At 43.5% G+C, this 143,790-nt stretch overlaps 4 protein-coding genes across 5 annotated transcripts; 2 read left to right on the top strand and 2 right to left on the bottom strand.

Annotated features, from left to right (window-relative positions):
- The first annotated feature begins 22,710 nt into the window (after positions 1 to 22,710).
- Positions 22,711 to 39,066, top strand: LOC306962592 (uncharacterized protein). The gene is made up of 6 exons (XM_079555773.1): positions 22,711 to 22,944; positions 27,026 to 27,323; positions 30,010 to 30,085; positions 32,083 to 32,161; positions 36,640 to 36,733; positions 38,706 to 39,066. The coding sequence occupies exons 2-6, from the start codon at positions 27,069 to 27,071 to the stop codon at positions 38,985 to 38,987; spliced, it is 786 nt and encodes a 261-aa protein (XP_079411899.1). The 5' UTR covers positions 22,711 to 22,944; positions 27,026 to 27,068; the 3' UTR covers positions 38,988 to 39,066.
- Positions 39,067 to 41,088: 2,022 nt separating this feature from the next.
- Positions 41,089 to 121,434, bottom strand: herc1 (HECT and RLD domain containing E3 ubiquitin protein ligase family member 1). Of its 2 annotated transcripts, none has more exons than XM_079554602.1 (80): positions 121,269 to 121,434; positions 118,829 to 119,805; positions 118,656 to 118,751; positions 118,365 to 118,559; positions 116,795 to 117,106; positions 114,473 to 114,569; positions 112,555 to 112,698; positions 111,902 to 112,029; positions 111,352 to 111,496; positions 109,810 to 109,981; positions 108,538 to 108,672; positions 108,299 to 108,464; positions 104,574 to 104,699; positions 104,252 to 104,470; positions 94,728 to 94,880; positions 92,606 to 92,738; positions 92,249 to 92,440; positions 90,406 to 90,624; positions 89,838 to 90,011; positions 89,144 to 89,258; positions 87,207 to 87,327; positions 86,960 to 87,131; positions 85,393 to 85,547; positions 85,021 to 85,217; positions 84,306 to 84,426; positions 84,178 to 84,229; positions 82,236 to 82,507; positions 79,539 to 79,751; positions 78,990 to 79,110; positions 78,523 to 78,760; positions 78,250 to 78,422; positions 77,000 to 77,155; positions 76,818 to 76,924; positions 76,634 to 76,744; positions 74,035 to 74,208; positions 71,961 to 72,200; positions 70,362 to 70,445; positions 69,518 to 70,071; positions 66,949 to 67,552; positions 65,827 to 66,100; positions 65,503 to 65,710; positions 64,468 to 64,634; positions 64,272 to 64,388; positions 63,934 to 64,177; positions 63,398 to 63,516; positions 62,274 to 62,497; positions 61,669 to 61,937; positions 60,703 to 60,755; positions 60,228 to 60,428; positions 59,908 to 60,082; positions 58,767 to 59,034; positions 58,131 to 58,344; positions 57,342 to 57,550; positions 57,049 to 57,176; positions 56,643 to 56,779; positions 56,285 to 56,485; positions 54,460 to 54,590; positions 54,130 to 54,347; positions 53,029 to 53,146; positions 52,791 to 52,937; positions 51,677 to 51,778; positions 50,641 to 50,814; positions 50,171 to 50,470; positions 50,032 to 50,094; positions 49,437 to 49,562; positions 49,219 to 49,357; positions 48,933 to 49,114; positions 48,605 to 48,760; positions 48,399 to 48,521; positions 47,577 to 47,679; positions 47,330 to 47,499; positions 45,774 to 45,912; positions 44,996 to 45,165; positions 44,626 to 44,795; positions 44,300 to 44,465; positions 44,148 to 44,224; positions 42,595 to 42,847; positions 42,363 to 42,515; positions 41,512 to 41,817; positions 41,089 to 41,433 (listed from the first exon to the last, which is right to left on the bottom strand). In XM_079554602.1, the coding sequence occupies exons 2-80, from the start codon at positions 119,777 to 119,779 to the stop codon at positions 41,248 to 41,250; spliced, it is 14,817 nt and encodes a 4,938-aa protein (XP_079410728.1). In that variant the 5' UTR covers positions 119,780 to 119,805; positions 121,269 to 121,434; the 3' UTR covers positions 41,089 to 41,247. The 2 variants fall into 2 exon arrangements, with proteins under 2 accessions (XP_079410728.1, XP_079410729.1); XM_079554603.1 differs by having other exon boundaries at positions 66,949 to 67,528.
- LOC306961731 (parvalbumin beta-like) lies at positions 99,639 to 101,923 on the top strand. The gene is made up of 5 exons (XM_079554601.1): positions 99,639 to 99,702; positions 100,363 to 100,430; positions 100,979 to 101,111; positions 101,330 to 101,439; positions 101,651 to 101,923. Exons 2-5 carry the CDS (start codon positions 100,370 to 100,372, stop codon positions 101,674 to 101,676), a joined length of 330 nt encoding a protein of 109 aa, XP_079410727.1. The 5' UTR covers positions 99,639 to 99,702; positions 100,363 to 100,369; the 3' UTR covers positions 101,677 to 101,923.
- A 2,065-nt stretch (positions 121,435 to 123,499) lies between the features above and the next one.
- dapk2a (death-associated protein kinase 2a) lies at positions 123,500 to 134,702 on the bottom strand. Its single transcript, XM_079554913.1, has 9 exons — positions 134,673 to 134,702; positions 134,142 to 134,258; positions 131,413 to 131,634; positions 130,440 to 130,578; positions 128,965 to 129,094; positions 128,731 to 128,806; positions 128,098 to 128,250; positions 126,049 to 126,094; positions 123,500 to 124,215 (listed from the first exon to the last, which is right to left on the bottom strand). The coding sequence occupies exons 2-9, from the start codon at positions 134,201 to 134,203 to the stop codon at positions 123,556 to 123,558; spliced, it is 1,488 nt and encodes a 495-aa protein (XP_079411039.1). The 5' UTR covers positions 134,204 to 134,258; positions 134,673 to 134,702; the 3' UTR covers positions 123,500 to 123,555.
- Positions 134,703 to 143,790: the final 9,088 nt, after the last annotated feature.

Below are 143,790 nucleotides of genomic sequence, written 5' to 3'. Positions count from 1 at the left end.
GGAGAGATAGGACCTGTCCCCCCACGGAGTCAGGGCACGGAGACATGTCCCTGTCACTGTGAGTCTGCAATGCCTGTGACGCCTGGGGTCCAGGCGAAACCCGTTGAGCCACCACTGTAGAGGACGCAGCGACAGCAGGCCCAAAGGTACAATGCGAGTGACAGATGTGTGCTTCCCTAACAACTGCAGGAAGGTGACGTAGGGGAACCGCCTGCCCAGCGTGAACTGACCGACCAACTGGAGGATGTCGTCTACTCTGCGAACCGATGGACGAGCCGCCATGGAAGTCGAGTCTAAAATCATCGAGACGGGGACAGACAACTCTTCTCCAAGTTGACCTTGAGGCCCAACTGGGACACATGAGCCAGAAGGCGACCGGTCTCCCGAATCGCGACTGCACGAGAGGGGGCGCAGATGAGCCAATCGTCGAGATACGGCAGAATCTTCATTCCAGCGGCCTGCAGAGGAGAGAGGGCCGCCTTCACGCACCGAGTGAAAACCCTTGGGGAAAGCGAAAGGCCAAACGGAAGCACCCGGAACTGCCAATGGCGACCCCGATAGGCAAACCTGAGAAAGCACCTGTGCTCGACCGCAATGGGCACATGGAAGTACGCATCGGAGAGGTCTATTGACGTGAACCAGTCCCCCCTCGCAATAGCCTGCAGAACCTCTGCCGTGGTCAGCATGTGAAAAGGCAGGACCTTCAGAAACCGATTGAGCCCCCTCAGATCCAAAATGGGACGGAAGCCGCCTGTTTTCTTTGGCACGAGGAAGTATGTTGAATAGTATCCCCTGGGTTGCAGCAGAGGATCTACTGCCTCGATTGCCCCCTTGGCCAGGAGGGCGGAAAGCTCCTGGTCCAGGGCTTGAGCCTTCACCGGGTCGCTGATCATAGTCATCCTGACCCGGCGGGCAAATTGTGGCCGGCGTCGGAACTGTAGTCTGTAGCCATGGGTCAAAGTGGCAACCACCCATGGGTCTACAGCATGAGCAGCCCAGTAACTGAGCTGCTGATGGGAAAAGTGTCCGACGGCCGGCCTGTTGGCTTCACTGTCTAGCCCCACGGCCCCTAGGGGCCCCGGGGGGGCGGCGGCCAGAACCCGACACTCGGGCCTGCCCTCCTGAGCGGCAGACCGTGCCACGAAAGTCCCCACTGGTCCTCCGTGAAACATCACGAGGAGAAAAACCACCAGCCCGGGACCGAGGCTGCGAGCGGTCAGCGGGTTCAGTAACAAGGCGCCTCGGCCGCCGAGGAGGGGGGGGCTGCATAACCCGGCTGAGACCTGAAAGCTGCTGTCTCGTCTGTCGCGCTTGAACGGTCCGTTCCAATGCCTCCAGGGCAGCCGAACCAAACATCTCTCCCGGTTCCACAGGAACACTGCGTAGGGTCCTACGGCATGTCTCAGTCAGCGTAGACTGAGCCAGCCAAACCTGCCGACGAGCCTGAACGAGGAAAGACATTACACGGCCCAGCTCCCTGGTCATCAGAGCAAACGCCTGCAGTGCCGCATCACTAAACCCGGTAGCAACCGCCACACCCCCCTCATCCTGCAAGGATGCAGAGAGGGCAAACATGAGGTGCGCCAGCGAGTTACCAAGACGACCAGCCCGTGCCCCAGCACTGTAGGCCCTACAGAGGAGGTCATCAGTAGCGCGACATTGTACCCGTGGGCAACGAACATCACGACGCAGAGCCTCATCCGGTGACACGATGAGTGAAGCTATGGCAGGTTGGCATGCGCTCCAAGCCTGCCTTTGCCGCCTCATGCATAGCAGCCAACACCCGACCATCCGCGGAGAGGTGCGAAAAGGCTCCTGGGTCGCTCCAACATGCATTTAACTCCCTCAGATATTCCGACAATTGTGGGACAATAAAAGGGGCAGGAGCCTGTACGCGCCTGAAGAAGGCGCTCCCAGGAGCAGATTCTCCCGGCTGCGGAATATCCACCCGTAGCCGCCTCAAAGCCATGCACAAGACCTCCTGCATGGAGCTGTCTGCCGCCTCACTAGCTATACTCTGAGTCGAAGAGCGCCATCCAGCCACAGACAATGGAGCCTCTCCGTCATCCCTAAAGTGAGAGGCTGAGGCCGCCAGAGACAAAACATCTTCAGAGAGACCGACATCCTCCACCTCCTCAACAACCTCTAACTCCCTATTCAAAGCAGGCATGGGCGGGGAAGAGAACCCAGCCCCAGCCAAGGGAGGATCCAAGCGATGTGACTGAAACAGGGACTTCATCACCGCTAACTCTGCAGACAACTGCTCAAACCTCATGGAAAGGCCTTCATCAGACCTCAACTGCTTCGACTCAGGCGCAGGCCCAATGGCTGTGGACTCACTCCGGCGTTTCGAACGTGCAGGGAGAGCCACCTGCCCAGAAGGAGGAAGGTCAGCACCATCTTGAGTGCGCAACTGCGCCAACCTAGCCAGCCTCACGGCCCGGGACATGTAAGTTCATGCAAGGATGATCCGACAGCGCCTCCCGAAGGTGGTCATGTCCAAGGCAGGCAGGGCACAGGTCATGACAATCATCTGCCTGAAGCGCCGTCCCACAAGCCACACAGCAATGTGAGCCATCCATCCTCGCAACCGTCTGCACCACACACGAGAGTGGGACGAGACGCCAAGCTCCAAGCTAAAATTGGGAGAGGGCGAACGCTACCGTCACCAATTATAGCGAAAAACCAACCGGAAAAACACCGGTAGCAACGCAAACTACAGGCGTAAAACAGGCTAAAATTGGGAGAGGGGGCGCGAACGCTACCGTCACCAATTATAGCGGAAAAAAACAACCGGAAAAACACCGGTAGCCACGCAGACTGTAGGCGCAAAACAGGCTAAAATTGGGAGAGGGGGCGCGAACGCAACCGTCACCAATTATAGCGAAGTAAAAAGAAAAAACTGCTAACTCAGGCTGCAAACCGGACTATCGGCAGAAAAACAGGCTAAAATTGGGAGAGGGGGCGTGAACGCTACCGTCACCAATTACAGCGAAACAGTAAACGAAAAAAACAATCCGGACTATACACAGAAAAAACAGGCTAAAATTGGGAGAGGGGGCGCGAACGCTACCGTCACCAATGATAGCAAAACAACAAACAAACAAAAAACTAACACCGTTAGCCAACTCCACACTCCGGGAGCACAAAAGAACAACGACGGTGTGTACCAACACCAAACGCCGTGAGCTGGGAGAGGAGGCGCGAACGCTATCGTCACCAACAACACTCAAATATACCTACAGAAAATAGCGAAGATCCAACTGTCGCAGCCCAAGGAGGACGGTCCACCGCTACTCCAGCCAGATTCGACGACAGGGCATCCAGCGACAGCGAAAAACTCCAAAAACGAACGGCTAAAGCCACGTTGTTCGTACCACACGCGAGAAGAAAAAAGGAACAGAGGCTCGGATGACGGGGGGATTTATTACCTCCGGGGCGTCATCCAGGGTCACAGGTGTGACTCATTTGGTATTAATTACTCGAACTACGCATGCGCGAAGGGAACATTCAGTGCTTACAGCACCGCCTCTGGCGGTCAGGAGGGATGAAATAGAACCCGTGACATTTGTGGCTCTGGAACGTGCAGTGTTTGGAACAAGCTCCTGGACTAAAGCTGGGCTGACACTGTGACATTTTGGGGCGATTTTGAACAACAACATGTACAGTGTACTTGAGTAACTGTTTGAAGTAATTGTACTTTTGCAAGTAGTTTTTTCATACAGTATGTTTTACTTCTGTTATATACGTGCATATATAATGATAATAAAGAGGTGAGAGACCGGAGCTACTTCGAGCATGGTGGATTAGCTTCTTTGCATTACAACACTGAACTGTCAAAAGGTAATACATAACAACTGCTATTTGAGTAATATTACAATGAGGTATTTGTACTCTTACTAGAGTAAAAACAAAAGTAACACATGCCACTGTGAGTACATCTTTAAGTAACAAATTTTAATTTTGACAAGTAAACAATAAACAAGTGCCGCGCTGTTTCAGGGATTTAGCTGTTGAGCGCCAACAATCCAGACCGTTTTTCATGATATTTGTAGCACCACAGCGTATTCTATGTTGCAGCTATGGGCACACGATATGGCTCGTTTGAAAGACGAGACTCTAAGCTCTCCGTAGGTGAAAACTGTTTAATTCCACGTGCCTCGGTTCCTGAGAAATCTAAGCTAAACAGAGGCGAGTTTGGATCAAAATCACAGATTGGGAGATAATGCGTGTTTTATGAAAGACTCCTGTCTGGATACCTCCTCTCTCCTCCTTTATCCTCTGGCACTAACGTTATGGGAGGAGGCAAATGCCTTTATATACTCACTTCAAGTCCATTTTCAAGGACAACATTGTTGACATGTTTTGAAACAGCGCGTCTTATTGATCGCTTTTGCGAATGATCGCGTGTGCATTTGCCGATGTTCCGCGGGTCGGGGAACACCGGGCCCTCCGAACGCCGGAGGGCCCGGTGTTCCCCGGTTGCAGGTCTCGCTCATTGACATGTTATTGCTGTGCGTCTTCATGTTCCAGCCCTAGTCTTGAGTGCGCCTGGAAATCACTTGGTTTTAGTATTTTAACGTTAACTTATCCTTCTGGTTGTAGAGCTTTTAAAGAACTCTGGTGGCGGCTATTTTCCCTGTTTTGGAGCAGTCTAAAGGTGGGACAAGCGTTTTAATATTTTGTTTACATTCAGTGTATTTTGGTTTTAACGTTTGTTTCCATTTTAATTGCAGATTTTAGCCTGCTACTGTTTAGTTTAGAGTTCGTTTTTGAGTTTATTTTTGTATTTTGTAGCTTTTAGAAACCCTTTTAGCTCTGCACTGGTTATCGAAAGCAGTCCCTGGGTCTTTTAGTCTTTAGATTTAAGTTGGATGTGCCTGGGTGGGGGATTTGGCCCGTCTTCCTGTTTTGCACTGGGGATTTTTGTTATTGTTATTTATTTTTGTTATTTAGTGTGTGTTTGTGTGGCACTTTCCGTTTATCTGTGTTTTTCAGATTTCCTTTGGTTCTGGCCCAGGGGCCGCAAAGTTTTATTTGTGATCATACTTTTTAATATTGGCCATTTTAATTTAAATTTTCATCTTGTCAATGAATCCTGAACATTTATTCCGGGTCGTTTATATAAACTTTTTATCACATATTTTAAAAGCACTGTCTCTGTCCATTATTACAACACTTATCTGCGTGTTCTTTGGTTTTATTCTTGTGTTAGACATTTGTAGATCTTGCATTGTAATAGCCGACAACATTTTGTACAACCTCAGAAATAGGACGTGTCACAGTTCAGACAAGAAAAGTCAATTTAGCCAAACGCACCCCATTTAAACAGCCGGGCACTCAGATTGAAGACTTTAACAGGATGTTTCTCAGGCGTCCATGGACCGACTGTAGAAACTCTGAGAAATGTTCAAATCTCAACTGTTTTGATCTGTCCAAGGGAAGCCGCTCTGCTTTGTCAAATGTGCTCCAGAGAAGTGTCGTTTTTACAGCTGAAACCACCACTTAAAACCATTGAGGACTAACTTAAGAAAAATGCATTCAGTTAAAGTGGAGGTTAAGAGGTTAAATGTTTCGTGTGGATTATGCAGAATAAGATAAGACTATGCCAGGTCTGCAGTTAAAAGTGACTTTCTGTATTAGAGGTCGACATTTGGGGATTTTACAATATCGGCCATTGGCCAATTTAGCGCCAAAAAAAGCCAATATCTTCGGGATCGAAAGTGATAGAGACTTTTTTGCAGGAGCGAAGTCAGAGCTTTAAAACGAGTCCTCCCACAACTCCCTCGGCCTCAGGGGAACAGGGAAACATTGTGATGAAAGTTGGTTAGCTGCAAGTTTGTGAAATACAAGTTTCACTAAACCTCAGTCATTGATTTTGAAGCTCAGAACCTGGAGAATTCAATCACTGAGTTAGTTTTAACCTCCACACAATCACCTAAAGTAATAAAATAAAATCAGTATTTATGTTTTTACAGGATTATAGACCAGACATGTGGATATATCAGCATCGGCCAATAAAAATCCCAAAAATCTGCATTGACGTTAGAGAAAGCCATATCAATCGACCTCGACTCTGTCAGCGTTGCATTGACAAAAAAAATTGGACACCTGGGATGGAGCCGCCAAGCCCACAGTAAAACTGTGGAACCTTTTGTGCTTTGCAGCAAGAGAAAAAGTTGTCTGTGTGTTTAGGCCCTGCTGTTTCGTGTAAAATAGGCTCTTATTTCTTGATAACATTACGAGTTAGGGAGCGGGTTTGGCTGCTGTTTCAAATCCATGTAGACACGGGACAAAGGGCTAAAACTGGGACTATCCCGGGTCAATACGGACGTCTGGTACTCCTATATCTGAGCCAAGCTTGTCCATTATTTAGGTCTGGATTCTCAGTCCCTATATGTTTAATTTATGTGGTTTCTCCATTGTTTACTTGTTTTAAAGAGGATGTTCAGTGGTCACTGGACTTTTCACAAACCAGATTCAGTTTGTTTGACATTTGCTGTGTAAGAAATGTACGATTTTCAACCATTTCAGGTCTGATGGTGTGGAAGAAACCTCTTTAGAGTATGGAGAAACGGTGGATTTAGTGTGATACAGGCCTTTAAGGTGAGACTGTCTGATTTGTTCCTTGTTTGTGATTGTCAAACAAATCTGTCCTCAGTGTTTTGTAACTTGTTTTTGTCCAAATGTGCTTAGTGTTCAAAGGATTTTGAACTACAAATATAAATGACATTATTACCTTTTTTCAAAACTGTTTCTGCAATAAATGCTTTTCCGATGTGATAAAGGATGAGTTCTTTTACTTCACGCCAAGATGGTCTCGTGTTTAAAGGACTGTTTTCTGCATACTGAGATATGTTCTTACCTGAGCTTAGACGAGCTGATGAGTACCTGTCTGGTCTTTACTCGTGCCCTCAGTCATTCAAAAAGACCGAAGATGTTGTTAGCATTTAGCCTCTCCTCCTCCTCCTCCTCCTCCTCCTCTATGGGGCCAAACGGGGGTGAAGTTAGAAGTGACCAAGAACATGTCGATTTTCGATGCGGATTAAAGGGGTGCTATATTTTTAGGCGCAGTAATACCTTAGGAGCACTTCGATGTCCGCTCAGTAATGTCGAAGTGCTCCTATGGTGTTGCTACGCCTCACAATATAGTACCCCTTTTTATCCGCTTAGAAAATCAACAATTTGTGTGAGGAAAACGTGGAAGAGCTTGGTGGCTTCTAACTTCACTCCCGTTTGGCCCCATAGAGGCGAGGAGGAGGAGAGGCTTTTGCTTCTTGCTCTGTTTACGTGACTGAACTGGCACGCGTAAACACCAGACAGTTACAATAATGCTCCAGCGACGTCTGACCAGGATCCCCATTCAGACCTGGGTGGACGGGCCATTTTGTCACAGGGCAAAAATGTAAAAGGAATACATTTCTCCAGCGCTGAGGGTCAGTTCCAGCTCGTGTGAGTTGTGTAGTCCCTGTGTCTTTTATTTTATCTAGTTAGTTTTATTGTTTTATCTACTGTTTTTATATATGATAATGTTTTATCTTTTTTTTAAATTTACATTTGTTTTTTACGTACTATTTATTGTTTCACGCAGGCTTTAGTGTATTCTCTTTTGTTTTGTTTTTTATTTTTAATCTGATAATTAGTCTTGCATCTGTTTATTGTTTTCATGATCTTATGTGCAGCACTTTGGAAATGTTTGTTGTTTAAATGTGCTTTAAAAATGTTATTATTCATTGACCTTTATTTAACCAGAATAATCCCACTGAGATTAAGAATCTCTTTTTCAGGGGAGTCCTGGCCCCAGAGGGGAATCTATTTTACATGTTTTTAGTGGTAGGGGAAACCGGAGTACCCGGAGGAAACCTACGCAGACACGGGGAGAACATGCAAACTCCACACAGAAAGGCCCCGTCCAGGTGGGAATCGAAACCAGGACCTTCTAGCTGTGAGGCGTGAGCGCTAACCACTGCGCTACCGTGCCACCCTAAAAATAAAGTGTCTTCGATTGGATTTTCAATAATCCTGATTGGCGTTCCACGCTGAGCGCAGATATGAGCGCCCAATGACCCCACATGAGGGGCGTGTGGTGTCTCTACAGACTGTAGTGAAGACCTGTGTCCTCACGTCAGTCCTGTGACCTCACTCTACAGACTGCAGTGAAGACCTTTGTCCTCACGTCAGTCCTGTGACCTCACTCTACAGACTGCAGTGAAGACCTTTGTCCTCACGTCAGTCCTGTGACCTCACTCTACAGACTGTAGTGAAGACCTGTGTCCTCACGTCAGTCCTGTGACCTCACTCTACAGACTGCAGTGAAGACCTGTGTCCCCACGTCAGTCCTGTGACCTCACGTCAGTCCTGTGACCTCACTCTACAGACTGCAGTGAAGACCTGTGTCCCCACGTCAGTCCTGTGACCTCATGTCAGTCCTGTGACCTCACTCTACAGACTGCAGTGAAGACCTTTGTCCTCACGTCAGTCCTGTGACCTCACTCTACAGACTGCAGTGAAGACCTTTGTCCTCACGTCAGTCCTGTGACCTCACTCTACAGACTGCAGTGAAGACCTTTGTCCTCACGTCAGTCCTGTGACCTCACTCTACAGACTGTAGTGAAGACCTGTGTCCTCACGTCAGTCCTGTGACCTCACTCTACAGACTGCAGTGAAGACCTGTGTCCCCACGTCAGTCCTGTGACCTCACGTCAGTCCTGTGACCTCACTCTACAGACTGCAGTGAAGACCTGTGTCCCCACGTCAGTCCTGTGACCTCATGTCAGTCCTGTGTCCCCACGTCAGTGGAGCACGGCTTGTGTCAGCGCTTCTGTTAGCGCTGCTGTTATCTGTGGCTTTAGAAGCGCCTACAGACGGCGTCCCACACTGAGCGCAGATATGAGCACACAGTGCGTTTCTTCTGAGGCATCTCCAGTTGGAAGCGGATGGATTTTAGGATGTTGGCGCTGTAGCTGCTCTGCGACAGAGCTATATGAGCCACATATTTGCTGTTTACTTCTCTGCACAGGTCTCTGTAAACAGCGTCTGCTATGTCCTGGTAGCTGCGCTGGCAGGGTTTCACCAGGATGTTCCAGTCACAGAGCTGCTGTTTCAGCTGCTGCTGTAGCTTCTGTGACAGAGCCAGCATTTCAAGACTGTTAGGGCGCCTGGTTCTGAAGATCCTACAGAGCACTTCACAGATGACAGCGGTGCAGTCATTGTCGCTCCACAGACTGGACGACCCCTGGCTTGCAGGGAACTGTGGGGAAGTCTGCGTCGGGGCAGAGTGGACTGGGGAAGTCTGCCCTGGGTGCTGAGTGGATGTGGGCGCTTGTGGGACACACTTTGGAGCGTGGAGCTGTGTATCTGGGAACACAAGCTCGTCAGGCTGAAGCTGTAGCACCAGCCGCTCATTGGGCTGATGCTTTATCACCAGCCGCTCGTTTGACTGATGCTGTACCACCAGCTGCTCTTCAGGCTGAAGTTTTAGCACCAGCCGCTCCTTGGGCTGAAGCTGTAGCACCAGTCGCTCGTCGGGCTGAGGTTGTACCACCAGCCGCTCATGGGTGGAGGGGAGCATGAGCCTCTGTGAGCTCTGACTGGGTTGGGACAATTTGACGACTAGTCGGCGTATTCTGCCCAGGACTCTCTGCACTGGGTCTTTGAGGACGGGCAGTCGAGTTTGATAATGAATCCAGTGAGTCATTGAGTTCATGAAGATCTTGACCTTGGTTCGGACCTCTTTCCTGAACGTTGGCATGAGTTTTGCAGGCGCCATGCTGTCGGAGATGGCATCAGTCAGCTCCCAGCTCATCTCTGTGTGCTGGTTGACTGCAATGGTCTTGGACAGAGTTACATACACGTCTCCTTCTTCTTCTTCTTGAATTAGCTGCTGTAGAAGCGGAGTGGCCTGCTCCATCACCTCCTCCATGGAGACATTAGGTTTGGCATTAGCGCTGCAGCACAGTGGGGTCAATAACCTCCTCAGTGTGCCTTTGGCAAAAGACATGGCGAAGAAAGCTTTGACCTTGTGTGCAACTGATGTCAGATAATTGGTCCTCTGGGAGAAGCTGACGTTGCTCTGCTCCGTGCTGTGGAGAGAGTCTCCGGACACTGCCTTTTGGAGGCTTATTTCCTCCATGAGGTGGGGGACGATGGCGGAAGCTGTGTCCAGGCTGTGTTTGCTCAGACTGGCCCTGTCGTCTGTGCTCAGTTCCACAGCCTCATTGAACAGCATATCTCTCACCACTGTAGTTGCCTCTATCACAATGGGGCTGGAGGATCTGCCAGGGAGAGGCTGGTCTTGGTTCTCTGCCTGTGAAGACTCGTCTTCAGGTGAGGCCTGGCCACGACAGCACGTTGTCACTTTCTCCTGGATGGCGCGCAGCATAGCTCTGACGTAGCACATCAGGGCCTTCATTTTCTCCTTAGGAGGCCTGTAGTCGCTGTTTTCAGGCAGTTCGAGGTGCTTTCCCTTAATTCGGCTGCAGCACAGGACAGCGTTTATTTGGCTTGTCGCTTCTGTGCACAAAAGATTCAGTAGATTTTTCGTGGATTGGTTAGAGGAACCCACAACAGCATTAAAGCTCTCTCTGAGACCTCTGAGCAAGCCTCTGTTCACTGCCTTCTCCGACACCTGCAGAGAGCGCTGTGTCACTCTCGCCTCCACCACCGTGGTCCTTAAGGCTTCCAGGAGAAGGTTAGCAAGAGACTCAATGACCTCTGAAAACGTCTCCCTCAGATGGATCCTGGAGTCAGGCTCTTTAAAGTTTAAAGAGCTCAGTTTGCCCCAGAACGACAGAATCAGCGGCTGAAGCCTTTCTGTGGAGATCTTTGGCACGACTTCGTCCAGAGGAGAGTCATCTGCTGCGTCCTCCTCTGTTTCTGCTTCATTTTGCATCATCTGATCCATCACAGACTCGTTGAATGTTTGGGCATTTAAAACTGCCTCGTCTTCTTCAGCTAGAGACATGAGCTGCAGAGTTGTGTGAGGAAATGGGGTGGCGATCCGCTCAGCCACGGGCTTCAAATCGCTCTTGAGTAGTTCAGGACCGGGTGGAGATATTGTTTGGGTTGGAAACGTAAAGGTCACAGATTTCTTCGATGTGTTAGATTGAGAGCTCGACGACTTTGAGAGAATAGATTTTGGGGAGTCAGTCGATGTCCTGGCCACAGAGGGACCTTGGACAGGACTCGGGCTGCTCATGGCGCTATTTTCTGTGAAATCTTCCAAAGCGCGGGTAAAACAGGGCCCTGTGTTGATGATGAACTGTTATTCTGTTTAGATTTAGCCGTCGCTGTGTGAAAATCTGTCGCAAAGACAGTGTCGCACTGTCTGTCAGCAGAGTGACACCCGTCTTATGCAAATGACATCTGCCCTGTTTCTATAGCGATGGAATACATCAGTCACATGACTAACTTTTGGAAGTCATATGACCATATATGGGTAATTCTTTAAAATGCCCATATATGGTCATATTTTAAGCCCTTTTCTCCCCATTACTATAACAAATGCTGAAGAGGCTGCATTCAAGTGACGTCACAACATTTAATGCAGTCACTATAGCAACCGTCAAACTTCAGATTTTTGTCTTAGTTTTTGGCTAATGGCTGATGAGGAAAAACATTTGACAATTTTCGTTTTGGAGAAAAAAACTCTTACAAAAATGCTGGACCTACTGCTATAAAAGTAATATTCACCAATATCTGTACATCCGGGTCAGCGGAGATAAATGCTAATGGTGCAGCAGCTACGCTAACCCCGGATGTAGTGACAGTATTAAAGGAATAGGCCACCGTTTTTACATACTGAGATATGTTCTTACCTTAGCTTTGACGAGTTCTTTAGGACGAAATCCGCGCAGTAATCTTCACTTTACTGTGCGGATGCCAAATTACTCCTGGTATTATTACGCCTTACAATATAGTTCCCCCTTTTATCCGCTTAGAAAATCCACATTGTTTAATTTTGTGTAATTATACTTTGTAGTGAAACACTTCATGTAACCATATTTAAATAGGGAAAACGTGGAAGAGCTTGGTAGCTTCTATCTTGACCTGTTTTGGAGATATAGTGGAGAGAGGGAGAGGCTAAATGCTAACGCCGTCTGCATTTACGAGATTGAAGGCACGGGTGAAGACCAGACAGGTCCTAAAGAACTCGTCAAAGCTAAGGTAAGAACATATCTCAGTATGTAAAAACGGTGGCCTATTCCTTTTAAGCTGACTCTGTCCTTTTCAATTATGCCGTACATGATGTTGAATGAGCCTTCAACAAGAGGGCCTGAAAACAGAGACAGGAGAGCCTTTGGATAGAATGGGATTCCACCAGGCCACATCAATCCGAATGGTTTCCTCCTCAAAATGTTGGGCCTTCTGTAATAAATCCGGATCAATCCGGTATGCCTGCACCTCTTCCACTAGCTCACCAATTCTAACTGGCTCCAACCATTGGGCAAAGGCCTGGGCTAAGGCAATGAATGCATCCAGGATGGAGTCTTGGGAAATGAGTGATGGTGCTAGTGCAGATAATGACGTCATTACTTTGTTGTTGAGGGGCAGGTTTTTGAGAAGAAACGCTGCCTTGATGCAGCCCGCTCTAAGAGATGTGTAGATTTGACGAACCCAAGGTTTTTTATCTATCATTGCCTAATTTAAGGCGTACAGGCAGAATCTCCCCACACACAGCTTTTTATCTGGGTAGTGCAGAGCTCTGTCTGTAATATCCACTCTCAGCAAGTCCTTAGCAGCCACAGGAATGGAGGATAGCTTCAAGAACTTAGAGAGAAGCTCCCTGACAAGCACCACCATCTCTGCATGAAGAGCATGCATGAGTGGCTTCTCATGCTGCAGCCTTTTAATGACGCCCTGGAATGTTGGCAGCACTCCTGAAAATACACCAGAACACAAACAAGCCAATAATTATTATTCATTACTGTTGCATCCTCATGTATTAGTGTATTTTGCCTCTTAATCATTATGTGAACACATTTTGTTATATTGATGCATTTACAAAGAGGCAAAATGCACAAATTATGGGCTGGGAATGTACAAAATCAGATTCAAATACATTTTATAGACTGCACCTATTTACATTATATTTAAATGCAACTATTTAGATGCTGTACCTCGGTATGGGTCAAGCAAAGTAGTGAGCTTTTCATGTTCCCAAAAGTGAACAGATTTAAATTGATCCGCTAGTGCTCACACTAGCGGATCTGCTAATATCCTGCTGTAGAACGTTGATTCTGGCCCTCTCCTCTGATGTCACGTGGTGCTTTCTCAGGATATGGTTAAGAAGTCCTCTGCAAATAAAAAAAAAACATGTGTTTTTTAATTATTTTTTTTACATTTTAAACCTGAACCAAATAAACACAGTGCATACAATAATCTAATCTAAAATATTGCCCCATTCTGAACAACAAATGTAGCATGGTTATAATAGAGGTTTAGTTTAGTTCAGTTTATTATTAGGATCGCCATTAGCTGTGCTTTACAGCCAGCTAGTCTTCCTGGGGTCCTGGCTAAATGTCAGTACAACAGACAACAAGTACAATGTGAACTTGACATCATTCTGCATCCTCAAAGATATTCAACACCAATATACAGTGCCTCTCGAAAGTATTCATACACCTTGAACTTTTGCACATTTTGTCATGTTTACAACCCTAAACATAAAGATTTTATTTTGATTTTTTTACTGAACGTTCACACACAAGTAACCGACAACTGTGAAGTGAAAGTGAAATGATACATGATTCTGTTATTTTTCAAAAAATAGAAAACCGAAAAGAGGGGCGTTGTTGAACCATTCCATTGTAGATTTATCTTTGTGTTTAGGGTCATTGTCCAGCTGGAAGGTGAATCTCCGCCCCAGCCTCAGTTCTCTTGTGACTCCAGCAGGCTTTCCTCCAAAATTCCCTGTATTTGGCTCCATCCATCTTCCCAACTATTCTTACAATCTTCCCTGTCCCCGCTGAGGAAAACTTCAAACAGGATTTCTTATGGCCTTCTTTAATAATGGCTTTCTTCTTTCCACTCGTTCATGAAGGCCAGATTTGTGTAGAGTAAGACTATTTTTTTTATAGTTGTCCCATGTACAGATTCCCCCAGCTCAGTGGCAGGACTTCACAGCTCCTCCAGAGTTATCTTGGGGCACTTGGTTGTATTTCTTACCAGTGTTCTCCTTGTTTGGTCTTAGTTAGTTAGTTAGTTTAGGTGGACGACCATGTCTTGGTAAGTTGGCAGTGGTGCTTTACTCTTTCCATTTCTGAATGATGGATTGAACAGTTGCTCTGTGAGATGTTTAAATCTTGGGAAATCTTTGTGTAACTTAACGCTGCTTTAAACTTCTCCACAGCTTCATCCCTGACCTCTCTGGTGCTCCGTGACCTTCATGATGTTCAATCAATCAATCAAATTTTATTTGTATAGCGCCCAACAACAACCAGAAGGTGCCCAGAGCGCTTTCCAGGATAAAAACAAGAATCATAGTAGACAACAATAAATACAAAAACACATAAAAACAGCAGTCGAGTCGGTGGCTATGTATCAAAGGCTTTCCTGAAAAAATGTGTCTTCAACTGTGATTTAAAAACACTCAGCTCTGTGATGTTTCGAAGCTGGACCGGAAGTGCGTTCCACAGCTTTGGGCCTTGCGTGGCAAATGACCGGCCTCCAAACTTTTTGTATTTGAACTTGGGAGTGACCAGGGAGGTGTGTTCAGAGGAGCGCAGAGTTCTGGCTGGTTCGTAGACCGTTACTAATTCGGCAAGGTAGGCCGGGGCCAGACCATTGATGGCCTTGAAAACAAACGTCAGGACCTTAAAGTCCACCCTAAACGCCACCGGGAGCCAGTGGAGAGAGCGGAGGACTGGGCTGATGTGTGAGCGTCTGGAGGTGTTGGAGAGGAGACGAGCTGCTGCGTTTTGTACCAGTTGAAGCTGATTGAGGAGTGATTGGTTCAGTCCAGTGTAGAGGGCGTTACAGTCGTCTATCCTCGAGCTGATGAAGGCATGGATGGCCTTTTCCAGGTCAGCTCGGGACAAGAAAGACTTGATCTTACTCAGTAGCCTTAGCTGGTAAAAGCCTGCTTTCACAACTGCACCTATCTGTTTATCAAAGATCATGCCACTGTCAAAAATAACACCCAGTTTACGTATGGCGGGGGCAAACTGAGGTGTAGGAGGACCAAAACTGGGGGAACTGTGAGGTGAGTCCGGGGTGAACAGGATGTACTCAGTCTTTCCTTCATTCAGGTGAAGGAAATTCTGGGAGAGCCATTGTTTGATGGTGTGAAGGCAGTTGTAGAGAGGGTCCAATGCAGCGCTGTTGCTCAGAGTCACAGGTAGGTAGATCTGGAGGTCGTCTGCATAGAAATGAAAGTGGACGTTGTGTTTAGAGATAAGTTGACCAAGTGGCAGCATGTACAGTGAAAACAGAATAGGGAAAAGAATGGATCCTTGGGGCACACCGGATGACAGAGGAGCAGCTGAGGAGGAACAGTCATTGAGCATTACGGAAAAAGTTCTGTTTGTGAGATATGATGAAAACCATCTGAGAGCCATGCCCTGCAGACCGACAGTGTGTTGAAGTCGGGAGATGAGGATGTTATGATCCATGGTGTCAAATGCAGCGGTCAGGTCCAGTAGCACCAAAACCACAGAGCTTTTACTGTCCAGGGCTCCCAGGATGTCATTGTGGACCCTCAGTAATGCTGATTCAGTGCTATGCCTAGACCTGAAGCCGGACTGGAACTTATCAGCTATTGCGTGCAGTTGGAGGTGAGACTGAAGCTGGGAGACAACAAGCTTCTCCATCAGCTTAGACAGGAACGGCAGATGAGATATTGGGGCGGAAGTTGGACAGTGTGGAGGGATCAAGGTTGGGCTTCTTGAGCAGCGGTCTGACAATGGCATGTTTGAGAGCAGTGGGAACAGTGCCCAAACTGAGACAACTGTTTATAAAGGAGACAAGGCAGGGACCCACGATGTCAATAGCCTCCTTCATAATTTTGGTAGGAACAGTGTCTAGAGGGCAGGTGGTGGCCTTCAACTCATGGACCGCTTTTTTGAGGTCCACAAGGGTAACTGCCTCAAAGTTCACCAGCATGTTGTTTAGTGACCAATACACTTCGACCATAGCTCTGAGGCCCTCACAGAACAGCTATGATTATACTGAGAGTAGATCACACACAGGTGGCAGACGGTGTTGCCGTAATAATATTTTTTGCCCAACTTATCATGATGCACATCTGTACAGATTTTTAGGATTCTACGACCAACTTCATTTTTGCCCGCGCAATGTAAAAAAAAAACTGAGGTGAAATTAAAAATTTGGAAATAGTCAAAAGTTTTGTTGGATCGGGTTTGAATTTTGGGCCAAAATCTGGGACTTTTCGTCATTGTTCACTGGGTGAAAATTGTGACGGTGAGAAAGAAAGAAAGAAAGAAAGAAAGAAAGAAAGAAAGAAAGAAAGAAAGAAAGAAAGAAAGAAAGAAAGAAAGAAAGAAAGAAAGAAAGAAAGAAAGAAAGAAAGAAAGAAAGAAAGAAAGAAAGAAAGAAAGAAAGAAAGAAAGAAAGAAAGAAAGAAAGAAAGAAAGAAAGAAAATTCCCACACGAAAACAGTGTTTCCGCTTACGCGGGTACCATAAACTATATATTGGAGGTCCCGGTCGCCCATTGACCTTTATGGCTCTGTACAATTACAATGTTGATTTTTCCATTATATATGTATGTGCACGGTATGTGCACGGGACGTGCACGACAAGAACAGGGCATTAGTGAGTGTTTGAGAGGAGTTTTGTGTGCGCCACACGCTCTTTGGGTGAGTGCGCTCCGCTTCGCTCTGCGCACTGTCCAATTACAATGCTTTTTTTCTGACACATGTGCACGTGCACGGAACATGCACGACGAGAGGAGTGCGTTAGTGCATGTTCGATCAGAGGCGAGCACTTTGCGCTCGTTTTGTGCGCTCTGCGCACTTTGGGGGACTCTATACGATTACAAGAGGCCTTCGCCAGCCCTGATGGCGCTCGGGCCTAAATAGTGGGTCCTGAATACCTCCTGAGCTGTATACAATGTACCTGTAAAAAACACACATCTAAAATAATAATGATAGAAAAAAAAAATGCTTTCAGGGAAAGACAATAATGACCTTAAACGTGGTTCAGTGAAGCACTCGCTGGTTTGGTTCCAGCCTGAACCGCAGCTCTATATAAAGACTGTTTACATGCTTTCAGCTGAAGTCCTAAACCCAAAAGAGCCATCATTCAAAATGGTGACCCGAAACAACTTTACGGAAAAACCTCAGAGACCAATTCTGCAGAGTTCTGTTAAGTGAAGCCAGTCTGTTGTAATGTGGGTGGATTCAGCTGGAAACCTGATGGACAACAAATGCTGATCTTCAGCTACGTATTGCCCCTGGGCTGTATATGGACAATCCGAGATGTTTTACAGCAGTATGCATTGAAATTTCTCCAAGCAGTCTCCAATGTATTGTATCTAATGACATAATACCTGCAGGTCACAGACGGGCCGTGGAGGCAGCAGCGATGCTCGGAGCGTTGCATAACTACATCACAGTCACATGTCCAGCCCCTGGTCTCTCTGACCCTTTTACTACTGTACCACTACGGGGCACACGTGAGCATGAGGAGAGAAGAGTCACCGGCCAGCTCCTCTACATTGTTAACTTTGATAACACATTTTAACAGTTAGCTTTAGTCTTAGTGTTTTCACAAAAATGTTCTTAGTTTTAGTGTGGTAAAACAATTCTTTTAAATTTTAGTCTAGTTTCAATTGACAAATATTCTAGATTTAGTCGACTAATTTTATTTCATTTCCCCAAAGAAAAAAATACAAGCCTTATTTTATTACAGATACATTTTATTTTTAAAAAATACCTCAAAAAGGAACAAACATGTGTTTGCCGTGAGTGGCTCAGCTCTCCTCAGACCTGATCGGGGCTCGGCTCCATGGCGATGTTGACTAAAGGTAGCCTAATATGAGATTTAAATTAGGTCCCCATTCAAATCCATAATCTAAAAGGTCCCAGAGTGTGGCTTTGTGTAGGGTACACAGAAAAAAGTTTTTTTTTGTCGAAACTATTCTAAAAAAAATACTCATAGCATGTTATTGATATTTACCTTATCTTTTAATGTTAACAGACTGATATTTTAATGTCAGATTGAATTGAAATTATAATTTGGTTTAATCCACATCGCTGCTTTAGTCTATTTATAAAGAAACAGAAAACCAACTTAATATTTCGATACTGGCTTTACTCTAGTTTATAGAGTTTAATTTACACTTTACACAAAGCCCACTTGCAATATTTTCTAGTGACGACAGTAACACATTTTTAGGTCGTTTTTATTGGACGACTGACATATATCTGGGGAAATTTTAACGGTCTCATTAACTGAAATAATGACAAAACATTGTAGCCGCTGCTCTTTTACTATTTACTGCAAGGAAAGAAAAGCAAAAATATAAATTTGAAACAGAGAGGAGGTAAGGCATGGGGCGCCAGAGAACAGGGAGGTTAGGGATTGTTTCTGTGTGTGTGTCCTGGAAAAAAGGTCACAGCAGCACAGCGTGTTATTGTAGTGCAGAGAGTTTGGATGGATGTAAAATGGATCATGTTCATGACTAAATTGGCACTTTAGACTCTAGCTATTCACCATGAAGTGTCTTGATTGTCTCTTGATAATAAATATTTTTTCATAATGTGACGCTCTTCTTGCTGGGCCTCTCCACATTGTGTGTAGTGTTGGTCAGTGTACTTTTGGGTATTTGGATTTTCTTCATTGGAACGAAAATAAAAAATGGAAAAACAAGTTGTTTTTCAATTTTGGTTTGCAAATAAAAAAATAAAAAAACAACAACAAAAACAGCCATTTTTCAAGTGAATGGAACGTTGTTTTTAAAGATAAAGCTGATTTTCATTTTTGCATTGTAAATTTAATAAACAAAAAACAAATTAAGCCAAAAACGGAAAACAACCCAGTTTTCAATCCGTGTACCTTTCGATCATTAGTTATTCCGTTTCAAAATAAAATCTGAAAAACTAATTATGTGGTTGTTTTATTGTATTTCCATTTTCTAAATTAAATTGGAAAGGCAAAAAATTCTAAATAAAATATTGACCCATTTCTTTGCTATGCAGTGGAAACAAACACTGCTAAAACAACCTCCGTTATTTTGTTCACTACTGCTTAGGTTTGATTTGCTACTGGAAATGATGAGTAACTTTTTCTCTGCCTCGCTCTCCCTCGCGCAAGAGGGAAACAAAAACAAACTTAAGCAAAAGAGGTCGAGCTTCAACGCGATCTCCGCTGTAACCGTTGTTTATTATGTCATTAGGACTTTTATTTCTCAAACTCGTTGGGTTAGCAGCTGCAGCTGAGGTGACCGGGGCGGAGGAGGCAGTGCGCGGTGATGTCGCTTCGGAGGCGGCCGAGAGCGGAGCTGAGCGAACAGGTGGAAGATGTGAGTGTTGGGGCTCGTGTAGCCGCCTCACTTATGGACTCCACGCGCCTTTTTCTCTCCCATGGCCCGGGAGAGCTGGTGCCGGGAGCGTTCGGGAGCTCTCTCTCTCTCTCTCTCTGTTTCCCCAGAGCCGCGCTCTAAAACCCTTTCCCATCGTGCATTCCCAAACTGTCCCTCTGCCACTCCTCTCTCCGTCCCCCCCACTTCAGCAGTGACTTTTGTTTTGCAAAGTAATCATGCACAACTAAAGTGACGAAGAGGAATAAAAAAAATATAATAACGCGCATACGAGTCGCTATGGGCGGGCCATAGGGGGCCGTGCCCGTCCCCCAAGACGCTTGTGCCCCCCCAGACACAGATGTGTTGTAGTCTACGTGATACGCAGGTATACGCCGTATAACCACGAGAAGCCACTACAAATTGGGCAAAGATAGGCTACGTATCACTCATTTGCGCAGTGTTACTTTTGCGCTTTCTGCCCGAGTAGACCGGCCCAAACTCCACAACAAGTAACTATTTCCTCCCCTGACACCGAGAGAGGGGACCGGCGGCATTTCACCCCTCTCTCTCTTTCTCTGGCACGGTTCCCTCCAAGCTGCGCTCGTGCGCAATTGCGCACGGCTCCCGTGTTGTCTGGGCACAAAATAAAACACAGCTGATATGACAGAGGGGCATCAACGATCATCCTCTGCTCTGAGAGTCCACGATGTCGCCTCTTTATGCTCATTTCCCGTCCTGGCTCGTGAGAGACTCTTAAAGGCAGTAACAGGAGCTCGTGTGTATTTTACTACAAAGCGCTGAAGTCTGACGAAAAGACCCCGTGTTCCAAGTGTGCGTTTTACACTCAGACACTGGAGCTTTAGTGAAGGCTGAGAGAGACTGAAAAGTGGACGCGGCCACAGCACTGACCGAGCCAGATTCATGGTCCAAAAACGGTGGTGAGGGGGGTGGTATGAGGGGTGAGTGTGGGGGCGCAGGCGCTCGTTCTACAGCCCCAGAGTCCGGTCGTTTTCCACACTCAGAAACGTGTTTTCGTTGCATCGGTGCAGTATTCTGCACAGTCGCAACATTCAGCTGCTTTTGAAAAGGACCTCACTCATAAGTTCAAGTCTGAGTAGAACGATGTGTTGATGAGGTTCAGCTCGGAGAAACGCACCTGCTCCTGTACTGACGTTTCCGCCACGAGGACTCATGTTACAGCTGTAGTTGGTCTGGTCATATTTGCTGTTGATTATGTTTAATGTAATGATCAGTGTGCGCCAGGGCTGCGTGAACACCATATGAAAAATATGTATTTAATAGTAAATGTGCCCCCCGTGGATTTCATATGCCCCCCTTAAGACTGACGTCTGGCGACGGGACTGATAACGCGTGTGTCCTCTCCTCCTGGCGCCTGCAGCTGCATTTCCCCGTGTTCGCGCTGCTTTCCGCCGGCTTCAGTGTCGCTGCCACAGGGCCAGGACCGCACGACTCGCAAAAAATATCAAACATGTTTGAAAACCTTGCGACCGTGCGATTTTCACTCGTACGTTCGTCGTGAGCAGCTGTTCGTGGCTCGTAGCCCCCTGTCCACTGCACGACAGAGACGCACAGTGTCTGCCCAGCTTTTTAAGGTTGTTTTCCAAGCAGAATCTCCTCACGGATATTTCTGAGCAACCATTCCCTCCGTGGTAATATAAAGCATCTCTGATCTCTGCATGTGTTGCCCAATTTTTAAAAAGTATCTGCATAAAACTTTCCAAACAAGTGTAGGAGCGGCTCTGAGCTGAGGTCTCTCCTCACTTCCGGTGTCGCAAACAATAATAAAACGAAATAATAGTAACGTCATAATTTTGGGGGGAATTTAAAACAACTAGAGCCAAAACAAACACATTGACATTGACGTATACAAGATTTCTTTTTCTAATTCAAGTTTAGAAAGGGAAAAAAACAAAAAAACAAATGGAAATGTTGTTTTTCTGATTTTATTTTGAAACGGAATAACTAATGATCGAAAGGTACACGGATTGTTTTCCCATTCACTTTCATCTCAAGTTGGCATAGGTCTAATGACAGGTGCTGGAGAGACACGAACAAATATGTTTTTGATAGCTACCTGAATTTTCGCGGTGTTTGTGTGTTAACAAACACAAGAATCCATCTTTTGTTGCTCCCACTGATGTGTTTCAATCCGAACCAGCAGAGGTTTGGACCAATCAGGTCGCGGCATGAGTGGGCGGGAGTAACATTTGCAAACAAAGCAATTTTACTGATACTAATTGACAACAAGTGGTCGATGGAAAAACACAAGTTGCTGCTACAAACTTCCAAATACACATATTACAACAACAAAAAAAGGATATTTAATGGGTGTGGAGTCTATTGTTTTGAGACTCGGCTGATTGAAACGAAGCTCCGGTTGATCCAGTCTGCTGCAAATGCTTCAGCAAACAACAATGTCCTAATGTGTAGAATGAGCCCAGACCTGTTCACCACAACTGCCGCTAAAATCCTGCACTGTCACTCAGAAAGGTGTTAATTTGGGTCCGAAGTGCCGCCATGCACGAGACTGCAGGTTACGCGTCCGACCTGAGGTGGCAGTAGTGAGTATAAAACGACCAACTTGCATCTAGCCCCTTTAAGCCAGAAGTTTCCCAGGTTGGTATAAATGTAATGTAATGTCTTCTAGTCAGTTTGTAAAGGGATTTACTATACTTGTTTTTTTTTTTGACACGGAAACACTAAGAGGAGCACAATACCTTTAATTTTAATTTGAGTTGAGACCTTTTTGGAGCCTACTCAACATTTTAAAGGGACTATACAGAGTTTAAAAATCTTTGAATTAAGTATTTTCCTCCCCCTACATGTTCCAACAATGTCCTAATGTGTAGAATGAGCCCAGACCGTTTCACCGCAACTGCCTCTAAAATCCTGCACTGTCACTCAAAAAGGTGTTAATTCGGTCGGTAATATAGAGACTGCAGTTACACATAAGACCAGAGGTGGCAGTAGAGAGCATAAAATGAACAACTTGTATCTAGCCCCTTTAACTTAATAAATAATAAATAAATGTGTAGAAAGCGAATTAAGAGCAATAAGAGCCATAGGCTAAATTTAAAATACCCAAAAAACAACAAACAAACAACAAAACGATTTATTACACACAAAAAACAAACACTCGATTGGTTGGATTCGTTCTGGGGATACATTTTGCGCCACAACCTCGCCTCTCTTTGCCCCCGCCTCTCCTCCGCTCTGTCCCGGCTGTGTGTCTCCGCCTGCTGCCGCCCTCATGGGTCCACTGTCTCCACTCCATCACCAGCTCCTCCACACCGCTGCAGCTCATGCATCCGTCGGCACGTCCACACACTTCGCACGGCTCTTTCACCCGGGACAGGGAGCCTTTCAGCCCGGCCTGACTCACCGGAGCGGCTCGCTACTCTGGTGCAGCTCCGGGACCACGAATACGGACCGAAAGCTAAGGTTTATAGTAAGCTGCTTTTATATTCTCTCCTTAAAAACATCCTCTTGAATTATTAATTGCTTTATTTCTAGTCCACGTTCCCGTTGCAGTTGCATTTATTCCAAAGCTAACAACTTGGTCATTTTGAAAAGCGACGCACGAGCACAGGTGCATCATCATGTCTACGCTGATAACCTATAAATGTGCTAAAACTGGTAGTGCATGCTTTTTAGAGTCCATAAGCTGCAAAAAAAAAAAAAAAAGTAGCTGTAGGAGTTTTTTTGTGTGTTCTACAGTGGTGTTTAATTTGATTTATATCCCAAAACCTTTAACGTCTGGCTCAAAACGTGCAAGTTCGGGAATGTGACGTCATGTCGCTAAGCATTATGGGATTAGCAGCAATTGTAAACTAATGGGGATTTTAAAAGTTAAAATACTGGAGTTATTGTTCACATTGAAACACTCGGACGCCACAGTGAGTTAGATGTATTTACCAGCAGTGACTGAGCAGCTAACGGAGCTGTTCCACAGTTATTTTTCACCACTTTTTATACTGTTTTTAGCTAATGTTAGTCAAAGATGGCGGATCTCCATGGTAACTCTGATAGATAAATTGTCCATTAGGGTGGCACAGGCAGCAAAAGAGCCAGAGGTAACTTTAAAATATAAAAAAACATGAATACGAGAGTTATTGTAGGAACTCAAACAAAATTTCCAAACCCGGATGTCTAAACCACAATTATATTTCCATAATGAGACGCCGAGGAGGCCCACTTCGTTCCCCAGCAGAGGACATGACTAAAATCTCTGTTGTGAGGTAAACCTACTCTAAATTGTTGATAAACCAAGACAAATCTATAACCAGCAGCAGCGCAAAACGTGGAATAAATGCAATGAAGCAACGATTACCCATGACCATTATTGCAGGACTAATTGAGGACAAAGTTGTGCCACGTTTACGATCCGCTCTTATTCCGTGTAGTGTCACCCCCTGTTTATTCCCGGTCGGGTCTCAATTTAGATTAGTCCCGGTTTTAGTCATGGCTTAAATTAAACTAATCCCAGCCTGCATTGCACACATCTCCTCCTACAAAGTAAGGATGGAAATGAATGAAGCAATAATCGAATCAGAGGTTTGTTGAGCCCCGGTTTAGCCTTGGTTTAGTCCCAGTGAGAGGTTTTATTCAGTTTAAGTCCTGGTTTATTCTTTGTTGCATTAAAGGAGCATTATGCAACTTTTTATTAAGAAAAAAAAGGTGGTGTTAGTGCGTATTTGACCAAGTAGTGACCCTCGTACTGTATGAGTGGTCAGCGTGACGCCATTGCTTTCCACCACAGTGATCTCCAGGATTCTCCAGGATCCATTTTTTGGAAGGTTTTCACTGCTGACGGAGCCTCCCACCAGAAAACCTCCAAAACAATTGATCATGGAGCGATGTAGAGACACTGTGATGGAAGATAAAGCCGTCACGCTGATCACTCATACAGTACGAGGTCAAATATGCACAAATATCAACTTTTTTTTTTACCTAAAAAGTTGCATAATGCGGCTTTAACTCTAGACGGTGTGTTTGGTCTCGCAGGTTCGTCTGATCTGTGCTATTTTTTGGCAACATAAGCATTTAATTTAGTTTTAGATTTCTGACAAAAATGCCATTTCAATTACATGTTAACTTAGCCGACTAAATCTAAAATGTATTTGGATGACTTTGCACTGCACAAAGTGATAAGTTAAAAAGACTCGAATTAAGAGACCTGGTCACAAAGCGTTTTACATGGGACAATTTATATTCAATCCGTACACGCCTTGATTAAGATTATTTAACATGAATACAAGTAATTTTGACTCAACAGAACAAGTATTCTTTGCACTGAAAATAAGAAAAAAACATCATTTCAAATAAAATGAGCTTTGTACTTGTTTAAATTCAACTGAAACGTTTCTTTTTCATTTAAATGCAAAAATACCTTTTCTATTTGCAAATCATTTTACTCATCAGTCAAGCCGAGGGAAAATATACTAATTTCAAGAAAATATGACTTATTTTTAGATCAATCTACCACGTGTGATTTAAAACTGGAAGTCCACATTTGTAGTTCCTTCTTTTCATTTTTATTTAGATTTTATGAGTCAGCGGAAATATCTACAGGTTTTAGTCATAGTTTTGGTCTCGCTATCTACAATACATTTCTTTTTGGGCTAATTTTAGATATTTTAAATATTTCAGTCGACAAAATGAACACTTGTAGCCTCCGTCTAGCTCCGATTTAGACTTCCCTTCATCATCTTTTAGCGCGTACGTTCTGGGGAAACATTGCAGAGCTCTGTGCTGCATTGATCGTGCAGTGGAGAAAGTTCCCAGTGATGTTACAGAGAGAGTTATGTAATGGCACATGCCTGACCGCTGCTATCTGCCTTCTCCTCTGACGTGGGACTTTCATTAGATTTACAAATGTCAAATCCCTCACTGGTTTACGACCTTACCGGATCGTTCTCAGGGAAAAAGAAGAGGCAGCAGAGTGCACCATAGAAAGCTGCTCATTTATTTCGGGCAAATATAACGCCTGGCATCTGGTACAGGGCAGAGCTATTGCCAGATTAGCTTTATCCCTATTGCAAGAAGCCACAGTATGTTGCAAAAAAAACGTAAAACTACAGGGATTTATCATGTTGTCACCTGAAACCCATCAAAAGGTTTGAGGGGTCGTTCACTGTTAGTGGTTTTTAAAGAAGACACTGAACTTGGGTTTCGTCCAGCTGCTGATAAGACACACAAGCAGTGTTTTTTGCCCTTGATTTGAGTTGCTAATTTCAAGAAATCTGTCCATGGAGCAAGTTTTTTTTACACCTAAATTAAGATAAAGGATCTCATTGCATTAAGATTATATAAAACATCTCAATTTACACGAAAAAGTTTTTTTTTTCTTAATTTAAGCGTGAAAAAAGCCGCTCCATAGACAGATACTTCTGTGTTTTTTTATTTGACCTTTATTTAAAGTGGGGGTATTATGCTTTTGTCAATCACATAGCACCAGTCTATATCACACTACAACCTTCTGTTGGTCTGTAAATGCAGTAAATTAGAATAACTGCCTTGTATAAAATTGCTCTCTCAAAATGGCTGTAGTGAATGTCTTGAAATAGGCCTCTGTCTCTTTAAGAACCTCTGACCTTTCCGACACGCCCCCTCCACACGCTGTCTGTGGCATCAGTGGGGAGGGGGTTCTGCTGAGGGGCAGTGGTTGGTTACTCGGCTGGTGACGAAAGCTCGGAGGCGTCTCCAGGAGGTGGGGGCGTTCCTAGGAGGACTCAGGCAAAGCGATCCCTAAAATGGCCGCCATCAGAGTTTTTACAGATTACTCAAAAATACGTGAATGTGCCAAGGCAACACTTCAGGCATGTTTTTAATGAGGGAATGACATAATAACATGATGTAAAGCTTGAAAAAGTTGATTTTGCATAATACCCCCCCTTTAACCTCACTGAGAGCCGCCTCACTTTAGATGAACATTCCTCATTCAAAAGAACCTCCACGGTTTAGTCATTGAGCTTTAACTACTGGAGGCTGCACTAGCACTGAGCACATTCAGGACTTGACTGGGGGCTGGTGCAGTGACTGTGGAAGTAGGACAGTAGTCGCTTTGTGTTCATTTGATGCAGAGTTTATGGAAAACCTGGCAACCGTAAGTGTGTGGCTTGTCATTCTATGAACCAAAGCAAAAACGTAATAGAAATGTTTGTCGTATGTTCAAACTCTTAATAGTTGGATTTTTTGAAAAGTGGTGAAAACTATCATCAGTTTTCCCACTGATTGATGATGGAGGATCAAGTTTTTGAGGAGGTTTTGAGGATTTTTTGTGTGGTACAAAGATCATGGACCCAGTCATTGATATTAATGATCATTTTTATAAGTCATTCATTTTCTTTTTAGATACTACTCGTGTAATGCCGTTAAGATGAACAACTGGCTCCTGTCCCCCACATGGTAGTGTGACATCATCATATTATAGAACAACAATGAAAACAACAAATAGCAGTAATTAAAGTACAACACTGTGTCCTAGTATCCATAGATTGAGGTACCGTCTCTTGTGTTACAGGCATGTTGCTGCCCTGTGCTAGCTGTTAGCCGTTAGCCTCACCATGCCACGCTCAGACGGTGACTGTGCACCCAGCGAAGAGGACAGAAGAGGCCCAGAGTCGCCTCCCTCGACCCCCTGTGCCCCGCCTGGACGCCCCCTCAGGACCAGGGACAGCCTCTGTAAATGTCGCACCCACCTCTGCCACCGGGGGCGCCCTACAGTCTCGCCGCTGAAGAGCTGCAAAAGGAAGCGAGCCCCGCAGATGGCTGTGGATGAGAAAAAGGAAGACACGGAGAACGAACTGTTTTCACATAAGGTACGTCAAAACAGAAGCACAAAGTTTATCATCACCTTTATTACAGAGTGAGCGGTAAATGGGAAATATATAGCTCTTTTTTGAGGCAGATTTGAGACATTTTAAAAAGATGACTCATCAGCAATACTATTTCATGATTTTTAATGGCTTTAGATATCTCTACCATGTTAAAGTGTTGTTGCTTTGAGCCATTCGAATACTGTATGTCTGAGAAGGAACAATAATCTCCAATTCTACAAAACAGTATGCTGCAGCCTCTTCGGATTCTAGCGCTGATGTCCGACAGTAGCTACATCCGCTGAGAAGCAGTGGCAGAAGGGGTTTGTTTTGATGGGGACCAACGGTTTTGTTAGGGATCATTTTTTATCTGCTATTAATTCTAAAGCTAAAGCTGTCATTGTGTGAATTATTGAGGTGATGCTGCGTTCACCAATCTCGTAATTCCTACCTCCTCGGCAACTCGATTTGTCATGCCTGTGTTAGGGGCGGCAACATAGCAGCGCCTTGTGTTAAAAGTGAATTAAAACATTTCTTGTGCTTTTAACCCTTTAGCAGCATTGAGCACATACCTCCACACTACCATGATTGTTTATAAGTTTATTGATGGAATGCCCCTTGAGATGTGCCATCTCCTTTGCGAGGGGGTCCATTAAGACAAAACACAAGTTACAGTTAACAAAACACAGTAAAAGACAAGATACAGACAGGACAAAACACACATTAGGACAGTCACACAGACAAAACAAACTTGCTCCATAGTCCTCCCAAACCCCTCCAAGATACTTAGACAAAATGTACAAAATAAAATATAAATAAATAATTAAAAATAAATAAATAAAAAAACAACAGCAACAGAAATATAATCAAAAGGAAACAATTCCAAGAGATGAGGTAAAAGTACAAAATTACAAATACACTTAAAGACATAAACAAGGTGTTTTTAGGTGAGAAAATAAGGAGGCTCTAAAAAAACCAAACAATGTTAAAGAACGAATGGATAAAGGTTAACTGTTCCAATCAGAGGGGGCTTTGAAAACTGAAAAGCTCTGCGTCCTATTTCTTTATTAATACGTGGGACAGTAAAAGTAAGAGAGTGAGTACTTCTAAGTGAATATGTGGATGTAAATGGAAAAAAGAAAATGCTCCAGATACTGCGGACAGCTAAAATAAATACATTTAAAAATAAACATAATCCAGTGATAATGGCGTCTATTGTTTGGCTGCAACCAGTTGAGTTTTTGCTTAGTAGATGCTCAACTTCATAACTTTTGAATTTCCAACAGTAATGCGTTAAACTTGTGCCTAAAAATCAACAAAAAAACAAAACAAACAGAGCACCTTTGCGCACCACACCTCTGCCGTGTCTCTTCTCTCTGTCCTCTGTGAGTTTACGATCCAAGTCGATGCTCTCTCTGTCCTCGGGGTGAGCCGCTGTTGTTTGGATCAATCGCAGCAGCAAACGGTTGTTCAGTTGCCGTGAAGAAATGAAAGTCAGAGCTTCAGTGGTTTGAGAAGAGTCATGAAGGCCACGGTCAGAGGCAGAGCGACACAGAAGGCCCAATCATTGTTAATGTCAACGTGCGTAAGTGCTGTTGACCCCTGCTGCTGTGCCCTGGGCTGACCCTCGTGCAGAGCCAGGAAAGAGGAGCTAATGAGGACCTAATGATGTTAGGACTCTGGCAGCACTCGCTCGTATCGCGGTCTCATCAGCAGAACAGAGCTAAAGTGTTGGTGTCAGATAATACAGTCATACCTCAAAGCTTGGCAAGGTTGCTTTAGGGATGAGACTTTGCTCAACCATTTTTACTGCACAAAAATGATGGTTCTAAAACAGAGGTTGCTTCCCTACAAATGACAGATCTGCACATCACATATGAACAGGCATTTGATCTCAGATTGTGTAATAATGTTTCTCAAAATCATCTTTACATTTCTGGCTGAAACAGTACACCTTTTTTTGCTTTTGAATACCAACATTTCCCCACTTTCCTCTGTTTGATGGGATGTTTGCAGATCTTTTTGCGTTTGTGGCATTACAAACATAGTATTTGCCATTAAAATGTCATGAAAAAGCTTTACGTTGGTCTTGCTGCTGCCTGTATAAACCCCTGTAATAGAAATCGCTTTACCAATTTGAAAAGTCGCACTGCTCAATTAATTGCAATCAAATCCAAATCAGTTTTAATATTTGCAAACACGGCAATTATTTAGGTCAAATCATTTCTTCTCCTATTTCTATTTCCCTGTTTCTATCTTTCTCTTCTTATGTTTAAAGCCTGATAACCTGATGTTCTTCTTGCAGTTCTTGTATTTGAGCTACAAAATGGCATTAAAATGATTAAATTTAACTCCATAAAGCTTGTAAAAAGTGCTGTTTAAAATATATGTTGTAAATGTGTACTTACTCTCTTACTATTCTGCAAAGTGAGGCATGTGTGCTGTTCCCGTGGTATTGCAGCACTCTCTTATAACAGCAGCAGTCTCTAAAGGCCACTCTCTCCTGTCTCTAAGTGTTAATTGGAGCCTGTGCTCAGTCATTACTTGTTCTACAGTAGTGATTATGTATCGTTATCTGCTCGTACTTTGGTAATCGCTGTATTTTCTGGGCTAAACTTGGAGCGTGGCCTGTGCCTGTTTGCGCGTCCGTGGTTAATTACATGTGTTTTCCCCCGTCTCTTCTGCACAGTGCTCCGAGCTGCAGCGCTACCTCCCGCCGCTGTCGGCCATCTTGAGAGGGTTAAAGTCGGGCAGGTACTCGGAACGTAAGTGCACAATGTACCAGAGAGATCTTTGCACAGATGATGATTACTGCCATTATCCTGGAACAAGCTGTTTTATTCTCTGCAGCCGTTTTCCGGAAGCTCCACAGCGGCTCTGGACATTTCTACAAAGGTTCAGTGAGTCTGACATGAGTTTGATTAGTGTCTCGACCAAATAACTTTTTTCCCCACGCAAGAACCTTTGTCAGTTCTTGGTGCTCTTTAAGTACCAGCTCCTCTTTTTGATTTGCTTTCTAAAAGGGGAAAACTGAAAAATATGGACGTCGCATTGCTATTAGCTGCTAATAGAAAATGGGGGCAGGCTCCGGAAGTTCCTTGCTGTGATTGACTTTCCATTTAAAACTGTTTTGACTCTTTCAGTCATTAATGAATGAAGGCTTGTCATTCAAACGTCCACGCTTTTCAACATCATCCAATTTTTGTCTTTCACTACAACATAGGGGCCGGCTCCAAAAATGCAGCCCAATTGCTAGCATGAACAAGCCTCAGTTAGCTTGCGCTGAACTCTTTGGGGGAAGCACCCTCACTTAGTCCATTGCTATTCTACAGTCTATGGTTTTGACACACAAACGTATCTGCGTCAGGGCAAACCTTTTCTGAACGGTGGGCTGGTACCTTTAACAGCTGATTAGATCATGTGACTTTTGTTTTGACGCCATCTTAGAGACTATATTGTATCAGAGTTACAGACACCACTTAAAAGCTGCAAAGCCTGCCCTGGAGAACATTTGTGGTGAGCTAGCTGCTGAGCACCAGGTCGTACAAACCACTCCAAGAGAAAGCCCTGAACCACACTTTATTATTGTTTTTTATTATGTTGAGGCTAAATGCTAACTGCGGTAGAATTGCTAACGTCACTGACTCTTGACATGACAAACTGTAAAATTCAGAGAGAGGTTTTCCGTTTCCTCGTCTGAGGTTTGGAAGCAGATCTTTGATAAATCGTGCTCTCCGGGTCTTTTTACAGTTATGTTCTCGAGCAATGATTACGATTACATACAAAACTCGTCCTTCATTTTCATCCTGAGCAGCACGTAATTCCACTTTGGTCTTCAGAATCGTGGCCTCAATCATGCACGGAAACGCATGTACACGATCACATTTGACTTTACAAAGAGTGACAATATTATAGTGACAAAACAAGAATGCAATAACACAAACTGCAACCGCTTGAGTTGTAGATCACAGTAATAATGGCAGTGAGCACATACTATTTAAGACTCCAGAGAGAAGCCCAGTGTAGAGCAGTATTCCTTCCCTTCCTGCAGCTCTTGTCATATTTATAGAGCTCTGAACTGCTGGGTTTTGCACATAATAATGAGATAAACCCATTGCAACCATTTAAGGTGACATTTGGATGTGATTGCGATTATTCCCACAGCCCTGTTACGTAACATCGTCCATAAGGGCCTTTCGTAAGAGTCCTATTTGTACTCACTGGTTTCCCTTCGAGAGACATTTAGTCGGTAGCAGATTCTGAAGGACACAGGCAGCGGAGACTTATGTAAACCTACTCCATATTCACCACAGCTTTATCCAAGGCCTTTTTCAACATTAAGTGGCTTTTATATCGCAGATTAAGGCCTTTCCCCCGTGATTTACAGTCTGATAGTTGTTTTCAGATTATAGACTATGTTGTGTTAGAAGAAATATGTAAAAAGTGAATCCATCAAAGTCACTCTAATCTAATGTTCTTTAAATAATAATGGGCTGCTTGTTTAACTACTACTGCTTGTTTCTATTTTTGTTGTTGTTAAAGTTGTTTACCTCCAATACATCACCATTTTCTGTCATTCAGTCTCAAAAATGATAAATGCTCAGATATTTTGCATTTATGCCATTAAAATGTTTTTTGTCTGGTATAATACAGTTGAAGAGCGTACATTGACTTGCATAAACCTTGTAGTCGTATTACCCAATAATTATGTATCACCCTCTTACTTTGATCAGTGTTCACGTGTGTGACTGTTTCGCTGCAGGCCTGAGCAGTTTCCAGGAGAGCGTCGCCATGGACCGAATCCAGAGGATCATGGGAGTTCTGCAGAATCCACAGCCAGGGTAAAGGACGCATGTAACAACAATACATTAATACATAGAAGTGGAAAATTTCAGAATTCTGATGCCTGTTCAGTGTTCTTTACCTATTGTTCTTAACATTAGCCTCAGTCGTTAAAATTATGAACAATCTTACTGACAGTGCAGAGCGTCAGACTATAATTAGTGTAAAAGTGGCCTCTGAGCTACAAGGTTTTCTGATTGTGTGCGGTCAGATACATACAGTGGCCCCTAAATCTCTCTTTTTACATTTAAATGATGGAGAAACCATGAAATAGGATATAGATGTCATGAAATCAACAAAAGCAATGTTTCATACAGGGCCTGGCTTCACCGTCCCAAGACGATTTGAATATTGCGGCTTGTTGTGTGAAACAGTTTAAAATTTGTCAAATTCAGTCAAACGTATAGAAAACCGATTTAAGAACAGGGTCTATGTTTTTACCTTTAGCACTTTGAGATTTGTCCCCCAAATATAAAGTGCTAAGTAAATCCAATTCATTATTATTACCATTATGTTCTAAACTTGATTTTAGAGCCAGCTTAGTCCTACATAGATCTTGATTTTGGCCGGGCGGTACATGGTGAAATATTTTACAATCAGGTGGAACCTAGTATGAAAAGTTTCAATGTAAAAGTCTAGTTTCGACAGGGGGAGGATGTTGAATTTACAATCCGCTACCCCCAAACTCATTTCGCAAACCTGTAGCTTCAAACATGTCTCTCCGTTTTTCCTGTCGGCCTTCAGCCAAAAATATCTTTCACAAAATTCAGTAAAATGCAGGTGGCCGCTGGTTTACGGCCAACTTTTCCACATAAATTTCAGCTCTGGGCTCGTAACCTCCCGTCTCTCTCATCATTTCCTCTTCCCGTCTGCTCTGCACTTCAAACAGGCCCAAAATGTTACACCCCCATCCATCTGCGGCAGTGAACCTCGTGATGGAGGAATACGGCGGGACAATGGGCTGAAACAAAAACAGGAAAACCTTTAGAAGGACGAATCAGGGCTGACGTTATCGAGGGCAGACAGAGGCTCATGCGAGAAACGAGTCTCACCAGGGACATTAAGTGAAATGGTCACATTTAGATTGTGCCTTTCTACCTGCTTTAGGCACTCAAAGCACTTTACATGAAGGAACCAGTCATCCATTCACACTCTCATTCATACACCAGTGTGCGCAGACACGGGAGGCAAGGTGGGTGAAGTGTCTTGCCCAAGGACACAACGACAGTGTGCACCTGCGGGATTTGAACCACTGATCCTCCGATCACAAGACGACCTGCTCTGCTCTAATTCTCAATGCTGAGCAGGTTCAATATTTACTGACAAAAGAAGTATAAAGGGCATGAAACACGGCCACCAGGGGGAGCTGTTTCTCCTGTAATGAACATTGACAGATAGTAGCAATTTATAAACTGACTCTTATATTTTCCATACAAAATTAAAAAGCTCTTGATCGTCTTCTGACAGTGAACTGTGTCTGTGAGCGAGACTGGCTGTGGTTCTGACACTGGCTCGAAATATTTTATCCCCCTGAACGAGATGATGATTACATTACCCATCTGTGGCCAACTGAATCTCCCTTTGTCTACTTGGGCAATAAAATGGCATAATAAAGCATTTAAATGGACTTGCTGCCGCTTGTTTAAAGCCTGTCCTGGCTCAGTCCTGATTTAGACCTTCTCTCTGTGTGTGTGGTCCAGGTCCAGGCCTCAGTCACGGCTCGGCGCTGCCCAGTGAGACACACAGACTCTGGGCTGCATTTCACTGAGGAATGGGGTCAGACGACACGGAGCCGCAGAGTTTAAAGTGTTATCATAGCAGTAAAACAACACTGAGGCGTTTTTAGTAGACAGAAAAGTAGTGGCCCAAATAGTTTAGTCTAAAAGTATTGAGTATAAGTTTGTTATTTGTCCGTGTTTAGAGACAAAAGTTAACTGTGGCTATGAAATAACATTATCACGAGAGGTTTCCACTCATAAAGTCAGCGAAACAGAGACTGAGCTCAGATTGAACATTACTGTCAGCAGATTCAGAGACGTGCACAAACCTTTATGGGATAAGTAATGAAACTGAGCAAACTGCTGGTAAATCCACAGCCAAACATGTAAAACACGCAAATATTCATGTAGAGATGAGCCGATGGTGCCATGTGCTGTTACCCAGATGTGGCCGGACAGATGCTCACTCGGTTTACTGCTGATGTGTCATTGAGCAGTGCATTACTCTCAAGTGTCCTGCATGGATGTTTATAGTTTATATATAAATGATTTCATCTCTGCCGTTCCACTCTTGACTTATAAGAAACTGCATTTGTGCCGCAGCTCTGCTTGGCCTGAAACAGCTGAAAGTCTGTTCACCTGAGCTTGTACACGAGTCATGTACTTTTACTGCATCAGTAAATCCTGCCTCAGTCTAAACCAGTGTTTTACAGTAGACGAGTGCGAAGGCGGAATGCTCCGGGTTTATTTATATGACTGTTCGTCTGCGCAGGAGCCGCTTCAGCCACATCTGCACCACTTTAACTGTTCCACAAGTTTAGATTCATAACAATGAACTCAATCAAAGAGGAATAGAAACATCCAACCCACACGCTGCATTTCTGTGTGGACTTTGCATGTGCTCCCTGTGTCTGTGTAGGTTTCCTCCGGGGACTCTGGTTTCCCCTACCACAAAAACATGCACAATAGGTTCCTCTCTGGAGCCAGGACTCTCCAGGAAATTAGATTTAGACTCTCAGTGGGACTGTCATGGTTAAATAAAGGTCAAATGAATGATTTATGAAGTGAAAATGTCACTTATTTTGCTTATCGGCCGAGTACCAGTACTTGGTTTATGACGTCGATACCGGAACAATATTTTTTTTGATAACTATTCTAAGATATTTGTCATCATTTATTTGAGCTCAAACAACTTGGGTGAATTTTGCTGCAACTTTCTTGTCAGTTTTACACACATTTTTTTCAGTTGTTTTGTCCAGTTCATTTTCCTTCATTCCTCAGTTTTCTGGGTTGGATACAAATGTTTATAAATGATTACATACATTTGTTTCTGCCTGTGTAAACCTGGCGTTGCCGTGGAAACGCTGTGGCCCGAGCTCATCACTGAGGAGGCGGGTCTGCTGTTATTTTTAGCTCATGAATGGGCTTCAGTCACGTGTCTCTGTGGAACACGCTGCAGGTCATGTGACTGTTTACTCTGCACACGGACCAATCAGACGCCAGCGCTGGGATTATGTAACGGTCCGAGGGAGGGGCCACTGGCGGCTGAGGGGGACGACCGGCTCCTGACAGGATTCATGACCAACCTTTAGGATCCTCGTTCAATAATAGTAAAAAGCTGCTCAGGCAAATTATTACTTAAATGAAGCTGAAGTTTTTCTTATTAAAAAAAAATACTTCCACTGTAAAAAGTAATCTAGAAATGAGTGAAACGTTCTTGAAATAAGTCCATTTGCCCTTTAACTAATTTATTTAAAAAGATCAAACATTATTTTCTTGAGGATTGTTGTTATTTACGTAAAAAAACATATGTCATGGACAGATTTCTTGACGAGCTACTTAAATCAGTGGCAAATTAACTTATTTTAATAAAATTCTGCTTATTTTTAGATTCTTGTGCATTGGAAAGGCTTTAAAACGAGTCCTCTCACAACTTCATGGGCCTCAGGCGAACAGAGAAACATCACGAGGAAAATTGGATCTGGACGTTCAAATTAGTTTGTTTGATCCTCCGCACTTGTATCTTTGATTGCGGCACAAAATGCAGTGGCTAGCAACAGTATGCTATGCTAACGGCAGCATGCTAATGCTAGCGGCAACTAATCAAAGCTGGAACAGAAACTATGATTGAATCACCATGAAGTAATAAAATAAAAGTATTTGTTGTTACAGGATTATAGACCAGACATTTGGCAAAATTGAAAATATCTGTTAAAAATATCGGCATCAGCCAATAAAATTCCCCCCAAAAATCGTCATCGGCCAAAGAAAAACCCACATCGGTCGACCTCTGGTTGAAAGTACAACTGAGTTTTAACAAGTGTTAAGAAAATTACCTTTAAAAAAGATGAAATTGCAGCTGAAATATCAGTGTAGCCAACACTGCTTCCTTGTTGTGAGTCTGACGGAACATGTGCCCAGCGCCACCTGCTGATCTGCAAAATCAAATATAGATGTTTGTTATGTTGATTTCCTGTTTTGTTCACATTTTTTGGATTTAAACTTTGTAAAAATGTGAAATATATGAACGGTAATGTTGATTGGTGAGGTTGATGAAGAACAGCTTTGACTATAATAGTAAAACTGGGTGAAGCTATAAAAGGTGGTGTTTGGCAAATACAAACTATTGGGAATCCCATTCTCAACAGTATTTCTATATTCTTGATGGGTTGTTATATTCGTGGTTATTTCATATTTGAGGAATTCCTTCCCTGTTTTCTCACTGTACTCAGTCTATATCCCTCTCCCCGTCGTTTCAGAGGTCGTCTCCTGAGGACGTTGCTGAAGATCGAGGAGATGCTTCAGACCTGGTTTCCTCACGTCAGAGACTCGTCGCTCTGTAAAAGGCAGAAGGTACAGTTCATTCAGAAATCATTCTCGTCCACTAAACCTTCAGTGATCTCACCTTTGGAGGTTTCCCTCATCAGAGAAATTGGAGCTGTGGCTTTCAGACGCTCCTCCCTCGGAACAAACACGCCCCTTTACAGTGGCTCACCAATTTCTTCTGCTTTCTTCAAGAGTTATTCCTTATGAGTTACTCATTTATTCTGATTCTGATTTACAGTTTAGTTTGTACACTTTTTAGCTTCAACTTTGACGCTTCTCAATAAAGATGGAACTGGAGTGGTTTGGTGCGTGTTGCATGTGGGCCTGCTCTCTGCTGTAACACAGGTCTGTTATTGCATCAATGATGAACCCGCTGAACCCACTGTGGCTCTTTCTGAATAACAGACTGAACAGCTGTGTGTCACAGCGGGGAACAGCACACCAAGTTAAAGATTCACGTTTATTTGAATTTGAACAATTTTACAGTCAGACATTTGTTTATGAAAAAGAAATCAGCAGTGAGGCCTAATATGATTTTACTGGGAGTGGAAAAGCTCTCACTGTGAGTTTGAAGAAGCTGAAATACATCATGTAAATAAACCAAATCTGAATGTTGTTACTCGGTTAACCCCTGACTCACATTTACTCCAGTCCGGGTTCGGTCCTGATCCAGTCCTGAGTTCCCCAAAAGTGCCACTCACAGTGACTCCGGCTGACACTGTGCCAGCTCCAGTGACATTTCCCATGTTACGCTCGTGCACAGGTGATAAACGAGGCTGGATAAGTTGTGAGCAGACTGATTTTATTTTGAAATGCACTGGATCTTCTTTTCTCACGAGACCTGACTTCTTGTTTGGCTCGTGTTCAGCTTGATCCGCAGAGCTCACGGCCTCTGGTAAAAATAGACTTCTTGCGGATTCTTTCCGTTGGCGCCGGGCGGCCTCGGTAACCGGACCCGGACGGCCTCAGTAACCGGACCCGGACTTTGCGGAGCAGTGTGAGTGTGCAACATTGGTCTTTATGAGTTTCTAAGGCCGTGGAGGCCGTACCGGACCCCAACCGGATTTAATGTGAGCCCGGCGTAACTCTAGGGGAAAATCATTTTTCAGTTAAAAGTGTCATCAAACTTGTGATTGTTATAAGGTTATTGGGCGGGGCTGTCACGGTAAGGGGCGTGTCTGTTCCTTCTGAGGGGAGGGAAAGTCTGTCTGAGGTTTTAGATGGACCCTTGGAGCTGTGGCTTTCGAATACGTTGCCTCTATGGCCTGATCCTTGCTCCCGATCCTTAACCTTTTATAGGGTCAACAGTTAGATCTCTATGCAGTTAGTGCACTAGAGCTTCAGCAGCATTCGCCCAATCCGACCGTCCTCACCCAGGGCAGAAAACACAGGGGAAATGACATCACCAACAGCTGTTTCAGAAAAAGAGGGAGGGGTGAGGCGCAGTAGCTTATGGGATGGCACATAGGCTCCTTTCCCTAACTCCCTCCTAACTGACAGCCCAATTCGGACACTTCTAATCATGGCGGACGCTGACGCACACCCGGTTTGGCGTCAGACCTATTGCCAAGTCTGGACTGTAGGACCTTCTGAAGAGGATTGGTGGAAGTGGGTAGGGGAAGAAAGGGCCTGTGAGGGATGGGGAGTGGGAGCCATTCAGGAATTCTCTCTCCAATGTTTTTTCTTTGACATTCCAAACAGAGAAAACTGGAAGCTGAAAACGTATTGTGATCTTCTCCTTTGAGAACATCAATCCTTTTCAGTTTCAGGGTTCTTGTTCACATTAACAGAAATATTTGTACCCCCCTGTGCCCACCGCCTTGGTCACCTATGCCCAGGTTCTGGTGGTAACTAGGGCTGAAAGATATATCGTTATCGTATCGATATCAAGATATGAACCTTCAAGATATTAATATTGAAAAAGCAAGATATGAACGATATAGATTTTAAATATCGAGATATGATTTTGTCAAATATTTTCCTGTTTTCTACCTCACAGTTGGGTCCGGAGTGGCTCTACTTCAGCTCCCACAATGCCCCTCTGTACCTCTGGCCCCGCCCCCCAGCATGCCCCGCCCCCTCAGTGACGCAGGACGCTGCCGTTTCCTCCAGCACGGACTTCCGCACAGCGCCCCCTCTGGACGAGCCGCCTCCGCCGGCCTTCAGCGTACGCAGCCCGTGTTTGGAGAGACTGCTGCGGGCGACTGAGAGCCTCGTCCAGGCCAAGACTGAGCCCAGACCGGACTTAAAACCCGACCAAGACCTTCAATTAACAGGTTGAGGACGTCCAGGAGAAGATGGTTTGCTTTTGCCACTCGAAATGTCAACGCAAAAAGCTTTATCTGCCACAAAACTGATAAAACTGAGTTACAAGTGAAAATAACTTGGAGATATCAATTTGAAACCGTTTGTGTAGATTACTGACATAAATGAGAAAACCATGTATTGGAAATTTTCTTTCATGTTATGTTTTCACATAAGGCAGTTTCCCGGCCAAAAGGGGAAACTTGACAGCTCTGGCCAGGACAGCCCCATAGACGGGCAGTGATCGGGGAGGGCAGGCTCGTTGAGACTGACACTTAACTCCTCCCAGTGAGCTATATGTGGTCCGCCTGTGAGCACAAAGCGTTCTACTACAGAGTACAGATGATGGCTCAAGAACCTTCATCTTCAAAGTATTATATTGATTTGAAATAAGGTCTTAAATGAGGTCAAAGTGCTTTTGCTAAAACTTGGTTAAAACAATTACACTTATGATTTGCAAAAAAAAACTAAAACTTTTTTGTGCATCGACAGAAAGTGACTTAATGTAGAAGTAAATATGTGTAACTGTTGCCGTGCCAACCATGTTACACCAATTAGAAATCAGGCAGAACCGTCTCTACATCACAAACAAAAAAACATTCCTAAAGATAACTTTTCTGCATTCAGCCCACAGATATTATCCATCAAACCTGTCGTGTACTTGAAGTAAACAATATCTGAAGCCCTTTTCAAATGGGACTAGAGTTTTGCCCATGTCCTTGGGTCATTTGAATCCTTTTAAACACTTTGTTATGGGAAGAGCCACCAGGAAGGGCATCTGGCTTAAATGAATGGACACAATGGTTCTTTCTGTGAATGTCACTTTTGCCTCGGTTCCGTTTTGTACATTTTGACAAATAAACCTGTTTTCATACCGACTTTTCCCACTGATTTGAAATGACCAAACTCCCACAGGCACCTTTCATTGTGCAGCATTTATTGTCGTTGCTTCTCCTCAAAGGCAATGGAAACAATAAATATGGAATTTTATGTAAAACTTTTTTTTCCTTTTTTCTCAAATGAAGAATTTTACACAATGTACATGTTTTTTCCCTCTCACTCTTTTCAACACGCTTTTTTGTTGTTTTTTTAACAGCAAATCCACAAGTCCATGCAGAAACAAAGCAAAAGTCACTCAAAACGTGTCTTTAAAAAAAATTTTAATTGATAAACGCGGTGGAGAGAAGTGAAGGCTGTGCTGTTTTTTCAATGCGAGTAAAATACGTCCGACTCCGAGTTCGTTTGTTGGCGATTTTGCAGTTTTGTGTATGTTTTTTTTTGTCCTTAAGTATTTTCTTTGTTAGAAATCCACGTCCGAGCTCTCCGCGTCGTCCACGTCTCTTCGTTAAATGTGCAGCGGATTCAGGAAGTTTCCACAGCCTCCATTTCTATTACTATGTCAAAGTCTGATGCCAACGTCACATTTCAAACACTAAGATCTTCTAGAACTTTCTTTAGCTTTGATGACAGCACTTGTTTGTGTAATTCACTGCAAAACAATGAAACCAAGTGAACATGACTCCAGTGAAGAGAATTTTGCCTTAATTTGATTCATTTTGTGTGACTTCAAAAAAATCTGCCAGTGGGACAAGCATTTTCACACAGATATGAAAAAACATCTTGTACTTTTGATTAGGGTTTGCACATTTTTTAATCTAAAAAAATATAAAAACAAAACTGAACACTTACTGCCATGTTTCCGTGTTTATGCTTAATCGATATAAGAAATAAGACGCTCTTCATTATTTCAGGAAGAAAAATACTCCACTACCACTGAGTAAAAAAAGAACCCTGCTATATATTTTAAGATTATTTCATTTTAAGTGCAATGAGATGTTTAAAAAAAAAAACTTCCATTGTAAGATTTAGTTTCTCAAATCAAGGGCAAATATAAAACAGTGACTTGTTTCTTGGATCTGCTTTGGTCAATATGATTTTTTGGGTCTTTTTCACATTAGTTCACAACTTCCTAGACTTTTATTCCAAGTATGCACCGCCTGGCCACACACTGTAGTATTTCACAGGATTACACACTGTGGTATTTGTATAACTGTAGCTGTAAAACCTGTACTAATGGAAAATACATAGTTTTTAGTATCAGACTGTGACATAATGAAACGGGTGTGAGAACTTTCCGATCTGAGCGTAACGTTCCATTTGTCTGCAACAGTCACGTGTTTGGTCGTTGGTGTGTTTATTATGTGACAGTTTTTTGGTGTGGTGGTTTTTTCCGCGGGTCAGTAGTCCGTGTCCGAGCCCTCGGCGTTGTCCACGTTCCTCGACAGCATGTAGTTGTCCATGTCGATGGATCTGCAGTTGTTGATGGCGTAGCGCAGGCGCTCGGCCATGACGCTCTGGCTGGAGTACGGCGGCAGGCGCAGCTGGAAGAAGCAGGTCTGGGACGTGGGCAGGCTGTCGTACGGCTGAGGGGCAGAGGGACAATACGTGTGAACAATAGAACCATTTCAAAGCCGAGAGAGGATCAGAAAACCGACACTGACCCTGTCCACCTTCATGATCTGGAAGCGCTGCGATATGTCGGCGGTGTTGGCCGGGAGGCGGGAGCGTCCCGACACGAAGCGCATGAACAGGACGCGCTCCTCGTTGGAAAACTCCTCCAGCGTCTGCCAGAACCACTGCACCAGCGAGTGCTGCTCGTCCACCTCCCGGTACCGCACCACCTTCTTCAGCACGTCGCAGCTGATCTCCGGCAGCCCACACACCATCTGCTCCAGCTGCCGAGACGTGAGGAGCGAGAGCAGGGGCACCGGGACGATCCACGACATGCCCTCGCGCACCGCTGCCACCTGGGGGCGCACAAACGACACATTTAAAGGGTTTGCACAGGAAGAATGACAGAACGTCGTTGTGTTGTATCCATATCCCATTTTAACTTTCGGCCTAATAGGAATAGGTGGCGTTCACATTCTAAATCGTGAACGCCGCCTATTCCCAGGTCCAAACCCAAGTGACGCTGCATTTCTGGAGGTAATATTAGTTACAAGTACTGTACTGTATCTCACGGTTCAGTTCACGGAGCAAGTGTATTATAAAAAATAAAGAATCATTTTGAGGCAGATCTATCATTCACAGCAGCCTCAGCAGGACTCGGAGAAACCTTTTCAAAGCAGGACTGGGTGGTCTACATCCTTCAGTTTAGCGGTGAGTGATGATAACAGACCTGCGCTCTGTCTGGAGGCACACACACACACACACACTGGCGCCGGAGCTTAAATATGAAGAAAAATAGACTAAAACTTGCACTTGTCACTTTAGTACAGTGCATATCGTCAGATTTTTGCACCGCGGCACGGTGGTGTTACACCCCTAGTTAAAAGTGCTAAGTGGTCACCTGTCGGTCGATCTCGTGCAGCCGGTACTCGATGGCTCGGTCCACGTACTCCTTCCTGTTGGAGAAGGTCAGGGGGATGCTGTTTCCTCCGGGAATAATTGGCACCATCTTCCCGTCCGCGCTCTGCCCCACGAACGAGTCCAGCGTGATCATCTGGACGAGACAGATATGAATGACTCTTTAGGATTTATGACTAAACCAAGAAGCACAGTTTTCCACTTCTGTGACTCACGTCGTTGAAGTTCTCCTCTGTGATGCCGCTGTCCTCGATGTACAGGATGCTCTTGAGCGTCTGCACGTACAGCAGATCCACCTCCTCCAGGTCCTCCAGAGCCAGAGGCACACAGCACAGCTGCTTCCACACCAGAGGAGCCAGGTGCAGGTCCAGCGGCTTCTTGGTGCGGATGGCCACGCCCATCAGAATACCCAGGAACTTAAACTGAAGCATGTGCTCGTCCAGACAGGCCGACGGGTTCAGCAGGAACCTGCAGGACAGGGAGGGGCCGGTGAGTCTGGGACACTGGTCAGACACTAAAAACATGTGCAATAGGTGTATCCTCCAGCCAGGTGATTCTGCCCACCAGCCTGGCTCCACATCATGGAGATGGGTCCGCGGGCGCGGCACTGCTGTCGACCACTGCTCCTTCCGAGTTGCCCCAGTGGCATCGAAGGATGGGTTAAATGCAAAAGACAAATTTCCCTAACGGGACAATGAAGTAAACAAACAAAGACACGTGTCTTTAACACGGTAGCTGTGTCTTTGTTCAGCTCATTATTGTTCGTTTACAGTAAAATACAGCTCATGCATAGCCATTTCGTACAGGAAGTTTTGCCTACAACAATTAGGGTGAACAACAGACCTCACCACACGCTCATGTACTGTATGTCTACTATGAAAAAACAATTACAAAAAACATACATTTTGAATGGAAATATAGTGTGTTGTGAAAATGTTAAATCAGTGTTTGCCAGATAGTCATTGATATTTGTTTCATGTAATTTAAATTCCTTGAAATCTGACATTATTTTGCTTTTCAAGAATTATGTATTTTTTTTAGGCGGGCACTAGTGGGATCCTAATAATAATAATGCATCGGTTTTATATAGCGCTTTTCTGGACACTCAAAGACGCTTTACATTGCATTATTCGTTCACTCCATACTTGGTTATGGTAAGCTACTATTGTAGCCACAGCTGCCCTGGGGTAGACTGACGGAAGCGAGGCAACCGTCAGTCTACCCCAGGGAGGGGCCGTGGTGGTCGACCCCTCCGACCACCACCAACCACTCACTCACTCACTACATTCGCTAGGCTTCCTGGTGTTCCCAAACGGTCTCCCATCCAAGTGCTGACCAGGCCCTTCCCTGCTTAGCTTCCAAGGTCTGCCGGGATGGGGCAGAGCAAAGGCGGTGTGGCCACATCCTCCATTTGACAAGTCGAACACACTCAGGAAACTCTAGACTTTGGGAATCATATCATTGCATCCAAGTTTTACAGCCCAGTCCAGATGAAGAGGTCGACCCAAAGATAGTGTTTACTCAACAGGCCTTTTCTACGTGATGTCGGAACGATATCTTCTGCTAAGTTTAAATTGAAAACCTTTGAGGAGCAGATCGAGCAAATTAAATAACTGCAGTTAAAACTGTTCTAAAGAAGGTGGGGACTTTGTGAGAGCTGGGTCCTACAACTATTCCTCAGGTTTTCCTCCGACACAAATGAAAAGGGCATATTTTGGCCGTGTACTATCTCTCTTTAGACAGAGAGGATATAGTAGCAGTTCCTCACCGGTCCCGGTTGTATCCGACCTCCGCGGTGGCGTTTGGAGACGGGATGAGCAGGTCCACGACTCCGGTCTCCAGCTCCTGCAGCACAGTCCCAACATGAGCCTGTTCTCACACACTACACACACTGCAGTACAGAGCCCAGTGGAGCTGTACCTGGCACATCTCGGTGATGGTGTCGTCGAACACGCCGCCCGCGTCGTCCGCCCCCTCCCCCACGAGCTTCACCTTCCAGGCCCGGGACGGCAGCCTCAGGTCGGACGCGTTCAGCTTCACCACCTGCCGCGCGATCTGCACCAGGATGGGCTTACACTTACGCCCGCTGGAAATGAGCAAAGGATTTACTTTAGTGAGAGAAAAACAGACTTCAGCTTAAAAGGGCTAAAAGGCCTCGAAGGACAAAGGCCACTTGTCCCAAACTCAGACACAAATGGCTCAGTGGTGGGAACAGTAGCAGACGTTGTCGTTTCTGCAGCACTGACCGAGTAGAGATGCGTTTGACGGTGATCTGGGGTCCGTAGTTCTTTCCCTGGACCATGGTTTTGCCGATGGAGCGGACCATGGGCAGAGTGTAGACGCGGGGCGCGAGCAGAGGCCGCAGCTGACCCTGCACGATGCCCCAGGTGCCCGCGTTGTAGTGCGACGTACAGCTCTGAGGACAGACAGACACCATGCGTTCGATCATCTGAAAAGGTTCTTTAATAAGTCTTACAAATCACCAAACACATTCAGAACCGGACACCACAGAGCGCCGCGAGTAGTCATCTTTTTTATTGCATTGCTTTTACTTTCATTGTTTTTTGCCACTTTTGTTGCTCTCACAGTACATAGTTGTAGTAGCATCAGCAGTACCTGGTTGTTGGGGCTGAGGTTGAGCAGCCTCCAGCTCGAGTACATCAGGTCAGAGAAGTGGTAGAGCAGACGCAGGCGAGCGCGGACGGCCTCCATGCTGACCTCCCTCAGACCGCTGAACTGAGGGGGCACCGAGAGGGGCAGGCCCAGCTGCAGGGGCACCGAGGAGCCTGACGGGAGAGAGAGAGATCAAGATCTACTGATAAATGCATCGTCAGGTCAAATGGTAACGCCAAAACATCGCCCACATAAAAAAATAAGGGACTTTATGAGTGGCCAAATTTGCAAATATTTCCTGCAATGATATCTAACTAATGGATTGATAGTTAGAAATAGTTATATGATTCAAATTTCACCTGTTTTTTTTAGGTTCAAAGCTCAATAAATCAGGCAGGAATTAGACATTAATGAATCCCTCTGTAAAACCTTCAAAAACATTGTTACTACAGTACAAAACTGACTAAAGTGGAGATGTTGCTCCAAGAGAGTAATGTGTAAAAACTTACTTTGACATTAAAACTAAGAGGAAATATTTTCACCTGCCGTGTCTCGTCCTAATGGACCCCAGGCTTTTTATGATCTCATGTGCAGCACTTTGGAAATGTTTTGTTGTTTAAATATGGATGAATAAAGTGGATTGGATTCAGGCTGTGAATAAAACTTAATCAAATATAAGATCTAAAAAAAAGAAGCTCTGTAGGATGGCCTTTAACTGTCTTTACTGTGGATTAAACTAAGTAAGTAGAAAGTAGTGTTTCATGTCTGTCTGGCTCCTCACCTGGAGCTCTGGGAGGCACAGAGGGCGCAGTCCAGGCCGCGCTGTGGCAGCGTCCCGCTGAGATCTGGTTGATATTCTTCCCCTGAAGGGCCACCACGAGCGCGGGCTCCCGCACGTGGTTCGTGTGGCCCAGACCCAACTGTGGAGACAAATATCATCTTTCACTCTGATGGAAAAGAAGTATATTTTTAATCATTAATTTATGAGCAATTAAATGTTGTGAATGTGTTAGAAGGACGACAGATTACAGGGCTTCCACCGAGCAATGGAAATGAAATCATGTCTTAAATGTCATAGATTATGGCCATTGGATGAGAGAGGTTATGGGCCATATACATTTGGAAAAGATCAGATGTACCCTTAAAGGTCATACTGGTACATTTTGTGAGCAATGGTTGCCATTTATGCAATATTTTGAAAGTGTATCTGCTGACAAACTTATTTAAGCTGCAAAAGCCCAGTAATCTACAAATGTGTATATCTTTTTGATCCGGTATAGCAGGGGTGGGGGGGACTTTTTGTTTGATTTGTTTGTTTAAATGGATCAATGTATGTTTTAAAAACAATAAAAAGACTTTTTGTCATAGAAAAGTATTAAATTGGATTCAAAGCGGCATTACATCCATCCATCCATTTTCTTCTGCTTTATCTGGGGCCGGGTCGCGGGGCAGCAGTCTCAGCAGAAAAGCCCAAACAATCCACCCACACCTCCCCTAGCTGTTCTGGGGGGACCCCGTGGCGACACCAGGCCAGCTCGGAGACATAGTCCCACCAGCGTGTCCTGGGCCTTCCACCTCCCGCGGACCAGGAGGCTCCGCGTCCGAGCCACCTCAGCTGGCTCCTTTCGATGTGAAGGAGCAGCGACTCTACTCCGAGCTCCTCCTGGGTAACTGAGCTCCTCACCCGAGCTCGAAGGGTGCGCCCAGCCACCCTGCGAAGGAAACTCATTTCGGCCGCTTGTATTCGCGATCTTGTCCTTTCGATTTCGGTTTCGTAAGTAATGACAAAAGGCATTACATCCAAATCTATTGAAAAATAATGACTTTGCTCGACTGTTTTTACAGCATAGGTTCACACAAGATACAAAAATAAGTGTGGAAAACACATTCTGCAATGTAACCACTGTGTCCAATTTGCTTTTGAATATCTAAGTATCTCCTCTGCGTAACCTTTAGGATGATCCTGTTGCTAAACTAAACATGCTGCTAATAACCAGCTCTTTCTGCAGTGGGTACTTAAAGAACAGATTATTATGTATGACATCATCCCGAGGTGGCTCGGGCATCTGTTTCGGATGCCTCCTGGTCGCCTCCCGCGGGAGGTGTTCCAGGCATGTCCTAGTGGGACAAGGCCTCGTGGAAGACCCAGGACACGGTGGTGGGACTATGTCTCCGAGCTGGCCTGGTGTCGCCTCGGGGTCCCCCCAGAACAGCTGGAGGAAGTGTGTGTGGATCGGGAAGTTTGGGCATCTCTGCTGAGACTGCTGCCCCCGCGACCCGGCCCCGGATAAAGCGGAAGAAAATGGATGGAAAATGGATGGATGGATCATGTGTTACCTGTCCCTCTGAGTTGCTGCCCCAGGTGTAGACGTCTCCAGTGGAGGACAGCACCAGCGTGTGCTCCGCCCCGACCGCCACGTCCTGCACCTGAACGCCAGACAGCACCGGCACCTGCTGCGGACGGTTGTGGTTCCTGGCTCTGCCCTCGGGGAGGCCGATCAAACGGTCTGAAACAGCAAAACCAGATTCAAATCCACACTCCAAATGTGAATCATGTTGATGCACGGAGAGTAAAAGAACAAACCTTGGCCAAATGTGTAAACTTTTCCGTCTTTGGTTAAAGCCACTGAGAACTGAGTCCCACAGGCCACTTTCTTTATGCCTATTCCACACAGGACGTCCACTTTCTAGAAGAAAAAATAAATCACTGCTTAGAATTGAGAAAAACAGAGTAGCAGCAAATGAAATGAAATGCTTTTTAATGAGAAAAAAAAAATCATTTAGTGATATCAGTTTGAAACTTTTGTTTCAGGCTTTTTATGCAAAATAATGGACAAAATTGCAGACATTTTTAGCTACGAAAACCCAGTACTGCCTAGACCCAGGTTTACACATGGTTTTATTTGTTGATACATTGTTTAATAAAATATTTCTTTAGAAGCGTTTTCAGCTCTTGTTTAGTTTTTGAAAACGCTTGTTCAAATTTTGCCTTGTTTTATGGAATTCAAAATCAATAAATTAGGCAGGAATTAGACGAGTCCAAGACAGGAATGTTTGGAGTCTGTAGGAGTTACAAAAGAGGAGATGCTATTGCAAGAATGTAGAGAAAACCTAATTTTGGAATTACAGCATCGTCTTTTGTGCTACACGTGGATACCAAACGAGGCAGTGCCACGATGTTGTAGTTTTTTGCTGTAGATCTGTCTACTAGCGGACAAAACATCAGAAAATAAGCAGCGTGAAGAGAGGGTGTGGTCTCTTTGTACATTACAACTAAAAATCTCAACATGGACCTTTGCAATGGCATTTAAGGCCACAATTTTGTCACGATTCATCTGACGACTTGCCGAAAAACCCTGTACATAAATGGAAGTAGAGTACAGTTTCTCTCCTGTGCTGGCAGTACCTGAGGAGAGGACTTGGCCGTAGAGTTTCCCAGCCCCAGTTTGCCGTAGTCTCCGTCTCCAAACGCCCAAACCATCATCCCGTCTGCGGACACCACCAGCGTGTGGTTCAGACCGCACGCCACCTGCACATATCAACACTCTGATGCTGATCTTGGACTCTACTAAAACTGAAATAAAGTGTCACCGACGTTGGTTTGGGCCGTACCTGTCCCACCTGGTATCCCTCCAGCGCAGTGACCTTCTCGGGCAGTTTCTTGTTGGACGTGTTTCCGAGCCCGAGTCGACCGTAGTCTCCGTTTCCAAACGTGAAGAGTTTTCCATCGGCGGTGACCACAGCCGAGTGTTTGAACCCACACGACATCTGCACAGACATACGACACACGGCAAAGCTTTATTTAAGTAACGAGGAAGCAGACGGTTCATCTGTAGGTAGGTCCACACCAATCCTACCATCAATACATAATCCTCCATTTAAACAAAGATGTGAGACAATGGCACTGCAGCAGTCATTGATATAGTCCTTATAGTCTTACCTGCACCACCTCCTCTCCCTGCAGAGCCTCGATCTGCCGCGGTCGTCTCTGTCGGTCTGAGTTTCCGTGGCCCAGTTTCCCGTAGTCTCCGTCCCCCCAGCTGAACACCTCGCCGCTCTCCGTGAGGGCCATGGAGTGACCGTCGCTGCCACAGGAGGTGACCAGCTGTGTCACCACGAAACCTGTGCAAAGAGACGCCGCGGGTGAGGAACACGAACGAGGAACATCAACAGGCCAGGGATCTCCCAAAAAAATCTTGCAAACTAATTAGTGGGACACGTCTGACCTTGCAGAGCGGAGATGACCGTGAGCACGTGCAGGTCGTCGGAGTTGCCTTGTCCCAGTCGGCCGTAGCTGCCTTCTCCACAGGCCAACACGGTGCCGTTGGGCTGAATGACGAAAGTGCAGTTCTGACCACACACCACCTGTGACAGCAGAATAATAAGTGTGACTGAAATGGACTCCGCGGTGTGAAAAGTGTGTGGCACAGCGATGAGCCTGTACCTGCTGGGCCTGAGAGAAAGAGGGCGCTATCGTCGGCACCAGGATGTTTCTTCCGGCTTCGGCCAGCTGTCCGTGCCGTCCTGCTCCCCACAGGAAAGCGTCGCACTTCCCCCCGAGGTGCCAGTCCTGAATCACAGGAGAAGATTTTCAAACGTATGCCCTGTGAGAACATGGCACTTGACGAACTCATTACTTAACTCAACATTATTCTCATATCATTCCCACATAAATAAAGCACAGACCTGTTTCTTTGGCCGTGAATTTAAATGTGCTCACTTTAATTAATCCCCAAACAGAAAACAGACAATCTACAAATGTTTTCCCTGATCATGATATGGCAGTGGTTGGATTTACAAACCACATTCATCTTATGGCTGAAAAATTCTTTATGAGAGAGTAATTTGTCCTGAGTAAATATGTTCTGAGAGAGAAGATGTTGAACTTTGAAACAGTTTTTGTTTCATGTGGATAGGTCAAGACATGACCAAGTCAAAAATGCAGCATTTTCCACAATAGGATTCTTAGCCGCACCAAGTCCATTTGAAATGACTGGCAGTTTGCAATGTCGTGTGTTAGCATTAGTGATGTGAATTACCTCTGGTCGAGACGTTGCCCAGGACATGATCTGCTCGTCCATCCCAGTCCATTTACTGTTGTCCTGAAGAAACATCACAACAATAATAATACTAACAAATACTAACAAAAGTGTAATCTTATAAGCCGCGGCGTCTCACCATGAGCAGTGTCATCTCCTCTTTGGCCACTGGCTCCAGGTCAGGGACAGTGAAGGATCCTGGGAAAGTGAGTCCCCGGGCCAGAGCCTCCGCCGCCTTCACCGTGGTGGAGAAGCAGTCGAGCCACGCCCACTCGCTGGCGGTCCACACGGCCAGCCCGGACTCCAGGGGGCAGTGTCGGAGGTGCGGGGAGATGGGCGGCCGGCACAGGAGCTGGTCCAGGTGGAGACCCACGGCCAGAGACGCCAAGCACTGCATGTATGGACTGTGCACCAGCTGCTCCCCGCAGACCACGTGAGGCTGTGAGGAGGACATTAAGATTCATCCAAAGTCTAGACTGACCTGATCATGTGTATCAGTTACTCTGGGAACCCTGTCTTACTTTATATAGGCATTTTTTAAGGCACATTTTTAACTATATAGGCAGTCGAGAAGGAGCTCCACGACATTTTGAACGGTAGGCGCGGTACCTTCTCGTAGGCGTACTGTTCTTGCAGCATCATGGGCAGCCTCTCCAGGAAGGCCCTCATGCAGGGCGCCATGTTGAGCCCCACCACGCCCTGCTTCTTCAGGGCCGAGCGGCACGTAGCCAGGACATGGTTCGACGACATGAACTCGTTAGAGCAGTTCACCACCAAAACATCCTGCGAAAAAACAAAAACACGCACACGCATACACACTTTTGTCAGGAATGGCTATTGGGTTTCTCAAATATAGAATTGATTTGAAAGTTTTGGCAAATTATTTCAATTGATTTTTTTCCACAAAGTGTTTTCAATTAAAATGTTTGTAGAGGTCTAAACTGCGAGAATAGCTGGTAATGACAAAATGAAACCCGAGAATATTTAGTTTTTAGTCTTTTTTTTCCCCCTCATATTGATTTTATTTTTTCAAAAGAAAATAAATACATCTAGATGAACTAAGACAGACCTTTAACACATAACTCAGTTCAAACAAAATGTCTCTCAGTGGTTTCTGCCAAAGAAATGACGGTAAACCTGAGGATTATAAAGTCCCATGATGATAATTGAGATTGACCAACGTCGAAACTGCGATTCTTATTAAATTTAGATTTAATTCCTCAGCCCTACATGGCTTTATCCACATGAATAGTTTCAAAAACAGTCTCTATAAACATGGAGCCAGTTCAGTACATCCAAATGGATTAACTCGTGTGTGAAAATGTAGTGATACACACACCAGGCCAGTGTGAGGCGCTGTGACGCGTCCACAAACATACAAACAAACAACGCAATTATAGCTAGAAACTGCTCCATGGATTTATAAATCTTCCAAACTCACGGCTGTTCCTGTCAGTCCAAAAGCACAGACAGAATAGAGGCGGTTTCCTGGGTGGCTTTCTCTCTTGTGACCCCCCAAAACGTTGGTTTCATATAAACACTACGCAGGTCTGATCAAATATTCTTGCATTTGAACCAAAGCTTTGTGTGCAGCTTTTGAAATAGTGAGTTTATTACAACAGTTTCCAGTCTCTCTCAGCTGTACCTTGGACCTGTTGGAGCAGACGGCCACGCCCACATCCGGGATCCACACGATGTTCTGGATGGCCCCGGATCCGGCCACCACTGTCTGCAGCACCGAGCCGTCCTGAGCACGAGGGGAAAGACATGAAGGTGACACGGTTACGTTTCCTACAGAAGTTACTTTGGATTACTGGACTGGCAAACAACTCAGAAGATCCTGTTTCTCTTGTGCACCAAATCATTGAGTCATGAACATGCTGAACACAGTCTGCAAACACTTAGAGGAAATCAAAATCATTTTCTGTCTTTGCAGGTGCACAGTTATTCTTACAGTACAAGTAGCTCTCAACCGTTGTTATTTCACTGGAGTCTCTCACAAGGGAACATAAAGGTTAGACACCCATTACAACATACAAGGAATGAAACATAACATGCACAGGTCACATGTGGGGAAGATGTGGAGAGATGTACGAGTCAGTCAGGAGTGAAGGAATTTAGAGGCAAAGTAAACTCAAGAGACAGATCATGGAACAGAACACGATCAAATACACATGACTAGACTCTGCTGTGGAAACACAGTTAACTTCAGTCTAGTGGAGCTCAGGAGCAGAGTCAAATAAACTCACTTGGAAAACGGCTGTGAGACCAAGGAAGATAAGAATAAGTAAACATATTCTGGAGAAATGATGCTTAAAAACATTATTTCAGGTGTAGTTTGATAGATTTCATAGCTGGTGAGAAGTCCGACTGGCGTTCCCCCCCACAGGCAGCAGTGGGAATAACAAACTTTTAATAGCTAAACTGTTCAGAACCTATCCAATGTTGACTTATGGGCTTTTAAATGCTTAGTCATTGTTCTTTTTGTATGACCTAATATAACCCGGGGACGTACAGATCGAAGCTTCAGCAGTAGAAGAAGAAACGACCAAAGGGACAGGATTACGAACAGGATGTGAATGAAGTGAAATACTACTCCAGGAAGTCCTATATCATGCTATAATCAGGTATTTACAACTGCTTTATACAGTTTAGTCTTGATATTTTTGCACTACAACTCAAAATAACCTGTGTGTCAAAGTTGAATGTTTGAAAAGCTTTGATCAAAAAGCAGTTCTGTCCTGTGTTAAATCTCTCACCCGCAGAGACCAGATGTTCATGAGGCCTCCCACTCCTCCGGACGCCAGAGCCAGACCATCGGGACTGAAGGCGACGGTCCGCACCGGCGTGATGTGCCCCTTCAGCTGGAACACGCACACAGCGCCGCCCTCTGACCACTGGGAGCACTGCGGACAGACAACAATACCATGAAGTAGAACTCAACTTTTCGTATTACACACATGTGCAAACAGGAATGTTTTTGAAAGTAAGCGGCACCATGAACTTGGGTTTGGCCTCGGTCTCCCACCATCCGTCCACGCCACACGTCGATTCAGGGAAGTCGGAGATTTCCTGAGGCACCGTCCAGATCGACACCAGACCATTTTGGCAACATCTGAAACGTCGGAGTAAAAAGTAAAACTCTGGAAGTATTTTTTAACTTCTAAGACTTTACGTTAGTGTTCATGTGCCCTGCTGAAGACTTGGCTGAGTCGAAACACATTGGTGTCTAATAAATGTGAGTAAATTAATACTTTTTTACTTTATTATGTAAGTTCTGGCCCTCAGATCTTGATGAGCACCTGTTTCTCCTGCCCACAGTGGGGATGTAGCGAGCAATCGCAGATTCCTTCTCTATTTAAACATTTTATTTTGATTTACGCTCTATATGGCCGAGATGCACACAAGCCTCTGAGACCAAGTCAAGTGAATTTATACAACAACTTTAAACCAAATATTCCGAAAACTACTCTCTAGTAACTAAACAACTAGAGCATCTCATCAAGATGTTTAGATGTCACATTACAAAACGTGGATAGTAAAATCCTGAGCCTTCACTCGCCTCCACTACGTGATGGTTCAAAGACAGAATCGTTTCAGGCTCCAGATGTCGTGTGTTTATCTGAGGCAAGTCCATGCTAACTGTGTTTATTTCCACAGAAAAGTGCAGGGAAAGAAAAATGCGGACATGTTCATGCCTGGGCTCTGTTACTTTGACTCGGCGATTTGCTGACGTTGTATTTTGTTGACAAGACTCTGTGGCTCATCTTTGGCTGTACAACGGTTTATCCCTGTTCCACAAACTACGACCTGTGCTTTTGAGCTACGATGCCACCCACGACATGTGACTGTTTGTCGCCGCCAGCCAAAATAGGTATACGAGTGCCCAAACAAGAAAACAAGCCCAAATTCAAAACTATTGGAAAGTGTGAGTTCGCAATGTTCTCAAATCTCAAGTCCCCGTGCGAGTGTCAAGAGTCCATCTCTTATAATGGAGGTCAAAGTGATCAACCAAAAAGCTTTGTTAACAGCAATAGTATACATGTTATCATTATTATAAATATTACTGTTATGTCCCAGGTTCCTTTAATGACTTACATGGCGAACAGGGCGAGGGGTCTGGGGGCCCGTCCCGGCAGACTGCACCAGGACACGTCGTTCACCACTGAAGGGTTCCTGATGCTCTGGAGACAGCGCCACCCGGAGCCCGACACGTGCTCGCCACCCAGGTTCCCCCACAGCTTCACCGTCTCTTCTTTGGCACAAGTCAGCAACATCTGACCATTGGGACTCCACTTCATGCTGCTGATGGACTCCTGGACAACACAAACTCCATGATGGTATTGTGCACACTAGACTGATCCCTTATCACTATGGTTTCTATTAGACCAATAACGGGATGTGTTATAATCTCTAAAACTCCTGTACCTTATGTGCGTCAATGACCACGATGGCCCCTTTCTCCAGAGGCTCTTTAGACCCGATCAGCAGCTTCCCATCGGCGTATCCTACAGCGAAGGGCCTGTCCTCGCAGTACCAGGCGATCTGCATCACGGCCACTGAGAGAGGAGGCAACGGTGTTAGATATTCATCCATCAGCCTTTTCACTTTGTTGCTGATTTTGGTCATTTTCTTTTTGGAGTTATTCTGAGTGCTTTTTTTCCTGATCTGTTATGGAAATAAAGTAATATTTTTCAGGCGTCCGCCTCCACCAGTATAAAAGGTCGACCTTGAGAGGCGGCCTCTCTCCCGGCTCCCTGCTCTCTGGGGCGTGTCCACGTCAGGTGTGCACTCCCAGCTCGGTACCTGGCAGAAGGGCTGCAAGGTTAACCGAGATGGAATTGCAACCAAAGTTTTGCCTTCTGCAATAACCAAACCTCAAGAAGCTGAGGTTTGTTTGTTCTTTCAGACTCTTTGACTGATAGATGTTCACCAATCAGAATTGTGGAGCCTCTGATCTCAGGTTCAGCTGCATCAGATTAAAGCAGTACTAAGTAAATCTTCCCCCTAGAGGCCATAAGCGCAACTGCAGGTGTAGTAGCAAGTTACGAATTTTTAACTTATTAATGGTCTTGGAGAGTAAATACTACGCTGACAGGAAAGGCGAAGGGAGAGAGGGTTACTGTGCATCCAATTATACAATATAAATATTTTTTTTCACTCAAACTTTGCTGTAAATACTGTTTAAAGTGACGTTAGCCCGCAGTTAGCTTTGCCCGTTAGCATGTTAGCTTCTTCTTTGTGATTCCATTAGTGTGTATTGCTTTCTCCGCACCGGTGGCAGTCAAGTTGCAAACATGGTTTTCTGGCCAGAGACACCAGGGGGAGATGAAAGACCATCCAATCATCCCATAGACACTTGTATTACCCCCACAGGGACTATGGAAAGGATTTATTAAGGTAAACACGTTACTTAGTACTGCTTTAAAGGTCTGAGTTCCTATAAAGCAGATTCTAAATTGTTTAGACGCTCTGTGATTCCATCCCAGACATATTTTTTTGTCCCCCCAGAGGTACTCTGAATGTCAGGGAAACTCCTCCAGAAGAGGGAGCTGTCCACATAAAACCAAATACTTTTGAAAATAGATTATTGTGTGTTCTCCTTCACTCATCATTTTGGCAGTTTGCAATTTGATTTGTGAATCTTCTATTTGATACATTTAAATGCACAATCGCAATAATTGTTCCTACCTGGCAGTAGGACAATACAGTCCACACGCTGGAACAGTTTGCGTTTAACAGCTGCAACAGACTAGTGAAACTTTTGCTTTTCTTGTCCTATGCTGCACATGTGTAGGTTTAAAATGACACAGACTGGCCCAGCGCGACTGACTGAGGTGAAAGACAGAACCGCTGAGCCGAGAGGGAGGAGAGACACTAGTTCATGATATGTGCCCATGGACACACGCTTTGTTGTTTTCCAAGTGCAGGAGGTTCCTTTTGTCTCGCTACTTTCCTTTTGGGGTTTAGATCTTTTGAGATGCGCTACAGACTTTTTTTTCCAGCAACATAATCTCTCGCCGATAATCCTGTTGAAGTGCCCTTATGGAGAGAAGAAAGTAAAATGAGATCAGCTAAATCTTCCTTTCCTTCCTGCATTGTCAGTATTGCCCATTGTTCTTTGTCTTTGTGTTTAGTTCATGCGTTGGACACCTGAACAACACGAGTACGAAATGTGCCAGTAGAAAGTGAACATATCTGTCTGAAATGAAGCAGAAAATATGTCCCAATTGCAAACAAGGCCCTTCCCTACCGTCTTTCCTGTAGCAGTGCTCGAGCTCTGTGCGGTGCATACTGGACGAGTCCAACACTTCGATGAGGCCCAGGGTCCCGTCCATCCGTCCCACCAGCAGCAGGTCTTTGGGCTCCCCGCACCACAGGGACTCCGCCTCCTCTTTAGGCCAGGCCAGAGCAGACACCCAGTGAGGCTGCACGTCCAGAATGCCCTTACCCCCTGGGTCACACAGAGAGTAATCAAGAACACGCACTTGCATTTCAAAACAGAGAGGTCGAAACTACAGGGTTAACAAGTTTTACGCATAAAACTACCAAAAGTAACACTGGAGCTAACTGGACTTCTGTGGGTCGAGAAAGGAACATTTCTGACTCACCATTGACTTGCCAGATGTTGACCAACTTCTCCATGGCAGAGGCCAGGTACTTCCCAGTGACGCTCCAGGCCAAAGGGGACAGAGAGGGGTCCGAGGGGGATCCGAGTCCAGACATGCCCTCCTCTGAGGAACCATCACTGAGAAGTAGCAGTAGCATTTGTCAGACCGAACTCAGAAACAATGAAGGCAACAGTGCACACACAAAAATATACTATAAATTTATAATACTATATCTTTTGCAAACAAATAAAGTGAATATTTATTTCACATTATTTCATGCTCAATACAAAGGAAAGTAATTCTTTTATTCCCCTTATCAAGCCATGTTTCAGTTCTCAAATGAATTAAATCCCAAACAAAGAAATCTTTATCACTGTAATTGCATTGTAAATAACAAATCTCTTACTTCTTGTTGAAGATGCAGGTTTGCTGAAGCGTGTACTGATTTTTGGTCACAGTCCAGACTCGAACGGTGCCGTCGTTTCCACTCGTCGCCAACAGATCTTTCTTACTGCACCAGCCGCAAGTGATCACCTGCGTTTAACAACACACCTATTACAAACTATCCATCTAGGACACAAAGGATTTTAAGTAAACAAATGCAGAGGGAAGGAAGACTTGTAAACGTTTTTTTTAACAAAGAAATGGACAAAGGGCCAATGGACTGAAAGGCTAGTGATTGTTTCCACTCTTCCTCACCCTGCTCTGATGCGCCTCCAGCTTGATAAAAGAGCACTTCCGCAGGTCCCCGGCCATGTCGGCGAAGGTCTGGGGCCGACTCTGGTTGTTGTCGCGGTCGTGCGCCGCCAGAGTGCGCACCAGCTGCTGCGCCGCCCACTGTCGGTGCTGGGACGAGAGGCGCGAGGACAGGCAGCAGGCCGCCAGAGCGTTGGCCAGCTCCAGGGGGCCTACAGCGGAGGGATTATGGAGGGAGGGGTGAGCATAGAAGTGCGCAATTAGACCTGCTTGGAACACGGGACAAGAGGCGACAAGATCGAGTGGTGAGTGAGGGATGAGAACAAGGCACAAGACACCAACTTAAAAGCAGTGACAAAATGTGATCAAACGCAGCTACAGTACTGTGGAAAAGAGAGGGGCGCAAAAGTCTATGTTTTTGGTCTCAACAAAAGGTTAGTCAACACAAGCACAGCACAGTAATGGCGTTCTAATATGATGGAAATAGTGGCACCTAAAAGTGTTCATGGAAACAAGACACAACTACTTTTGCACAGTACTGTAGATGATGAAAAAAAAAAAAACATGAACTATGCAACATGTGACTGAAATAAGAAAATACTATAATACACCAGTGGTTCCCAAGAAGTGGATCAAAACTGTGTATCCTTTGAATTAATTATCAATACATTTTACGAGAAAATATGTGTCAGAGTGGATTCCTTTTCGACATTTGTAAGGATAGATTCAATGACACCAGTTGAGAACCACCGGAGGAGACAATAACGTGCGTAAATGTGAGCGTCCACGCACCTCTCTTCTCCATGTCGGCCTTGTCGTACGCCGGCCTGAGCCTGGCTCCTTTGTCGGCGAGCAGAGCCACCAGAGCCTGCGTCACCACGAAGTTGGGAGACGTGATGAGCTTGTTCTCCTCCGCGACGCCTCTCAGGAAACTGGGCAGAAACTTCCTCTGGATCGGGTCGTCCACCGTCGTCAGGTTCATCCCGGTGGCAGCGGAAATGAGGTTCTGGGTGATTAAAGACACAGGTAAATGAAACAGGCCGTCGTTTTACGTGCTGCTGAAGACTAGGACTGTTAAATTAACCACATTATAAAAAAAAACAAATAACACATGAATGATAGCTTAAAACAAACTATATCACATATTTTGAGTGCAGCTTTGTACGTAAAATCCTTCAAACCTTTCATGGACGTGGATGGCAAACCGTTGATTAGACAGTTTAGAAGGGCCTTGACTCAAACTAACTGACTCACACTACGTATCTTCGATTGGTTAATTCACCCGATTAAAGATGATGCCAACCTCCAGACTACATGTCTTAATAAAGAATTGGAAAAGCCTGTAATAGACACTATAGATTCATTCTTTTATTCTCTTTATCTACTTTATTTTAAATCTGGATTGGGCTAAATAATGCAAGTCTTTACCTGAGTGCAGAGCTGAACCAGGAGTTTGGCAGCGTTGGGACTGTTTGAGGCCAGGCAGCCCACAGCGGTGCTCAGGTAGGCCAGGCAGGAGATGGGTTTGGACGTCTTGGCTGCTCCCCGGGGCCTCTCAGACTGTCCCGTCCCAGAGGGGGGGCTGGTGGAGAGACCGGCTCGTCCCGCGGCGGCCAAACACATGAGTCTGACCAGAGTCCTGATGTCAGTGAGGCCCAGGGACTCCAGGCCTGCAGCCAGACTACAGCTGGAGCCACTGAAGACAGACAGAGGAGAGGGAGAGATAGCACTAGGTTTGACGGGAGACTAATCCACAATGGGACAGTGTCAAATGTAAATGTTAAAGAGACTCCAGTGTTTTTTAACCTTGGAAACTTACTGCTCTATGTCATCCTGTGACATTCAATTCTATTCCAATACAGGTTTATACAGTAAAGGAAAGGCCTGGGCAATTAATCGAATTTTAATCTAATGGTGTGTTTTAACTGAGGATAACTGAGGATAATTCAGTCCTATCACATTCTGGAAAAAAATCTGAGCCTGAACGAGTTACAAACAAACAAGAGGGCATGTGGCATGGGAATAGAAGAGGATCAGGTTAATTTAAATGTAAAATCAGCTAGAAAATTGCGTTAACTAGTCTTAAGTAGGTAAAACAGAGAGGAGAGATGTCAGAGGATCAGGACACGGTCACGCGGACGAAACGTTTCATCTTTGAAAACTCTCGCTGTATTTGGACGGTGAGGATTTTTGAGGCTGCAGCCGAAAGAAGAGCGGACTAGCTGGACATCTGTAAGTTTGAGCCGTCTTCTATACTTATAAATGCACCACGCGCTCGTTTGTCAGCTTTTGACATTCTTCAGACATTTCCACTTTTTGGAGCTCCTTTGCAGATGTGTGTGTTTCCGTGGTGCAGGGCCAGGTGAGGGGTTGTTTAATCAATAAAACAAAAACAAAAAATCAAATCAAAAATCGAGACCAATCAATATGGGGTAAATAGAGCACAGAATTTCAACCAAAACTGTGAGTGAACATGTTTAAGACAATGGTAGATGGAGCTAGGACAAAATATCGGATCGGATCCTGCCCACAGAAACCCTGCAATATAAAAGTATGGCTGACGTCTCACCTGACAGAGAGCAGAGACAGGGCCCTCATGACCATGGTCCGGGCGAGCAGCACCTGAGCGGCCGCGGTGACCCTCCTCAGAGCCATCACGCGGTCGTGGGGCGTCTGCAGTGCGGCCGCCTGCTCCCCCAGAGTCACCCTCCCGGTGGAGCTCTTATCCACTGACGTCTGACAGCCTGGACACAAACGGTACGTCAAAGAATCATACGAGAGAAAATGCAGAGACAATCATGAGGTCATTTGTTCTATTGCTAATGCTGTGTGTTCAATCAGTGTTCATTTCGTAGACTATTTCGTCTCGTTGAGCTTTTTAACGCTCACCGATTTGCAGCAGCGTCTCCTCCATGCTGTTGGTGGCGGTCACCATGGCGACGGAGGCTCCGAGGGGGTCGCTGTCTGAGAACTGCACGGCCTCTGGAACGACCCGCCGCTCGCTCAGACCCAGAGGCCCAGCCAGGAGCTCGAACTCCTCCTCCCCGGTCAACTTCTCGTCCTCGTCCACGTCCAGCATGTCCCAGTCCTCTGTGGGGGCCACACACAGCGTTATCGAGCTAGCGTGAATAACAATGTCGATGTGGCTGTGTATAAGGGGTTCAAATTTGGGAGTAAAACATTGGAAACTTTCTGTGTTTAATAGCACTGGTAAGGTTCACTTAATTGTCCCCGTATAGGGAAGTTTATCAGGAGTCAGGAGTACCGAGTTGGAAATGTGAACTACATCAATTACTGTCCAGCCTAATAGCCATAAGAAACACAAACTTGCAAATATCAATTATAGATGTGAAAAGGGTTTCACCTTCATAGACACTGTCTTGTTTGCCGAGCAAGTCAGGAGCTTGGCCTTTGTACCTGAAAACAATATAACAAAATAAATGCAAAATGCACATAATACAAAAGTCCACAGTTGGGCTGTTATACGACAAATCTACAGTATGTCGATATTAACAGTCATGCCCTTCTTCTAGCACAGATCATGTCACTGTGCTAAAACAAGGCCTCATTTCTTTTTGTGCTCCAATCAGACAAGTAAGTCACTTCATGCTTTTAAACCCCTTCTAAAAATGTTTTGTCTATTATGTTAATTATATACAATGTGTGTACAGCACTGTTCTGTCTCCTAGGGCTGGGACGACACACTTTTGTTACAATCCGATACGTATCACGATAATCAGGGGCCGATATGATACGTATTGCGATATAGTAATTCTGAAAAGTAATTTGTTTACCTCAAAACTGTGTAAAACGAAAACAGTCATGTTATGTGTTCTAATGACATTTGACATTTTTAGTGTTAAGTGTTAAGATTGAAAAGTGCATCAAACAAAATGTGCAGAATAAAAATGCCTCCAAACACAAGTATTGAGTATTGTGATACTTCGTATTGCAATAATAATTGCGATAGGTTTTTTGTCCCATCTCTCCTGTCTAAGGCGTTATTTATAAATAAAGTTGGAATGGAGCCTTTTTTTAAAGTGAAGTGTTTTGGGCAACATGTGTGTCTAATGTCTCCAAATTGTTGCTTTTTACGGCTGTGATTCAGGATCACTACCTTCATCTGTCGTACTAATATCGTTCAGGCCCTTAGACAATATGTGCATGATATTACGAGTGATAATGAAACAAGAAGGTTATTGCTACAGTACAAATCTAAATGATAAAGGAGTTGCCATTGAGGATGACACTATATTCAGCAGCAACAAAAAACAAATCAAAGCAATATTCGTTTTTCACACAACAGGAAAATGAGCATTCTTGGTCACACCTCTCCACTATGGGCACTTTGGCTTTGCTCTTGATGGCCAAGTACTTCTCGCGGCAGCTTCCGCAGAGCAGGTAGTACGGGTTCCCGCTGCCGCACTCTCCGCCGAACCACCCGTCCACATAGGAGCCGTTGCTGCGGTAACCCTGTCGGTTGGCACTGCGCCCACAGCCCGGGTGGCTCTTCTTCATGTGCGCATTAAAGTTGGCCACGTTGGCCTCGCACAACTCGCACACCACCACCTCGTCGCGGTCGTCAGCTTCGCAGACGTGCTGGACAACAAGACGCAAAGTTACCAAGAATTGACATGACAATGTTAGAGCTTTGGTTAGTGGCAAGAACTGGAAAGGCACTCATGCAATGGTAGTTGGCAGCCGGGGAAATGTTAGAGCGAAGCAGGAAGCGCAGATGAATGAGGGGTTAAAATATTAGTTGGTTGTAATGAACATTTTGAGCCGGGTTCAGGGCTGCACAATTAAACAACTGGATCAACCCATAAAATCTAATTTATTTCGCTGACATTGTGCAGCTCTAAGCCCTTTGTTAAATGACAGACGGTGCAGCGGGGTAAAGGCAGCAGCCCAGTGGGAGCTTAAAGTCACACACACCCATGTTGGCCAGTCCAGTACCTCTGGGATCCACATTCCCAGAATCTCGGAGTCCGAGCTCAGGTCCTGCCCGAACATGGCCTCCATGGTCTCCTCATCCAGGTCCATCTCCAGCTCCTCGTCCAGGTTGAAGTCATACAGCGCCCCGGGGTCCTGCTGCTGCAGAGGGGGCACCTCTCGGCGCGCCTGACTGTGGTGGGCCTGCACCGAGCGGTATAGCCCCGCTGAGACAATGAGAGAGAGAGGGGGTGAGTCAAGAGTAATAATATAAGTAACAATATATATACATATTTTTTTGTAAAGTCCCTCCTTCTCGGATCTCTGCAACTTATCAGAGTCTAGTATCCTCCCACGTTGACCAATGAGACAATCTTTTCCTGTGAACCAGCCTGTCAGGTCCAATCAGGAGGGAGGGGGAGGAGCTTGATTGTTTACTTTTGACAATTCTGTTCCTGCTTTCCTCATTTTACAAACTAAGAAGGGCTTACTGATTAAAGAGGGGAGGAATTAATTGCTTACTTTCAAATTTCGCGCTATGCCTCCTCACTTTACAAACGTGCAGACTATCACTTTAATGCAATTGTCCTTTTGCTGTCATTGTAGCTTTTTTGGCAGGTCACTTATGTTGAATTTGAAAAAAGTGAGCCGTAGATATTGGGGGAGGCCCAGCTTTACCTCCAAGCTTAAGTGTTCACTGCTTAATTAAATTAACTACTACTATAGGCACCAAAGATAATGTTTCCTAGGTTGCTAATGTATTAATGTATGTTTGTGTTTTTAATATTGTGTCTTATCTTGGGCCCTATATATAAGCAAACTGTTGCTTCAAGGGTGTCCCATTTATGAATATGCATTATTCCATGAATGAATGTGTAAATGTTTTTACTGTATATTCATAATAAACTGAACTAAAACTACTATTTCAGCATTCCCTATTACAGTGATTGTTACTGAGCCTCCATGCATTTTCCACCAAAAAGGACCCCGTGCACAGGGACTATTTGAGCACCTTAAACCTAATCTATATGACATATGAAAAGAACACAGAATATTGTCAGTAGTTTTTAAATTGGGTGAGGAGGTCAGGAAAATGAGAGTTGTAATGTGTAAAAACATGTCCTCACCGGCTCGAGCGAGCAGAGTCCGCGCCGCCAGGTCAAACCTGTGTTTGCGTCCGGCCGCTCTGCCCCTGAGAGGAGCCCCATTGGAGGCCGAGGCGTTCTCCGGCTCCAGACCCTCCGGACTGAAACCAAAATCAATGTCAATAAGAAAACTAATGTCCGTTTCACAGATGTACGGCACAAATGAAGAATGTTGTCTATGAAACAGAGCTGCATGATTACGATATCCAATAAATGTCCAGAAAGTTTCAAGACCATAACAATCACATTTTACTAAACTATCTCATCACTAACGTACTACTGTTGTATCACTTTGTTGTTTGTGGTGCTGTGAACAACAACAACATTGTGCAGCGTGTTGAAATGACTCTAATGAAGCTAATGGAGATCAAGATAAATACAAAATGAGGACCAGTCAATTTAACAAAGCAATCATAAGGCACTACTTTTTTTTTCATGTTTTCCGCAGTGATGACCCCCCAAAAAAATGTCAATAATAATAATACTGTGCAATTTTGTGATAAGAATAACACCTCTACCTCTCACTGAAGCCCTCCTCCAGCTCGGCGGTGTCTGCAGAGGAGATGTCCCCGGGGCAGCAAAGGTAGGGGCTGCAGCTCTGAGACTTCCCCCCATGGGAGGCGGTAGCTCCTGGGCACGAGGGGTCCGGCTCTCCGCCCACGCTGCTGGGTCTGGGCTCCACATGGTCATCCTCTCCCGGGTTCTCGATCATCCACATGGCCAGCACCGTGATGTTCTGGGCATCGGCCTCTCCACGGGTCCCTGAGGGGAAGCAAGAAGAAGAAATCCCACTGAAACCATTGAAACTTTTCAATGACATTTAAGGCTTTCGTTTTGGCACAATCTCTCTGCTTACCTGTGGCCTCTAGAGCCTTGGTGATCTGCCTCAGAGAAAATCCCATCTCCAGCAGAGGAACAGCGATGGCTGGGGGAGGAGGAGACGTGGACAGTCGACTGGTGGGGTCCGACAAGGCTAAACGAACAAAATCATATGTGAAACACGTAGGATTGATCTGTTTCGACCTGGAACAACATCCTGGCAGAGTACTCACAGGTGCCCGTTCGGTTCTGGGGTCTGGAGGGTTGGGAGTCGGGCGACGTGAGGCTCTGCCTGCGACCCACTTCGTCAGAGGGCGAGGTGGGCAGGGAGGAGACTGGGGGAGTCTGCGCCCGGCGGGAGGGGACCAGGGTGGTGGTGGGGTAACTCGAGAACATTTGTCTGAAATACAAAAGTCACGGTGAATTAGTAACTTATATTTTTTCAAGAAACGCTACTTTTCCTTCAACTTTCTTTTTAGTCGATGTATCGTACATAATATGTCAATTGGTATTTCCCATTTAAAAATGTGAAATACTTTCTGTGTGGAAAAGGCAGACTTGGGTGGTCAGGATGCTGAATTGGGCTGGAGCACCCTCTGGCAGCAGAAATGTCACCTCCACGTGTTTGCCCTATTTTAAACAATGGAGCTGGCTCCAAAAACGCAGTCAAATTGCTAACATGAACGAACTTCAGCTAGCCTGTGCTGAACGCCTCGCTCCCTCAGTCCACACTTAGTTTTACAGTCTATGGGTTCAAGTGATAGTCTGCAAGTTTAAATGCTTTGCAAATGTAATAGATTGTGTATAACTGACTGCAAGGGCCATCTGACGTAACGAAAGTTAAATTAAATAGTGACATTTTTTTCTGAAGTCTCTTTCTTTGCTGATCTTAGCAACTAATCAGAGTTCCCGATGCCTTAACTTTAACCAGTGGAACGAGTTTTCCTGTTACTTTCTATTTTATTTTATTTCTCCCTTTCTCTCTCCTCAATTTTTAATCTTACAGACCATCACATTAAAGCTCAAAACGTGTGATTAAGCATGAAAGATCAGCTTTAAATTTACTTCATAAATAGTGTACTCTGGCCAACAAGTTAAGCAACTTCAACGTGGGTGAAGTCTTCTCTAATAGATAAAATTGTTTTGTAAAATGGAAATAGATTTATAAAAAGGAGAAAAAGTATCAAATTCTTGCTTGAAACTTTTAGTGAAGCTACTCTCAAAGCTTTGTGATGTGTTTCCTTCCGGTGCATCATGTGTGTCCTGACCTGAGCAGGCTGAGAGGCATAACGCCCGGGCTCTCCGTGGCCGGGACGGTCTCTGTGTCGGTGACTGGGGTGGTGGCGGTGGTGGTGTCCTCCAGAGACGAGCTCATGAAGGACGTGGTGCTGGAGGCCGAGGGGCTGGTGGTGACCGGGGTCTGAGCCGACTGCTCGCCCTCGGCGCCCTCCACCTCCCCCTCGGGCTCGCTGCGCACTACAGGGACAAGGACACAGAGAATAATTGTTACATTTGGACGCTGTGTGAAGTCAGGGCCATTGTTTTCAAAGAAATTCTGATCCTCCACCCCTAAATGTATTGAATGTCCTCACCGGGCTTGGGCTTCCCCGCGGTCGGCTCGTCCAGCAGCCCAGTCACCACCAGTTTGTAGATCATGGCCTGCGCGCGCTCCAGGTCGGCCAGGCCCAGCGCTCGTTTAATGGGGGACCTCATCACGGCGCGCTTCACCATGTGCCGCATCAGGAACTGCAGCGCCGCCCTCATGTCCACCTCCTCCTGACACACCGGCGACGAGGCAGCAGGGGGCGCCACGGTGCTGGTGTTCAGGTCTGCGTTATGTCCGCTGGACACCGGCTCCGGGATCACCTGGAGGAGGGGGAGAAATGACAAATGTTCAAACCAACTCAAATCTCGTTGTCTCGTATTTGTTCGTTGCCTTGCCAAGGATGTTATTTGTAATATTTATATTGTTTTTAAAAATAAGATAAACATTCAAAAAAGGTAATGATTGAATGACATGATAGTGAACAACAAATGTGTGCCCTGTTGTGGAGCAAAACTACTTTCAATATATTACATGTTTTTAGAAAGTCTTCGGGCAATTTCAAGAGGTGTTATTACACTTTTGGGAGGTGTTTGGTAATAATCTCGATTCTCGAACACATCTTTATCACTATCTTACACTGTTGGTGAGAAAATGCAATGGTGATCCAAAACAGCCAAAACAAAATATCTTGTAGCTTCAGTTCCTGATTTTCAAGCTATCTCCCCATAAGCTCCTCCCACCTCCCTGCACTCGCTCCCCTTCGCTGTGCAGCTGAATAGTGAGTGCAGCCTCGTATGGCTGTAATGAAGCTGTTTTTACTCCGCAAACAGATGTTTAAGCTTAACAAGAGATGGAGATGTACAGAAAGACACGTACGACCTCAGGAGGAGCTTTTTGGGAGCTGTCGTGGCGCTTCAGTCGGTGGAAGTTGTGTTATCAAAGCGGTGATCGCCAAAACAAGTATCGGTTGAGTATCGGATTTTGTTTTGTTTTATTTAGATTTATAAAGATTTTAAAATTTAAGCTAATCTTTCTGTGAAATAGACAAGAATGTGACAGAAAACTTGCAGTTGAATGTGTTCTGTACTGTAGTGATTGCATTTATGATACATTTGCAGCATACAGTATAAAGAGCACGTGAAGCCAGCCGCCTGTAACAGGGCCTCACCTTGGGGATGAGGAGCAGCTCGGCGTACTTGCTGCAGCTTAGCAGGGCACTCAGGGACTTCATGGCGCCCAGGTAGAGGTAGGACAGCTGCACCGCGTGGATCTCCGATTGAGACGCCGCCGTGCACTCGTGACTCCTCCCCCCTACTCCTCCGTGCTCGTGCCCCTTCTTCCTGCCCCCCTCTGAGGCAGCGTGAGGGCCGGAGCTGAAAATACCCTCATTCGCCACGTAGGAAATCTCGCTTTCCGATTTGGAGTTGGGCGCCGCGTGTGCTTTGACTTCATCCAGGCTGTGGGACACCCTCAAGTCCGAGGACGGCGCGTTTTGGCCGATCACGTCCTTGGTTTCGTTGTGATCGGCGTCGGGCTTGTCCTCGCCGTTGCCGCCCGGCTCCTGCCCGGTCGACGGCGTGCTCCTGTGCTTCTTGTAGTGCCTCTGGGCGCTGAGCTTGGCCGCGTTCTCCTCGTGGATGCTGGTGAGGTAGGTGAGGTCCAGCAGGAGGGACGCGGTCAGGCCCCGAAAGCGCATCACGTCGAAAGGCAGCGGCTCGCACGGCTCCAGGTTGTATAAGGGCGTGTCACTAGGCGACCAGAAAGTTGGGAAGCTTTAGTTTTGCAGGGATTGGTTTGTTTTGTTTTCGAGGAGGAGGAGGAAAAAAGGAGACAAGGGAAGGAAACACAAAGTAAGGGAGAGGGCAGGAAGGAGCAGGTCCACGTGCATTATCCAGGCAAATCAGAAGAACATATGATTGGGGAATAGGTTGCGTTCACGTCTTTCCAGAATTAATCATATCAGGTAGCATAGCAGGAGCCTACGTAGCTATATGGGCAATTCACACATCTGCAAATTAAATGTATGCTAAGAACTAAATACTTTACTGTCAGGTTCATCCGACAGAGAAGACATTGAACTTACTGTCAGTTTTTGTTTCTTATGGAAAGGCCAAAAAAGGCCAAATCTACCATGGGAAAACTAAAGGCCCTTTCTTTCTTTATGCCACGTCAACGCAACCTATAAGTTAAATATCTGGCATGCAAGGACTAAATCAAGCACGGATCACAAGAAATGATCAATTCATGAATATGTAAGAGTTTGGAGAGAGTAGAGGATGGTAGATCAGAAAGACTAAGATAATGGACAATCGTTATCAATGAAGAAAGAATGAACAAGAAAGGCTATACTGAATGCATTATTATTATTATCGTATTATTGTTCTATGTCGTCAAACTGTACAGGCTGCAAGATGAATCAAATCACAATATGGTTTAATAAGAAAATGTCCTCTGCAGGGTCAGAACATGTCTCTCAAAGCTGGAACAAAATTTGAAGCAGCTATAAAAAAATAAAACAAGAATCAACGTATGCTAGTTATTTTGTCTTTGTGTAGTGGTGTTTGTAATGACCAGATCTATTTCAGTGAGATAAAAATATTAGGTCACTCACTCTCAATAAAAGTGACAAAGATCCAACAAAAATCCAAAACACTTTGCAACATTCTCTGGACTGAACTTAACTGAGATATTTTTTTTTTTGCAACTGTTACTGTTACATTTGTGAAAATCTGGTTTCACCTCATAGTTCACATTTTCTACACAGCCAGGGGCTTCAATAACAAAGAAGACTCAATATGAACTGCTAAAATCACAAAAACACACATTTGAATCCCTCTGTACAGGTCTGAACTAGAGGGTGAGCACTGAGCAGGTTTTAGACATAACACTACTCTGCAAAAACAATCTAGAAATGATTTGATTTGAGTTAGTAAAAAAAAGGAAACCTGCAGTAGAAGTATTTTTGCAATAAAAAAACATCTCACTGTATTTAAAATGAGATAATACTGTATATCAAAATGAGTTTTTTTCATCATTTAAAAAGGGACTAAATAGAAGTTGACATTTTTATGCTCACTACTGCCACCTCAGGTCTTGTGCGTAACTACAGCTTCTATATTAAGCTTGTGCATGACGGCACTTTGGACCTACTTTTTGAGTGACAGTGGAGGATTTTAGCAGCAGTTGTGGTGAACAGGCCTGGGCTCATTCTACACATTAGGACATGGCTGGAACATGTAGGGGGAGGAAAAGACTTTTAAAAGATTTTTAAACGTAAGCGCAAAATGATGTCCAACTGCCAGATTTCTTCTCTAGCCAAAAATGTCTTATTTTAAGGTCCAATATTCTTAATTTGTGTATTTTGTTCCCTGCAGAGGACATTATATAACCTAATACACTGCCCCTCATGGATGGGCCGCCACAGACTCCAGATTTTAACGCCATTGACAATCTTTGGGATGTGCTGGAGAAGGCTTTGAGCAGTGATCACACACTCCCATCATTAATATAAGACCCTGGTGAAAAACTAACTGGATCTTTTGACATTGCAGGATCTTATTGAAACAACACCACAGAGAATGCTTGGTGCAGTCAAAGTAAATATTAGAGCATGTGACTTATGGTCAGCTTTAGTGATTTTGAAACATTAGTGATTAATGTGGCAGCCCGAGACTCTACAGTGTGAAATGTGCAGAATGAGTGTCACTCCTTTCCCCTATAACCCAGACCTTTAGTACCTGATGGTGATCTCGGCCTCGTCCCACTGCACTTTGGCCGAGGTGCTGCCCTCCTTGACCACCCCCAGTAGCGTGGCGTGTCGGCCGGTCTGTTTGTGCACGCAGCGCCCTCCGACCCTCAAACCCGCGTCCGCTCCTCCGATCACCGCCAGTACAGGCCACACCTCGGTGCACATGGTCTTCAGGTGCTGCTCCGACAGGTCGGCGAGCCCATGCTGCCGGCCGTGGCGGCCCCGCTCCTCCTCTGGCCGTGCGGGACCGTCCTGACTCTCCTTCTGCGCGTCGTGCTCCTCTCGGCTTTGCACGGAGCGGCTCTTCTTCAGCCGCTGCCCGCCGGACGAGGAGCTGGCGGACTCTTTGAAGCAGATTTTGATCTTGTGCAGCCGCTCGATCATGATTTTGTTGATGCGGTGGGTCCAGTGGTCGGTGCGGTGCAGGATGCGGATGAGCTGAGTGGTGGCTTCGGCTAAAACAGTGGCCATGGGGCTGCAGACGGGGTCGCCCGGGAGCAGGTCCCGAGGAGTGCCGCGCATTTGCATGTCACAGATCTTCACCTAAAGACACAGAACAGAGCAGATCAGGCACAAAAAGGTCAGTTTTTTTCCTACAAATTTATTGGAATGATTTCTGGGTTCTGCTATTTCAGAAAAGCTAAAAAGAAAATCTTTTTTGCTGCTATAATGTTTCATATCTGTACATATGTACATACTTTTTCACCACATTTTATAATTCCATCACCAAATCACAATCACCGAAACCATGCAAATCACGAGATACTATATAAGTTTCAGTACATTAGTTTATTTAAGGATTAATACATTTGAAAGAGTGTTGGTAATGTTACCTTCTCTCCAGGGTTACTGCTGTAAAACATCACACATGGATACAGCTCTGTGGCGTCCACATCTTCAAACGCTAACTTTGGTTCCTGTGAAATCAGACACAGTCAGATTTTAAAGCATAAGTAACATTCTCCTAAAAATGCGAAGCCTGTCAGAACAATTCAGGGCTGTAACGACTAATTGATGAGAAACTGTTTAAGTAATTTATGAGTCGTTTTCTTCCTTCTTCAAAGGGACTAATGGAAGTTGACATTTTTAAACTCACCACTGGCACCTCAGGTCTTAGGCGTAACTGCAGTTTCTATATCAACTCATTGACTGCCAGCCAATTTCAAATCAGAGAGCTCCCCACTGCCAGAGGTTTTTTAGGATTTTGAGTGTTTTTTCAAGACCCCGTCTATAGACGTCATTGGCAATCAACGTTCGGATTTCAATTGATGTCTTCAGACGTCATTGGCAGTCAATGAGTCAAGCTCATGCATGACGGAGCTTCGAAGCCGAACAACTTTTTGAGTGACAGTGCAGGTCTGGGCTCATTCTACACATTAGGACATTGCTGGAGCAAGTCGTGTGTGGAAAATACATATCATCAAAAATTACCACTTTAGTGTTTTTGATGAAAGCTACTTTGTTTTAAAGTGAGGGGTGTTTTGAAGTGAGTGTTTTGTACATTATAATTTTCATAAATGTGATCTGTCTGTGTCTCAGAGCAATTCTCCAATCAGACACAGAATGAGCTCCACTCCCTTATTGTTGCCAGATCCTTTAGTTAAAACCAGTTTGGAAATAAAATCCCTCAGTCCCAGCTCCTCTCCCCTATAAAAAGTCCCTGTCAGTGTCAGTGCAGCCTCCTGTCCTTACAGCTCAGTGGCTGAACTCAGGAGGTTCTTAACTTTCAAATGAGGAATGCCCTGTTCAAGGAAAGGCATGTTTATTTATACCGCGCATTTCGTACACAAGGCAACTCAATGCCCCTCAATGTTCAAAGAGACGGGTGCTTGTGTTTCTGCGCAGCTTTGAGAAAACCAAGTTCAGCACTAGTCACATTTTTAAAGCGCAACTGTAATTCATCAACATGTCCTCAAGTAGCACCGCTTTAGCTTTAAGCTAGATTTAAAGTTTCATCGAGTAATCATAGAAATTATCTGTAAACTCATCGATAACTAAAACAATGATAGTTGCAGCCCAAAAGCCAAATCTGCTAAATTTACTTGACCTGGTGTCATGAATGAACTAAAGGATAATGTGAGGGGATACAATGTTATAAATTCACTGTTCCCATGGATTTAGACAAAATATGAACTCCAAAGTATTTCACATAAAAAACAAGACCTGGCTAGCGGTAATAGCAAACACTAACTAGCACTGATCCAACGGCTATAGAAGTTGTCGAATACAAATGTTGGTCAATGGACAATGTTTGCAAGTAGTCAGAAACATGGCGGATACAACTCTATCGGTGCCGTTTTTGTCTTCTGTTAGTTTATGCAGAGTAGCTAAATGGCAGGAAAACGTGATTTCCGTGTGGGGGCTCGACAGAGGAGAATGAGCAAAAACACACAACAGATCACTTGACTTCAGTGAACACTCCGCTCGCTGACCTCTCCGTTCTTGCCGAAGGAGATGGTGCGCGCCTCCATGTCCAGGACACAGGTGATGTAGTCTCCCTGAGTGAAGCTGCTCAGGGTCAGCGTCTGCTCGCCGTTGTGGTACAGGTTTCCGCTGTAGGCGCGGTACAGCCACATGTCCGACGTGGTCCTGTGGTTGAAGTCGTGCACGGGCCACCGGGACACGCCCACACACGTGCCCTCGTTACCGCGGTTTTCCTTCACGATGTAGAACTGGGGAGAAGAGATTTTTACTGTATAACTATAACACATACTGAAACTGTGAATTTAATATTGTTGTAATTAAATGATTCCAATGTCTGCTTTTTTTTAAAACAATAATATCTATCTATGACTTTGAACCTAATGAAAATGTATTTATGATATTTAAAAAGTCAACTTATAACACTGTTTTGATAAAGGCTGCTCAGCTCAACAATCCAGAAACAACGATTAAAGCTGAATATTGAGCCCCATTTTGACAGGAGCAGAACAGCACACACCACATCAGACCAGTTAGTTTCGGTCCCCAGCCAGTTTGCAATTAAAGTGCCTTGAGGAGAAACTGGTCTAGACCGGTATGGAACTGGGCAGCAGGAGGCACTGTAGGCCGGGCTACGGTCATGCCGGTTATGCAGAGTGAGAACTATTTCCTATTTTTTATATGAATTTCACCTCTCTATCCATCTGTACTACATTTGAATGACTCATAATGCAATGTAACAGATTTCCCTAATGTTAGAAACTTTCTAAATGTTTCCAAACAAGAAATGCTTCGTATAAACTTCGTAACGTTCAATGTGTCAACTCTTGTTACAGAATCACTATATGGGAAAGATTTCAACATCTCTAACCCTAGTGTCTGACAAAATGAACCCAAAAGGTGAGAGACGCTTCTTCTCGTAGGACTCTCAGACCGGAAACAGCTGCTGCTAATAATAGCCTGGCTTTTTTTGCTAAACATTTAACTCAACAAAATCTGTAACTTAATCTCATGGAGGAGTGCTGGCTCTTGCAGTTTGCGTTCAAATGATCATTTGTTGCTCACTGTTCCATTTGCTGCACAGTCTTTTTTAAGTCTTTTAAGTCCAGACTGAGAACACTTGAGTCGACCTTTTTATGTTGCAACTGTTTTTCATGTCTATAATGTGTATTATTGTATTGCTGCCTCTTGTCCCTTGAAAAAGAGGTTTTTAATCTCAATGGGACTTTACTGGTTAAATAAAGGTTAAATAAAAAAAAAAACACTGATGGTCAAAATAGGTTAATATGATATACGTAATGTATGTGTATTTATGCTTTCAGGCTTGAGGTATTTGCTTGAGTGTGTATTCTTCCTCTCCTAAATCACAGCATAGCTGCGCGTTGAGTGTCTCTGTGTATTATGACATACAGTATTGGCAAGGCATGTTTATTTTTACCGCACATATCGTACTCAAGGCAACCCAATGCGCCTATGGCAAAACGATATCTTGTCCCTGCCCTAAAAATGCAGTGTAGTATGAACCTTTACATGGTGGTTTAGTCTCTCAGTTATTCAGTAATTTTCCATTGCAGTAAAGATTTTCAAAAACATCAACTGGACTGGGTTGGTTGAGTTGAAAAAAAGTTTCATCACTTGACTTTAAAGGTAAATTATTGAACTTTTCATGCGAAATAAAAAGTTGATATTTGTGCGTATTTGACCTTGTAGTGACCCAGCGGCTGTATGAGTGGTCACCATGGTGCCTTGACTTTCCATCACAGTGGTCTCTACAACACTCCAGGATCAATAGTTTTGTCGGCTTTCTAATGAGAGGCCCCGTCTGCAGTGAAAACCTTCCAAACAATTGATCCTGGAGCATCATAGACACCAATGTGATGGAAAGTAAAGGCGCCCTTGTTGACCACTGATACAGCCACTGGGTCACTACAAGGTCAAATACACAGAAAGATCACTTTTTTTCCACATAAAAACGTTGCATAATGCACCTTTAAAATGAGAAGGAGTGTGTGCTGTGAAACATCCTTAACTATTTGATGATATTTACAACCTGAGCCACAGAGGTTTGATATAAAATGAATGTACCTTCCACTGGTAGCAGCCCGAGGAGATGCCAGTGGAGGCGAGGCCGTAGCCCTTCCCTCCGCTGCCGTGAGTGAGGCCCTGTCCGTTCTCCACCACGCAGCACTGCGCCTTCTCCGGGTCGAACGACACCTCCTGAATGGGCAGGTTCTCGTCCTCTTCCTCAGCAGAGTCACCCTGAAGTCACAGAAAAAAAACATACAGCAACATGAAAAGTCTGTCCATATCATACCAGTAAGTACAAGTTTGAGACATTTGAACTGGTATGTGCTAAATAACCAATTCTTTAATTCTTTATATATTGTTGTTAGTTAGTTCAAAGAGCAGAGGTTAGCAAGTTTGCTATGTCTTGGGTGATTTCCTTCCATGTCAAAAGACTAGGGGCCGAACCTGTACATCATAAATGACCAAACAGGGGGGAGCTGTCAGTGTTTTCAGCACTCACCAAACTACTTTAGCAGTGTTTCTGATCTCTGATGTGAGTGTTCATATTAAATATATTATATTTAAATCATCTTGAGGGCCAGAGGTTCCATTATAAAAGGCCCGAATCTACAGGGGTGCAAAAGCAAAATGTTTGCACCCTCATTTTCAGTGGCATCATAACATATTTTAATGGTGAAAATTTCTAGTTGCACTCTTCTGAAACTCTAGTGCACCCTCCCTTTGTTCTGGAGCCGGCGCTGCAGGCCATGACCCCCAAAATCACTTAACACATTGGGTGCCAAAAACAGAAAAACTTGTTGTTTATTACGAACTAGACACTCTATTACACCTTATGTGTGATTTTGGAAGCTCTGTAATGAATAGAAATGAAATAAATGACGATCAAAAACTTATGAAAAGTCACGATCTGGACATTTCATACATAAATGCGTTTCTTTTCTTTTTTTTAATCCGAGGGGGCGTGGTGTTGTGTAGCGAAAAGCTGTAAAGCCGACACTCTCTGGAGTGCGTTTGTCAAAGCAGAGCGGCCTCACATGGAAAGATCGAAACAGTTGAGATTTTAACTTTTCTCTGAGTTTTTAAATGGTCAAAATCGGTCCAAGGACGACTGAGAAACATCCGGGAACCAGACTGTTTAAATGCAGACGCAATAAAAAGCGTTCGACACGGTGTTTCAAAACGTGTCAACAATGTTGTCCTTGAAAATTGACTTGAAACTGAGATATTTAGGCATTTGTAGGGCTTGGCGATATATCGATATTTAAGATATATCGATATATTTTTAAATGAGATATGGAATTGGACCATATCATGTACAGTGGGGAAAAAAAGTATTTGGTCAGTTTCACATAGACATTTTATTGGATTTTGGCCAAATACTTTTTTTCCCCACTGTATATCGGGATAGTTCAAATTCAGGTAAGCTACTAAGTTAACAAAAAGAAACAGGTCATCTCAAGCTGATTAAAAAAAAAGTTTATCTTATTCTTAAACTGAGCACTTTATTTTGTTATCTCTTTATATATAAATGTTGCCCTATTAGGCTATTTTTATTTAAATGCGCACCTTACGGAGCTTTGTTATACAGTGTTTAAGTTTACATTTTATAGTGAGTTTTCAATAAAACTACTCGTATTTGACTTTGACTTAACATTTCATTTCACAGCTCTCACTTTGCGAAAAAATTATCGCGATATATATTGTATAACATTATTCAACAAAAAATTATTATGCCCTAGGCATTTGCCTCCTCCCATATCGTTAGTGTCCGTCCAGAGAGGAGTTAATCAGAAAGGAGAGAGTTGCATAGAACCCCAGTTATCTCTGTTTTTAGAATAAAATCAGCGATTTTGATCAAAACTACCCTCTGTTTAACTTAGATTTCTCAGAAATCGAGGCACGTAGAAATAAACTTTCACCTACAGAGAGCTTAGTGTCTCACCTTTCAAAGAGCCATAGCATGTGTCCATAGCTATAACATAGACTACTCCGTGGTGCTACAATATCATGAAAAATGGTCTGGATTGTTGGCACTCAACAGCTATATCCTAAAAACAGCGCGGAACTCAATGTGTTAACCAACAACTCGGGACCCCCCTTCTGTAAAATGTTATCAGCATTTATAATCATTTAAGGTGCCAAACATTAAAAATCTGGTTTAGTTTATTTGAACTGAAAGCTGATATGCAAAAAATATATAATCATTTGATACCAAATTTTGATGCATAGTGGGTCCAGACACAGCAAATACTCAATCAAACAGAGAATTGAGGGGGAATGTTATACTGAAAAGCAAATATGATAAAACAGGGAACTTTTGAGCAAACATTATAAACAATTCCAGCCATTACTGCAGTTAGGCTACGTTCACACTGCAGGCAGAAGTGACCCAATTCCAATTTTTTTGCCCCATGCGACCTGTATCTGATCTTTTCTGAACGACACAGATACGATCTCTTCAAATGTGACCCAGGCCACTTGGATATGTCCTAAATCCGATACGTAACTGATCTTTAGCAATGCGACTTCAGTTTGAATTTATCCAACACACGTCATCCATGCGCTACAGATTCCATTCATTCTGCGTTAAAGTAGACGGGAACGGGGGAAAACTACACATGCACTTGTTATGAATGAAGAAACCTTGAGTACAAACCTGCAGTTTCAGTTCTTGAACTCTTTCTTTGATCTGCATGGAGTGTTTGGCCTGAGCCACCGGAGCCTCCCACATGCAGTCGGACAGCAGCGTGAACAGCCGCTCCACCACCTGAAAACACACAGAATACATGGAATTAAAGTAGACTGCAATCAAACAGGCCCTGGTAAACGTGAGGTCCTACCTGTGTCATCTGATCGTCCTCCATATTGGCCTCGCACGCCGGCAGCACGGCCTCCAAAACGTGCAGAGCTAAAAGACGAGTCCGCAAGTTCCCCACTAAAGGAACTCCTGAAATCACGAGGTAAAGCCGCTCAGAACCATAGTTATCGAGGGGGAAATTTAGAATGATTTAAACCACATTACCTGAACAACATTTCTGCGCAGCGATATTGAGCAGCACTTCGGTCCATTTGGGGGAGGCCATCTTGGATTGAATGGCTTTGGAAGACACCACTCTCCTCAGGAAAACGAGGAAATCTCCAAGATGTAACTCAGCCGTGTGCTGCCTGCGGAGTAAAGCTGATACCGACAAGAAAAAGACGATGTAAGTTAATCAATTATTCTTGTTGATATAAGGGAAAAGCACCCCGTTTCTTACGCAAATGTGATGACATGACAAAATGACAAAAACATGACAAACATGACAAAAAACAGAGTTGGTTTAAACAAGGACATATGTATTGACAAATTTCATCCATTTGTGGTTTTATGTTTCATACAGGCACATTTAAATCATTATTTAATTGAATAAAAAAAGATATATTGTTGTTTTAAATATACACAGACTCCAAAACATGCATGTGCTGAAGAGGAGGTTTGTCAGAAGTTTGTTTTTCTGCGTGAAACCAGTGAACTTTCCCAGGCTAACTTTTCCAGTGCAACAGATGATGCACACTGACCATTACGTTTCCCGAGCCAGCTCCTTCAGAGCATGTTTGAAGACAGAAGGATGTGGCGTGGATTTACATAACTCTACATTGAAAATAACTGAGCGAGGAAAAGGCCCGCAAAGGTTGCTTCAGACGGGTGAGGGAAAGTGGCTTGTGGCCGCTGTGCCATCGTGTCTGTTTGCTTTTTGATGAGGCCATTGCTGTGCTGTAGCTAACGTGGTGTGTTCAGTGGATTGGATTTGTTTTTGTTTGTTCTTCTTTCCCTCTGGTCAAATGTGTGTGTGTGTTGGGATAATGTTGCTAGTTGTCATTGTGTTGCTAGTTGCTGTAGAGGTAGGCTCGATGGGAAGTGGATTTATGCAAGAGATATTTATTTCTGTTTGCAAACTATAAATTTAAACCTGGCTCGATCCAATCTTCAGATTTTGTTGCTGAAAATATGGGAAATTTGGGAAATTTTTAGGTACACAAGCCTTATAAAAGGCAGAAAATGACAATATATTTTTTTCTCTCATATTTATGCTAGTAATCTACAGCCAAAGTTTCAAAGTGGTATCTCTAAAAGTTTTCTTCCAGCTGCAGCATCTCGCCTTAATATGAACTACAGCTGCAGAATATGCTTAGATTCGGTTAGTCAAACGTGGTTTTCAGATCAGATCACTCGTCAGATCAATGTGATTTTGTGAAAAGCAAACACAAACCCTCCTTTCAGGAGACACTGACCTCTGAAATCCTTCTTATCCGAGTCCACGTTATCTTCGTGTTTCTTGTCGTCCTGGTCTTTCCCCGAGGACAGTTGTCTCACGCCGGCCTGAGCCAGTAGGTTTTTGAGCTGGCTGCAAAGAAGGTCCAGGAGAGACTGGACCACTTTGGGACTCAACTTGTCTGCGTACGTCCTGCACCACAAGAGGAAATACATTGAATTGATCTGAATGATTTGTTGCGACTGTGAACCCAAAAAACATAAGTGATGTTAAAGCCTGTGTTTCCCCTCACCCGGTGCTGATGGCCAGTATCTGCAGCAGTCTGGTTGAAGCCACTTTGAGGGCGGTGCTGAGCTGGGATACTCCTGGTTTTTGCAGCAGCTGGAGAGGTTGCCCCAACATGGTCTCGGTGCCGCACAGCTGGGACAGGACGTTCAGGAGTCCACTGGAGATGGCCAGCGAGACGTCCACGGGCTGGTACCGCGCGCTCAGGGCGAACACAGTCACCAACAGGAGGCGCTGCTGGGCTTCTACAGGAGAAAATGGAAATTACAACTTGCAATAATTTACCCAATAAAGCCTCGCAGGTAATTGGAATCTAAGAAAATGCAAACTGAAGCTGTTTAGGCAAAAGGTCCAACTACAAAACATCCTGTCTTCTCACTATCAATAACTCTAGCTAATCCTGTCGTCTGAAATGCATGTGATTGTCGTATTAGTTTAACAGTTCATTTCCAGCTGTGCGTCTCGAGTCGTTACCGATGTGGTGCTTGTTTGCCTGCAGCGCTCTCTCCAGCGTCACCGACAGCTGTTGGTAGATCTTATGGACGGCCGTCTGGATCTCCAACTGAAGACCTCGTTTGGCTGCTTTTATCCCGTCCTAAAGACACAGGAAATGCACTTTAGTTTACCAAAAGCAGCCTGGCCTCCCTGGAAGGTGTTGTCCATAAAACTTGTCCATACCTGATTTAAATAGTTGCTAAAGAGTGGTGTTTTCGTTAAGTTGGGTGAAATGAAACAGAGCAAAGGACCTGCTGCTTTTTACCATTCAACACTCATTAAAAGCGGGGGTTGTTGTGCAAAATCAACTTGTTTCAAATTCTTTTTAAAATGCAGTTAGTCTATAAAAATATCTATCTATCTTGTCTTAAGCAGATTTTGTAGTGTAATGGAATAAATGTTATGTACAAATCAATAATAGGAAAATACAGCTTATAAGACACAGGATTCTTGGCTCTTATTCGCTTATTCCCATCTAAGACAGGAACATCAGTGCGTTCAATAACCTGTAAAGCGTTAGTGTCGGACCTGGTAGTGGTGCAGCTGCACGCTCTCCCTCTTCATCCCCGCGGTGCCCACGGTGCCGAGGCCGAAGCAGCCGGCGAGGAACTGCAGTCTGACGGAGGTGAGCAGCGAGGACGACTGGAAGGGGCCGGAGCGCTCGCCGTTCCCCGCAGCGCTGCCCTTCTCCTCCATTCCAGAGATCAGCACCACGATCTGGTGCAGGGCCTCCAGGCGCAGCTGCAGGAAAATGTATTACAAATAGACCTGAGCGTGGACATTCACAAGTTTATCTGTGAAAGGGATTATGATGCAAATCTGGAACTTTTTGGAAGGTGGTGAAGGTCATTACATAAACAAAATGCACAAAAAAGAATTGGGAAGCCTATTACAAAATGCACATTTTTGTAGATGGCAGCATTAATTTCGTCAACTAAAATATTTGGTCAAAGTAATATTTAAGGTCTACTCCAGGGTGCTGGAGAGGAGGATCCGGCCGATAGTTGAACCTCGGATTCAGGAGGAACAATGCGGTTTTCGTCCTGGTCGTGGCACACTGGACCAGCTCTATACCCTTCGTCGGGTGCTCGAGGGTTCGTGGGAGTTCGCCCAACCAGTCCACATGTGTTTTGTGGACTTGGAGAAAGCGTTCGACCGCGTCCCTCGTGGTGCCCTGTGGGGGGTGCTCCGGGAGTATGGGGTCCGGGGCCCTCTGCTAAGGGCTGTCCGTTCCCTGTATGACCGCAGCAGGAGCTTGGTTCGCATTGCCGGGAGTAAGTCAGACCTGTTCCCGGTGCGTGTTGGTCTCCGCCAGGGCTGCCCTTTGTCACCGGTTCTGTTCATTACTTTTATGGACAGAATTTCTAGGTGCAGCCAGGGGCCGGAGGGTGTCCGGTTTGGGAGCCTCAGAGTCTCATCTCTGCTGTTTGCAGATGATGTTGTTCTGTTGGCTTCAACAAACCAGGACCTTCAGCACGCACTGGGGCGGTTTGCAGCCGAGTGTGTAGCGGCCGGGATGAGGATCAGCACCTCCAAATCCGAGGCCATGGTTCTCCACCGGAAAAAGGTGGTTTCCCCTCTCCGGGTCGGTGGGGAGTCCTTACCTCAAGTGGAGGAGTTCAAGTATCTCGGGGTCTTGTTCACGAGTGAGGGACGGATGGAGCGTGAGATCGATAGACGGATCGGTGCGGCGTCAGCAGTGATGCGGTCGCTGTATCGGTCTGTCGTGGTGAAGAGGGAGCTGAGTCGGAGGGCAAAGCTCTCGATTTACCGATCGATCTACGTTCCCACCCTCACCTATGGTCATGAGATTTGGGTAATGACCGAAAGGACAAGATCGCGAATACAAGCGGCCGAAATGAGTTTCCTTCGCAGGGTGGCTGGGCGCACCCTCCGAGATCGGGTGAGGAGCTCAGTTACCCGGGAGGAGCTCGGAGTAGAGTCGCTGCTCCTCCACATCGAAAGGAGCCAGCTGAGGTGGCTCGGGCATCTGTTTCGGATGCCTCCTGGTCGCCTCCCGCGGGAGGTGTTCCAGGCATGTCCTAGTGGGACAAGGCCTCGTGGAAGACCCAGGACACGGTGGTGGGACTATGTCTCCGAGCTGGCCTGGTGTCGCCTCGGGGTCCCCCCAGAACAGCTGGAGGAGGTGTGTGTGGATCGGGAAGTTTGGGCATCTCTGCTGAGACTGCTGCCCCCGCGACCCGGCCCCGGATAAAGCGGAAGAAAATGGATGGATGGATGGATATTTTTGCCGACTAAGACCGGGCTAAAACTAAATTAAACCTTTTTTTATGAGACTAAGACTATGACTAAAATGTCCAGATATTTCCGTTGACAAAATATGAAATAAAAATGAAAAGAGGAGACTGAAATCATCCGAACTTCTACAGTGGACTAAAAGTGAAGATAATTATTTGACTAAATCTCAACCAAAATGTAACTACATTATTGTCAAAAGACTAAGACTAAAGCTTAATTCAAATATGTTTTTAAATATGTCAAATTAACACTGAATGACAGTTGTTCAAATGGAAAAGATATACTTAGAGCAAGACACTTTGCAGAATATTTGGCGGTGATTATAGAAGACCTCGATGATGCTCCCAATTTGAAATCAGTTCAAGTTGTTTTTTTCTTTGCTTTTTTTTGTAGCAAATACTGCATTCTGTGATTTAAACCCTCCGCAGGTTCAGGTAACTTTATACCTGTAGGCAGAGCTTGTTTGCTTTTGGAACTGATTTCCAGACATTAGTTAGAAATAATTTGTAAACAACTAAATCCAAAAACCTCGAATTAAAAATCCCATGGAAGTGCCTTAGTATATCACATATAAAACAAAGACATGCATCGTTTGCATCTTATTCAGCTCTAAAACTGCACTGGAATAAAGCCAGTGGTTGCCTGACGACTGATTTTAAACATCTGTGCACTGTTGAGCTCTGAGGAAATGACTTGAAACGTCAGCTGTGTCAATTGATCTGAAAAACTACTTCCTAACGTGGCTGTGCGATAAATATCTGGCCTACGTGTGGTGAAGACATCAATTGCTCAGGCACATTGAATTCCTCAGTGTCATGGGTTTGATTCCCGCAGTTTGTTGAATGTTTATCGACGCTCTTCACTCCCATAATGCAATACTGTTCTGTCAACTAAAGCCTGTAGGCCAAAACAATCTAAAACATGTAAAAAACAACAGATGAAATCAGTTGAATGGCAGGTCCTCACCTCAGCCCTGCTCTGCTGCTGCTCCATGCCCAGGACGATGGCCTGGGGGCTGGAGGACATGCTCTCCTCTGGCTCCCTGAAGGCTGGAGCTAACCCCACGTCTCCGCTGATGAAGCTCAGCGTGTTATCGATTAGCGCGTGCACGCCCAGAGAGCGGCTCAGATCCAGGTCGGACTCCTCGTAAGAATAGGCCGAGCTGTAGCTCCTCTGCCGGCTGAGTTTAGCCCTGAACCAGGACTCGGCCAGAGAGTCCGGGGAGCTGTACAGCAGCCCTGAGGAGGAGAGAGAAGAGAGAGGCTGATGATTAAACAGTTTACACTTGTCTGCTACTTACGCTCTACTTAAGCGTGACATGTCTAGTGTTTGTGTTCACGTGACCACTTTATAAAGATTTCATAGTTTTAAAAAGGCGTTGCATGAAATGTTTCATGGCAGCATTGTGCTAATCCCGGCCAACTTCCTGTGCTCTGAACGGTTTCCTGTCCTTTTCTTACTCTTATATAAAGATAACTGTGTCTCTAATAAAGGCAGACAACATGCTGCTGGCAGATAATCACAACATGTAAGAAAAACTACTTTTTGAATTCCTAATGTAGATGGAAAAGCTCTATATAAGTTGAAACCATTTACCATTTTACCATTCACATATCAGATTGAAATATTATGGACTGAACCGGGCTGTATAAATCGATGGTGATCAAGGTCAGTAGATGAATTGAATCTCTATAACAGAAAGAAGGAAAATTCCAGCACAACAGAGAGCCTAGATAACTAGATGGAAGAGACTGTGTTTAGAAATGTAGGTATTTTAGCCTCTATTTTTATTTTAGTGTTTTTTCTTTTGAATCAGGAAACAATTGTGATCTCACAGTAAGCTAGCTACAACTATCCATGAGCCTATTTAAGGGAAAATCTGTAACATTGGACCTGAGAGCCCCTCCTCTTTGCGCTTACGTGCTCGTTTAGTGATAAGTTTCAGTTTCGCTTTCCACAGACAGCAGCTAAAACACTCACACATTTGAATTTGATTTAAGGCTCATGTTTTGGACGTTCCTGAACAACATTATGATTGTACTTTTTTGGAAACAAAGTTTTCGAGGCGGATTATGACAAAGATGGGATCCTACGCATTTACGTATCTGGCTCTTTGGATCTATCACTCAACGCAGGCTGGTCGTCAGCAGGACTCGAAGCCATGCAGATTTCATGTGTTTTTGGAGGATGTTTTTGGAGAGTCTACAGCCTTCAGTTTAGCAGTAAGTGATTATGACACACATGCGCTCTGTTTGGGAGTGCGCACACACGCACCACGCTTAAATACTAAGAAATATAGACTAAAACTTGCACCGTCACTTTTGTACGATGATATCATCAGATTTTTGCACGGTGCGTTGTTACACCCCTACAAAGAAACAGTTATTAGGTGGAACATTCAGTTTCTTCTACATCAGCGAATCACCCGCAGAATTATTATCCAAAGTCCTCAAACAGAAAATAAGTCAAATTCTACATCTTGATAACAAACTTTAAAGTTACAGTGGTTTAGAGCAGCAGAGGCAGTGTGTACTTCAGTAGTGGCAGAACAAAAGCGTATAAAGCGTAAATGAATGATGAAATTGAAAAGCAGCTGAGAACGTCTGGAATAGCGCAATATAACACTAAATATTGCACCGCTTGACAAGATCATATTTTGTCTATAGCTCCGGTCGATATATTTGAGTAGGATAGAACCAGATAAATGGATGAATGGAGCCGAGATCAGGAGAAAACGTGCCGTGGTTTACTTGTTTGAAGCTCCTCATGTGTCTGGGGCTCAACTGCCCCAAGAGAAGCAAATAAACTACCACAGAGTGACGTAGGAAACACAGACAGACACAGGGCTATTATGTGGTGAATAACGAAAACCCCACCATGAAAAAAAAAAACAGTCCAAGTGTCTTACCTCTTTTCTTCTGAGAAAACGTCAAGTCCAGGTCGACATTCCTGCGCCCACTCTAAAACCAGATAAAGTATCCATTTGAGTTTGTTCTGTAAGAGGTTTGCACAGTATTAAACGTCTGAATCTCTCACCAGGCTGTAGCCCTCTTCGTCGGACTCAGGCTGAGACAGGTCGGACTCGCTCCTGGACTTCATGAGTCTGTAGCTGGGACTGCTCTGGACCGAACGGCTCTCTGCGCTCATACTCTCACTTCTGTGGAGAAAAAGGACACAAACTTCTCATTTAAGAAACTCTGAAGCTTAAATTTAACTGCATTTTTGTATTAGGTTTGTCAATGCTGCTGTTCCCATAGGAGGTCACTGTGACCAGTTATTAGTTTGTGTCACTGTATTTCACTGTCATTGGTTGCTGCATTCTGTGTATTCACTTTTGACAAAGTAAAATCAGTCAAGCTTCTCCTGCTATCGAAAATCTGGATTAAAAATCAAACACGTTTGATTTCCTGCAGCTTTAGTCATGTCAATCTGCCGCCCATTTTACACGTTCCAAACCTGAGTCCAGTCGTGTCACCCCTACACTACGAGACACAACTCTCTGCGACTGCCTTCAACTCGTTGCGATTTGGGAAGACTCGGCGCAAAAAAAATAATGTAGTGTGTAATCAGTTTAATTTTCAATCTCTCATTGTTTTTTTGACAAGCTTTGGGGCCCCCTGCAGTGCCACTGAGGCGACCAGACCCCACTGCACTGTGGCAACGATCCAAATGAGTTGAATACAACACAACCTGAGCTAAAGTCCTTGTCAAAAGTTATTGAGCTGGAGGAACTCTATAGTGAAGTCCTCACCGCGTCATGTAGCTGAGGCAGTCCTGGTTGCCCGGAGCAGACACGCCCTGTCCCTCCTCCTGGCTCTGTTTGGAGAGCTCCCCCAGCACCGGACTCACGCCCAGAATGAGCAGAGCACAGCGGTGGATCACAGAGTTACAGGCTGCAGTGTACAGGTCCTGGCCCTCAGGGAGACTCCCACTGCCCCGCCGGCCCTCCTGAGAACAGAGGGCACAATGTCACGTGAAGTCAAGATTAGTGTGGGATGAAACTATGCAATAAAAAAAAACACCATGTCACCAAAAAGCCATAGAGATTTGGCAAAAAACAGACATTTGATGTAGTCTATATTGACTTTCTAATGGCTGGGTGAGTGAATCCTGGCGTTTCTACCTGGGACACACACGTCTCCTCCTCCCCTGGTCCTGCGGGCCCCGTGGTGCCAGAGCGGGACACTGCGGTGGAGCCCAGGCCGGTGCTGCTGCTGGCGCGCTCCCGTCCCCTGCTGCGAGCCACTTCCCGAGCTGAGAGGAAACATTGGAAGATTTCTGCACGGAGTACGACACACACGGGCACACGCGAGATGCAGGGTTAGTCAAACAATGAAGCAAATGATGGGGCCACACACTCGATAAGCAGACATTATCTGCACTTTATAATCACTTATGTACTTCTTCAGCTGTCGTTTCAAAACTACCCAGTACAGACTACGACTTAAAAATGTGTGAACTGGTGCTTTATTATAAGATTCTCTGGGATTTTAAACACTTAGCGCAATTCAAGGTTTCAAGCAATAGGGTCCAGTTAAGTGAATGACCCACCAGTTGAAAACCTCTGCTCTAAAGACACTTTCTACTCCACTGCATCCCTATAAAGGCTCCAAAGTGATGTGTTTTGTTCATTTTCAAAGTGTAATATGCTCACTCCAGAGCAATAGGTGGCGCTGCGCAGATGTACTGTCAATGCTGTAGACTCAAGACAAGGAAAAGATTTGTCCCCATCGTGTTTCCGCATAGGACTGGAATCTGCGCACTTTGAATACTTAAAGGGATTATACTGTTTAAAAATGTAAAAATGATGTATTTTCATTCCCCTACATGTTCCAGCCATGTCCTAGTATGTAGAATGAGACCTATTCACCACAATTGCCTCTAAAATCCTAGACTGTCACTCATGCATGAGCTTAATATAGAACCTGCAGTTACGTGCAAGACCTGAGGTGGCAGTGGTGAGCATAAAATGACCAACTTGCATCTAGTCTCTTTAAACCAGTACTTACTTTAAATAAAGAAATATTTCACCTGAACTTTTTCTGTCATGAAATCAAGTATTTTTGCCACCACTTTCCCAGGGAACAATTCACTTCAAAATCGACAGAAAAAGTATGTGACTGCTTCCCGAGCCGGTAAAAATTGTGTTTTTGATCAACAATTCTCTGTGGGAAAATAAAGGATGATACAATATTTTTCATAGATTCAAACTGACCAGTAATACTGTATTACATAGCTTGTAATAGATTTTTTTTTTTTTTTCATGTCACGGCTTGTGATCAAAGGGTGATGGTGGGTCCCAACCAATCTGTTGAAAACCAGTGCTTTAAAGTTAGTTTGCTGCTTTTAAGTTTTATTTTAGCAAGTATAGTATAGTGAGTATAGGAGCAGAAAACACATTGTAGTTAATCTGTTTAAAGCAGTACAAAGTAACTCATGCCATAGGCCCCACTGCAGGTGTTGTAGCATGTTACAGTTTTTTACTAATTGTCTGTGAGAGTAAATACTACGCTGACAGAAAAGACACCGGGAGAGAGGGATATTGTACATCCAATTACACAATGGAGACATTTTTTTTGGCTGTAAATACTGTTTATCCCCACATTACTTCAGAGGGGATAATAAAACTGCTTACAACAACCGCTTTAAATAACTGATGACCTTCGACACACTGAACACTTCATACTCACTTCCTGCGGTCATGACCTCGTGCTCTCGCTCTTCCTCCTCCTCATCTTGCTCCGGATGCCCTTCCTCCCTCTCCCGGTCCGCTCGCTCCTCAAGCTCCGCCTCCTCATCGATGGTCCGTGTGAACGAGTGCTCCTGCGGGTCCAGGTCCAGCGAGTCCTGGTTTTCTGAAATCTGAACCGAGAGCCCAGTGCTTTTTGAATATCCCATTATCAAAGTCAAATGTCTGTCATCTTTTACCGCTCTTACCCTCCTTTCCCGCGATGAAGACCGAGTCTGGATGAAGTCCATGTTCTTACAGGCCAAAAGTCGGTTTCGGACCTTGTAAACGCTGCGATAAACCTCAGCCAACAGTTTGGACGGCTGGTATCTGGAAAACATGTCAACAAATTAAAAGCCAATCCAGCCGGTAAAGTCAGACCAACTTAAAATATGTGGCCATGTGCCCAGTCATCAGATGACATTTTGAACATCAAAAATTGTTAGCTACAGTCTGCCTAAAAAAAGATTAAACCTACAGTACCCAATCCTTATTAAAGGAGGGCAGACTATTTAAGCAGCAACTGCAACTAATTTCAAGCTCTTACTAATCCTTCCACACTTACAGATTCTTCACGTATGAAAATATATAGGGATGTTCTATTACTTTCAGAAGCAGAGTTTCCCATCACAGCACCAACAAGTCCCAGCTCATCAGTTCATACTTTTATATTCACAATCAATCACACTTAGTTTGCAGTAAGATAGAGGCAGTATTCTAATTTTTTTAGTTTAATCAGGTCAAGTCAGCCCATAGCTCCGCCCCTCAGAAAACTGTTTTACAAATTTAATAAGATTATGTATATTTGATCCTCTGGGTCCCTCCCTTTGCTGATTTCAGCAACTAATCAGAATCAGAATCATGCCATCACTGTGAACTGGCCTGGCAGGTCCAGTCAGGAGGTAAGGGTGAGGGAGCTTGACCGTTTACTTTTGAAATTTTGTTCCCGCTCTCCTCATTTTGCAAAAGAGGAGTGGCTTTCTGGTGCAATCAGGAGGGGAGGAACATGATTTCAAATTTCACTCTCACTTTGCAATCTTACAGACTATGGCTGGATCCGAATGTCCACACTATTCCTTATATAGTGCACTATATAGTGGTCACGCCATTTTGTAGGGGTGTCCGAATGTCCAGAGAGAAATAAGTAGTCCACTCGAAATTTCCCCGATGCAGTAGTGAGCATCGATGGTCACTAAACGGGTCAATATAGACCACAATGCATTGCGAGAAGAAGGCCTGACAGCGACGGGTCTTTGAACTAAACAACACGACTGAATGAAATCAGCTGTTTCAGTCGTGTGTTGCGTATTTCTCATGAATGACTTCGATATAAACGGCTACAGTGAAAAGATGCTAGCGTTAGCTGCTAACCTTTAGCTTGAGCTGTTAAATGACTGATAGCTTCCTCCACTGTCTCGGAGTTTGGTCTTCATTGCAAAAATAAATTATTCCCAAAGTTTAGCAAACCTTTAGCAGATGTAGTGCACTCAATCTGCTGCCGCTTCGGACACCAGCTGACCTACTTTCTTTGAGCTAGCGTTCGGGTGATTTTATTTTATTTTTTTTCCTTTAGTTTAGATAGTTTTAATTTTAATTTAAATGTCAAATAAAACGTCTGTAAAAGTGCCAAAACAGTTGTTCTGTTTCATAAAATAAATTCAGATTATAAAACAACAACATATCTGCACGCCGTCACGCAGCTCGGAGAAAGCAGTGGGCTTGTGTCCGAATGGCCAACAGAATCAGTGACTATATAGTCGACTATATAGTGCGGGCCTATGTAGTGAATGAGGGGTTAGGGACTCGGGTGGACATTCAGACGCAGCCTATCACTTAAGGAGGAATAAGGGGACATTTTGCATATTGGACACAACGGGCAACTTTGGAGCCAATATTTGAGAACAATTTCAGCCAAAACTGCAGTGGAATGTGTTCTGAACCATATTTTTTACAGTTTGGCGAACTTCTGCAGTAAAAATAGTTGAGCAATGTCTTCATTTTCAAAGGGATTTACATTAAATGCCAGTTTGAATACAATGTAATGCTTTCATTTTGGCACAAACCCAACTCTATAATATGTAGCACAAAAACATTTCACTTTATAATAAGTGCAGAGCCTATAAATATTATATGACGAGTGCATTACCTCCCCTCTCCCCGGGCCTGTACTAAAAGCCCAGTGTGCTTCAGTAAAGCCGCCAACACAAATCTGGAGACTGTGTCCAGGAGAGTCTCGTTACTCAGAGACGCATTGTCCCAGTCTGAAACAAAACAGACAATGTATCAAAAATATGCTTAGAAAATACAGGCGTTAAGGCAAGATGCTGCAGGTGAATAGGAAAAAATAAATACATTTAGGGATATCAACTTCAAAAAATTTCTGTAGATTACTGAAATAAATATGATGAAAAAAATTACGTTTTCTGCCATGTTTTCTGCATAAAAATTGCTAAAATTATAATATAAAATATTTTTGACAGCTAAATCAAAATGGATGAAATCATGAATTTGAACATGGATCTTTGGTGTTAATATATTCGTTTCAAAGATATGGTCCAAGTGGATTTTTTAATAACCTAGTTTTTAGTGAAAAAATAATAATAATCGTACAAAAACTAAAATTTCGCCTTGTTTTTTTTGTTGCAAAAGTGTAATAAAAACAAGCTACAAAAGTTTACCTTAAAAAAAGAATAATAAACAATATAAACAAACGTTTAATTTTTAAAACTAAAACGTTGAAGGAGAAAACGATCCAAAAATGGACCACTGCATTAAAAGCTGATGTTTTCACCTGCCGTGTCTCGCCTTAAACCTGGTAAACATGAGTGCGGTGGAGAGACCTTTGCTGATGGCGAAGTCCTGCATGTTGATCCACAGAGCGTTGGCGGGTTCTTTGGAGGAGCCCAGAGCCAGTTCCACCAGGATGCTGAGCTCCGGGCCCAGGGCGAACTCAAACGGCTTCTGCTCCTCATTCCCCGACAGAGCCACCTCCAACAGAGCGCTGATGCACGTGTCTGAGGACAGGGCAGGGCAGTTGTTAGAGGACAGTGTGCAATACTAAAGCACAAAGTGGCCTAAAGTGGAAAAACTTTACAAGAAAACATATAGACCCTTTACCGCTATTTAAACCAGGCTTAGCTGGTTTAAATAGCTAGTTTTTTTTTACTCTTGTTGAAAACAGCAGATAAATCTTATTTTATCTCTCAAATGTCATTCCTCTTGTTCTTGCACCTGCAAGTCACAACAGGACCACATTTTTTACACTTATAATCGCTAGTTTTAGTTTAATCTTATTTCTTTTGACCACTTCCTGCTTCTAGCTGATGATGTAAGCAGCGAAAGGGTCTATTTAGAGATGGAGCCAAGTCATGGTATGAGTCGAGGGTCAATCGAGCGAACGCCACTCACCCAGTTGTGGCATGTCCATCTCGAGGCCGTTGCTGAACAGGGGTGTTTTTAGCCAGTACACTGTGTCCTGCTCCTCCAGAGAGGTGGGGGCTCCCTGCAGCATCCCGCCCAGGCACCGTCCTACCAGCAGCGCCACGGTCCGCTCCAGATCCATGAGCCACACCCAGGACAAGGCAGACTGGGACATCCCCGAGGCCGGCTCCGCGAAGTCCGACGTACCTGGGGGACAAGACGTGCTATTTGTCAATAGATCACAGACTCTCTAAGAAGCATGTACGGTAATGAACTAGGGTTGGGCGATGTCCCCTTAATTGGCCGTTGACGATGTTTACAGTGAAACATAAGCATTTTTTTTAAAGACATTTACATAGCCTATATATATGCTGCATATTACTATGTATGCTAGGAAAACGTGAGATTGTAGGATAAATGGATCTAAACTAAACATGATTTGAACAGTCATGGAACACGACTTTTGCAAAAGAAATGTGTTAAAACTCGTGCGTAAAGTCTGAGAGGAGAACGACTTATTCAGAGCGTGAACTCCAAGGCTCTTATCACAGTAATACAAATGTAAATCGGAGCTTATTATTTGCATTTGCTCAGTTTTAGCGTAATGTTTAAGAAACAGTGGGTGAACGGGACAATATTTAGAAGTTTGCGTCGTAGCTACATTTTTGAAGCCGCTCCACGCGCCGCCCGGTCCGTGTGCTCGTAACCTCGTAACTCCTGCACCGCCTCTTTCTCTCTCCTCTCTCTTTCCTCTCTCGGTCATTTGTAAGAAATAATCCGCGCTCTCAGCTAGCTCCGATGTGACTTCCATCTCGTCATTTTAAAGCGGTTTAAGTTTCCGTACGCAGCAAAGCAAAACCACGCGCTGTTAAACTCTGAGCTGTAGAGAGAAAGAGAGAGAGCTCCGTGCGTCAGAAACAGAGCAGCGCTGCGTCTTTACGTTAATAATTACGGCTAACACATCGTGGCTTCTGGCAGGTACTGACACTTGCGTGCATATTATTTATATCCGTGATTTAATTTACAGTGCAATCCCTGCAAAGTTTGTAGGTTTACAAGGCCCACAGAAGATCAGTGCGTGTTTCTGACAGGAGGGGGCGTGGCATCACGATGGTGGCTCTCCATCGTGATGTTGCCCCCTTTAAGTCCAACCGCATTTACTCCAAAGCTACTACAAAGCTAGGTCAGTTTGTGTTCACATGCGCCTGTATCAAATATCGCACCATCAGCCACGTAACAACGTCATTGGGCCGACACATGCGCATGCGCATGCGCTCTTCCCAAAGTTATGGTCACTCCTCTCTCTTGTGGTCAAAGACAGTGAGGATGATATAAGCAAAGCGAGAAGAAATGCACTTTAATCGGCTCATGAAGAGGAAAGTTTCACTGCTGCAGGAGGGGAAAGACGGGAAAGAGAAATCATCCTTGATGATTTAAAGAGGATATATTTTGCCTCGTCAGAGCAGTAATCCAAACGTCCTCATGCAGCACGTATTCATTCTTTCTTTGCGTAATAAAGAGGCATCAAAGCAAATGTAGTTCAGACCAAGCCAAATTCACGCCACACCCGCTCCGAGGCCACGCGTTTCAGCCAAACTCGGAGCGGCTGTTTAGACCGCCGTAAAGTGCTGCGGTTAGATTCACACTGCCCTAAAAGTGCCGCTCTCGGCTCGAGAGCCCCTTTAAGTCGACCTAACTGAAACCTGAGTGAAAACCCCTGAGCATTTTCAGGCCACCATTTTACATGAGAATTTGTTCTAATGTTTCACCCTGCAAAACAAAATGAATAATATTAATGAGTGAACTATAATAGTCCACAGTTGAGGCGTACCGTGGAGCGGCCACTGCAGCTCCTGGTCCTCCAGCGGAGCCGCAGCAGGGAGTAGGCGGTTCAGTCTGTCCAGAGGAGGCAGCAGGTCCAGCAGGTCACTGAGCAGAGGCTTGGCCACTGACACCGGCAGCAGCAGCAGAGAGTTGATGATTTGGCACAGCATGCTGCCCGCAGCCGACACAAAGATCACATCTGCAGACAAAAAATTGCAGTAGTTAACACAGTGGAAAGAGTTTCAAATACAATTTCAATGTTCTTTCATACAAGAGCATACAAACTAGACATTCTTCTAGAGAATAGCATTTTTGAAAACATAGACACTCTTTCAATAAACATCGTTACGTGTCTGTCATTTACCCTGCAGTTTCTCACGAATGCTGCCGTTCCAGGAGCTCTCCTTGATCAAAGTGGCTGATCGAGAGAAGATGTCGGTGGCGTGAGGCAACAGCAGCTGGAGGTGTTTGTGGAGCAGAGCCACACTGCTGGAATTCTGCAAAGGAAATAATAGAAACAAGTTTAGGATGATTCAGATCAGCTATGAAAATGTATCCACAAGAGAAATTATATCACCGCAGCTCAATTGACCTTTCACAAAAGCCCCTAGTTACGGTTGCTAGGTCCGTCAAAACTTTCTGATGCCCATGCTGGAGTGACTCGTGCTAGTGACTCTTATTGGAGCAATACCTGCGTGACATCCTCCAGATCGAGGCAAAAGGGGTTGTAATATGCAGCAGAGGGATATATTCAAAATATTCAACTATCCAACGAAGGGTAAAGTACAGCTGCTGAAACTAAGGCATAATCAGAGAAACCTCTTGATCGCTTGTCTGTGGACCAGTCATGCTCTTGCACTGCCGGGCAAGCACTCTTATTTTTTGTAGTATTGTTCAAAATATGAGCATTGCTATGGTTCGCTAAAGTTAGCCAATTCTAGCGAAACTTACAGGTTCCACAATTATAATAAGCAGCAGCCAGTCATCATTAGAACCCTGGCAAAATGCACAGTAGTTTTAAGGCCTAGTCATACAAGACACGAGAACTTTGCTCTCGCACCCAGAGCTGCAAGAACAAAATGACGTCATTTTGTTCTTGCAGCTCCTGTTCGTTAGGTCTTGCTTCAGCAAGGCTGCGAGAACTCTGGCTGTGATTGGCTGGATTTTTAGTGGGCGGGGTTATTTTAGCAGAAGCGGGAAGCGAGAATCCAATGTTTACTTCCTAACACCGGTGCGGAAAACGGGAGACAACATGGATAGTTTTGCGACACCGCTCGCGGCAGTAAAATACTTCGCTGAAGGATTACACGGACACGCAAATGGCAAAAAAGTCCTGGGGAGAAACACGCGGACGTTTTGGGCGAGGACGAAGAGGAAACCGAAGAGCCTGCCGCTACCTGCGTGAAAAATAAAGTGGTTCAGGTTCGTGGTCAGAGGGACAACAGGCTTGTACACCTTAGACCCTTTTATCAAACACCGGGAAACGTCAACCAACATGTTCAATCAAGGTTCTTGGATGGACAACGCCTGTACTGAGAGCTACACAGACGTCAAACAACAGGATTTTACCGAGTGACACAGAGGTAAGCTTTTAACGTTAACGTTTTCTAACGTAATAAACCAGTGGGAGATGTGCTAAACATGAAGTCAGTCTTCAAAATGTTTGCAATACCGTGACTGATACGTTTTATAATAGTTTGAACTCAAATGGCTCATTTGTTTTGGCTGCGGAAAAAGGGGGCGTGGCAGTTCAGCAGCAGAGCCCAGACAAACTTTGTTCTCGTTCTTTTTGCCTCAAGAACAAGAACAAAGTTCTTGCGTCTTGTGGACTATGAATAGGCCTTCAATTGTAAAGAGCGACAGCTAAACAGTTGATTAACAACTTATTTTACGTTTAAAGCAAAAAAAACGAAGAAAAAATTTAGAGCCAGGTGTACGATGCAGTTCAACATCAACATCAACATCATCGTGAGACTGTAGGCTGAGGCTTGTAGCTATAAGTTCATCGGCACAGTTATGCCTGACAGTTTGTGTTGTGTAGTTATGTCAGTAGCTAGACTAGATACCAGCTAGCCAGCTATCACAAAGGCGTTAGCCTAGCCTTACCTTAGAGCTGGGAGTTGGTCGTCCACATTGATTGATCCATTGTAGGCAGTGCTCCAGTTGTGCTTTTGGCTTTGGGAAGGGAAAGAACTTGACTCCCTCATATTTTTATTTTATCTAAGCCTTGCATACTTTTTGTTGTATTTGGCTCTCTCTTTTGTTTAAATGTTGTAAATCATGCTGCTGCTGATGTTGTGTGCATGAATGGCCTTGTTTTAATTCAGGTTTTGATTTCGCTCTTACTAAAGATTTGGAGGATCCCGACACTTTTTTGGACAGATTTAATAGACACAAATTGACCTTTGTTGATCTTGCTGGAAAGACCTGTCAAAGAGTGGCCATATTTAACACAATAACTGCAGTAAATAGAGTGTGCTGCGTACCTCGGTGACCAAGTTGATGTGGCAGTAGGCCAGCAGCTGCTTCTGCAGGGAGCAGAGGAGCTGGTGCAGATGAGCGGGCTGGCTGCTGTCGGAGGAGGACATGCCCTGGAGAACTTTATCACTGTTCTTCTCCAATTCACCAAATGCCTGGTCCTGCAGAGATAAAAGATAACAAGACGGGACAAGGGTGATTAGGGCACTCTGCAGGGTGCACATACAGTAGATTTCCAAGTTCCAACATTACATTGTATATGAATACACAACAAACACAAACACAACTTGTTTGGGAGAGCAGCACTCACACACAACACAGGATACACTGAACATTAAACAGTGAGGGTCACGTCTCACTCTGCTCTTTATTTTCATCTTAAAGTGGACATATCCTGCATTTGAGGCATCAAAAGGCTTAATAACATTATTTCGGGGCCTCAGCATTGATATTTGAAGTTTATTATATAATTAAGAATTCCAAAATCTAAGACCACGAGCTTCTAAAGATTCGCTTTTTATGAAAAAATATGTGAATAATATTTGAAACAAAAAACAAAATAAGTAAACATTTGATTTGTATAAATTACATACTTTAGAGCAGAAACAAGCAACCAATTCAATGCAACCAATAATATCAATTAACAAATGGTTATGGAAATAAGTATTAGGGATAAAGGCATTTTCTTTCACATATTGCCTGAATTTTAAATTTTATACAGATTATTTATGTGCGCATTAGATACTATTCTATATAATAATTACAATCATTTATTATTCCAAATGAATGGATTATGAGTTCACACTTCAGTGTTCACCAGTTATTATCCAGTGCATCAGCCTTTTTTAAATTTGCAGGCTCAGACAATTGTCTTTAACACAAGTTTGTCTCATGAGTTCACTGAGTTCACCCCATCCAGTTTAGTCAAGTTAAAGCAGTGTTTGTCAGAATGGAACCACTCTGGTGCAAAGGAAACGCAAAACGAGCCTGTGCCACTGCAGAGCATCACCAAACACCACTGCAGTGCGCACCCTGCCCCCCTCACACCTCTGCCCCCCTCACGCTAGTGATGGATAGATGATACCTCATACACTTTTACAAATTGCGTCACAGTATATCACGGTGTTGGTCAGCTTAGAGGCGCCAACTGGTGGTGAAAAAAAGCATTGCAGCAATGAGCCTGAAAACAGCAAACTCTCAACATCGACTGCTAACTGATTCTCGTTCAGAAACTGAGCTGTTTAACCAGCTGAGAGTGATCATTTAGAAAGAGGAAAACTGCTCCAGATAAAGATAATAGAGACAAAAGAATGACAATTAATGAGATGTGTAAGTGATACAATCTTCTAAAAATGAAGTCACTGACCAAGATTTAATAAAGGATAGTGCCTGTGACAATAACATGACAACAGAAGCATTTCTGCTTTTGTTTACCAGTCAAGTCAAAGGATTAAACCACCAAAAACCATCATCTGACTCGAACTCACGACCCTATGATTCCTAACCAGACGCTCTCCTTACAGACCGACACGAACAGTATAACACCTCAATTATATACTATCTATATGCCTATCTATGTTTCTGTGCTGCACTTCAATATGGACATGAAAGAGAAGAGAAGAGATGGCTCTTGTGCTTTACATTTTCTATTGCATTTTGTTTTGTTATCAGGGCAGATTCGCCTCTTGCCCAAAGTTTTGGGCGGCCCCCGTAGTGGACCCTTGAGCCGGGGAGCACCTGTGGGATCGGCGCCCGGTACATGAATCCCACGTGACAAAATGAGCCAGGTGTTGGTCTCATTCAACTCGCGCCCCCTACTGCTCGCTACTGCTCACTGCGTACGACACTACATGATACAAGTCACGTGACTGTTCTTAAAACGATACGCTCGGTGAAACAGCCCTGCTGCTGTTTCCAAGCGCTGTACTAGGATCTGACCCTCGCTTCGTTATAAACCAAACAGAAAACTCTTGTGTTATGAATTATATAAATAACTTGTTTAAGGAGCAGGTCTTAAAAACAAACACTGCAAGTTTAAGATCTAAACAAATTTTCAGAAAATGTAAGACTTATTAAGGTCTTATTTTTACAAAATGAAATGTAAGACTGAAGTAACTTCACAATGTCATTATAAGGGGTTGACATATGCAACACAGCTTCATAAATGGATAACACACACGCTAACACGCGTCTATTTACTGCTCTGGCCGCTCCATCGGGTAGTTTTCTTGTGGGAATTACGCTGGTTATAAATTAATCCACTTTGGCTCTGGCCATTGATAACAATTAGAGATAGATGATTACCTATTCAGCCCCATTCATACTAAAGGTACCGAGTCAGCTATGAAACTTAATGGCCGCTCAATCTCCTCCTACCATAGACATATTATTAATAAACCATCATTTCTCACTCCTCCCCGTTTACCACAATGACCACGTTCGAGGGGGAATTCATGGCAGATTTACAGACTCCTCCTCCCCAGCTCTGACGAAGCATGTTCCTAAAAAGGGCATAAGGGCGGGATCTTCAATGTAGACTCGGCGTGACGTGTCGGTCGCAGCCGCGCAGCTCGAATGCTAACAGTCCGGCCCTCATTACTATACTAGATTTCTAAAAATGTTGTTACTAAAACCAGCCTGGTCCCTTTAATTGTGCCTAACCCAGCGTTATCACAGGAGCAATATCTAGCTATAGAAAGTTTTTTTAAAAATAGGCACCAGGCTTTACAGTTGTTTGTCTATGCAACGTAAACTTAGCTTGTTCTGCCGCCACTATAGGGAGGTACTACAGCAATGGCGGCCCCTATCGCTGTCGTCGTGAATCTCCGCTACAAGCGGCCATTGCCTCCTACGCAGCCTGTTCCTTAAAAGGAAAAAACGGCGGGAAGCCCTGCGCTCGTGGGGCAGGAGGAGTCTCCAGAGAGCTCCAGAGCTTGATTGACAGGCTTTGGAGCCAGTCAATGCAATGAAAAGGCTTCCACTATTTCAGTCTGATAAACAAAAACCAGTGTGGTTAAAAATATTTCACCTACCCCAGTGTTGTCACATTGGTCATAGCATTTTTTTGACAAAGAAAAACTCTTTGGAGCCAGGCTTTTAAGCCGTTCTAGGGAGGTCTGAAGTCCCATTAGAATCCTGTCTACCATGTGTCTCTTGGAGTCGCCCCTGGCCACAGGGGGGGGGTATTACAGCAATGTCAGCTCTCCACCATAAGAACCATAGAGAAGCATGTTCCTAATTGGTTCTGGTCAATGTTCGCAAGCATGTCAGTGAAGTGACAAACATATTCTGGCTGGTTAGTTGCAGGATCCCAGAGAGAAATTTAAATGTATTATTTTATTTTATTATATATATTTTTTCTGTCTTTTCTTTCGCTTTTGTTTCTGGTTTGGTTTGCTTTTTCTTTATTGCACTCACAGAAATTGGAGCAAGGTCCATCCATGTACCATGCAGGTTTATGTGTGTACAGGTATACAGGTGTGCATATAGGCAGTATGTATACTGGAATACATTTACACAGAAACAAAATGCTGTGGCTGTATGTAAGGGGGACGCTGGACCCTCATGTATATATAGTAACAACATAACAACAACAAAAAATGCTTCAAATAAAAAACATTGACATTGAGAATGCAGTCGTGGATTAGATGGACGTCTAACCATGAATTGTAAGTTTGATCATATTTTTTTATACTTATAAATGTGCTGTTTACGAGTATTTCTTTATGTACGTAGTAAGTTAGCGCTTTACTCCGCAAGTCGTGGCCTTGTGAGGCTCAGCATTAACACAAACCATGTACTCGTTGTCTGCTTCTGACATTCAAACAAAGCACATTTTTGCGTCTCCTTTGCAGATGTGTGTGGTGTGGGCAGGTGAGGGGATGTTGTACTGTGAGGCTAGAAGTGGGAGTTTGTTTTTGCTGTTGAGCTGCAGTTTTCACTTTGGCCACAGCATCTGTTTACTTGCTAGTCCAGGAAAGGCCACATTTATTGCTTTTTTCTTTAAAACAAAATATATCGAAATGGAAAATGAAGATCAATCGATATGAAGCAAATAATTGTGATCCGCCCCCCCAAAAATTACCTCGCCCCAGGCTGTTTTATAAATTAAAATCAGGACGTAAGGCATTACCTTACAGACGTCGGCCACTTCCTGGTTACAATCTGACGTAAAATACATAAAATGAGCATGAGTCAGTCGTTTACCTGGACAGGGAGGAGCAGCTGCTCAGATTAGGATTCAGGAGGATTACACAGACATGCATGAATGAAGCCAAAAACCACTCTGGGAGTGTTTTGATAAGGAAATAACATAATAATATGGTTAAAAGCTCCAAAAAGTTGATTTTGCATGATATAGGACCTTTAAAATTATCACATACTTCATTCATTCCAAAGCATTCATTTGCAAATACCCTCTCGGATACACCAATTACAGTACATTGTGGGAACAGGTTTGTTTTGGCCTGGTGTGAAAAGGTGTTAAAATTGACACATGTGGTCAGCTTTACTGGCAACATATTCATTCCACATCTCATGGCCACTCTCGAGAAAGCTGAGCAGCCAAATGCTGTCAATATAATATTATGCGACCTGTGCATATCTGTATTCATATCTATGTACAGTATCCATATCTTATACAGTGACAAGTTTGCAACATCGAATCGAGCATCTTAAATGTTGACCATAAATCTCATGTGTGGCAGGAGCCAGTGAAGTCAGTTAGCAGCGGGTCTGCTCAGGTTTCCACACGTCTAGCTATAGGCCTTTGCACACATGGTAGCATCCTCATTTGTTCACCTAAAAATAAGCCTAGACTACTAGACACATTTTTTCGAAACCCATGCATCTTGGTACCCGATACCGAGACTCAAAGCTCTGTAAATGGTGTTGCTCAAGGATATATAAGAGGGAGTTCAGGGAGTCCTGGCATTCACTCTCGAGTCCGCCTTGGTTTTCACTCGCCTCAACGCAGCGCAAAAGGTGAGTGAATTGGAGGCCATACTTACACAGCTTCAAGGAGAGGGATCGAGACACAAGAAAACAGTTCAGGACCACAGGGAGAAGACATAGTCAACAACTACAAGGAGCACAAGTTTGATAACTCAAAGGATCAGAATTTTTTTTTTTGTGGATCATAAAAAGCTCTGTTTTAGCAGATAGGTTTGTCTACAAAGTGGACGCACGTGGCATCAGAACTGGGTTTACTGAGCTGCTCTACTTTTCCAAGGCTTCCCAAGCTCTCAGAGATTTGTATATGATCAGAACTCCAGGAAGACAAGCCATTGTTAGGGCAATATCTAATGGGGCATTAATAAATAAACAAACCAACCAACCATCTATGTCTATTAAGATCTGGAATAGAATAAGCAACAGGGATGAGCAAACACTAAAGTGTATTTTTGCATTAGAATGCTCTTTATAGACTGAAGGTAGGTACGTATAAAAACGTAATGCCTTTCCTGGAGTGTTTTTTCCTGCTGAAAGAAAGTTTAGGTCAATTCAATTATTTTGTTGTGGTATATTTCAGTATCAGTGACTAATGATTACATCATCTTTTTTGACAAATTTACACAAAGTACAAGATATTTGCATTTTGTGACGTTCATTTTATCTAACTAGAAACCCTTTGTTTTCTCACAGATAAAAAATGGCCTTCGCTGGTGTCCTCGCTGATGCTGATGTCAAAGCCGCCATCGACGGCTGCGCAGGTAAGCAGAACTTCTACTCCCAAGGAGTCAAGACGCACCCTGAGGTCCAGCATAGGCAAAGGCAACCTAAGTTTTCAGAGACACAAACTGCTCTTCAGCCCTGCTCTTGTAGCTCTTTGACTGTCTGCTGAAAGATGATGTGGTTTAGTCCTGGTTTGGAAACGCTTAATCCTCGTCTAATCTAAAGACATCACTCATTTAGACCCCATTTAGTCTTGTAGTGCCGGTTCAGTTCCCATTATCACAATAAAGACAGTTAATGGTTAAATGGATATAATTATAATTGGAGCCTTCAGCTCTTTGGATCTAAAAGACTTTAGAACCCTGTCTAAGCACAATCCAGCTGATATCATAGGCATTTTCTCACAGCTTGTTTTCATCAGTTGATACTTATTAGCTGAATCAACTGTTGATACTTATTAGCCAAGGCTCAAATTCTCACTTTGGGAATGTGTTTCACCAACTGACAGGCTCAGCTCTCACATTACATCAACAGTGTAGTGTCGTGTGGCACTTTTCCAGTTGCCCATGTTTAAACTGTGTTGCAGCTGCTGAGTCCTTCGACTACAAGAAGTTCTTCAAGGCATGCGGCCTGGCTGGCAAGTCCACTGATGAGGTCAAGAAGGCTTTCGCCATCATTGACCAGGACAACAGCGGCTTCATTGAGGAGGAGGAACTGAAGTAAGATTTGCACTCTTCACCTTAGAGCTTAAGGCCAGGGAAGCCCCTCACTGAAGCCAATGCCATGGCTCATTAGCATTAGGTATGGCCATAAACCTGGAATCTTTCAACCAGCATTACTCACAGCTAGAATGCCCTCGTTTTCTTAGAGTCACACGCCATATTATACTTCTGTGTACAGATGCATATAACTGAACATGTGTTTTGCTTCTCTCCAGGCTGTTCCTGCAGAACTTCTCTAAGAGCGCCAGAGCACTCACCGACAAGGAGACCAAGGCCTTCCTGGCTGCTGGTGACAGCGATGGTGATGGCATGATTGGAGTTGATGGTAAGTTTACTTTGAAGATAATCACATCATTAGATTAGCACAGTATCTGGCCCTGATTAATACATTTCAATTTGATGATAGTGCTGTGTAACTGATAAAAATGATTATTATTCATCTAATTTGTCAAAGAATAGCTTCTATAAGGCACATTATTGACTTTCCCTTTTAACTATACTTTGTCCTTTACTAATAGACATTTTACTTTTTACAGAGTTTGCTGCCCTTGTGAAGGCATAAATTTCCATTGACCAAGAAATACTTCTTTTCATGGAACTCTGAACTCTGTAAGATACAGTAACCATCAACTGAAAGAATATTTTTTATACTTTATTTATAAGTTGCCTGCAGACTGTTTCTCAACATTCAAACACATATTTACTGCCTATGTAAATACTGATGTGTAAATGTTATGGAAATTACTTGTGCAAATTGTATGTCACCAAAATGCACTTTTGAGGACGAGTGAAGAACCAGGAATAAATACTCTTTTACTGTAAAGTGAAACGACCCAAATTGTCATACTTTTTAAGACCCTGTGGGAACCCTGCACACATTAACTCTTGTATTATATATTATTATAAATAACTTGTTAGAGGAGCTGGTCTTGAAAACACATACTTCAAATTTAAGACCTAAACCCACATTTTCAGCAAATATAAGACTTTTTAAGGTATTATTTTCACAAGAATCTAAATTAAGGTTGCGTCTGAATTCCTCAAATAACAGCTCCTATTTACTTGTCATGTGATAAGGTCAACCCTTAGATCCCTATGCAGTTAGGAACTAGAGCTTCAGCTGCGTTTGCACAATCCGACCATCCTCACCCATGAGTGGAAACAACAGGGGAAGTGACATCACCAACAGCTGTCACCCATATAGTATTGGATTATAAACAACACTCCTACTGCAACCACAGATTTAAATTACTCAAACATGAACCACAATAACGATATAAAGCCACACAGAAAACAGACTATGGCAAAAAGCTGTTTCAGATTGACCTTCCACAGCTACAGCCCTCATCACAGAAATAGAAAAAGAAATGATATTACATCAAATCTTGTCCTTTGGTTCATCATCAGAGAGAACCAGCCATGTTAACACACAGTTGGGGTCCGGTACGGCCTCCGCAATCTTAAAAAGTCATTCAAACCAATGCACCCGGACCATTGCTCAGGTCCGGGTCTGGTTACTGAGGCCGTCCGGCGGCAATAGTAAGAATCCGCAAGGAGTCTATTTTTGTCCGACACCAGAGTTCTGCCTGATGATGCTGACAGAAAAAACACGAGCCATACAGGAAGTCGGGTGCCGTGAGAAAAGAAGATCCAGTGTATTTCAAAATAAAATCAGTCTGCTCACAACTTATCTGGTCTCGTTTATTACCTGCACACTAACGTTGCATCGGAAATGTAAACATTTCTCCATTACTGGTGACACAGGGTCAAAGGTTTGTGCAAAGCATCGACTTCATGGGGAGAGTCGTTGTAATGGCAAACATAGCTTTTTACAAACTTCCTATATAAGGGGCTACTCATCACGTGAACTCGCACCAAGAGCATGAACCCAAATGCACAAACCCACATGCACTTTTGTTCTTGCATGTGCCGTTTCTGGGTCTGTCGCCGGGGCGGTAGAGCTGGCCACGGTGTCTGAGGCGGCTCCTTACAACAGTGACACGTGACAGTGGTGTGGTGACTCGAACATGTATTTTGTCACTTTAATAAAGTTCGGCTTGTGCTGAATTATTATTTTTTTAAATTATTGAATTAAATGTGTGCCTGTCAATCAACAGTGGTCGCGCATGAATCACTTGAGGGTGGGGTGGGGGGATTGGCGGCACTGTGGCTTATGGCAGTGGTTCCCAAAGTGGGGGTCGGTACCCCTCGGGGGGTCGCGAGGCTTTGGGTGGGAGTCCCCAAATGATTTCAAGATGAAACAAAGAAAAATGCTCCTGTTTTAAGTACCTTTTTAGTGTAAACAAGCCTATCATTTGTGAAATTCATACAATTATTCAAAATAAACTGTTTAGATACATATTAACTTGATTATACCGCTCTAAGCTCAAGAAGCTGTTTCGCCATTACACTGATTAAAAAGGAGTTATTAATATTTTGGGAAACTAAAACAGCTGCAAATTAAATCAATGTCGACTCCTACAGACTGGAAACACCTCACGAGATCTTCAGTTTATTGTTATTATCATTTAGCTTTAAACTTTGTTTTTTGCTTTTTATTTTCAAGCTTCTAACTCAAAAGGTTACTTTGCCACAGTCAAGATAACCTGTTCACTTTAGCCGTCTGTACAGTATGTTATGCCCAGTTGTTACAAAATAATGAAGATAATCGTCTGACAGCAGAGTAATCGTCATTTGTTGTTCCCTTTACACAGTAGATGCAGCCTCTGACTTGGAGCAGAGAGACCTTTGGAAAACATGACACACGAACAAGCTGCTGCTGTGACAGGGAAATGAGCAGATAACAACAACAAAAGACTATCATTATGTGTGAAAAAGGGCATCATCGACCACTGCTGGGTTGGAATGGATGGAAAGAAAAGCGGCCACATATATAATGTATATATATATATACGCTTTTGTAAATGTAGGGGGTCTTTTGCTCATCTGCAAAATGAGTAGCACGTGCTAAAGTGGATCAGCAGAAGAGTCATTTGCACATGTTTTACTTGCATTCTCTCATTCACATGTCACAATAGGGGCCCTCAAACAGGAACACATGCTATTTCATATTGTAACATACCTACAAATAGTTAAATGCCATTTTTCAGCACCCACTATTTCTACGTCTCACTCACGGTGTAGAAGCCGAGGTTCCTGAGCAGAGTCTTCATGAGAATCTCGGCCAGGTGCGTGTCGGGGTGGGAGCCCGGGCTGCTGTAAGCCGGGTCAGGGGATGGAGTGAACCCGGAGGCGGACAGCAGCTCGGGACCGTCCGCAGGGCAGCTGTACCCCAGGAGGGACGCCACGTGGGTGTGGTCCTGCAGACTGGTCAGGATGATGTCCAGCTGCATCCTCTGGAGAAGACGAGACAAATAGGTTTACGATTTAAGTCTACACGATCAGACAGTCAAAGCAAGTGTGAGTTTGGTTGATAATAGTGATGCACAGTGGTGTTACCTGTCCTTTGCTGAGGCTCTCCCATCGGTCCGGGCCCTGAGGCAGTAACGTGTGAAGGAGCTCCATTCTCTCTCTGAGCGGAGGCAACAGCATCGTGGCTCCCACTGACAGAGTTTCTATCACCGCCTGAAGCAGAGAGAGGCTGTAAACAGAACTGATACACAAAAAGAACACTACAAGAATGGATGAGATATAAATACATTACATATAACTACACCATTTAACAAATCAACATGCTTGTTTTTCAATGAAACTCATAGATGGCATTGTGTCTCAGGGCTGTTTGAATCACTGACATTAATCTCAGAGACCTGTGATGATCAGTTGTCAGGTTAAGCCCAGTTAAGGGTAAAACTACTGGAAAAGAACATTCCACATTATTAAGCAGACCACCATTTTCAAGCAATATGGGACAGAAAAAGCATCTTTCTGCTGATTTAAAGCGTGAAATAGTGGAATGCCTTTTATATTTCATGAAAGATTAAGCATCGTACTGTTAAGAGATTTGTGGCCGATTCAGACACACACGGGTTTGTACAGATAAAGGCACAATAAAGACGGTTTCAGCCAGACAAATACATCAGATGAATAGAACAGCTGCTACAAAGCAGCAAACAGGTAAGCTGCTGGTGCCTCTGGAGTCTCCCGAACATCAAGGTCCAGAGGCTGCAGTTGTGCATAAACCTTCTATCCGGCCTCCCCTAAACTGTTCTTTGAAGCTCATGAACAGAAATGGCTGCAGTGGCTCAGAAATACATGTGGATGGTTGGTGAATGGCCACAATGTCCCAACAAGGCTACGACGTCACTAAGGAGTGGGCAGAGTCATGTTTTGGGCCAGAATCATGGGGAGAGAGCTGGTCAACCCCTTTAGGATCCCTTAAAGGAATAGGCCACCGTTTTTACATACTGACCTGCTGTCACACAAGGGCTCCTATGGTAAAATATAACTTGACCTGTTAAGATTTTTGGATTGAAATAGCTTTTGATTTCAGTAAGTGTGACCTCCTAATGCTACAAATTCAACAAATGACCATTTTCTGTTAATTACAAGCTTTAAAATGGATTGAAACGATGAGTTGCATAATAATTTGGGTCACTGTCAGTAGATTTGGAGTTTTTTTTACTATATTCATTTATGAAAAAAAAAATTAGTTATCGCTGGAAGGTTCCTCTAGCAGTTAAAGAGGGGGTATTATGCTTTTTTCAGCCACATAGCACCAGTCTATATCACACTACAATGATGACCAAACCTTCTGTTGGTCTGTCAATGCAGTAAATTAGAATAACTGCCTTGTATAAAATTGCTCTTTCAAAATGGCGGTAGCAAATGACTTGAAATAGGCCTCTGTCTCTTTAAGAACCTCTGACCCTTTCCGACACGCCCCCTCCACACGCTGTCTGTGGCATCACAACAACACTGCGCTCGTTGTCTGCGTACAGTATTGAAACTACGATCGGTGCATTTTAATTTTTATTGTTGGAAAGGACCTACTGTTTATCACTTTGTGAACAATGGCCACACAGGATATTATTTGGAAACGAACCTTCCACACCGGACGCTTGGAAGGGGCTCTTGCCTGAAAAATAACTGTTTGGAGGCTATCTCTTTGCATCTGCCATGCCCTATGGAACTCTAACTATACCCCCATGGACGACACCAGGATCTGCAGGAGCCCATACCATTCAAAGACGGACATTATCTGCGCAGGTGGACAATGTTTTTTCGAGGTTACCCGTTAGCTTGTTATAATCGACTACAGCTCATTGTTGATGAAAAGTCTGTAATAAACCACAAATGTGTAAAGCCAGGCTCATTGTGTGATCATCGTAAAGGCTGCTTCGAGTAGTTGCCGGTTTTATTGACGTTATTTGTGCATAATATGCTGCCTGTTTTCAATGAATGTTGTGAAGGTGAAGGTTGTTAGCTTGTCGCGGCTAATAGTGCCTTAGCTCCGGGAGAAAACCACTCGGCTACGACTCACTGTTGATGAAATGTGAGCAATAAACTACACAATCAACAAGCCAGGCTCAGTGTGTCATCATCATAAAGGCTGCTTCAAGCAGTTGCCTGTTTTAGTGACGTTTTCAATGCATAATATGCTTGTATTCAGTGAATTTTCCCGTTAGCTTATCGCGGCTAGCTTGTTAGCTCCGGGAGAAAACCACTCGGCTACGACTCACTGTAGATGAAATGTGAGCAATAAACTACACAATCAACAAGCCAGGCTCCGTGTGTCATCATCATAAAGGCTGCTTCAAGCAGTTGCCTGTTTTAGTGACGTTTTCAATGCATAATATGCTTGTATTCAGTGAATTTTCCCGTTAGCTTATCGCGGCTAGCTTGTTAGCTCCGGGAGAAAGCCACTCGGCTATGACCCATTGTAGATGAAATGTGAGCAATAAACTTCCAAATCAACAAGCCTGGCTCCGTGTGTGATCATTGTTAAACGGTTCTTTATGTGTGTGGTGGTTTTATTGACTTTATGTGTGCATATTTCTCGTTTTCACGTGATGACTCGAGGTTTAGCTTAGCATTAGCTTTCTCCGGAGGCTCTGTGCATCATCAAGGCCCAGCGCAGAACCAGACACTGAAACAAGTGTTCTTGTCACCGGTTTTAATCCTGGGTGTTTCGGTAACAGAAACACTGATGTGTGTCTTTGTAAAAGTCTACTGTGGCTCCGGTTCACAACACATGAAGCTAATCCTCCATGATGACTCTGTTTACGTCTTAGGGCTAGACACTGCGGGGAGGGGGTTCTGCTGAGGAGCAGTGGTTGGTTACTCGGCTGGTGACGAAAGGTCGGAGGCGTATCCTGGAGGTCGAGGGCGTTTCCTGAAGGAATCAGGCGTTTTATCCCTAAAATGGCCGCCATCAGAGTTTCTACAGATTACTCGAAAATACGTGAATGTGCCAAGGCAACACTTCAGGCATGGTTTTAATGAGGGAATGACTTAATAACATGATGTAAAGCTTAAAAAAGTCGATTTTGCATAATAGGCCCCCTTTAAGGACTTGAAAATTGTGCTGACAGTTGTTTGAGTTGACAATTTAGAAAAAAACAGTGTAATTTGTGCCATGTGTTGCCAGACGCCACGTTTTTTCAAATCGTTTTGCGTTATCTCTGCAAGTTTTGATGGCCGTTGTTGGCAGGCAGATTAACCAATCAGATCTGTCTTCACACGACAATTTTCTTTTTCCTAGTTGTGGAAGAGTTTGCAATGTCCTAAAGGAGGACAAAACTAAGACATTTGCGGGAAGAATACTGTGCATCTAAATCATTTGTTTTCATTTCATGAGCTTACAGGCTTATTTTCTTGCATTTCTGTGACAGTGACCCTGAAAAGTGATCCTGCAAGTTGTGGAATCTGCTCAGAAACATATCCGTGTGTGAAGAGCTGGGATGCTACAAACGTGTTAGGGAAGTTCGGAAGGAGTTTGGACCACAACTAAGAATTTAATTTAGTGGCTCGATCTTTACGTCTCTTTTACTCTCCATCATTTGGAGATCAAAAGATACTCATCACTTTGCTGTTACTTATGAGAAAATGATGCATATATCACTAAATATGTATATTATAGAAGTGCAGAGGGGCACTTTTACAAACTGAACATACAGTGATTTTTGTTCACTTTCATTATAAACATAATTTTTCATCTTTGTTTCCTATTTTACTGAAGAACTCTTTCCAGCACATCTGCAATCCCGAACAGAGTCTGTTACCTCCTGAATCTCATCCGGCACAGAGGAGTCCATGAGTCTAAACAGCAGGTTCCTGAGGGGCCTGGCCTGTCGCCCTAGGATACTGGTGGCCACGCCCCCCGCCAGTGCCAGGGCCAGGTGATTGGACAAGAGGCGCAGGCACAGCTTCAGGAAGTTATGATGCTCCCTGATGCAGAAGAAAGATGGTAATTCACGCAGAGAGCCGTCTTAGTGAGTGTGCACAGCAGGAGTTTACGGACCTGGATGAGGGGAAGGGCAGAGGCGGCACTTCGCTGTTGATGCCTTCGCAGTAATGCTCCAAGAACGAGCGCAGATGGGAGAACGTGCTCTCCTCCAAGTCCACACAGTACGGCCGGTGCCAAGCCACAACTTGCCTGTGAAAGAGAGCGACACGGACTGAAGGAATTGGTCTAACACTTCATGAGTAGGTATTGTTAAAATACTGAAAAAAACTAAGCAACAAAAACCATGTTATGTTATATTCAATGTCACTGTAAAGAGGGGTGTTGTGCAAAATCGAGTTTTCAATCATATACAATATAGCTCTCTCTCATCAATAACATACCTGGAGTTTTTTTAACGGCCACTAGCGCATGTTTGAGTAATCTTTGAATCTTTCCCAGTGGCTATTCTTCCTCCTCCTGGGGTTTTACGTTTCTAGGAAACACTTTCCTCACCTCTCCACCTTTTGCTAAGCTGAACCCTTTTATTGCAGAGTAAAAAAAACACTTGTCACAGCTTCATGGTAAATGGTGAATGGACTCAACTTAAATATCGCTTTCCTACCTTCATCAGTCCCAAAGCGCTTTACAGGAAAGGAGCCAGTCACCCATTCACATTCTCATTCATACACCAATGTACGCAGACACTGGAGGCAAGTGGGGTTCGAATCCCCGACCTTCTGATCATGAGACCAAGGCTCTACCAACTGCACCACCATCGCCCCATAACTCGATCACAAGTGTAACCCAAGATCGGTGGACTATTCTTTTTACTTTTTACCCCCCTCTCTCTCTCCACTGAAACAGCTGCGCAACAAAGGGGAGCGAGGAGCTTATGGTGATATCGCTCGACTAATCAGTAAGTGAAACTGCTTGATATCTTGACTCCGCTGTTTTAGATCAAGATTGCCAACAAAGTGTAAGATAGTGATGAAGATGTGTTTGAAGTTATTACCAAATACCTGCAAAAAAAAGAAAACCCAAGTTTTTTCATCTGACTGGGATTTACACGTTATTTTGCAAACACAACCGATAAAAGCAACGCATGTGCGATAGTCCGGTTTTAGTCACGATTTAGTTTCATGTTAGCCTCGTTTTGGAGCGTATTTAGGTCTTTTAATTTTGGTTTTAAGACAATTTCTCGGGAAAAAAAACACAAAAAAATGTGCTTACAATTTGTGTTTAAATGTGACTCTTTTGAAATGCAGGTTTCATTAAAGTCATACTCAAGACAGTTTTATCCTCATCTAACTCCATCTTTTAGTTTGAGTATCTAAATAACACCCGTACCTGTCCCGGGGCAGAGCGGTCCAGGCCAGGCTGTGGGACGTCCCGGCTGAGATCTGCTGAACGGCCACTCCGTCCAGACCAACCACCTTCTTGGGTTTGGTGATGGGCCCCGTGGAGTTCCCCTGTCCGCACTGCCCCATGGAGTTGTTGCCCCACGCGTACACTTCATTGTCTACAGAAGAAAAAATAGACAGACACAGCCTTTTTAAAATGCACATCATCCAACTCTCGTTTCAACATGTTTTGTTTGTTATTTTACATTTCATCAGACATTTTAAATGTGTGAAAGTGTCCTTTCAAATTCAATTAAACCAATCATCAACAGGGAACTGTAGTACCATTAGGAATGACTTTGTAAAACAACACATTTCTAACACCAACAATTTTCGGGAGCAGAAAATTAAATTAAATTCTTGACAGGTGACAGACAAAAGACAAACAAGAGAGCCAAAAATGTTACAAAGCAGTCAAGAATTACGAGACACTGTAATGGAAAAGATAATAAAAGCTATTTATTCTAACATGGACAAAGATGCCATTAATGTGTTTTCTACAGAATGACTCTTGACTGCATTTCAACTCATTTCAACAAGTTACTCCAGAGCTCCCATTGCCTGTTTACAGGAAGAGCACCCGTAAATGTGAACTGGAACCTTTGGGACCCTTCACAGCCAGTTTTCTATTTTTAGTTACTAAATATAATGATTTTTTTTATTTTTTTTATGCCATTTCAATGCCCAAATACAACATTTTGAATGTCACAAATGCATGACAAGAATGCAATATCAAATTTGTTTAAAACTCGCAGAAAATGTACAGAATTTCAGTAACGCCTGCAGTTGGAAATGTTTCGGAGCTTAATCGTATTTTCTAAGAATATGTGAGAAATGTGTGTGAAATTTAGTTTTAACGGCAGTTGTAATCCAATTCATTGATTGATATTGGCATTTAAGGCCTTCATTTTGGCATAATTCCTTTAATCATTTTGCTGTTTTTTCCACAGAAACCTTGTTTTATGACATAGTAACATGTAACTTTGTGCCCAAAGTGCTGCCCGGGGGATACAGTTTTAATGGCCCTCAGGCTTCGTGTTGAATTGTCACACATCACCAGATGTAGTCATTTCCGCTGAGCATTTTCCATTTCCATTTCCATTTGAACAATTTCCAAGTTAAACCATTTTAGGTCAGTAACAAAAAATGGGATCCATTTGACGTCTTTTTATCTAAAACAAATTTGCTCTGTGTGTTCCACTGTTGCTTCACGCAGGTTGCAACACCGTGATATGACCCACATTTTCTGAGACAGTCAGCAAATTCAGATTGACAGCAAAAGCTGATAACGCAGATGCTTCTCTCCAGTGAGGCGCTACATTTCAGGCATTCCGACAAAATTGCAGGTCTAGGTTAACTCAAGCTTCTAAAAGTAGCTACGACTGGACACTTGTGCAGGAAAGGAAATTGAGCCGTGTCAAGCTTTCATATGCCCCTGGACATAGTGTTATTATTGTTGGAAGGCTGGGGGAAGGAAAGTGTTGCGTACCGTGTGAGAGTGCGAGGCAGTGGCTGTCCCCTATAGAGATGTCCACCACTCGCGTCGTGGCCAGCTCCTCGATCAGTTTAGGCCTCAGAGCCGTGGCTTCTGACGAGCCACAGCCCAGACACGCCCCGCAGCCCCACGCGTACACCTGCAACACAGGCAAAAGCTCACAATAGAAGATCACGGAGTCTAAAGGCAGACGATAAAGAAATGTAGCGCCACATGATATACTGCGTTTTGGATGCTGGATGTGTTTTTATGTGTCTTCAAAGGTGATACCAAAGACAAATTTCCACCTTGATGGACAATAAAGTTTTCTTATTCATAAAATTGTAACAAAAACAAACTAAAACTAAAATTCAACTAAACATGTCAAATTAACATTACTAAAAGTTTTCAAAGACAGTATTTCCATATCTGTAACAAAATCCCAAAGTTACCTCCCTGACCTTCTTAATCCAGCTTCCCAGAACTTGGCTCAGAGTCTGACCTTCTTAAATCACTGAGCCGTCTGAATTATTACACAAGCGCCACAACAGGACTGAGAGCGTACCTGTCCCGTGGAGGTGAGGGCGAGAGACGACTGGCTGCCCGCGCAGACCTTCCTTATGAACATTCCCTGCAAAGCTTCCACTAGTTTAGGCTTGTACACTCGGTTTGTGTCGCCGTGACCTAGTTTTCCTATGGAGAAAAAACAAATGATCAGTAGAAGCTTAATGAAAGCTGTAAAATGTACCCATCTTTAAACAAGTGGACACATCAAATGAATTGTATAGGACTTTTCGTGGTGCCTTAGCATTGATTTATCATTTGAAAGGATGTCTCTGTAAGGATAAGACAGTGGCTCTAAAAAATACAGGGGTCAGCTCTGGTGAGGAGCTTGTCTGGAGCTCCCCCCGCAGGAAGAATAAATTAGTAAAAACAAACTTCCACCTTGATCAAACAGAGTGGTTAGCAACATTATGGCGCTGCAGCGAACACACTTTGGGTCTGTTCTTATGAGTTCTGCACTCAGTGTTGGATTATGGGCTTTAAAAATGTGGAGGACACTTTTTCCTTTGATGCAATACATCCCAGAGAGAAGTAGGAGCAGTAGTAAGAAAACTTGGAGAATTCTTTATTAACTGAATCAGACATTTTTTCCCCATTCTATATCTATGAATAGTATTTGTGTAATACTGGTGTGTGTTTGTGGGTTTAACGCACCGTTGTCTCCTCCTCCGAAGGACCAGACCGTGCGCCCGTCTTTAGACAGAGCAATGGTGTGGGAACTTCCACATGACACTTCTCCGACGTTACTGATGTCTTTGACCAGAGTGGGGATGTTGCGGCTGTTGCTGTCGCCGTGACCTGAAAAACAGCGTTTTTAAAAAGCAAATGAGGGGTTTTGCACTGCTCAGACTGTAAAGTAACTCATGTGCAATAACTTCTAAGCAAAACCACATGCAATAACCTCTGTACCAGCGTCACTTCATCAACCACCTGCACTATGACAGTAAACTTTGCACTGCCAACGTTGACTTTTGCCATTTCCATATTTTTATACTGTTATAATTTTCTTTTAATTATCTATAGGTGTATATTCATTGTATATAAGACACCTTTAGTTACTATTACTTGACAGCACATTTTCCTGTCTATTTGCACCCAGAGTGTTTTTTGAGAGCCATTGTGAGATCAATAAAGTCCTATCTTCTCTTCTCTTTGATAACGGTGCAGTTGGTCGAGCGGGTCATCTCACGGTCAGAAGGTCGGGGGTTTGAATCCCAGCTCCTGAAAATGCACACTGTTGTCGTGTCCTTGGGCAAGACACTTAACCCACTTTGCCTCCAGTGTCAGACAGTGTACATTGGTGTATAAATGAGAGCGTGAATGGGTGACGGGTTACTTGTTATATAGCGCTTTTCTACCGTCATCAGGCCCAAAGCGCTTTACAAGTTGAGACCATTTACCATTTACATTGTCAAAACTAACGTATGATAAAGACAAACTCCGAATGCAGCTCTATTCACTCTAACATAACCAAACATACAACCACTAACCAGCTATGGATGTTTTTGGTGCGGCTGTGTGACGTAAAAAGCCAATCATTATTTTTATAGAGTAAATTATAGGTTAAACAAGTTGGTACATTTCTTACTTCGCTTCTAAAGTTCTTGTCTTTAAAAGGAACAGGCCACCGTGTTTCCATACTGAGATATGTTTTTACCTGAGCTTAGACGAGTTGATGTGTAGCTGTCTGGTCTTTGTGTGTGTTCTGAGTCAAGCAAAAAGACTAAAGATGCTGTTGGCATTTAGCCTCTCCTCCAAACGAGGGTGAAGTTAGAAGCGACCAAGCTCTTCCATGTTTTCCCTATTATTTACGGTTACGTGAGTAGTTACATGATCCAAGTATAGTTACACATAATGAAACAGGTCGATTTTCTAAGGGGATAAAAAGGGGCACTATATTGTAAGGCGAAAAAACACCTTAGGAGAACTTCGACATCCGCACAGTAGTCAAAGTGCTCCTAAGGTGTTATTTATTACGCCTTACAATATAGTGCCCCTTTCTATCCGCTTAAAAAATCGACATGTTTCATTTTGTGTAACTATACTTGGATCATGTAACTACTCATGTAACCGTATTTAAATAGGGGAAAAGTGGAAGAGCTTGGTCGCTTATAACTTCACCCCTGTTTGGCCCCATAGAGGAGAGGAGGAGAGGCTAAATGCTAACAACATTTCGTCTAAGCTCAGGTAAGAACACATCTCAGTATGCAAAAACGGTGGCCTCTTCCTTTAAATGACTCTATGATTTTAAAGCAAAAAATTAACAGTGACACAGATATTATTGTATCATAGGTTCAATCATATTAGTGAACATCCAACAATATTCACCACATGCAAAGCTAAACCTGGAGTGATCTGCCACTTCACTTTCCCGGTTTAAACAAGATCTAAACTGAGCCATTCAAACTAAAATGCAAAACTAAGGTATAAAAGAAACATCATCCAACAACAGTAAGAGCAACCAATCTATTTCTTTCCCTTTCTTTTCGATATACAATCATTCTTTCATTCATGAATTTGTTTTACAGCCTAATGGTTATAATTACAGATAAAACCAAAAAAAGTAACTTACCCAATCTCCCGAAGTCGCCCTCTCCCCACGTGTACAGCTCTCCATCTTCACTGACGGCTGCACTGTGTCTGTATCCAGCAGACACGCACACCACCACCTGAGAAACATCATTTACAACATTGTTCAAGTCTTTGGTGTGAGAAGTTTTGGGTCACAATATAAAGAACACATCGAGATGCAAAATCATGACATGAGTACGAAGGATCTGCGAGAGCCCGGACACTCCACTTCATAACACTGTGTACACTACAAAAAGTAAATATCAAGCATTGGCTTAAATGACTTGAATTGAGGAAATGTATCTTGTTTTGAGTGGTTTTCACTCATTTAGACTAGGGTTGAGATGGATGGGCAACATCACGATGGAGAGCCACCATCGTGATGCCACGCCCCCTCCTGTCAGAAACACGCACTGGTCTTCTGTGGGCCTTGTAAACATACAAACTTTGCAGGGATTGCACTGTAAATTGAACCGAGAGAGGAAAGAGAGAGGAGAGAAAGGCGCGGTGCAGGAGTTACGAGGTTACGAGCTCACGGACCGGGCGGCGCGTGGAGCGGCTTCAAAAATGTAGCTACGACGCAAACTTCTAAATATTGTCCCGTTAACCCACTGTTTCTTAAACATTACGTTAAAACTGAGCAAATGCAAATAATAAGCTCCGATCTACATTTGTATTAGTGTGATGAGAGTCTTGGTATTGAGGAGTTCACGCTCTGAATAAGTCGTTCTCCTCTCAGACTTTACGCACGAGTAACACATTTCTGTTGCAAAAGTCGTGTTCCGTGACTCTGTTCAAATCATGTTTAGATTAGATCCATTTATCCTGCAATCTCACATTTACATACATACATTTGCATACATAGAAATATGCAGCATATATATAGGCTATGGAAATGACTTTAAAAAAAAATGCTTATAATGAGAAATGGACGATATCATCGTCCATCATGATGGTTCACTGTAAACATCGTCAACGGCCAATTAAGGGGACATCGCCCAACCCTAATTTAGACACTTTTCCTGATCGGACCAAGTTTACTTTGCTTGTTCGAGGACATTTCAGTTCTAGGGTAAATCTCGCTTGAAATAAGAAAGTAAAATTGCCAATGAGATAAGACCAATTTTCTTACCCCATTGGCAAAGAAAATGACCTGAAATAAGGACAAAATGTATCGAAACGAGTCAGAAACATCTCAGAACAAGTGAAATAATGTAGGACAAATGCCCAAGAACTTCTTAACTAGTCAAAACAACTAAAATATGGATTATTATGCTCAAATTGAGATGTTTATCCTGATCTAGTTAAAGACTTTTTGCAGTGTAATCTGGTGTAGTGGAGAACATCATTTCTTTACACTCAAAACATTCTTCCAAACAGCATTCAAGTAGTGTTTTTCCACTGGCAAATTCAGGGAAGTCTACAGGCTGCGAAGTGAACGGTGAAGACAGCTACTGCTTTTAACAGGCGCTTATGAAGTTACTCAGAAGACGAAAAGAAATAAGTAGACTTAAAACAAACAGCAACCTTAAGTTACTGGGAGAGGATCGTACTTCTCTTGGGTCCTCATGACGAGGGGCTGACAGGGGCTGTGACTGTGCAATAGGGCTGCACGACATTGAAGTAACTTGCGATATGCAATAGAGCGGTGCAATATTGCGAAAAAGATATAATTGCGGTATTTTGCCAAACCATTTCAACACAATATGTTGCATTCTATATAACACACATCACACGTTTTTAAGCAAGCAGAAGTCAACACAAATCACATCAGGATCAAAACAAGGGTCAAATTAAACAATCTTAGGAAACGCTTCACTTTTACTAATCAAATTAAGTTGTAAAAGTAGTATTTGTGGGAACGAAAAAAATAAGCCTGATGCACAAAGTTTGCATTGTATTAAGATTTGTTAATGTCAACCCCAAATAATCAATATGTGACAATACGCAACTCCAGAAAGAACTCAATAATATGGAATCCTCTGGGGACTTTACATATGCCAAAAACTATTTAAAGCGTGGCTCCAAAGAAGATTATTAATGCACAGTTTCCTCCTGTGACGACACTGAGGGGGTTATCATATTTTTGTTCTGTAGATTTTTTAAGTTTTGAGCTTTGGTCTTGAATGACAGGCCTGGGAGACCTGAGATTTTACAGCTTCTTTGCCTCTTTTTAGGAGCAACTATCTTAGTTTCACATGCAATATTAGACTAACACTTACAACATCTTCAGCATGGAAAACGGTACTAAAACGGCAACAGGTCTGAGGTGTTAGCACAAAGTGGAAATGTCTGTGACTTGGGTAAATGCTTTCCTCCCTACCTTTCCCTGCAGTGGCCCCTGTATGAGTTTGGGGTACTTCTGCGTGGAGCTGTTGCCGTGGCCCAGTTTCCCGTAGTCTCCGTCTCCCCAGCTGAACACCTCCCCCTCGGTGGTGAAGGCCAGCGTGTGTCCGTCGGAGCCTTTGGACGAGGAGACCTTCTTGATGGCCCGGTGCGGCTCGAACGTCAGCTTCTTCAGGGTGGACTGGTTGTTGGAGTCTCCCAGGCCCAGGCGACCGTAGCTGCCCTTCCCGCAGGCACGCACCGAGCCGTCCGAGGAGATGACAAACGTGCAGTACTGACCAGCCTCGATCTGAAGCGCAGAGGAAAGAGGGTGTGGGAATGAGGATACAAAAATGAACCAATCATTATCCGGATTTTGATCAGTGGCATACAAAATTTGCATTTCAGGTGTTTTAAGGATAAACCACTCTAGCCCTTTATGGAATCTGCTATGGATCGACAAGAGGCATGGCTATGGTCATGCCGATTAATGAAGAGTGACAACTACTGTACTTCCTGCCATCTCTTTGTCCCTTGGTACTACATTTACACAACTCATAATACAATGCAATGGTTATATAAATGTTAGATCCTTTCAAAATATTTCTAAACATGCATTGTTTTTTCTTGAAGGGAGTGACCAAAACAGGAAACAGCGGTTGCTAAGCTAGCTTTGTTTGGCTAACCATAGTAGCTCAACATTAAAGGCACTATACCGGATTACTTTCTAGTAGTGAAACAAAATTGGCTTTGTCCTCCTTTAGCATTTGTATCATTTTCATAAACTAGTTTTGAAATGCGCCTATAAACTTGTCTCTGAAGAACTGGGATACAACAAATGCGTTAGGAAAGATAGGAATGAGTCTGGACCACAACTGACGTTTTAATGCTTCCCTCCATGCTTCCTTTAAGTTGGCATTCTCACAGAAAAGAACACTCATCGGCAAAACAGCACTTGGGTAAATATGGCAAATGTATGTGCATTTATGCTCTAGTGGGCATTCTCCCTTATCTAATCTAGAGCCGAGTGGTCTGGGTGTGGAGCAGATTTGGGCGTTGATCAGTTTACTATTGCACAAAACGCTCCAGTAGAAATGAGCCTACAGAAAATAACATATCAGAAATACATTTTATTTTTAGCGTCAATGGGAAAAAAAGAAGGCCGTCATTCATATGGGCAGATCGAAAATCAGACCATAATCAAACTGTACAAATTCCACAGCGCTCCATTTCAGCTCTGACCATGGCATTCTTGGGCACCACTTTCCATGAAGGCCTTTGCCGCTCCAATGATTTCCACACGAAAGACACATGTACCAGAGGCAGAGACAATAGAGAATTGAACGATAAAGAGGAGAGGCGTGGCTCCGCAAAGGTAATGCAAAGAAATGCAATTAGCTGATAGGACACAGAGATAAACGTTGTCCTGTTTAAGCGTCGCATTTAGTTCAAATATAGGAATTACCGTCAAAAGAACAAAGAGGAATCATCTTTAGCAAAACCACTGTATCACACTTCTGTTCAATAAAATGGTCGCTACTTTAAATTCAATGAAAACACACACTCACAGTCTGTGCGTCAGCGAAGCTTGCGGCCAGTTTCGGCTGCAGGATTTTCTCCTGCGTTCCCTCCACGAGCTGGTGGCTGCTGTTGCTGCCCCAGACGTAAACCTCACAGCTCTCAGAGACGAGCGGCGCCTCCCCGGTCTGAATACTGTCCGGACTCACACAGGTGCGCGAGTAGTCCGACGCCATCCTGCACACCTGCAATAAGCACAAATTAGTGAAAAAATTAAAGCTAACATGGCAGTGTGCATAATTAGGGAATCGTTTAATGGATGCTACAGTAAAGAGTGTTACCTCTTCAAACAGACAGAGCGCAGCCTCGTACAAAGAGCACAGGCCGTCAGCCGTTCGAGTGGGTTCTCTCCACTGACTGCGATCTGCAGAGGAGCCCTGGGACACACACAGGTCTTTGTCACAAACAAACATCCAGATTACATTACTATGACACAGTGAATATTCAGACTGACCAGGGAGCGGCGCATCTGCATCAGGATGTTCATGAAGCAGTCGTAGCTGATCAGTCCCTCCGGGTTGAGGGTTTGAGGAGACTGGCTCTGCTCCATCGCACTGACCACAGCTGAAGCAGCCAAAGCCATCTCAATCCACTCCAGGAGGTACCGCAGGGAGCCCCTCTGAGACGCTAACCCCAGCAGGAGCTCTGAGGCTAGGCGTCGGCCAAGAAGATCCGCTCCCGAGTTTGGCATGGTTACCCCTTTGAGGAAAGAGGTGACCTGGGACAGGCAGTCCAGGCCCATGGGCGGGATCTTGCTCTCGTTGGCTAAAGACAGCGGTGGTAAAGAGCTGACCACATCGATGGCCGTGTGAATAACATCATTACAGAGATTTATAGTTCCTCCAGGAGCAGAGGGTCCTGGCGGAGGCATCATCCAGCTCTGCCTGAGCAGAGCGAACAGCAGGCTAAGCCCTGTGCGCACTCCCATCTCAATGAGTGCATCAGTACTGGAGCGCGGCCGCTCACTCACAGACTGTAGGTCCGCAGAGCCACAGTTGTTCTCTGGAGAGTGCTGCTGCTGCTTCACTTTACCCTTGTCATGGTATTTGTTGGAAAGTGCATAAAAGATGCGCTGTAGCACCAGCACACGTTTACGAAGGGCTGCTGCAAAAGGAGAGTCTGAGCAGACCATTTTGGCCAGGGCCAGCTGGCTGCCGAGCAGCGCGTCCAGGTAATGTTCCTGCTCATCACTGGACAGAGACTCACGCTCAAAGTCCGGCAGCTGAGGCCCCTTTAGACACAGCACCTGCTGCGGCAGCACCACCACCTCTTTGTTGGACAGCAGTTTGGAGTAAAGCAGCGACACACCCTCCCGTGTCGCCACTGACTCGCTGTCCTCGCTGATCCATGAGCTGTTCAGGTGCTCCAGCCATTTCAGCTTCACCGGAGGGATCATGAGAGCCATCGCAGGTCACTGTGGAGCCATCAGCCCTGAGAGAAGAAGTTCACCCAGTTCAACCTTCACTCTATGTAATAACTGACCTGCTCTGACTGTGCATAGAGGCCACTGTGTGTGCAAAACAAGTCTATTGTGGGCTGCTGCTCAAAACATGAAAATGTCACTCAGGACATGAGTTGAGTGAAGCAGCTTTTTGCACTGTAATACTTGTATTGATTGCTATACAGCGCTTACTGTAAATCTCCTGTTTCAGTGTTTCATCAAATAACTGTAACTTGATAATAGGAAACAAAAAGTATACATCACATACAAATAACGTTTGCAGTTTCAAGTCAACGACACACATTATCTTCTAATTCTTTTTTACGCTTGTGTTTTGAAGCTTATGGACAGATGCACAGTGATGGTAAAGTGTATTGATTCAGAGCAGCTCCAACAGAACATTGGCTCCTGTGATGTCACTTAATGTAAACACTGGACACGTGTGTGAGGGGCTTCAAAAAGAGAGGGTTACACTTAATATGCAGCCTCTGGCCTGGCAAAGTATACTATTTAAATCTCTGGGGTTCACACTCATTTTATAAACTAGTAACAACATTGAAGTTTAAAAAGTGTTTGGGATGTAGTAAACCACAGCTTGAACAGGTTCTGCCAAACATCTAAGCACTTGCTCAGGTAGATCAGGTAGAGGCCAACATTTCACTTGGGGAAAAGAAAAGAATGTGTTGCCCTTAAGTCATTTCAGAGTTCAAGCTCACATTGATCACAGATTTATACGTGAAAAAGCAAGAGTCTTATCATTAGGCTACTCAGGTTCATAACGTGCTGAATGTATTATACTCTAATTTCTCACTGTGCCTAAAATATCCATGTAAAGGCTTCAGGATGATAGTTTCTGGTTGTCTTTAAACTAGGCTCCAGTTTAGCTTCAGCTACAACGTGCTCCCCGCACATTACACAAGTAAAAGCAGACGATATTAGGACATTAGCTGTTTACTAATGTGTTCACTCGCCAGTGCCCGCTTTAAGTGTTTAGTAATAGCACAGTCTGTTGTTGCACTGAATCAGAGATTTGTCATTGTAACATTGAAGTTAGCAACATTAAAACAGTGCATTTACGGATACTCACAGCGTCTGAAAGAGTCAATTTAATATGACAGTGCAAAGCAACAGTTTTAGCTTAAAACATCGCCTATGTTTATGCTAACTAGGTTAGCTCTGTGGGCTAGCGGCTTGACGTCACTAAGCTAGCATGAAATTTCCTAACGCCCTCATTATCGGGTTATGTAAACGTGTGACTGTCGGGGTTATAGAGTTGTGGTATAATGGTTATTACTGTAGCAAAAGACTGCATTGCATGGATGAGGCTGTTGTTTTTAATTTCACCAGTTTAGGCAGCTTGCTCAAACTCTGTACTGTATCAGCGTCATGTAGCGTTAGCATGCTAAGCTAGTGACATATTTAGCAGCATTTTGACAGAAAAAAGCTGACATACCTGTGTCTGTCCCAGGCTCCTCTTCAGTGCGCTGTTTAGACACGCACCTCACTGTTGTTCATTGCACAGATCTGTGCAGGCTTGGACAGTGTGATCGCAGAGGGAGGGCATGGAGCTCCATGCCTCCTCCGCCTCTCTCTATAATCCAGCCCCAGCCCCTGACCAGCCCCTGTCTGTGGTGACCAGCCCCTGACCAGCCCCTGTCTGTGGTGACCAGCCCCTGCCCGGTGACGCTGCCCGTGTGTCCGTCCTCTGCAGTCTGTCTGTCAGTCTGATTTGCGCTGCTGCTGTATTGTTTCTCTATTTACCCCTGAACTGTCGGTGCGGTGCTCCTGTCATTTGATGTAAATACGCCAAGCACACGCCCACTTACTGACACAAAGAGGACAAAACAACAATGTTCTTCTGTAGTTTCAAAAATAAGTTAGGGCTAGTTCAAGTGTTACATAGGCCTACATATTTTACTAAGACTACAGAATAGGGAAAACGGAAAAGCTATTTAAAAAAATAATGAAAATGATAAAAACTATAAATCACAATCTAATAGAATTAATGACTTTCCAATGAAACAACTCATTTGTAAAAATAGGTTAAAAAAAATATGATCTCATTCATTTCACAGATTCAGGGTGGCGCGGTGGTGTGGGGGTTAGCACTCGTGCCTCACAGTTAGAAAGTCCCAGGTTCGATTCCCATCTGGACGGCAGGTACTCCAGTTTACCCTACCACTAAAATTATACACAATAAGTTCCCCTCTGGGACCAGGACTCCCCTGAAAGAGGGATTCTTAATCTCAGTGGGACTATTTTTACACCGTTGTCAACTCCTTGAGGAGATTTGTGTTTTTTTCATGGTCGAATGCGGTTGAGTGCAAATGAGCAAAAACAAAACAATCATTTTGATATTCCATGGCTCAAGAAATCTTGAACAGCATTTTTTTCTCCATTCTGTTTATTACAAAAAAATAGTCAAATCAACTACTCTTTGCAAACTTAGCATATACATTAGCTTTCTCTTTCTGTGCAGTTTCACTCATTTGACACATTCTCTCAGTGGGTTAAATGTCAAAGGAAGGCAATTCTTGTCTTTAGTAGAGGACTCTAGATTCTGAATGATAGTGCATGCTTTTGTTTCAGATTACTGTAAAGGAGACCCATTCATAAAAGCACTGCCCAGTCCAGAATTTAACCCCAGCCAGTTTAGAAAAATAAACAAATCCGCTTCACATAACATTTACATTCTTGTCTAAATATATTCAACATCCTTTAGCTCTAGTCCAGTCACTGTATGTTGCGCATTGCAGGGAACCAATGTTGAATTTGAGATACATTTACTGGGTCTTGATAAAAGTACTCTTTTTACACTAGATCAGAGTTTTCAATTCTTCCACTTCTTCTACTACAGTCAAAGGATTTGGGGCTGAGGCTCCGCACAATGGCCCACAGTGAAGCATTGCGTTTTACAAGCAGTGGTGCTGGTCTTATAATAGCTACACTAAACAAGCGTTTTGGACGTCTCCTTCCGTAAAACTGCCTGTTATGGGTAGAATTTACCCAGAACGTTTGATTTTTGATGTATGATATTGAAACATAAATATTGAGGCAATAAAGTAATCCAGGACATGACAGTCAGAACAATTGACTCAAAACTTCAAATCATAACAACGCGGCCCAAGAAGTGACTTCCTGTCAGACAAAACACTTATAATGTGTGTATTTAATTATATTCTTGTAATGTTGCAACTACCTGCTAAACTAATCAATGAGACGAGCTGTGTGTTTTGATTCAGCGCGCCAAAATAAAAGCACACAGCTCGTCTCATTGATTAGTTTAGCAGGTACTTGCAACATTACAAGAATATAATTAAATACACACATTATAAGTGTTTTGTCTGTTGATAGTTAGGCAGAAAGAAAATTGAACTAATGAACTGCTGAACTAATGAATAAGATGGTGCTTTTATTTCGGTGAGCTGCATTGAAACAGGAAGTCCCTTCTTGGGCCGCGTTGTTACGATTTGAAGTTTTGCACAGAATCAATTAAATGTTCTAATACCAAGTCATTTTAAAGCGCATCTGACAGGCTTTTGTATGGTGTGTTTTGTGGAAAAGTTCACTCATTTCTTATTGACATATAATTGCAAGCAACATTATTATGAAGATTCTACCTTTTCAAATGTTACTTCCAGTGTGTAAGTGACATTAAAAATACGTAAATATGTTCTGGTGAAAATGTTGTCAACATGTCTTATGCACTTAAAATTAATAACATTAGTTTTTTTTGTGTCTTATCTTTGCTGCCCAGTTTCAGAGAGGTCCAGATTGATCCCGGAGAGCAGCTCTCCTCCACACGATCGACTCAGCAACTCTTTCAGCGCCTCGTTCACATCATTATTCAACACGTTCGAGAAATTACAATTGGGATAGCCCCCTCCTCCGCCCGTCTCTATGGGGAAGGACCCCACCACCTCTTGCACCCATTTCAACTCGCTACTGAGCTCCGAACGCAACGCATCGAAGTTTTTCTGTCTCTCCTGGTATTGGCTACTTATGGAATCCAGGCTCAAGCTGAACACGCTCATGTCCTCCTGCAGGCTTTTCTTCATGGCCTCCACTTTGCGGAACTCGTATCGTATTTGGGAGAGTTCGTGCCGCACGCTCTCGCTCTCCTCCTTGTACCAGGCCTCCTTGTCGTTGTAGATAGACACCATGGAGTCGATATCGTCCTGCAAAGTGTCGTGAACGGCAGCCAGATCGACAAACGCGCTCTCCATGTGTTCGATGTCCTCCACGACCTGCGCAAAGCGTTCGAAGTTGACGTAGGTGTTGTTGGGAGGCATGCTCGAGTGGGACTTGATGGTGTACTCTCGCAGGCGCTTGGTCTTGAGTTGGCGCCGCTCACGCTTCTTCGGTTCCTGGGACTTGCTCTCCTCCTTGTTCTCGTTGGACTGTGAAGGAGATAGAATCGGTTATTGTTACAAGAAGGTAGGGATCAGAAAGGATTCAGAGGTCCATTTGGAGCGAGTATCAGGACTGTCATAACCCCAGATACTGCAATTCTTTTCGACTGTTTCACAAATTAAAAAAAGCCATCATTCTGGGCGGGTACAAAACTGGAAGTCGTTACATCTCACTAGCATTCACAAAGACCTGCTGCTCCCTCGATCTGTGCTGTATAGCAACAGGCATGGAGCCCCACGTTCACCTTGGAAATCTTTATTCCAATCTATAAAACACTTTTCAGCTTGAATCTGTTACATATACTGTAAAATACTGTGTTTTCTGATATGCAGGTGAAACTCGGAAAATTAGAATATTGTTCAAAAGTTCATTTATTTCTGTAATTCAACGTAAAAAAAAATCAAAATATTGTAATTTTATGAGATTTTTAATTTGGGGTTTTTACAAGCTGAGTCATAATAATAAAGAAATAAAGGTTACACATATATCTCACTTTGCATGTAATGAGTCTATATCAAATATTAGTTTCACAGTTTAAGTTGAATAACAGAAATGAATGCACTTTTTAACAATATTCGAATTTTCCGAGTTTCACCAAACAAAAAGCTAGCGTATGAGCTAAACCCATTTGAGACCTACACATTTTGTCTTCTGAGACACTGAAGAGGCATCAAGGGCCTCCCACACATGCAGCACAGTGGAGGCGTCACAGGAAACAAAAAAGGAACAAAGGAGGTATGCGGGCGAGACTCGCATCTAAGCCACACATGCCTTTGATTGTTCTGGCTAATGGACGTTCACTGGAGAATAAAACAGATGAACTGCTAAGCTCTTCCCAGGAGATTGTGAAAGGCAGTTGTGGAGTGGAGGGAGCTGCTCAGGACGAAGAGGAAGGAGGAGGTGGAGCTGACCAGTGCGGGACACCACGCTCTGAAACAGGGACAAACCCAGGAGGCGCTGCACCGTTTCAGAGGATCAGAGGAGACTGAATGCAGCCAACCAGGCTTCCTCCAGGTGCTACAGTTTCCCCAACCTCCTGGTTAAGTCGGACCACAATGGCAGTGTGGCTCAGTCACAGCGGCTCAGGACTAACACCTGAACACTATTTCTCTGCACGCTTGTACAATGACAAATAATCACTTACTTGCTAACTTAGTTACTTACTAAAAAGAGACACACAGAGAAACATTCATTCCATGAGTGTCCCCAAATTTTGTGCCATGAGGATAAAAAATATTACCCCATCATGAGATTTGGACGGTGATATCACTATGGGCAAAACAATGTGGTAATAAACAGTGTCTTTAGATCCAAAATCATATTCTATAACAATACACAGGGTTACAAATGAACAATATGTACAACTTCAATTTAGAGAAAACATGAATGAAGATGATACGCCGCTTAATCGCCATAGCAACTTTTACTTTACATTCATGTATTCATTTATTCAGGTTCCAGGTGATGTGGGGTGATCTCTCACGTATTCCGCAATATCTGTTTGAGGGTTTAGATTTGATTAAGCATTTTAATCAGTGTGCGCCTGTCTGCTAATAGTCAGTGGTCCAAAGTGTGAAACAAATGCATTGGAGCTGCTCACAGCTTAAGCAACAGTGACTCATCGGTTCCTTTGTTGTGTGGAAAAAACAAGCTCATTTTTCTCCAGGATGACATTTTATCGGCTTGAGATGAAAGCGAGTTATTATTTCAGACGAGGCCTAGAGCTGTTGCTTTATCACGCCGTCAGTTGGGATGGAATACAAGGTTACAAACTACGACACTATATGCTAAGGTTTCTCAAGAAAAAATGTTTACTGTACCTTTATCCAGGGGTGATTTAAAGCTTCTCGGATGGTTAATCTTTTCCTGAAAGAAAAAAAAAACCATCAAATTGGAGGAGGATTGTTACAAATACAGTGCCTCTCGAAAGTATTCATACACCTTGAACTTTTGCACATTTTGTCATGTTTACAAACCTAAACATAAAGATTTTATTTTGATTTCTTTACTGAACATTCACACACAAGTAACAGACAACTGTGAAGTGAAAGTAAAATGATACATGATTCTGTTATTTTTCAAAAAATAGAAAAGTGAAAAGTGGGGCGTGCATAAGTATTCATACAGCATGAATGAATACTTTGTGGAACCCCCTTTTGCTGTAATAACAGCACAAGTCTTTTGGGGTTTGACTCTACAAGATTTGCACATGTAGAGACTGACATTTTAGCCCATTCATCTTTAAAAAACAACTCAAGCTCTGTCACATTAGAAGGAGAGCGTTTGTGAACAGCAGTTTTCAGATTATTCCACAGATTTTCAATTGGATTTAGGTCAGGACTTTGACTGGGCCATTCTAACACATTAATATGTTTTACTGAACCATTCCATTGTAGATTTATCTTTGTGTTTAGGGTCATTGTCCTGCTGGAAGGTGAATCTCTGCCCCAGCCTCAGTTCTCCAGCTGACTCCAGCAGGTTTTCCTCCAAAATGTCCCTGTATTTGGCTCCATCCATCTTCACAACTATTCTTACAGTCTCCCCAGTCCCCACTGAGGAAAAGCAGCCCCACAGCATGATGTTCCCTCCCGTATATTTGACACTGGGGATGGTGCACACAGGACGATGAGCAGTGTCAAGTTTGCTCCATACATAACGTTTTGCATTTGGGCCAAAAAGTTCAATTTTTGTCTCATCTGACCAAAGCTCCTTCTTCCACATGGAGCTGTGTCCTCCATATGACTTCTAGCAAACTTCAAACGGGATTTCTTATGGCCCCCTTTCAATAATGGCTTTCTTCTTCCACTCGTCCATGAAGGCCAGATTTGTGTAGATACGACTTATAGTTGTCCCATGTACAGTTTCCCCCAGCTCAGCGGCAGGACTTGGTTGTATTTCTGACCAGTGCTCTCCTTGTTTGATCTAATATTTTAGATGGGCGACCGTGTCTTGGTAAGTAGGCAGTGGTGCTATACTCTTTCCATTTCTGAATGATGGATTGAACAGTTGCTCCGGGAGATGTTTAAATCTTGGGAAATCTTTGTATAACTTAACGCTCCTTTAAACTTCTCCACAGCTTTATCCCTGACCTCTCTGGTGCTCCTTGACCTTCATGATGTTGTTTAGTGACCGATACACTCTGACCATAGCTCTGAGGGCCTAAAAGAACAGCTGAAATTAAACTGAGAGTAGATTACACACAGGTGGCCTCTATTTAACCGTTAGGCCAAGGTGTGAACATTCTGGAGTCATTAGAAATGTTTTAAAGGCAATTTAATGCACTCAGAAAATGCTGTATGAATACTTACCACTTTTCACTTTTCTATTTTTTGAAAAATAACAGAATCATGTATCATTTTGCTTTCACTTCACAGTTGTCTGTTACTTGTGTGTGAACGTTCAGTAAAAAATCAAAATAAAATCTTTATGTTTAGGCTTGTAAACATGACAAAATGTGCAAAAGTTCAAGGTGTATGAATACTTTCGAGAGGCACTGTATTCTCCAGTGTCAGAATATTATCACAGTCAAAATGAACCCAAATATTCAAATTGTTTTCTCATGGTCGATAACATATTTCTACTAATTATTTTATATTTTGATCAGTTTATTCTTATTATTATGATGTAGTAAGAAAAACAAAATATTTCTACTGTTTTAACAGTAGAAAAAGTGCCCTGTTGAATCTGGGGTATCTCTGTTTTAAGAATGGATTCGGGTTCTTAAGAGCGCCTTGTCAATCCGATCTATCCATTCACCAGAAACTTCTTAAAGTGGTACTTACAAGCTTTTACTTAATGAGGCCCATTGTCCTCAGCGTATCAAGCCAATCTATAAACTTCAGTCATTTTTGTTCCTTGGCTGGACTTACTGCTTGTCCTTCTCCAGGAGTTGTCGGATGAACTCCTTCGCCAGGTCGCTGGTGTGGCAGAAAAACTCCTCGTCAAACTCGTAATTTACGGCTGTGATGTTGTCCAGCGTGTCCTGCTTGGTCTCACCCAGGAACGGGGACGCACCGCTCAGACTAACAGGAAAACAGAAACAAAAGCAAACTTGGATGAGTGGAAATCGGCTTGAGTTTTATTCGGCCTTAATTCTTGACATGACTGCGCTACATAAGACTGAAAGATTAAATGCTAAATTAACCCATCACATCACTTTTGAACTACATTGTTAGCAGGTGATAGGATATTTAGTTGTTAACGGAACATATTATGGCCAAAATTTTTCAGCGATTTGCTCCTTGCAGCAATTGGACACCTTTATGAGACTGTCAACACAGTTACCACAACAGAATTCTTAACTTCACCAACTCCCTTAAACTATAGGCTGTGACATCATGTGAACAAAACCTACTGTGAAAAAAAAAAAATCGATATATACAGCTTGGCCAAAGAGATGAGAGGAAAAATAGGCTTTTCTTTAATCTTGTGTTTCATGAAATTGCACTGTTTTATTTGCAGTGAAAACTAGAAAGAACATTTTTGTTGCGCAGACGTCTTACAGGATGTAGGTGATGACTCCGATGCTCCACATGTCAGCTTCCAATCCCAGGGGTTCATAGTTCACAATCTCTGGAGCTGAAAGGTAAAGTACAAAAACAAACAAACAAACAAACAGTATATTTTTAAATGTCTCTCTTCTGAGCAAGACGGAACTGGGCATCAACACAACAGACTTATTGAAACTAAAACTCTTATTGCGATGCCTTTTGAAAATGACGTCAAAATTCCCTGACCTACAAACTCAGGCGTCCCGAAGATGTTTTTAAACTCCACTCCAGCCTCGATCTTATGGGCCAGTCCGAAGTCGATCAGCTTAATTCGGGGCAACGGCGCGTTCTTGTCCAGGAGCATGATGTTCTCGGGCTGCGGGGAACAAACAGACAGACATCATATAAAGTTTTAACTTCTCAAACTGTTCCGGTCACACTGGAGGCAGCCCAGCATGATAAAAGGATGGAAAAAGCATGGCAACAGAAAGTGTAAAGGTAACATGATTAATACTAAACCTAACTCAGGGCTTCTCAAACATTTCACGCCAAGTACAGCCTCATTAAATATTAAATCTGATTTGTACTAAATTACACTGCCTGACAAACTGTGGCCACCTGGACTGAACAAATTGCTCAGATGGTCAGGTGTCGGTTGAACATCCTGAATGACCAGCCAGGTTTATTTCTTCTTCCCTGATCGTACGGACGTATTCCAAGATGACAATGCTAGGATTCATGGGGCTCACATTGTGACAGAGGGGGTCAGGGAGCATGAGATCAATTTTGACCCCAGTGAGAATCTTTAGGATGTGCTGGAGAAAGCACAGAAGCAAAAAACATTTTACATTGCAGAAGCTTATTGAAACAGTGCCACAGCGAATGCTAAAGCTAAAGGCGACACGACCAAATATTGGAGCGTGGGCAGTGTCTCCAGAAAAAAACCTAACTTAGGTGCAGTACTAAACCACGAGTGATGTTATCCTGTAATTGCTACACATTAAAATGAATAGTCTAAAATAGCAGATGACCGTGAGTGCCACCTGAAGAAGCCCACGCCACAGTTTGAGAACCGCTGACATACCCCAAGGCATAGATTGTCAATAGGAAACAGTAAGTACTTTGTTGTGAATAATATGAAATCACAAACTGTATTATCCCTCACTATTGTGTAGCACTACTGTGAAATTACTCAGTTGTCACACAATTCTCTAAGCGGAGGTTCCCAAACTGGGGGCGGGGGTGCCTGAAGTGAAAGGAGGGGCCCAGACCTTTGGGTGCAACTGGAGACAATTCCTCAAAGATGTGCGAGTGGGTATGTTTTTGACAAGAGAACAACATTGCCACATGGTGAAAAAATAAAAAAAAAGTTGATTTAGTGTAATTCAAGGTAAAAAAGATAGCAAACCACTGCTCTTTTTTTGATCTTCTATACTTTGATTCCAACGCGGGTTACTGATACTGATCAGGGAAAACTGATTATGACACTGAGTGATGATATTTCAGCTTTTTAACCTGATTAGTTTTGCATGTTTTGACACTGTCACAAGCTGCGTGTCACTGATATGACACACTGATACGCAGGACAATGGGGTCTGCTGCTCGTTTGCAAACTACACTCAGCACAATGCACGCTATACTATTACGTCCTCCCTGTGTCACTGCGGCAGAGTGGTTTTCCTGCCTCCTGCCTCTCAGTCAGGAGTGGACTCTGTCCTAACCTTGAGGTCGAAGTGCGCGATCTTGCGAGCGTGCAGGTAGTTGACTCCCTCCAGGATTTGTTTGATGAACTGCGTGGCTTCCTCTTCACTGAGAGACTCTTTCTGGGCTAAAAAGTCAAACAGCTCCCCGCCAGAAACTCTGGAAACAAGCACAAAACGCACTCTAAATTCTGTGTTATATGTTTTATGTTGCACTTCTACACCCAGAAAAAAATCCTAGTTTGTGAATCTGTTCTTAATCAATGGCAATAAAAACTATTTTGATTCTGATTTAGAATCAGGCCCAGGTACCACCACAAGAGAGCAGTGAGAACACCGCCTTCAGCTAGTTAGTTCCTGCAAGTTCGCATTTCTCTTTTTGACATCACAATATCATGTCACAAGATATAGGCTATAGGTGTCCCTTGACCAGAGAGAATAATTCATCATAATTAAAACTAAATGGTGACAAAAACTACGACTAAAATGTCCAGATAATCAACAGATTAAAAAAATGGACTAAATACATCTGAACCTCAGTGACACCGTTTGAAAGAGCCTAAAGGATCAATGCTCTGTCCGTATTTACAGTGGGGTCTGTCTACAGGGGAACCTCCAAAGCTTGTCTAAAAACAAGATTAAAATGTATTTCTTTGAACCAGTTTTTAGCCTATGGTCATGATGTTGCTTTTCATCTAATTTTAGCTGTAAAATATTCATAAAAATCTGAATCTCTGTATAGAGTGAATGATTATTAATGTGGAGTCCTGAGAAAATTTCAGATTGTGACTTTGGGAAGGGCTGGTCCATAAGTATATACACAAATATGTTTGAAGAAAATAACAGAAATGTAAAGCTGACCAAATGAAATTATAGTCATTATAAACCATTATAAACAATAACAATAATTGACAAGAAAGAAAACATGTTTGCTTCTCTGATGATCAAAACGTGGATAAATCATCAACTTTGATAACGTAGTGTCTGCACTCACAGCTCGAGGATGAGCACCACGTCGGTCCTGTTCTCGTACACGTCGTGCAGCGTGACGATGTTCTGGTGCTGCACCTGCTGCAGGATGGACACCTCGCGCTCGATGTCCTCGCGCCGCACGCCCCTCGAGCTCGCCATCGACTGACGTTTCTTGATGAACTTGGCGGCGAACGCAGAGCCCGCGCTCCGCTCCACGCAGCGCTTCACGATGGCGAACTGACCGCTGCGAACACACGAGGAGCAGGGTCAGTGTTGGATTACTATATTACTATTACATTTGACCATTTTTATAGCTTCTTTGTCAACTCTTTCCATATTGCCGCAGGTGTCCACATATTGAAGGGAGGAGCTGTTGGGGGCCACAGATTGGTGGTTAGTGCAGTGAAACATTCAACTGAGCGCATTTAGTAACTTTTAATTACTTTGTTTTGTAACTTTAATACCAGATCTACATCCAAATATTGAATTCTAAAACACCTTTCATTCCAGTTATCTTCATAGCTGTTTACTTCCTCTAAATTCATGTCGTTTTTTGTTACGATTTTCAATGTTATTTTGCTGCGACTGAACTGGCCCTCCCAGCAAGTTCAAAACCAACAAGTGGCCCTTGCATCAAAGAGTTTGTCCATATCACGTCCATATTTATTGAAATCTTCGTCATTTTCTAATTGCAACTATTCATACTGCGACCCAAACATGAATCTGGAAACATTTGGCGTGCAATAGCCAACCAAACCACGTGTCTTAGTCAAATGTTAGCAGAGTTATCGGTCTATTTCCTGGAGGACGGGGCTGAAAATAACCAGTGACGGAGCTAAAGATAGGAGCTGCAGTTACACAAATGTCGCTCTCCAAGGAACAGGGATTTGCATCACGGGGCTAAAATATATACCCGACACTGCCCTTTTTGTTGTTTGGACAAAAATGTAAAGTAACACACATGTCATACCGTATGTGTGTGTGATGCAATATCAGTATCGTGAGAAGCCACAATACAAAAAAACAATAAATCAACAAAGTCTCCCTACTGACGGAAAGTTTTTCTAGTTATGTTCTATTTTAGCCTCGTTTCAGTCCTGAATGACGTTATTTCGACACAATTTACGATTTGTGTTTAAATTCTGTGGAACGAACAGCGTGAAAATGGCTATATCGCAACATCCCATCTTTGTCCTCCTGGTGTAACACAAAGTTGAGTTGAGTCACACTACTGAGAGTTGTCACACTACCTTGTTATAAGCATTGATTTATTCTTCCTTGTGGACTACTATGCCCAAAGTCAAAAGTCTTGTAGTCAACAGGGCAGACAGACAGGCCAATAGATAAAGAGGTCTATTAATGTAAAGTGAGGTATTTTTTTGCAGAGAGTTGTGTAACCTGTGATCACTGATATCTTTTTTTTTTCTTAGGATTCTAGGTTCAGAGTTTTCTCTATACTATACGGCAACGGTCGACAAGATCAGGCACGAGGGCCAAATCTGGCTCTCTATCATAGATCATCTGGCCCCTGAGGTCAGAATCAGAATAGTTTCATGGGCCATTGTTATGAACAGAGTCACAACTAGGATTTATTGTTTTTTTTCCCGGTTCAATTGTGCAACATAAAACATGTAGCACATAAATAATAACTATAAAAAACTATAAACTATTAGACAATAAGGGCATGCATAAGAAGATTACATCTAGACTATGATAAAGACAACAACAATTTGACATAGAACAACAGTGTGAGCGACGATATTGACAAAATGTATTACTCACATCAGAGCTCAAAAGATTTGAGGGGTTTGGTAAATCGGCCATGAAGCAGACCTGCCTACCTTCAGCTACAGTATGTAAGTAAGTAAGTGCTTTATTTATCATTGTACAAGCGCACAACGGAAATGTGTTCAGGTGTTAGTCCTGAGCCGCTGCGACTGAGCCGTGCTGCCATTGTGGGCCAACCTGACCAGCATGTTTTTGGAGGTCGGGGAAACTATAGCACCCGGAGGAAACCTTGAGTGCTCCTCTGATCCTCTGAAACGGGCACCGCCTCCTGGGTTTGTCCCTGTTTCAGAGCGTGGTGTCCTGCACTGGTCTGGTGTGGACTACAATTCCCAAAGTCAAAAGTCTTGTAGTCTCTCATACTGTAAACATTTGGCATCAAATTAGAAAATAAGATATTTCAGTATTAACCCTGATTACACTACACAGTTCAACCCGGCACTTCGTGAAGTTGTTTTTTCTCTCGAGGAAAGTCAAAGGAATACAGTTAATACAGGATTTGTTTATTGAAAATGTGCGTCTTTTGGTTCAGCTGCGTCAGAAATATCAAATTGCTAAATATTTTTTTCAAATATTTACAAATCCGTAGTTTTGTTAAATCAATGTTCCCATCTTTTCCTCGTCAGCCTCCCAGCTCAGACATCAATACTATACTTTAAATTTCTAAAATATGAGATGAGCTGTCAGACATGGAATATACAGGTGAAAATTATCGTCTGTAATTCAACTTAAAACTGTCAAATTAATGTATGATAGACTCATTACATGCAAAATATTACGTATAGCCTTTATTTGTTATCATTTTGATTAGTATGGCTCAGCTTGTAAAAACACCAAATAAAAAAACTCTTGTTCACCAAGCAAAGGTTAAAAGAGGAGTGAATGTGTCTCCAAAAACATATGTTCCGCGTTTGAACTATTCTGATTGGCTCGTGCAATTAAAAAGACTTTGCAAAGAGACTGTACCTGCCCAGCTCCTCTCCGATCTCATAGAAGTCCTCCACTTTGAGCTGCTTGAAAACCGCCATGTCGCCCGCTTTCGTTCACACTGTATCTTTGTTAGAAAAAGGGTCAACTTCTAATCTGCAATGAAAGACACGGGAACAAACGTTTCACTAGATTATTGAACGATTACAAATTTATGTTGAGAATGGGCAAAAATGACGATGATAAGGAACTTTTTCGTGAAACTGCTGCATGTGCTATTTCTGTTTTAGGAAAAATTCAACTTCTGCCTATTTCATGTCAGGCTTTTGTGCATAAATTTATGTTTTTCTGTTTTACAAGGAAAATGTCTAAATGTATGAATAAATTGAATATGATCAGAGCAATTCTAAACATTCATCTCGATTTGAGCCGTTTTAGAGACGCATTTCAAGCTAAATGGTCCAACAATGCTGTAAGAATACTGAAGAATGCTGAATATATATCAACGTAAGGCTTCAAAACATGAAATCTAGCTTTGCCGTAGTCCCAGTGGTGTTACTGTAAACTTACCATAGTGAAGAGTGGCTGCGTACTGCTCTCTATCCTCTCTTGGTCCCTTCAAAAAAACGCCAACATATTATTACAAAACAATCACTTGGACGTGAAATAAAGTTGCTCCTTTATAGTTGGAAAAAATGCGAGATAAAAGCAATGACAATGGAAAAGACAGGAGTAAATGTTTGCAGCAGAAGCTAAGTGTCGCTGCAGTAGGAATCCCATGTGTGTGTGTAATGTCAAAGTGGCACCTGTCGCCTCACTCAGCCACACAGGCAGAAAATAGGACACACTACCCACAATGCAACAGGGCAGACAGACAGGCCAATAGATAAAGAGGTCTATTAATATAAAGTGAGGTATTTTTTTGCAGAGAGTTGTGCAACCTGTGATCACTGATACTTTTGTTTCTTTTTTTTTTAGGATTCTAGGTTCTCTATACTTTACGTCAACGGTCGACAAGATCAGGAGGGCCAAATCTGGCTCTCTATCATAGATCATCTGGCCCTTGAGGTCAGAATCAGAATTGTTTCATTGGCCATTGTTATGAACAGGGTCACACTATAAAAAAACTATAAACTATAGACTATAAGGGCATGCATAAGAAGACTACATTTAGACTATGATAAAGACCACAACAATTTGACATAGAACAACAGTGTGAGCGATGATATTGACAAAATGTATTACTCACATCAGAGCTCAAATACCTGTTTAAGTGCAAAAGATTTGAGGGGTTTGGCCGCCACTGCGACTGAGCCGTGCTGCCATTGTGGGCCAACCTGACCTGAATGTTTTTGGAGGTCGGGGAAACTTAAGCACCCGAAGGAAACCTTGAATGCTCCTCTGATCCTCTGAAACGGGCACCGCCTCCTGGGTTCGTCCCTGTTTCAGAGCGTGGTGTCCTGCACTGGTCAGCTCCTCCGCTCCTTCCTCTTGTCTTCTCTTAACCGTTCCTGACGCAGAAAAACTTTTCCATGCCCTTATTTCCTCAAGGCTGGACTACTGTAACGGACCTTTTATTGGGCTCCCTGCCAAAGACATCCAGAGACTCCAGTATATACAGAACAGTGCAGCGAGACTACATGTGCGAGCCAGGAAGTATGAGCACATCACACCCGTTCTGTTTTCACTGCACTGGCTCCTGGTTTTTCTGCCCGGATCGACTACAAAATCCTGCTGCTCACCCATAAATGCATTACTGGTCATGCTCCACAATACCTGCAAGAACTCATATCATGGAAACCCTCCAACCGCACCCTCGGGTCATCCAGTAGCCTCCATCTCCATGTTCCTTCAACCAAGCGCCGAACCTTGGGGTGTGCGTTACAAAGAAAAATTTTTATTATTATTATTACTGTTTTGTTTTGTATACTTTATTGTCCCCGTAGGGAAATTTTCTTCCTGCTGCGCAGCGCCAATCTTTCACCATCTTCTCCTCGTTTGTTTCCTGCAGCGTCTCTTGTGACGACCCATGATGATTTATCGTAAATCTGTCACATCCCAGGTCATGAATATGAAAATAGCCATGGCGATGAGCGTGCATAGATAGGTAAATTCTCACAAAAGCCCCATTGAACACAATGACGTTCCAGTTGAGATATTCAAATTAGTCAGACTTGGTACTACAGCTGTTCGTTCGGTCCGTAGTTTAGTCTAATCGAGAGGGAGATGGACAGGTCTTTGGAAAGCCAAGATCCCAGTCTGGATGAGAGGTCACAGGGGGGTGTTGAGGGGGGTCTGAAGGAGCTGGTTTGGAGGTGGTTCACAGAGACACAGGCGGCAAGTCTGACTCAGGACGGACACTTCCCCGACTGGTTCCAAGGCTTCGCGACCAGAAAGTAAGTCAGTTTAGTTCATGTGTTTTTTCTCTAGTGGTGGTTTGTCCATGTTGTAAAAGCAACATACTGGCAAAGGTCTATGTTCAGACATTTGTGGGAGAAGTCCTGCATCTTATTATTAAAGATTTTTCCTGGTGGTCAATAACGACTAACTACAGTAACTGTCAAAATGCTGAATTTTCTACTTGGTTTATGGTTAATACAGTATCTCTGTAATGGCTGGACCTTTCACATGAAACAAAAAGTGTCACAAAGTTCAGCGTCTTCTCTCTCTGCAAATTTTCATTTCATTTCATTTCATTTTATTTATTTATTTCATTCAAAAGTGATGTTCACAATCACAATAAAACCGCCAAGCCAACACAGTATGAATGAAACGGAGCAGAGGAGAAGAACAAGTCTTATAATATCTGCCCCTTTTGTTACTTCACACTTTACACTTCACACTGTTGTGGTATGTCTACATACATATATTTACAGTCTTATGTATATACATATGTATATTCACAGTATTAACAGATGTTTTTATATTCTATATTCAGTTTTTCAATGTATAAAATACAGAACCTTCGTATTCTTGAATGTTTACAAATTGTCAAAAAGAAACAAACCGTCGTATTCATGCTTGTTCAAATCAAATATCCCACATTATTCATGTCCAAATACTTCATACTTTTCTAACATTGTGGCTTTTATGTGTTTTTTAAACTCCAGGAGAGTTTCTGACTTTTTCACTTCTTTCTGGAGTTTATTCCATAAACTGATTCCTGTCACTGTAACAGTTCGTTCCATTCCTTTAGAGTTGAACCTGGGCTTGTTAAAGATGTCTGTTCCTTTCAGGTTATACTGACTTTCTCTTTTCTCAAACATTTCTTGGATGTTCACTGGCAATATTTTTCAAATATGGACTGAGGTCACATGAAGGTCTCATAAAGGCGTCAAAAAGTGGAGACAATATTCAAAAGGATGTTTGTTTGACCAGGAAAGTCCCACTGAGATTAAGAATCTCTTTTTCAGGGGAGTCCTGGTCCCAGAGAGGAACCTATTGTACATGCTTTTAGTGGTAGGGGAAAGGTGGGAATCAAACCCAGGACCTTCTAACTGTGAAGCACTAACCACTGCGCCACCGTGCTGCCCATGACAAAAAGATGTGCTTGATGTTGCTTAGATGAAAGGACTTTTAGTTGTAAGATGAAAGTGGAAAGAGGTTTGTGAATCCAGTCACTTCCAAATAATGATCAGGGAAAGCATTTGGAGATTTTCTGTTTGGAGATTAATGTCTCTCATGTTGAGTGCCCAAACTGAAATTATGACATTATATCCAAGAATGTCTTGAACGCAACCTATTCTTTCCATCATTGTTTCTATAAATCGAACAAATCTGGTTAAGTGGTTAAAATGATGTTGCATTGGTCAGCGCGCTGTATCTAATCTAGGATTACATGGGTTTGCTATTAGAACGTGGGTGATGTTCTGGTGTTGGTTTTATACAGATAGCAGCAAAGTGAGTTTAATACTGTTTAAGAAAAATGTAATGCCTAAATAAGTACTATGTTTTGAATGCTACAAACGCACAAAACATTTGCATACAGTGAGAACACACATTTGCATGATTTCCTCAGTGTCTGACATGAAACCAGAATTAACTTTCACTCTTTTAGGTCAAGTAGAATTTTCTAAATTATTTATATTTGCTAAATGCCAGAAGAATGAGAGATTGTTTTTGACATTTTTCTGTTAGTTTCTATAAAGTCAGAAGTTTACGTACACTAAAATTACTATACCTTTAAACAATTCTGATGCCTCCTGGTCGCCTCCTGCGGGAGGTGTTCCAGGCATGTCCTATTGGGACAAGGGCAGGGCAGGCTGGTGGGACACTGGGCCAGATCTTGTGGCGGCGCACGGGGCGGCGCAGGCCACATGGTCACATTAAATCATGAAAACCATTCTGGCATTTAGCAAAAAGAAATAATTACAAGTAGTTCAAGTACAAGTATAAGTACAAGTTAATTCTGGTTTCATGTCAGTGAGAAAAAAATGCATATGTGTCTCTTATATAGTGTGTGTAAGCATCTGGTTCCCACTGCATTTCATTTCTGAAGATTTGCAAAAATTCGATCAAACAGGGAAATGAGGCGACACTGTTTACAACAGACAACTGAATTTGTTTAAGACTCTAATTTTTGTATTTTCAACAAACTTAGCAAGCACATAGCAGCAAAAATAGTCGAGAAATGTCATTATTTTCCACCAAATTTAGATTTAACGCCAGTTTGAATCCATGTGTTTGCTTTCTAGTGATATTTAAGGCTTTAGTTTTGGCACAATTAATTTAATGACTTTTCATTGCTTCAGTGACACGCAGAAACTCTGTTAAACCATGTGTAAACCAAGACTGGTCAGCCATCATGAAGCCCTTTTCACCTATTCAAAATTATCAGACCTAAGGGCAAATGCAAAAATCCCTACTGCAATTTTAGCATGTCTTTGTTCACGTTGTTATCACATTCAGATCGGCCTCTTTGCATATCAAAATACTGCCCGAACCGATCTAAGTACTAAACCAGTTTATACTCACCTTTTACTGAAATGACAAAAGCTGCCACAACAGAGAAATCACAAAGTTAATGATTAATGAAGTCGCACAAATATCTAGGTGAAAAAAGTGTGTCCACCTGGAGTTAAACATATTGACTGTATGTTTCAGAGATGCAGAGGAGCAGCTCGAAGACAAAGCCGTGGGCGTCTTTCTGATCCGGCTGAGCGAAAAGGCCTTTGGATATGTCCTCTCCTACAAGTGAGACCCAGCTACATCGAATATTAGCTCCTTTCTTCAATACATCAAGAGACAGACAAAACTGGAAACAGTGATGTTATCAAGTTATAATGATTGGAATTAAGAAGGTTGTACCTTAATTTGAACCATTTTGACCTGCCAAGTAAAGTGCCAAAATACTTCCATTGGCAGATTACTTTTACTTTCCCACTCGAATCGTAGGCAAATACAGTGGGAGGAAAAAGTATGTGAACCCTTTTTAATTTCTCACATTTCTGCCTAAATTGGTCATAAAATGTGGTCTGATCTGTATCAAAATCGCAAGAATGAGAAACAGTGTCTGCTTAAACTAATACCACTCAAACATTTACATTATATAATATGTGTATTGACTGTAGCATGTAAACATTCACAGCACAGGGAGGAAAAAGTGGCAAGGCAACTTCATTTATACCGCACATTTCGTACACAAGGCAACTCAATGCGAGTACACCCTTGGATTTAGTTGCTGGTTGACCCTCCTTTGGCAGCGATTACTTCATCCAGATGTTTCCTGTAGTTGTAGATTAGACTCTCACAACAATCATGATGAATCTTGGACCATTCCTCTTTACAAAACTGTTCCAGTTCAGATTCCCGGGATGTCCAGTGTGAATGGCTTTCTTGAGGGCATGCCACAGCATCTCAATAAGGTTTGACTGGGCCATTCCAAAACATGTATTTTATTCTTCTGAAACCATTCTGAAGTTGATTTGCTTTTGTGCTTTGGGTCATTGTCTTGTTGCAGCACCCATCCTTTTTTGAGCTTCAGCTGTTGAACAGATGGCCTCATGTTTTTCTGCAAAATGTCTTGATAAACTTGTGAATTCATTTTTCCATTGATGATAGTCAAAGCAACCCACCATCATCAACCTTTCATACCTCTCTAGACACTACAGACACCCCTGCTCCCCCCAACATCACTTCCACCATCAACGGCCCCTGCACTCCCTCCTCCCCATTCACTGCTGAGGTCACTTCATCAAGTCCAAGGGCCACCACAGACCCTCCCCTTTCCCTACAGAGTAGGGATGCACCGATACCACCATACATACTTACTTTTTCACAGCAGATTGCACTGCATTAAAAAAAATAAAAAAATAAAATCTAATTCTGTCTCAGTCAGAGCAGAACAGCACAAAATGTCAGTTAATATACATGTATTTCAATCTTGGTGAGGAGTAAAACCATTCAATCTAACACCATTTTTTTTTTTTTTTTTTTTTTTTTTAAGAAAAAGGCATAAAGTTATAGTTTATGTTATAGTCTGGTATTGTGATTAAATAAAACGGTCACATTATATTTAATCACAATAAACTACGGCCCTGGGATCTCGCTAATGGTCGGTGCCTTTGTGGATCTTCACAGGATCAAGGTTGAACATTTCGGCTCTTGGTCTCTGACTAGTTGGCCACCCCTGCTGTGGAGCATCCAAGTGCTCTTACGCAAACTTCACAGGTGCAGCAATATTTTTTTTTTAGACAGCAATGGCTTCCTCCGTGGCGTTCTCCCATGAACCCCATTCTTGTTCAATGTTTTACATATTGTAGATGTGTCAACAGATGTTGGCATGTACCAGTGATTTCTGTAAGTCTTTAGCTAACACTCTAGGGTTCTTTTTACCTCACTGAGTGTTCTGCGCTGTGCCACTGGAGTCATCTTTACAGGACCGCCACTCCTTGGAAGTGAAGCAACAGTGAAGCCAAAGGGTCTCAATTTCAAGACAATTTTGTCACCTTGGAATGGATTAATGGACATCAGGACTTCTGGAGATGGTTTTGTAACCTTTTCCAGCTTTATACAAATCAACAATTCTTGATTGAAGGTCTTCAGAGAGCTCTTTTGAGGGAGGCATGGTGCAAATCAGACAAAATCATCTCAACAAGAGACAATTCTTAACTAGTGTGTGTTTTTCAGTGGCAAGGGAAGCTTTAAGCCACACCTCAGTGTCTGGACTTCAGGTTGGCACCTGACACTAAATGTGTGCATAAACCTGTCTAATTAGCTCTTGGAGGATCCTTAGCCGGGGGTTCACTTACTTATTCCTGCCTGTCCTATGAATGTTTTCATGGTTATGGCCAATAAAAATATGATGTAATTGTTATTAGTTTATGCAGACCTGTTAACTCATTCTTTTGATTTAATAAAGATCAGACCACATTTTATGTCCAATATAGGCAGAAATGCGAGAAATTCCAAAAGGTTCACATACTTTACCCTCCCTCTGTATAGTCATTTAAAGAGAATTCTACTTATCATAGATGACTTTTTGTTTTACACTTGCCCTAAAAGTGAACAAACCTTTACGGACCTCAGTGCTGAATTGTGTCTGAAATGTATTTTTCTATTTGACAGGGGTGAGGACCGGTGCCGGCACTTTGTGATCTCCCAAACTCCCGAGGCGCAGTTCTCAATAGCAGGAGATGAACAAGAGTATCCCAGTCTGTTTGCACTGATCGAGCATTTTAAAGTCTGCCCCATACAGCCATTTGGAGAGTTCCTCACTAACAACGAGCCGGACAGGCAGGTAAGGGAGAGGAGCAAAATGTGTTCCCACTTGGTGGTTATTTATCTGTGAGTAAATACACCGCGTTCCAAATTATTATGCAAATTGTATTTCAGTGTCAAAAAGGTAAAAAAAAAGTTTTTCAATGAAACTCATGGATGGTGTTGTGTCTTAGGGCTCTTTGAATCACTGACATTAATCTCAGAGACCTGTGATGATTAGTTTTCAGGTTAAGCCCAATTAAGGGAAAAACTACTGAAAAAGGGTGTTCCACTTTATTATGCAGACCATCATTTTCAAGCAATATGGGAAAGAAAAAGGATCTCTCTGCTGATGAAAAGCGTGAAATAGTTGAATGCCTTGGTCTAGGTATGAAAACCGATTTTTCATGGAAGGTTAAGCGTAATCATTGTACTGATAATAGATTTGTGGCTGATTCAGAGCACATACAGGTTTGTGCAGATAAAGGCACAATAAGGACGGTTTCGGACAGAAAATACATCAGATGAATAGAACAGATGAATTTGAAACTGCTGGTGCCTCTGGAGTCTCCTGAACATCAAGGTGTAGGACCCTCCAGAGACTGCAGTTGTGCATAAACCTTCTATCCGTCCTCCCCTAAACTGTTCATTGAAGCTCACGAGCAGAAACGGCTGCAGTGGCTCAGAAAAACATGAAGACTCATTTTCAAACAGTCTTGTTCACTGATGAACCCTGGTAACCCCGTCAGATCAATGGAGTAGTGGATGGTTGGTGAATGGCCACCATGTCCCAACAAGGCTGTGACGTCAGTAAGGAGGGGGCGGAGTCATGTTTTGGGCTAGAATCATGGGGAGAGAGCTGGTCGGCCCCATTAGGCTCCCTGAAGGTGCGAAAATGACCTTTGAAAAATATGTGGAGTTTCTGAGTGACCACTGTCTTCTATGCTATGAAACGAAGAGCCGTGCTTCCCAACAAGATCCTCTTCATGCATGACAACGCACCATGTCCTGCTGTAAACAATACCTCTGCATCACTGGCTGCTATGGGCATAAAAGGAGAGAAACTCATGATGTGGACCCCCTCCTCCCCTGACCTCAACCCTGTTGAGAACCTTTGGAGCCTCAACAAAAAAAAACTTCTATGAGGGTGGGAGGCAGTTTTCAACCAAACGGCAGCTCTGGGAGGCTATTCTAACATCCTGCAAAGAAATCCAAGCAGAAACTCTCCAAAAACTCAAGTTTAATGGATTTAAGAATTTTGAAGCTGCTATCACACAAGGGCTCCTATGGTAAAATATAACTTGACCTATTAATATTTTTTTGATTGAAATAGCTTTTGATTTCAGTAAATATGACCTCCTAATGCTACAAATTCAACAAATGACCATTTTCAGTTAATTACAAGCTTTAAAATGTATTGAAACGATGAGTTGCATAATAATTTGGAACAGTGGATTTTGAGGTTTTTACTATATATATTTAAAAAATCACTGGGAGATTTTGTTCAACCACATTTAAATGATCCTCTACCAGTTAAAGACTTGAAAATTATTATGCTGACTCTTATTTAAGTTGACAGTGTAGAAAATCTGAGAAAAATGTAATTTGCATAATAATTTGGAAAGCGGTGTCATGATTGTTATAAAGACGAGGCAAAACCACTGGATAGTTTGCAGCTGTTTTAGATCAATTTTGCATTTTTAAACCAACAAAGCAAAATAAAGTGATAAAGATGGGTCCAGTCCTGTCCAATAGATAGATCCGGTAGATCACATGTAAATGCATCCAAGACAAGCCATCCGTTGCGTAATTTCTATAGTGTGGCAACTGAGTTATACATTTACCAGGGGCAATTTAGATTTTCCAGTTTCCTGGTCCTGCATAAAGTGCGGCTGCCTGTGTGTGATGCAAATACATGGGTCATTAGACATGGGGGTGAACATGTCCTTTAGGTGCAAAGACAATTAGACATTAAGAGACCTTTTATAAA

Source organism: Gobius niger, assembly GCF_951799975.1.
Source record: "Gobius niger genome assembly, chromosome: 4".
Lineage (NCBI taxonomy): Eukaryota > Metazoa > Chordata > Actinopteri > Gobiiformes > Gobiidae > Gobius > Gobius niger.
Note: the sequence above shows the minus strand (reverse complement) of the source record. Positions and strands in the feature narration are given on the sequence as shown.

What these genes read in the sequence shown, in the direction of transcription:
- herc1 (XM_079554602.1), bottom strand. Translation starts at nt 119,779, where the DNA reads ATGGCTCTCATGATCCCTCCGGTGAAGCTGAAATGGCTGGAGCACCTG. An exon ending in TGCCTCAGCTACATGACGCG is followed by an intron (nt 84,427 to 85,020) that starts GTGAGGACTTCA and finishes TTTTCTCCACAG; the next exon opens with AAGTGAGAGTATGAGCGCAG. An exon ending in CAACATCTGGCAAGTCAATG is followed by an intron (nt 56,486 to 56,642) that starts GTGAGTCAGAAA and finishes TGTGTGACCCAG; the next exon opens with GGGGTAAGGGCATTCTGGAC.
- LOC306962592 (XM_079555773.1), top strand. Translation starts at nt 27,069, where the DNA reads ATGCCACGCTCAGACGGTGACTGTGCACCCAGCGAAGAGGACAGAAGA. An exon ending in GTCGGGCAGGTACTCGGAAC is followed by an intron (nt 30,086 to 32,082) that starts GTAAGTGCACAA and finishes GTTTCGCTGCAG; the next exon opens with GCCTGAGCAGTTTCCAGGAG. An exon ending in CTGCAGAATCCACAGCCAGG is followed by an intron (nt 32,162 to 36,639) that starts GTAAAGGACGCA and finishes CCGTCGTTTCAG; the next exon opens with AGGTCGTCTCCTGAGGACGT.
- LOC306961731 (XM_079554601.1), top strand. Translation starts at nt 100,370, where the DNA reads ATGGCCTTCGCTGGTGTCCTCGCTGATGCTGATGTCAAAGCCGCCATC. An exon ending in CGCCATCGACGGCTGCGCAG is followed by an intron (nt 100,431 to 100,978) that starts GTAAGCAGAACT and finishes ACTGTGTTGCAG; the next exon opens with CTGCTGAGTCCTTCGACTAC. An exon ending in TGGCATGATTGGAGTTGATG is followed by an intron (nt 101,440 to 101,650) that starts GTAAGTTTACTT and finishes TACTTTTTACAG; the next exon opens with AGTTTGCTGCCCTTGTGAAG.
- dapk2a (XM_079554913.1), bottom strand. Translation starts at nt 134,203, where the DNA reads ATGGCGGTTTTCAAGCAGCTCAAAGTGGAGGACTTCTATGAGATCGGA. An exon ending in ATCGGAGAGGAGCTGGGCAG is followed by an intron (nt 131,635 to 134,141) that starts GTACAGTCTCTT and finishes GTGTGTTCGCAG; the next exon opens with CGGTCAGTTCGCCATCGTGA. An exon ending in GTGGTGCTCATCCTCGAGCT is followed by an intron (nt 130,579 to 131,412) that starts GTGAGTGCAGAC and finishes GCTTGTTTCCAG; the next exon opens with AGTTTCTGGCGGGGAGCTGT.